This window comes from Jaculus jaculus, chromosome 1 (genome assembly GCF_020740685.1).
Source record: "Jaculus jaculus isolate mJacJac1 chromosome 1, mJacJac1.mat.Y.cur, whole genome shotgun sequence".
Classification (NCBI taxonomy): domain Eukaryota; kingdom Metazoa; phylum Chordata; class Mammalia; order Rodentia; family Dipodidae; genus Jaculus; species Jaculus jaculus.
The window spans coordinates 164,518,014-164,629,409 of NC_059102.1; the positions used below are offsets into that span (position 1 = coordinate 164,518,014).

Consider the following 111,396-nt stretch of genomic DNA (forward strand, 5'->3'; position numbering starts at 1 on the left):
CGGAAAGGGGGCGGGAGTTCCTTGGCAGGAAGGGAAATGGAAGGAAAAGCAGGGCTCCACCCGGGCGGGCAGGCAAGCAGGCGGCCTCTGGGCCCCCGGGGCAGCGACAGTAACCCGAGCCCAGTGGTGCATGGGGCCGGTGTGCGCGTGGGTGGGGCTGACCTGCGGCTACTCCTGGGGGGCAGTAGGGTCTACCCCAGGGGCCAAGTCTGGGGGCCCAGGGACTTGCGGGGGGGCCCGCGGAGGGATGCACACCTCATCCCGGTCTTGACCCCACCCCCTGGAGGTCTAGCCCTGGCCCCCAGGCCCCGCCCCCCGGGCCCTCCCTCCCACCCCAGGGCCAGATGTTCAGCTGGCGGAGGCATCGGCTGGGGGAGGGGTGCTGAGGCCGCAGCCGGCACTACTTCCCTGCCAGCAGCTTCATTGTGTGCGCGAGGAGCGAGCGGCGGCGGAGAGCGGGCGAGCGGGCGAGCGAGCAGCAGCGCGAGCGCGGCGGGGAGAGCGAGCGCGCCGGGGAGGGTGCGAGGCGGCGCCCGCGGCTGCGCTCCGCCCGCCTCCCGGCAACTCTGCTCCAGCGCCTTGCGCGCTGTCCCGCCACAGCCCGGGCTCCGCCGTCCGCAGTCACGGGCAGGGGTCCGGGTTGGGTCAGGGGTCCTCCCCCGGAGACTGGGGCATCCCTTGGCGCTGCTGTGAGGCACGGATCCCGCGGAGGGGGGGGTGCATAAATTGCTCCGCAGCGCTTGCCGGCTGAACGGCGTGGGCAGGCGGGCGGCGCGCCTCTGGGGCGCCCCGAGGGCACGGCGCCCCGACTTCTCTGGAGGAGCCCTTAACCCCGAGGGGCGCACAGAACGAGCGCGCCCCAGCAGCGCCGGACCCTGCGCTCGTCCCTTGCGTACCCCACTTCTTCACAAACTTTTCCTGACGTCCTCGCCCGTGGGGGTCGCAGTGAGAGCTGGGGCTGCCCGCTGGGCTTCCGACCTGCTGGACCCTAGCCACGCTGACCTCCTGCCTCTTGTAGCCTCAGTGGCGACCTCTCCAGGCCGGGCCGGGCACGACACTCGAGGCGAGCGCGGCAACCACCGTAGCTCTCCAAAGGCTCTTGCGCCCCTCGGGGCAGCCGGGTGGGGTAATGCCCTCAGTGATGGAGAAGCCCAGTGCGGGCTCAGGGATCCTGTCCCGAAGCCGGGCCAAGACTGCTCCCAACGGTGGACAGCCGCACTCGGAGGATGACAGCAGCGAGGAGGAGCACTCCCACGGTGAGCCCGGCGGCCTAGGGTTAAAGGCGCGCTGGCCCGGGGAGGGCGGGGGGGGGGCGCCTAAGGGGGAGAAGAGTTGCAGACCATAGATGGCTCCTGTCTCTGCCGGATTGGATCCTTTACCTTATTTCTCCCCATGCTTGATAGCGGCACTGGGAATCTGGAGGCTGGTCCCCTTGATGCCCGTCTCCACCCTGCCCTTAGTATCTGAGGGAGCTGGGTGCCTCCCTTCCACAGATTGGATCCTTCAGACCTTGCCACCTTGCAGGAGACTGAGGTCTGCCTGGAGCAGGGGCTGGAAAGACACATCCATGCTGAGCTGTGAGGCTCATGTGGTGGGGAGGAGCCCCGGGTTCCCTGTAGGGTTGTGGTCCAGATCTAGGGGCTGCCCTCGAAGCCCCCACCCCAGGCCAGAACAAAGCACTTTGCTTTGGACCTGGCTCTCAAACTGTCCTTTAATCCTCCCTTTGCCGTGGTCGTGACTAGGCACGGTCAGGCTCTCCCTCCCTGTCCCTTATGTGGCTGAAGGTAGCTGGAGGGGAAGATCAGGGAAAAGTGAGCCTCCTGGAAGGTGGGGGCGCCCGGTGGTCAGGAAGGAGAACTCCCGGCCACATCCTCCCTCCCTCTCTGGAGTCCTCACTGACTCCCCCTGGCTCCACAGACAGCATGATCCGCGTTGGAACCAATTACCAGGCGGTAATTCCGGAGTGCAAGCCTGGTGAGTGGCAGGACAGGCCGTGAGAAGAGGGGGTGGGAGGGCTGATGGCTTGGCCTGCCGCCTCACCTGGGGATCCCTTGGCTGGCTCCTGCTCAAGGGACTTGGCTGGTGGGCCGGGTGGGTGGCCCCATAACACTTAAGTTTTCTTGTCTGCCTTCCTCTTGTCTGGGTCTCTGATAGTTCTTTTCTTCTGGGCCTAACCTCCCCACACTCTGCTACCCTGTGTGGCCTCCAGTTCGGTCGAGCGGCACCAGGTTAATGTGAGTTCTTCCTTTCTTCCCCTTGGCCTTGCAGAGAGCCCAGCACGCTATAGCAACAAGGAGCTGAAGGGGATGCTGGTGTGGTCACCCAACCACTGCGTGTCAGATGCCAAGCGTGAGTGTGGCTGGCCCCGGTCCTTCTAACAATGGGAGGGGGGTTCTAGCTCTTTTCCGAAGTGACCCAAAAGCCTGTAGTCCCAGCTGCAGCAGGAGGATTGCTTTGAGTGTAGGAGATTGAGAGCAACTTGGGTGTTGGAGGCCGTTGACTGAACCTGGGGGGAGGGTGCCCCTCTATGACCCTAGTTCTCCTTCCTGCAGTTGACAAGTATATTGCGATGGCCAAGGAGAAGCATGGCTACAACATTGAGCAGGTGGGCAGGGGCTCTGAGGAGTGGGGCTGGAAGGGCATCATGCAGTGTTGGAGTGGTTGAACCTGAGCTGTCCCTGTCTTGGGTCAGGCACTGGGCATGCTCCTATGGCATAAACATGATGTGGAGAAGTCACTGGCTGACCTGGCCAACTTCACCCCTTTCCCTGACGAGTGGACAGTAGAGGACAAGGTGCTGTTTGAACAGGCCTTCGGCTTCCATGGCAAGTGCTTCCAGCGGATCCAGCAGATGGTAAAAGCCCTGTCCCTGGCACCCTAATCCTCTGCAGCCCCTCCATCCTGGCCAGTTTACCTGGGGCCCAGGGTCACGAGTTGGCCCCAATCTCTGGCCTTGCCTCTGCAGTTACCAGACAAGCTCATTCCTAGCCTGGTGAAGTATTACTACTCTTGGAAGAAGACCCGCAGCCGAACTAGTGTGATGGACAGGCAGGCACGGAGGCTGGGTGGCCGCAAGGACAAAGAAGACAGGTGGGAGTGTGGGTCAGGGCTGGGTGGGGCCAGGAGTATTTCTGGTCAGGCTTTTTCTCTCATCTTTCCCTGGTCCTGTGTCAGCAGTGATGAGATTGAAGAGGGACGAGGAGCTGTGAGTGAGGGAGAGCCAGATGCTGGGGACCCCAAGAGAGAGGTGAGGTCCCTTAGCTTCTCCACCTGCCTGTCTTTCACCTCTCCTTGGGCTCTACCCCTTTGTCCCCCCTTCTTTCCCTGTAGCCTGTGCCATCTCGGCCTCTGAATACACGCCCTGGTCCTGGGAAGAAGGAGGTCCAAGTTTCTCAGTACCGTCACCACCCCTTGCGGACCCGGCGACGTCCACCCAAGGGCATGTACCTGAGTCCCGAGGGCCTCACTGCAGTGTCGGGAAGCCCAGACCTGGCCAACCTCACACTCCGAGGTCTTGACTCGCAGCTCATCTCCCTTAAGCGCCAGGTGGGGGTCCAAGGAAAGAGAGGATTATGGGAAGAGGGTCTGATCAGCTCCTGGGAGCTGTTTTGTGGGCAGCTGAAGCCTGGCTCTGTCCCACCATTTGGCACTCAGCAACTTGGTATTTAGTTGTTGGTTTTTTGAGGCAGGGTCTTATTCTGTCACAGGCTGGCCTAGAACTCATAGCAGTCCTCTTACCTCAGTCTCCTGAGTGCTAGGATTACCCAACCAACTTGGTATTCTTTTTTTGGGGGGGGGCTTCTTAAACATGGAGGATCAAGAGTTCAAGGTTATCCTTAGCTACATAGTGAGTTAGAGGCCAACCTGGGCTAGCAAGATGTCTCAAAACACAAACAGGTCTGCCAACGAGGAGAACCCCAGCACCCTCCGACATAGAAGTTGTGGAGGAGGAATGGGCTGGACAGTGATAGCTGAGCGCTCTGGAGGAAAGTGCAAAGGGTGTCTGTGGAGAAATAGGGCCTGGGTGGGGAGGGTGAACCCCCCAGGATACAGATGAGTTCTAGGTCCTTCCCTCTCTGCCTATATTCTCAGGTTCAGAGCATGAAGCAGACCAATAGTAGCCTCCGCCAAGCCCTGGAGGGGGGCATCGACCCACTCCGCCCCCCTGAGGTAAGGCTGCACTGCAAGCTTGGTGCAAGAGAGGGTTCTGTTTAGAGGCAAGAGAAGGAATCTGCCTAAGGGACCATGCTTCCCTTCTTCGTCTTTGTTTTGTTTTCTTTTCTGAGGAAGGGTCTTGCTCTAGCTCAGGCTGACCTGGAATTACGGCCTCAACTCATGGTGGTTCCTACCTCTGCCTCCCCAGTGCTGGGATTAAAGACGTGCACCACCATGCCCGGCTCCATGTTCATTTTTTAAAAATATTTTCTTAGGGCTGGAGGTATGGCTTAGTGGTTGAGGCATTTGCCTGCAAAGCCAAAGGACCAAGGTTTGATTCCCCAGGACCCACATGCGTCTGGACTTCATTTGCAGTGGCTGGAGGCCCTGGTGCACCCATTCTCTCATGCTTTCTCCCTTTTTCTCTGTCAAATAAATAAATTAAATTAAATATTAAAAACTATTTTTTATACTTATTTGAGAGAGGAAGAGAGAGAGAATGGGCCTGCCAGGGCTTCCAGCCTCTGCAAACAAACTCCAGACACATGTGCCACCTAGTGTATCTGGCTTATATGGGTTCTGGGGAATCAAACCGGCTCCTTTGGCTTTGCAGGCAAATACTTTAACTGCTAAGCCATCTCTCCAGCACACCCACCTCTGCCTTTTTTGAGGCAAAACTTGACTGGCTGGCCTTTTTTTTGGCTTTACAAGGTAGGGACTCACTCTGGTCCAGGCTGACCTGGAATTAACTATGAAGTCTCAGGGTGGCCTCGAACTCATGGCAATCCTCCTACCTCTGCCTCCCAAGGGCTGCGATTAAAGGCGTGTGCCACCATGCCTGGCAAGGCTGGCTTTGTTTTTATTTATTTATTTATTTGAGAGAGCGAGAGAGGGAAAGAGGCAGAGAGAAAGAGAATGGGTGTGCTAGGACCTCCAGCCACTGCAAAATGAACTCTAGACATATGTATTGCCTTGTGCATTTTGGCTTATGTGGGTCCTGGGGAGTCAAACTGAGGCCCTTTGGCTTTGCAGGCAAATGCCTTAGCCACTAAACCATCTCTCCAGCAGCTCCCCCACCCGTTTTTTTTAATGTAAGAAGGTTAAGAGAGAATTGGCAAGACAGGGCCCCCAGTCACTGCAGTCAGACTCCCGACGCATGTGCCAATCTGTGTGCACATGCGACCTTGCAAACCTTCTGTGCTTGTGCCACCTTGTGCACCTGGCTTATGTGGGGTCTAGAGAGTCAAACACGGGTCCTTAGGCTTTGCAGGCAAACACCTTAACTGCTAAGCCGTCTTTTCAGCCACGTGTTCATATTTTTTGAGGGTAAAAGTTTATATTCTTTGCTCTTCAGGCCAACACCAAGTTCAATTCCCGTTGGACCACAGATGAGCAGCTTTTGGCTGTACAAGGTAGGTTATGCCATGGGAGAGAACTGAGCACCCCAGAGATCTCTCACCCTTCAAGGAGCTGAAGATGGAGGGAAAGGGCCAGGGAAATTGGTGGCTCTGAGGGACATTTACATTCTGCTGCACTTTTGACCCTTGCAGCCATTCGTAGATATGGGAAAGACTTTGGGGCTATTGCAGAAGTCATTGGGAACAAGACTCTAACCCAGGTGAAGACCTTCTTTGTGAGCTACCGGCGTCGCTTCAACCTGGAGGAGGTGCTACAGGAGTGGGAGGCTGAACAGGATGGGGCCCCTGCAGCTCCAGGCCCCGTGGAGGAGGCCAGGCGAGGGGCTCCTGTGCCAGCCCCAGCCCTAGAGGAAGATGATGAGGTGAGAAGGGGGAGCCAGTCCAATCCCTCAGGTAAGGCGCTGTGGTATGCAAGAGCAGCCCTTACCCTCTTCTCTCCTTCAGGTCCAGATTACATCTGTCTCAACATCTGCCCAGCGATCGGTGCCCCCTGTGCCACCCCCACCTCCACCGCCCACCTCCCTGTCCCAGCCGCCGCCACTGCTGAGGCCACCTCTCCCTACAGCTCCCACTTTGCTGCGCCAGCCACCTCCCCTGCAGCAGGGCCGCTTCCTGCAGCCCAGGCTGGCCCCTAACCAGCCCCCACCACCTCTCATCCGCCCTGCCCTGGCTGCCTCCCGTCACAGTGCCCGCCCTGGCTCTCAGCCCCCACCCACCCTAATAGGAGCCCCCCTGGAGCCTCCAGCACCTTCACTCTGAGTCCTGGGCCCTCTACCATCCAGACTCTCTGGAATCCGATTGCTGGACATCTCTCTTTGGCGTCACCCAGGCAGGACAGAAGGGACTAGGGCTCTTGCCAGGTCTTTCAAAGACCTAGAGTTGCCAGTTGGCAGAGCCTGGACCTGTGGGTTCTGCATGTGTTCCTGGCAGCTGAGCCTGTCAACCTCTAGCCAGGGACTGAGGCTCAGGGCTTGTGGGGACTCTGCTTCCTGGCTAGAACTGGATGGCTGCCTCTTCCCCTACCTGTGGGGGTCCTTGGCCTTTGGGTCTACCCTTTGTGTGTAGGGGTAGTGACCTTAGTGTAGGGGTGGGAGAAGGGCAGTTGGGGTGGTACATGGCTGGCTGGCCTCACTCACCTTTCCCTCATTTTAGCAATAAGTAGGGTGCTGTGGGGAGGGGGTTGGGGAAATGGCAAAGAGGCCTGGTGGGAAGAATGCTGAGAAGGTGTGCCTACCCCCCCAAAAGCAGCTTGGAGAATGGGGGACTGGGAATTTACACAGACATGGGTTTATTTTTCAACATTTTTTAAAAATAAATGCAACCTCCTGAGCCTACTGAGTCTTTGGGTTTCATGTCTTGCTGAGGGCGGGAGGGAGCCTGCCACACAGCACTGGCTTCCCCAGGTCCCAAGACAAGAATCAATTCTCTCCTGCAAGGCAGGCTAGGCCACATCTTGCCCAGGGGTACTGGGTCCCTGCCCAGCTGGGAGAAGAAACAGGAGGAGGCAGCTCAGATTCCAAACATTCTCTTTATTACGTGTTTGATCCAGAGGAGAAACTAAGTGCAGGGTGGGAGAGAAGGGGGGCTAGGCAGGGAGGGGCTACCTTGCCTGGGTGCCCCTGGCTCTCACCCCTTTGGGAGCCAAGCCACGCCCTCCCGGCCCCCTTGGAGCACCCGGGCTGTTCCTTAGGGTAGGAGGGGAAAGGGAGGAGGAGCCCTTGGTCTAAGCCAGTGGAGGACAGGGCTGGAGGGCTGAGGTTGGCGAGGCCCCTTTGTGGAACTCAAGGGCTCGACAAGTGGCTGAGCCTGGCTTGGAAGCCGGGGTGAAGAACAGGGTTGGAGTCATAAATCAAAAAAAAAAAAAAAACCAAAAATAATAATAATAAAAATAAAACCCATCACAAAAAAAAAATGTACAACTCAGGTGAGGGCAGGGGCAGCCTCTGTAGGACTTCCCCAATTTCTCAAGAACTGAAACAGCAGAGAAATAAATTAAGGGATGCAGTGGCCGCCACCAGCCAAGCGCCCATAGCCACCCACTCACACACTGGCCGTGGAGGTTAGGTTAGCAAAGCGGGGAGTCACTTCACCCATGTGTCCCCCACCCCTGGTAGGGCAGAGGCTCCCAGCCCTGCCGCCCAATCCAGCCTTCAGCCAGGTGGCCATGGAGGCCCTGAGCAGTCTCCTGAGAGGAGGGGCGACAGTGTCAGGAAGAAAAGGCAAGGCTGAGAGATGAGAGTGGTGCCCAGACTAATGCCAATGAAGGGGAAGCAGCAGGAAGGGGATGGTGAGAGGCTGTGCTTTCAGACAAAGGCTCTTCCAGAAGGGAGAAGCCTGAGTCCCTGTTCCCAAGCGGCTCCCTGGGGGCTGAGAGCCCAGTGGCTGGCAGTCCCCTCCCCTCTCCCAGCCCTGGGCTCAGCCCCGCCTTCGCCGGAGAAGATGGCACAGACTTTTGAGGAGAGGGACAAACGTCCCCACAGCAGCGTGGAAGGAAATGCCCAGCTCTGGGAAAGGAGAGGTGGAGGACACAGTGTGGAGGGAGCCAGGCCCCACAACTGTCCCCTCTTGCCAGGGCTGTGCAGCATCCCCACCCAGCCCCAGCACCCAGGACCTGAGGGCAGGGGAAGGCCACCTCTGGTGGGTCACTTGGAGGAGAAGGGGGGGGAGCCCAAAGAGGGCCTGGCGGAGGGCCTGCCAGGGAACTCCACCACTCTTGCCTGAGAGTGTTCCAGCCCTGAGCCACCCTCCCAGGAACCCCACAGATCCAGTCTCGACTGTCCCAATGGGGCAGGGAGGAAAGGTGGCCGCTGGGATTTTTTTTTTCTTTTTTTCTTTTTGGTAATAAAAAATTTCTTGGTTTAGGCGAAATACTCTGTGCAACCGCAGTACCGAGGGGAGCCCTGACACCCCCCCACCCCTCCCCTTCCTTTGCCTCCTGTAGGGGGAGAGGGAAAGGGGAACTTGGGGCAAGGGTGAATGTGAGGGGGGGGAAAAACATTTCCCATCTCCCACAAACATGGAAGAAAAAAACTGAGAAGGGCTTGGGAGAGGACAAGTGCCAGCAGGGGAGACACACCAATCCACCCTGCAGTTTTCCCAGGGGGAATGCAGGGTTGGCCCAGCAGCAAGTCCACTGGCTGGTCTCTGCTGCCCCCCTCCTGGCAGCCTGTTAAAGCTTCAGCTCATTGGCTATTTTGGAGGCAATGTTTTTGAAGGCCATGGAGGTGCCTGATATCCGCTTAAACCGAACACCATTGAGAGACAGCCGGGGCAGTTTGCACACCTCCATCTCCCACTGCACAAAGTTCTCATGGCCTGGTGTCCCGTGCATGCATAGCAGCATGTATCTCTCGTGCAGCTCACTCTGGCAGCTGTTTGCGTCCAGCACCTTGCGGATCTCCCGCATCATCTCATTGGGCTCCATGGAACTTGTGGTCTTCATACTCCACGTGAAACGCAGTGAGCGCGGCTTGGCCTCCCGAAATTCTTCCTTTTCTTTGTCATTGACTCCACTGCTTACCATGTGAGGTCTGCAGAGAGGGCAGAGGTGTGTGTTAGGTGGGGGCTGAGGTACCCCACCCATGGGGGAGCCACCCTGGCAGACACACCCTGAGGCCAGAGAGGACAGCAGGAGGGGAACACAGCAACAGCTGGAAGAGGGAGCAGTTAGACCCTAGCTCGAGGGGACAGCACGGGCAAGGGAGCAGGCAGGCCTTGGGCTCATCTCTTGGGATGGAGGAATGAGGAGAGGTGGGTGACAGACCATGCTGTTACTGGTTCTTTTTTTCTGGGGGTAGGGGTCAGATAGGACACAAGTACACTCAGCAGCACTGAGCAGTGTCTCCCTCCATAAAGCCAAGTCACAGAGGCAAGGTGGTTAGGGGTAAGGACTGTTGCAGCCTCAAACACTCTGATTCCAGAAGGGCCCAGAGGTAGATGTCAGGTGGGAGGAGTGAAGCACCCCACGAGCCACCCTGGCAGATGGACCCTGAGGTCACGGAGGACAGTCAGGAGGGAGCTTCAGGTGGGTGTGGGAAAAGGAAGTTCTCTGAGGAAAGGGAAGATACAAGAGGGGTTCAAGGCAGAGCCACCGGAGAAAGAGTCAGTGGCAGAACAAACAGAGGAACAGGAGGCTGTGGCAAGCCCGGTGGCCTGGGCAGGGCCAGTGCTGGCTCCGGCCCTCTCACCTGAGTGTCTCCACTCGGTCTTTGCTTTCAGGTTCATTCAGGTTCCTCAAAAAACAGAGCGAGGGAGAGTTTAGTGCTGGGATCTCTCGCTCCTTCCACCTCTGCAGACCCAGGTAAGGATGAGTCTGGAGTCATGCCACCAGTGGGTGGGCAAGACCCAAGCCCAAAAGTCACTTGCCAGTCACCTGCAGGCCAACATGGCTTTGCAGAACCTAACACTGGCAGCTTGACTGCCCTTTCTGACAAGGAGCCCCAGCAGGGGGCTGTCCCTCCCCACATCCCAGAGATCTGTGTTGGGAGTGAGCCTCTGTGCTGGGGGAGGCGGGTGTGCCTATATAGGCACATGCATTCTGCACACATCCCAGCATCAGAAGTTCCTCTCCCAGCCCACAGCCAGGCTCACATTCTCTACTGGGGTGGGGGATGGGTACAGGTCTTTTGTGCTAACAACCAGGGTCTCAGAATGAAATCCTCCTGGAGGCAGGCACCACATGGCTCTGTCTGGGAAGAGTGGCTGGGGCGTGTGAAAGCCTCTAAGGAGGCTGTCAAGGCCTGAAGCTGCATGGCAAATGCCAGGGGCTGAGTGCCTGTGGCCCAGTAGGTAAGGCCAAGCCAGCTGGTGGTACAGACATGGGTTGAGAACAGCCCTTAGAAGGTGGGGAAGAGGTCTGGCCCTGCTGAGCGGCTTCTCCAGCTCCTGCCTGGAAGATGGGTGCCTGGAGCTGGGAAACTGGGGACTGCAGAAGGGTGGGAGGGGAGGGAGGGGGAGGGAAGGAGAGGGGGAAAGGTATGCGAGAAGGGAGAGAGCAGCAGTAGCAACACATGTAAAAGGAACAGGAAGACATAGACACGTGGATGCCAACAAGTGCACTGCGAGCAGGGCCTGGCGGTGCAAGGGAAAGGGCTCTCTCTTCAGGCCCCTGAAGGGCAGGCCCTGCCAGCCATGCAGTGAGCTGGGATGGGTGAGGAAGCCTCAAGATCCCATCTGGCCATCTTTCCCTCAGCTGGGGCACCAATGAGCCTGCCAGGCAACTTGGTGCTTCCAACCTGTCCCTCAGTCTGCAGCTTGGTATTTGGCCTACTCAGGTCTGCAGAGGACACAGTTAAGGCTGAACAAGCCAGGCTCTGCCCTAGGAAGGGAGATGCCTGAGTGGGGGTACACAGCTCTCTCCCATTGTTCCACCAAGGGCAGAAAATGGCCCTGCCTGAGAATACCGAGCTATTGGCTTTTTGGCAAACACAGGCTACATCCGGAGGAAACAGCTCAGGGGAGAGCAGCGGATCAACCATCCAGATGCCTGTTCAAGGCTGGATGCTGTGCCAGGGTGGGTTGATTCTGCAGCACCTGCCAGAAGGGGGTGCTGTGCCTCATCCATGAGGCCTGAAGGAGTCAGACTTTAGCCTGGGGACCCTGAAGTCCCTGTAGTACCTCCCAAGTCCTGTCATGCCATAGGCCAAAAGAAAGAGGTCACACAGCCCAGAAGTTTAGCAAGCCCAGGAGGCCCCCAACGAGACACCATCCCAGATGCACCTTAACCCCATGGATCCTCCTTGTAGCGCATGCACACAACAGAGGAAAGAGCTAGAGGAAGAGCCTGATGTTGTGCCCCAAACCCAGGTGGGTGTGAGGAGACAATCTTAAAGGGAGAGTCCCTGAGAAAGTCTGTTCTTTCTTGAGGACATGTGCCTATGGCCCAAGGAAGGCCCCTTAACTTTCAGAGCTATTTGCTCTGAGGGACCCAAAGTGGCCTCTCAGGGCCCATGTGTTCAAAGCCCAGCTAATACAAAGGGGGGCACAAATGTTGGCTTGGGGCCAAGGACCAACCAGAGAAGTCTTCATCCCTTTAAGATAGCAGAGAGGAGGGTAACACAGACTAAATCAGCAGTGGACAGGGAGCAAGAGCCAGAAGAGGGAGTTAGTGATAGAGACAGGATACAGACAGAGGACAGATAGACACACAAACACACACACAGCGGGCTCAACGCCTACCTTCTGGCAAACCTGAAAGACAGATTTCTAAAAAAACAAACAAAAAAAGACAAAATAAAAAAAGAAATAAAACAGAAACAAAACCAACAAGACGGTATGTGGATAAGCAGGTGGGAGTGGACTTTCCAGGTTCAAGGATCTCCCCAGTTTTAGAAGAGCCGCTCAGCGAGACTAGTCCTCACTTCAGGTCTGCTCCCCTTCTCCTCAGCTTCACACCTGCATCTCACTGCTTGGGATGGGCAGTGACTTCAGCTGACTGGAGGGATAAGCAGGAAGGGCACGCAGGTGGGCCTGCTCTGGAAAAGCCCTGACATTTCCTAAGCTGTAACTTAAGATGGGCAGAAGAGAAATGGGGACAGAAAGCATCCCAGGAGGACACATGGCTGGATGTACCCCAAGCCATTCCTCTATGTGAGTGTGTGTGGGGGGGTGAGAAACCTCATGAAGAGATTCCCCACCTGGGTCCGAGCCAGGAAGGCACCGGAGCACATGGAGCTGTATGGAAGGCCACTGCAGGACCTCACCAGTTATTTCACTAATGGGCTCACCCTGGGAACTCCTGGAGGAAGAACGTGGACGTAGCCAGCCATGACCAACTGTGGGGGAAGGAGGTCAAGGAGGGCAAGACAAGAGACCAGGAAAAAATTCCCTTGTCAGCCTAGCCTGGCTTATGCCTCATGACTTTGCAACTGCGTCACCAAATATAAGTTTCCATGGGAACCCAGGAGAGAAGGGGGGGCTTTTATTTTAGCATCTGAGTTCACACTCCCCTAGAGAGGAGGCGGCATCACCCATCTGTTTGGGGCCAGGAATGAGGGGTGCCTGTGAGGAGCTGGGGAGAGGCCTAAGAGGACAGGTCTGGGCACATAAAGTGTTGACAATAACCCAGTTTCTTCGTCTTCCTGAGACCTCTTCTAATCCCATACCCAAATCTCAGTCCTGGTACCCCCATCCCTATTTTCCAGGCAAGCAAGAAGGCTCAGTCTCTCTTGCCACATTAAGCTCCCTGCTCACCTGCGGACAAACTTGGAGGTGAACTTGCTGAAAATGCTGCCAGAGGCCCCTCGCCGGCCCTGGCTGTGGCCAGAGGGAGAGGCTGGAGTCACACCATAGGGCAAATTCTGCTGGTCCCGCACCTGTCGGAGTTGCCCAGCATGGAAGGTACTTCGACTGGACACACCTCGGGGGAAATTGGTTCGGTCTGGGGCTCCACCACTGCTGCTGATGTTGTGGGCGGAGGGGGAGGCGACAGGAACACGCTGAGGGGCTGTGCTGTGGGAAAAGAGGTGGGGCAAAGGTCCATGTCAGGTGCAGAGAGTCCATCAGCACTGAGCACCTGCAACACCCTGTGGTGGGGACAGGAGAGGGAGATGCTAGGGCAGAGGCAGCCATCACAGAGGACACAGAAGGGAGGGAGTGACCACTGAGGACAGCAGTGAGGAGTCTTGTGGAGGCAGAGGACATGGTCCAGGGAGGAAGTAGGAGACAAGGAAGGGTTCATGTGTAAGAGCAGTACAGGCTGGAGAGCACTGGTCCTGGGCTAGGGGACACTGGGAACCAACCCTCAAGGACTGAATATCCCTAAGGAAAGCCAGGAAGGTTCAGAACAAAAAGCCTTCCCTTTGGAGCTTCAGGACAGCTTCCTGCGTACCTGTTCTGAGAGAATGGGAGGAAAAGATGGGCATTACTACTATTTTTTTGTGCCCTCCACTTCCTGGTGGCAGGGGACAGAGCCATTTCTTGTGGTTAGGATGGTAAGACTGAAGCAGGCAACCCCCCCAGGTGGGAAGAGACTGCAGGGCAGGGGGTGGGGCAGGCCGAGGGCAGCAGGTGCTCCAACTACCCCAGCACACTTGCCTGGGCCGTGGCACCTCACAGTTACTCTCCGTGGGGGGCAACCCAGAGGTCTTGTTGGGGTGCACAGAGGCCGACATGGATTTCTGGTGCTGGCGGGGCCGGGCCGCAGAGACTGCGGCAGAAGCAGAAGCCGTGGAGGCCCGAGACCCTGGCATGGTTAGGCTAGGAGACAAAAGCAGCGAAGAGGCCAGGGTTAAGGGTGGGTGAGGTAGAAGCCTAAGTTAGAAAGCAAAGGCAGGTGGCCAGGCTGGAAGCCTCAGCATGATGCAGGTCAGGCCCAGGCTCATGGAGCAGCTATAAGCCTGCCAGAGCTGAGGAGGAGTTATGGGAAGTGGCAGGCAGAGCAAGGAAGCAGCTAGGTAGGCCAGAGTATGGGAAGAGAAAACCCAAAGTAAGGGAAAGCTGACAGGATTCCGCTGCCTCTGGGTCACACTGGTCTCCTAGGAAGTTTAAGAACAAGGATGTTTCTTCTATAGAAAACACAGGATGTTGCTGACAGAAAACTTTCATTAAGCTCAGAAGAGGTGGAACCAAGAGTGTAACACACCACACACCAAGCAGGGCTGCAGTCAAGGTGAAGAGCTCTGCTTCCATAGCCACAGATTGAGCCCCTCACAGGGGAGCCTCTTAATGGATATTCCTTGGGTCTATTCTGAGCTGGGACCCCAAACACTTAAGCACCTACAGAAGGGCTCTAGACCTGGCTGTAGTCAAGAAACAAGAAGGTTGCTGAGTTGTCCTACCCTTGGCAAATGGTGAGGAGCAGAGGACAGGAGGAGGGATGGCATGGAGCACGGAGAGGAAGGTGGACAGCCAGACTGAACAGAGCCAGGACAGGACTTCAAGGAACAGGGGCAGTGCTCTGGTGGGGCAGAAGACGGTGCTAATGACAGACATCACTGCCAGTCATGAGAGGTGTCTCCCTCTGAGTGTGGCAAGTGGCCTATGGTACTCACCTGTCTTTACCGTTCTGGATGGAGGCCTGGCCAAGGCTGGACCTCTCTAAAAGTGGGGAGTTCCTGCTTCGGTTTGTGCTGGTGGAGAGGACGCTGTTCTGTGGGGAATGGAGGGTGAGAGCTGTCTCACTGGCTTCCTGGCACTCCCGTTCCCACAGGCAGAGTGGCTGGCTAGAAACAGGACTGCTGCTTCTCTGTAGGTCAGGGCTGGCTTTCTACAGAGCACAAGTGCAGCAGAGGCCAAACGCCCCTCTCCTCTCCCCGCCACCCCAAGAGCAGAAGGTAGGAGGGAGGCTGGAGCTGAGGGTAGGAGGATAGCTTGCAGCTCACCGTGGATGGGGTAGGGGTGGTTTTCTTCCTTTCCAGGCCAGGCAGGGGGCTGGCAGGCACTTTGGCGGTGCTGCTGGCTTTCCGCCCTGTCTCCCGTTCCTCCTCAGGCCGCTTATTTTCTGCATTGTTACACTGAGTCTTCTTGGAGTAGGAATTAGAGGTGGGAATGGCAGGAACGGCTGTGGGGCCAGGGTTGGGACGGGTAAGGCTGGGAGTGCACTGTAGACCTGGCGCACGTGCCACTGTCCTACCATCAAACCCCATTTCACAAGTGCAGCAAAGTTAGGGGTGCTATTATGAAGTGGGTAAGCTAGCACTGAAACTTGACTAACATCCAAATCTCCCAGAAACTGTGATGGCTCTGGAGAGAAGTGGTCCCTCCCTGTAACTCCCAGAAGCATATACCTTGGTCGCTGGAGCGCCGCTGCTTGGGGTTGGCAGAGACACTGCGCTGTACCTTGTGAGATGGGGATGGGGCACTGCTGTTGCTCAGATCAGCTGAAGGCCGGGCTTTCAAGGTAATGGTGTCACCTTCCAGCTGTAAGAACAGAAAATACAGCATCAATGGAGAAAGGGAGTTCTGAGATCTCTCTGATGGACACACTTATAACTCTTGCCTTGCTCTGACATATACATATTTCAGGCTCACATGAGACCCTACCCTATAAAGGGCATATGCCCTCTCAAGCACATATATCTGAAACAGGACAAAACTCCCAAAGTCATGCCCCAGAAAGTCACCTATCCTCAGAGAATACACATACCCAAATACTCACTAGAATACACATATTCAGACTCAGAGACTCAGCCCACCACAAGCAATCTGAGCCAAAATCAAATGCTGCAAAGACATTCTTTTTTTAAACTTTAATTAAATTAATTAATTATTTTCTTGAAAGAGACAGAAAGAAGCAGATAGAGACAGAATGGGCACACTTCGGCCTCTAGCCCTACAAACAAACTCCAGATGCATGCATCACCTGTACATCTGGCTTATGTGGGTCCTAGGGAATCGAACCTGGGTCCTTTGGCTTTGCAGGCAAACACCTCAACTGCTAAGTGATCCCTCCAGCCCTACAAAGACATTCTCACACAGGCTCAGGTGAGAACCGGTAGGGATCCCATACCACCACCAGAAGAGGGCAGGGTGTGACGCTGAGTGACTGCGCTCTCACAGATGATGAAACCAACCCAAACTAACAGAAGAACAATCACAGACCTACACACATAGGGAGACACCCAAACCCCCAAAAGCAAGCACCAGGACAAAGCAACCCACAGACTGAAGCTTCCTCAATATTGGCATGCACGCATGTCTGCCCCCACTAGAGACAGTTTGTTCTAGACACAGAGAAACCAAGAATATCTGGACCAAGACCAATGACTTCAGTCCATTCTATAAACAAAGTGAGATAGGTCAACTCACCCCTACAGAGCACAGCCTAGGCCCCCACCTTTCTTACTCATTCACATAGGAGGAGAATAAAAAAAGCCCTAGACACCATGGCCATGGCTTAATAGTAGTTAAGCAGAGGACATGTATACTAGGGACATAGGCTTCTATCCTTAGCAGATGCTACCCACACCAAATATGGCTAGGCCATGGAGTGGGGACAGAAAGCATGCATCTGGGCTGAAGGGATGGTTTAGCAGTTAAGGTGCTGCAAAGCCAAAGGACCCAGGTCCAATTCCCCAGGACCTGTCAGGAGCTGCAGCTGCTCTGACTTTGGAAGCTGCAAGTGGTCTTTAATCTCTTAACACAAAGGCCTTATCTTACGGTCTAGGTGAAGCAGGCTCCAGATACAAAGGCATTTCCATATGGCCCTAGTGAAGCTGACCTTAGGCACGTAGGCACTGTCAAGAAAGTTTTATCTTCTGTATATAAGCCTGTGTCTGCCTGAATAAACCTGAGCCTTGATCAGAACTTGTCTTGGCTCCATTCCTTGTGTTCTTGTCTCAGATCCATTCCCCCTCCCTCCTTTGGGGTCTGTTTTGACTCTCATGCTGCAGGCCGGCACAGAACCCATGTAAGCCAGATGCACAAGATGGCACATGTACCTGGAGTTTGTTTGCAGTGGCTGAGTGCCCTGGAGTACCCATTCCTCCCACCCCTGCCTCTTTCTCTCAAATAAAAATATTTAAGAAAAGAAAGTAAGCAGGCACCTCAGAGCTCTTGTAGCCCAGAAGCAGATATGTGGCCATCACCTCGTTGTACCTCTGACCCACCAGTGAGTCCTGGATCTCTTCCCGTGTATAACCCATGGACACCATCAACTCTGGAGGGAGAGGAGAGGACACAGTTAAGGCTGGTCTCCACTCCTGAGCAGGATCCAGCTCCCAACTAGCACAGCCCCCACCTGTCCGCCTGGGGTCCTTGTAGTCTGGGAGTGGCTCCACATAAGGCTTCAGTTCATCGTCTTCGTGCCCCACATTCATCCATCGATCTTTCATAATTTGCTGGGGAGCACAGGGAAGGACAAAGGAAAAGGAAACTCAGGTAAAAGTTCCCATGGGAACCCAGGACTTTCAGCTAGGCAGGACCCAGCCAGGCTCCTTACCTCTAAAGTGCCTCTCTTGCTGGGATTAAGAATGAGAAATTTCTTAAGTAGGTTTTCACAGTCAGTGGACATGTAGAACGGAATACGGTATTTTCCCCTCAGTACCCGCTCCCGAAGCTCCTGTAGTTAGAAAAATTGAAGTCAAATAAGGCCAAGGCAAGAAGAAGCCTTATATCCAAGAAACTGATATGCAGGCATCATTAAAAGAAGGTAGAGGGCCAGGTGTGGTAGCGCATGCCTTTAATCCTAGCACTTGGCAGGCAGAGGTAGGAAGATCACCTTGAGTTCAAGGCCACTCTGAGACTATCAAATGAATTCCAGGTCAGCCTGGACTAGAGCGACCATACCTTAGAAAACCAAAAAAAAAAAAAAAAAAAAGGCAGCAGCAAAGGGGCTGGAGAGATGGCTCAGCAGTTGAAGGCACTTGTTTCAGTTGAAGGCAAAGCCTGAAGGCCGGGATTTGATTCCCCAGAACCCATGTAGAGCCAGATGTGCAAAGTGATGCGTGTGCTGAGTTCATTTGCAGTAGAAGGAGGCCCTGGTACGGTCACACTCACTTTTTCTGACATTCTCTCTCAAATAAATAAATAAAAATATAGCCCGGCGTGGTGGCGTATGCCTTTAATTCCAGGACTCAGAAGGCAGAGGTAGGATTGCCGTGAGTTCGAGGCCACCCTGAGGTTCCATAGTGAATTCCAGGTCAGCCTGGGCTGAAGTGAGACCCTACTTCAAAAAACCAAAAAAATAAAAAAATTAATTAATTAATTAATTAAATAAGGCAAAGGGTTAGAGAGATGGCTCAGAGATAAAGCTTGGAAGCCTGATGGCCTGAGTTTTATTCCCTAGTACCCATTTAAAGCCAGAAGCACAAGGTAGAACATGTATCTGGAGTTCATTTGGAATGACATGAGGCCCTGGTGTGCCACACTCACTTTCTTTCTGTCTGCCTCTATCTCTCTCCCAAGTAATATATAGCCCAGGCTGACCTGGAATTCACTATGTAGTCTCAGGGTAGCCTCAAACTCATGGTGATCCTCCTACCTCTGCCTCCCGAGTGCTGGGATTGAAGCCGTGTGCCACCATATGACTTTAATGCCAGCATTTGGGAGGCTGAGGTAGAAGGATTACCGTGAACTAGACCAGCTCGAGACTAATTCCAGTCAGCCTGGGCTAGAGCAAGACCTTACCTTGGGGGAAGAAAAAAAAGTTACTTGTAAAAAGTAGATAGAATGCTGGGTGTGGTGGTGCACACCTTTAATCCCAGCACTCAGGAGGTAGAGGTAGGAGGATCTCCATGAGCTCAAGGCCAGCCTGAGACTACATAGTGAAACCATACCTCCAAAAACCAAAAACCAAAAATAAAAACCAAGTAGACAGGAATCAGCCTGAATCAAAGCAGCTCACAGCAAGACAGTGAAGTTCTACATGGAGTACGCGACCCTCTCACATGACCATCTCAAAGCCAGCAATCAGAATGCCTTGGAGGGGTGAACACACATCACTTCTCAAAGAGGCTACTAACTCCTACATAAAGAACCCCCCCCCCTCTTCTACAGGGTATCACTACAAAGCTCAGGCTAGCTTCAAATTCTGGATCTTCCTGCCTCAGCCTCCCACCTGCTGGAAATACAGGTATGAGCCACCATAACCAGCATGGAAAACCTTTTAGCTACTGCTCCCTTTGGGGGTCCTTTTCTAAAGCTCTGGCATTAGCACTGAGGTGAGTGTTTCCTGTCCCCATAGGCAGCAAAATTGAGAGGGGTGAGATACGACCAGAGGCCAAGAGAAAACAAGAAACAGTGAAAGTATTCTAAGCCTGAAACTTCACTCCACCTTGAGATTCTGTCCATCAAAAGGCAGGGATCCGCTGACCAGTGTATAGAGGATGACACCTAGGCTCCATACATCTACCTCGGGTCCATCATATTTTTTGCCCTGGAAGAGTTCTGGGGCAGCATAGGGAGGACTGCCACAGAAAGTATCCAGCTTGTTCCCAAAGGTAAATTCGTTGCTAAAGCCAAAGTCTGCAATCTTGATGTTCATATCAGCATCCAAGAGCAGGTTTTCTGCCTGGAAGGTAAAATACAAAACATCAGGACCCCATATGGACAACCTTAAGGCACTGGGGCAGGCAGGAGCTGACGAGAATAGAAGAGGCAGCAGGAATTCATCTCTAGTCTCAAAACTTTCTCCAATTCCAGGGCAGGGCTTCATTTAGCAAAACCAGGTTGGGTAGGAGGAAGGCACATAGGCCTCCCTCACACAGGCAACCTCAGGAGAGCTGAGATGTGCAGGCGGAAGGACCTTGCAAGCTGTGCAAAGCTTCAGAGTGGGGTCAAGGTTTCATGGTTATGTCTGCAAGGACTTAGCAGCTAGGAGGCTCATAGATAGCTCAAACTTTAGCATCTCAGTAACAGAAACAGAATATGCTCACACGTGTGCTATAAAGTATATTCAGTTTTTCCTTGGTTTGAAGGACTAGGAGAGCCTGGAGTATTCCTGCTCCATATGGTAACTGGGAGACCTCCATGCTGGCTGCTGTAGAGAAGCCTAAGACTGGGCACAAGGCCTCTATCAGAAGCATTCCTAAGAGCTTCCAACTTCAAAAAAACCAATGACTGGAGTTTCTTGAACACTCTGGGCCCGAGAGAGGACTGAGGAAGGACCTATCCCCACTCAAAGGTACGTAAGATAAGGACACACCTCACCTTTAGGTCTCTATGAACAATAAACTTCTGGTGACAGTACTGCACAGCAGACACTATCTGAAAGGAAGGAAGAAAGGTTAGCCTGGGGTGGGGGGACTGTGGGTGGGCCACAGAGGCTAGCAGAGTTGTGACCAGATAACCTATTTCTTCCAAGTTGCCATACACACAAGCAGAGCCCAAAATATTCTCCCTAAGGCCACTTGCTCGGGCAGCTGCACTGTGCCAGATCCCAAAAGGTAGAGGTGGCCTCTACCTCAGGGAGGGAGGCACACCCACCTGGCGGAATTTGGCTCGAGCTTCTTTTTCTTTCATTCTGCCATGGGCCACCAGGTAATCAAATACCTCTCCTGCAAGAGATGGCAGAGTGCAGTGAGTGCTAGCTATGGGTGAGGGGTTGGAGTTAACAACCGCAAGAGGCAGCTCCACACCTACCACCACTGGCATACTCCATGACAAGGTAGAGGGTCTTCTCAGTCTCGATCACTTCAAATAACTTAACTGCAAGAGAATAAGCCAAACTGGAGCTCAGATGGGAGTAGGGACCGGACCACACACCAAACCAGATGTTTCCAGGGGCATGCTAAAGACCAGCAGTCCCGCTTTCACACAGTCCCCTCCTCAGAACAAACTGTCAAAGGACAGCCCAGGGGTGAGCTACACTTGGAGCTGACCCTTCCCTGAGGCATCTTTAACCCCCCTCCAGGGCAGACTCTAAAAGGCAAGGATACTTGCTGGCAAGTGAAGCCTTGCTGTGGGGGAAGGAGACAACTGCTTCTCACCTATGTTGGGATGATTCAAAACCTTCATTATTCTTACTTCTCGGAATAGCTGGAAAAGAAAACACAAGGGGTCATGTCTTGAGCCTATTCCAATGAGCTCCCTTCAGATCTCTCCACATAAAGTCCCTGCTAGAGTTTGTTTTTGAAAAAATTAAAACAAAACATCTCTCCAAAAGGAATCCAAACCCAAGCCCAGAAAGAGGAGCGGGGAGAGCAGAAAGGAAGGTGGAGCAGAGCTGGCTTGTGAACTTGATGCTCTGGGTTGCCTCAGCACAGGGTGAGCCAGCAGAGGTCTCTTCTATAACCAGCCAAATACAGCCTCAAAATAGCAGGTGAGGTCTGGTTAGGTGCATATGCAGGGGAGTATAAGCCTGGATCCGGGAATATTCAGCACTGAGCTTTACCTCAGTTCAGAGACCAAACCCACTCCAGCTGGACAGCTGAACGGGGGCAGTTCCAAAATGGCACCTATTGTTTTCTGAATTAAAGATGTCAGAGGGCCAGCATTGGAGGATAGGCCATTCTTTCCCAGTCCTCCGAGGTGGTGACAGAAGAAGCCACTCCTATATATAGCTGATGCCAATTTTAATCAAATCCACCTCCACACACTCACGCTTTCTTTGTGAAACAAAATCAAGGGTTCCAAACCATACATTTCCATAAAGAAAGATGACAGAAATGAACTCCTTCCCCCCTGCGGGGGCCAGAGAACTGAAGATTTTTTTTTCTTTCTGTAACTTTAAGGCCTTATCAAGACTTGTACAAATAATGGAACTGGCCTTTTTTGGGGGAAAGGGTAGTGTAGAGCCCTATTCCAAGATGTACTTTATAGAATAGAGCAAATATGGTTTCCCCCCTTTAATGATATCCCAGAGCTTTTTTTTATAAGTATTTTTTATTTATTTATTTATTTATTTAATTTATTTGAGAGCGACAGACAGAGAGAAAGACAGACAGAGGGAGAGAGAGAGAATGGGCGCGCCAGGGCTTCCAGCCTCTGCAAACGAACTCCAGACGCTTGCGCCCCCTTGTGCATCTGGCTAACGTGGGACCTGGGGAACTGAGCCTCGAACCGGGGTCCTTAGGCTTCCCAGGCAAGCGCTTAACAGCTAAACCATCTCTCCAGCCCTATCCCAGAGCTTTTGTGAACAGAATGGAAAAACAGCAGTTGCTCCTCCCCCTGCCCCCAGGCTTTTCTTGCTTCCTTTCCTCATCCAACAGCTTTGCTGATGAAGATACAAAACCTCTTGGCCACCACCTCAGGGGTGATGGAGCTGCACTGCTTTCGACCATGCCCACTTGCCCTTAAGGGGAGTCTCCTAGGAAAGCCTGGAGCTTTCTAGGGTTGTCTAGGGCCAACTTTAATGCTCCAACTTTAGGGAGCATTGCTCGAATCAAATGTAAAGAGTGATTGGTCTTTCTAACAAAGCATGTTAAAGGATTTTTTGGGGGGGGGGGCGTATGGATGTATATGCATGTGTATGGGCAGATGTGTGTGCATGGAGGTGCATGTGAGTAGAGGCCAGAGGAGGACATTGCTCTTCTGTATTTCTTCCTTGAGACAGTCTCTCACTGAATCTGGATCTTGCCATGTTTGAGTTAGACTGGCTAACCAGTGAGTCCCAGCAACCCTCCCGTCTGCTGTTCTCCGTGCTGGGGTTACAGGTATATGCAGCACATGTAGCCCAGCCTGCTTTTTTTTTTTTTTTCTTTTAAGGTAGGGTCTCACTATAGCCCAAGCTGACCTGAAATTCACTATGTAGTTTTAGGGTGGCTTTGAATTTACATAATCCTCCTACCTCTGCCGCCAGAGTGCTGGGATTAAAGGCGTGCACTATCACGGCCAGCCAGCTCAGCCTGGCTTTTTATTTGGGTGCCAGGGATTGTGCTCAGGTCCTCATGTTTGTACAGCAAATGCTTTTACCCATTGAGCCACCTCCTTGGCCACTAAAAGGCTTAACTTTTAAACAGCTATATTTCAGCATCTGAGAGGTAAAGGCAAGCAGGATCAACAGGCTCAAGGCTAGCCTAGGCTACTGAGCTTCATGAGATTATCTCAAAAAACTACAAATAAACTGGGTGTGGTGGTGCATGCCTTTAATCCCAGCATTTAGGGCAGAGGTAGGAGGATCGCAGTGAGTTTGAGGCCACCTTGAGACTACATAGTGAATTCCAGGTCAGCCTGAGCTAGAGGGAGACCCTAACTCGAAAAACTAAAAAACAAAATTAAATAACAACAATCCCTCTCTCCCAACAAAGGCTGTAATCTGTCTGGGGGCCTTCCAGTCAATCAGGGAGAAAAAAAGAGGCAGGGAATGAGATGGTTTCATTGTCATTGGTAAAGGACACGATGGTAGCCTAGAATGTTCCAAGGATAATGACCCACTCCATGATGGCTTTATTTCTGCAGGGCTGAAGCCAATGCATCCAGAATAGCCCTTTTCCCTTCCTCCCAGAAGCTTCAAGCAAAAGGAACTGGTGATGACAGCCAAGTTTCTTTTCAACTAAAAACCCTTGATGCGACACTAGGGATAACAAAAATTGGGCACACCTTGGTTTTAAAGTTAGCATACCAGAGAAGCTCACCTGATCTTCTCCAATTCTGGGTCTCCCATCATAATCCCTCCATAATAATCCCCAGTCTCCTTGGTCCTCAGTCTCCCAACATCACTGTGGCTTACTGTTTACATGGGCATGCTTTTCCAACTCAGCTATCATAATGTGCTCAAGCCAAGAAAACCTCTGGACTGAGGAGATGGCTTAGTGGGTAATAGCACTTGTTGCACAAGCATGAGGACCTAAATTCAATCCCTGGCACCCACATAAAAATCCAGGCACATCTGTACTGACTATAACCCCAGCACTGAGGGAAGACAGGAGGACTGTTGGGGATCTTCCATCAGCAGGTCTAACAAAAAAATTGGTGAGCTCCAGGCTCAGTGAGAGACTATCTCAGGGAAGTAAGGCAAAAGAGCAATAGAGGAGGACATCTGACATCCCTTTCTGGCCTATGCATGCCTGTACATAGAGCATGCACATCTGCACATGGTGTGTATAGTACATATTGCATGCATACATAGGAAATGGAAGGGAAGGGGAGGGGAGGAGAGGAGAGGGAAGGGAAGGTCCTGAAAAGAACTAGGTCTTAGTAAGAAAATGTGAGCCAGGGTCACCTACCGTGGGTAGACCAAAGAAATTTGGCTGATTTGGATGGGGGTAACTTTCTGGACAGACTGGAACCATTTTCCCCTAACTGCTAAAGCCCAGGAAGGCAAGAGGTGCAGATTACTTCCAGTTCTACAACCAATCACTTGCCACTGATCCCTTTTCAGCACTTGAAAGTCTCCCTTTTCTTTTTCTTTTTAATTTATTTATTTTAACATGCTTTGCTTACTTATTTGAGAGACAAAAAGAGGCAGAGAGAGAGAGAGAGAGAGAGAGAGGGGGGGGGGGGAGAAAGAAAGAGAGACAGAGAGAGGACAGGCATGCCAGGGCCTCCAGCCACTGCAAACAAACTCCAGATGCATGCACTCCCTTGTACATCTGGCTTAAGTGGGTCCTGGAGAATTGAACTGGGATCCCTTGGCTTTGTAGGCAAATGCCTTAACCACTAAGTCATCTCTCCAGCCCTAATTTTATTTATTTATTTGAGAGAGAAAGAGGGAGAGAGAGAAAGAAAGAGAATGAGAATGGGTATACCAGGGCCTCCAGCCTCTGCAAACAAACTCCAGACACATGTGCCACCTTTTGCATCTGGTTTATGTGGGTCCCGGGGAAATCGAACCTGGTCCTTTGGCTTGCAGGAAAGCACCTTAACCACTAAGCCATCTCTCTAGTCCTCCCTTTCTTTTTTGTTCCTACCAAACTTTTATAGTTTCTTGGGCAGAGGGCTTTGTGCTCTTACTTGGGGATTCCTCTATCATCTAAGGAACACTTTAGTCAACAAAGAAAAAACAATGTTCAACCTCATCTAGCAAAAACTACAGGTTAGCTAGCTGGGTGCTGAGGTAGGAGGGTGGCTGTGAGCTGGAGGCCAGCTTGGACTAGAGTGAGACACTACCTCGAAAAACAAAACAACAGCAGTAGCAACAACAAAAAATCTTTATAGGTTCACAGAGTGAGCATACAGCCAAGAGAGCCCAGAAATGAGAAACTACTGGGAATATGTGTCTTTAATCTACACACACCTTGCCAGAGACTTAGAAGTTGAGTCGTCCTTATTCACTGTTTGAAATGGAGCCGGCACAGAAGCCAATGGCAGGTTCCCTGCTTCATCCCTGTAAGTTAGAGCCACTCCCCTGGATCACTGGGCGTCTTGGAGTAGCTGCATGTATTTCTAGTAATGCCATAAACATGTCTCTGCATGGGCTGGCTATTGGCCAGAAGATAACAATGCAGGAAGTAGGTCACACAGGTAGGCCAAGTGGCTGGGAAGGGCCAGAGACTTCAGAAAAACTGATGCCTATGGCCAGGAGGTCCACTGGGTGGAGTGGCCATAGAGGACCCAACTAAAACCCTAGAAGAAACAGAGCCATAGGGAAGGGGTGGTGGAATGGCCAGAGGTTTTAAGGTAGGAGTCTAGATCATGACTGGAGGGAGGCATAGGAAAGAACAAGAAGTGCTGGACACTTACTTTCTGAAGGCTGGAGGAGTTCAGCTGAGTCTTGTCAATGATCTTCACAGCTACCTGAACATAAGACAAAAAAGCCTAAGATCACTTCCCCCCCCCCACCCCAGATCACTTCTTTGCCCAGGCTTTGCCTCAACTTCCTCCTTTGCATTCCCCTGGCACCTAGCACACCTATCAGCTCTTTTTCCTGATTATGAACTGGAAGGGGCTGGCTACAGGAGCAGTCTCACCATTGCCTGCTGGGGTGTCAACAGGGTGGGAGCTGCTGCCATGCCCCAACCCCAGCGCTCACCTCTTTCCCCGTCAGGATGTGCCGGGCCAACTTCACCTTGGCGAAGTTACCCTTGCCAATGGTCTTAAGGAGCCGGTAGTTGCCAATATGGGGCTGCTCATCAGCAGAGGTGGCTGAGTTGCGGCCCCGCAGCATGTTGGATTTACTGCTGGGCTTGGAATCAAGGTGTCCCAAGGTGGGCTGCAGGGTGGAAACAGACATGCCTTTACATGTTGCCCTTCCAGTTTTCTCTACCCTTTCCCTCAGCTCACTAAAAACCTTAAGAGGCTGGGTGCAGGGGCAGACTCCAATGGGCTGGTTGGTAGGCAGGCAAAGAACCATAAGGCAGGAGGAAAAGAGCAGGAGAGGTCAGAAAAGCCAATCCTTACTTTTTTTTTTTTTTGGCAGGTTTTTTTTTTTTTGAGGTGGAATCTCATTCTAGCTCAGGCTGATCTGGAACTCACCCTGTAGTCCCAGGCTGGCCTCAAACTCACAGGATCCTCCTATCTCTGCCTCCCAAGTGCTGGGATTAAAGGTGTGTACCACCACGCCTGGCCCAATCACCACTTTAAAGGAACACAATGTAGGGTCCTGAGCTGGGCCATCATGGGCACCACTGACCCCATCAGTAATCTGGCAGCAGCATTGACAGCCAGTCTCTTACTGGCCTATTCACATTGTGGGAATACTGCACCTCAGCTGCAGAAGTACATGGTTAGAACAGTATCAAAGTCCTTGTTGTCAATAAACCCTTTGCATGAACCTCTGTTATTTATTATTTTATATTTATTTGTTACTCTCAGTAAGACTAGAAACCCATGAAAGCCAGTACATGTCTTTTACTCACTGACACATCCCGGCATCTAGACAGACCTATGGTCAGTACTCAATGAATCACTGCACAACAACCGGACTCAACAACTGGGCCTGAACTGTACAGCACTCTGCTCTGCTCGCTGTCCATATCCCACAGTGCAAACAAAGGTATAAGGATAGAGAAGTTACTATCAGCTCTGAACAGGTATATGAACGAACACTAAAAGTGCATGGTTCCTATGAAAATATCCACAATCAAAATGTTAATGAACACAGAGACCCAAAGACCCAGTAACTCCATTTCTAAGTTTATACCCAAGAGAAATGAGGACACATATCTACATTAATGTTCACTGAAGCAAATCTCAAATAGCCAAAAGGGGAAACCACTCAAATGTCTATCAACTGACAAATGTGGCATATCACACAGTGGAATATTAGTTGGCAATAAAAAGAAATGAAGTTCTGATACATGCTGCAACATTGAAGAACCCTAAAGAGACACTGGTCACAAAGTCCATGTATGACTCCATTTGAATAAAATGTCTACAAGACACAAAGCTACAGAGACAGAACGTGGATCAATGGTTATCTGGGGCTGGAGGGGCAGTTGAGGGTGACAAGTACAGGATATAAGGTAATAAAAACATTCTGGTCAGGTGTGGTCTCACATGCCCTTAATCTCAGCATTTGGGAGACAGAGGTAGGAGGATCACTGTTGAGTTTAAGGCTACCCTGAGACTACATAGTGAATTCCAAGTCAGCCTGGGCTAAAGTGAGACCCTACCTTAAAAAGCAAAGACATTCACTTGTACTTTTAACTGGGTGGACGGCATGGTACACGAATTATAGTTCAATATAACGAGAGAGAGAGAGAGAGAGAGAGAGAGAGAGAGAGAGAGAGAGAGAGAGAGAGAGAGAGTGTGAGAGTCTGGTCTAGTTCCTTTGAGCCCTGATTCACCTCTCAGAGAGCACCTTGAGGTTGCTGGGAAGCTGGTGACACAGCCTAGAACCATCCAGAACTGCCTGGAAAACCAAAGAATGCCAAGTAGGGTGGCTCATACCTTTAATCCCAGCACTCAGAAGGCTGGAATAGGATGATCAGTGAGTTCAAGGACAGCCTAGGCTAGAGTGAGACCCTGCCTCAAAAAACTGCAAGAAGCTTGGCTCCACAGATGTTCTCAGAAACAAGTACCCAATTGCAACTCTTGATCCTTTCTAATGTATCAACACAGAGCTTCTGCACTGCAAGTAATTTTTTTGTTATCATCTTTTATGTGTGTGGTTAGAGGACAATCTAAGGTACTGGTCCCTGCCTTGCACCTTGTTTGAAGCAGGTCCTCTTGTTCACCATGGCATATCCCAGGCTGACTGGTCCACACGACTCTGGGATTCTCCTGTCTCTGCCTACCATCTCTCCGTAGAAGGGCTGGGATTACAGATGCTCCCTACTGTTTCTGGCATTATGTGTGTGTGTGTGTGGGGGGGGGTTCTGGGGATCTAACTCAGGTCATTAAGGCTTGCACAGAAAGCACATTTCTCCACTAGGCCATCTCTCCAGCCCTGTGCTGGAAGTCTTTAAGTGTTTGACCTAGATCTCAGAAGCTACTTGGAGAACAGATCTCATGCATATGGCAGACTGTGAAGGGGGCGGCTCCTGCCATCTGAAAGTCTCTTTTCACCTCCTTGGCCTTGAAACTACAAGTACCCATCACCATCATGCTACCATCACCAACCCCCAGTCCTACTGACTGTCCATTTCAGCCTCAGAGCTCTTTGTTGTCCACACTCTAATTCTCCACAACTTTGCTAAACAAGCAGATTTTCTAATAGCGGCTTTTCTCCTTCCCTAAGGAACTCTTGGGTTCACATCCTAGGAGAGAAGGGTAGTTCAACCCCCAGCTGTGCCCAGTGGGTCAATTTCCTGAAGGACACACTGATCCTACCATGAGTCATAATGGCCTGGAGTTTTGCATACTTCTTCCTCCCAGAGAGCCATCATCAGGAAAAGTTTCCTTTTGTCCCAGCTGCAGCAGGGAAAGTTTCCTTGGAAGCCTTTTTTTTTCCTTCTCTCTTTTTTTTTAGGCAGAGTCTCACTTATACTGACTGAAAACTCACTCTGTAGCTCAGGCTGGCCTCAAACTCTTAGCAATACTCCTACCTCAGCCTCTTGAGTGCTGGGATGAAAGGCTTGAGCTACCATGCCTGGCGATTCCTGGTAACTTAAAAAATACGTTTTTTAAAAAATTTATTGAGGGACTGGTGGAATGGCTTAGCAGTTAAGGTGTTTGCCTGCAAAGCCAAAGGACCCAGGTTCAATTCCCCAGGACCCATGTTAGCCAGATGCACAAGGGGGCACACACATTGGGAGTTGTTTGCAGTATCTGGAGGCCCTGGTGTTCCCTTCTCATTCTCTCTTTCTGTCATAAGTAAATAAAAATAAAATATTTAAAAACTTTTATTGGCTGGGCTGGAGAGATGGCTTAGTGGTTAAGCGCTTGCCTGTGAAGCCTAAAGACCCTGGTTCGAGGCTCGATTCCCCAGGACCCACGTTAGTCAGATGCACAAGGGGGCACATGCGTCTGGAGCTCGTTTGCAGTGGCTAGAGGCCCTGGCGCGCCCATTCTGTCTCTATCAGCCTCTTTCTCTCTCTGTCTGTCTGTTGCTCTCAAATAAATAAATAAAAAACAACAACAAAAAAATTTATTGGGGCTGGAGATATGGTTTAGTGGTTAAGGTGTTTGCCTGCAAAGCCAAAGGACCTCAGTTTGATTCCTCAGGACCCACATAAGCCAGATGCACAAAGTGGTGCATGCATCTGGAGTTTTTTTGCCGTGGCTGGAGGCCCTGGCGCGTCCAGTGCCCATTCTCAATTTCTCTCTCTGCTTCTTTTTTTTTTCCTCTCTCTCTCTCTAAGTAAATAAATAAAAATAAATTTATTTACAGTGGACCAGAGTGAGACCTACCTTGAAAAAAACCAGAATAACAAAAAAAAAAAAAAATTATTTACAGGGCTGGAGAGATAGCTTACCAGTTAGGGCGTTTGCCTGCAAAGCCAAAGGACCCCGGTTTGATTTGCCAGGACCCATGTAAGCCAGATGCACAAGGGGGGCACATGTCTGGAGTTTATTTGCACTGGCTGGAGGCCCTGGTACGCCCACTCTCTCTCTCTCTCAAAATAAATAAATAAAATATTTTAAAAATATTTATAAGCAAAAAGAGAAAGAGAAGTGAGAAAGAGAAAGAATGAGTGTACCAGGGCCTCTTACCACTGCAAACGAACTCCAGACGCATGCACCACTTTGTGCATCTGGCTTTACATGGGTATGGGGAATAAACCCCAGGTTATCAGGCTTTGCAAGCAAGAGTCTTTAACCTCTGAGCCATCTCCCCAGCCCACCTTGGAAACATTTTTAAATTTTTAAAAATTTTTCATTGACAACTTCCATGATTGTAAACAATATCCCATGGTAATTCCTTCCCTTCCCCCACTTTCCCCTTTGAAACTCCGCTGTCCATCATATCCCCTCCCCCTCTCAATCAGTCTCACTTTTATTTTGATGTCATGATCTTTTCCTCCTGTAACTTAAAATATTTTTATTTATTTGAGAAAGAGAAAGAGGTAAAGGAAGACAGTGAGTGACAGAATGGGCACACCAGGGCCTCTAGCCACTGCAAACAAACTCCAGACACCTGTGCTACCTTGTGCATTTGGCTTATGTGGGTCTTGGGGAATCAAACCTGGGTCCTTTGGCTTTGAAGGCAAGCCCCTTAACTGCTATCTCTCCAGCTCCACCCCAAGAAACTTTTAACGTACCTTTTAGGTTCTTGTCACATATGATTTTTCTAAGGGTACAAGTCACAGGTAGCAGGAGGTTGGCAGTGTCTAAGTCTAAACCAGGAATCCTCATTCCAGACAGAAGTAGGTAGCATCTAGCTATTAGACCCTTTGCTGCTCAAGCCTAATCTAGAAAGCCTTGGGTATCCTAAGCCCTGCCCTACCAGCCCTCTAGGTGTGTTTGGTCTGTGAGGCACAGCAAGATAGCATTTTCCCCAGGATCAGCTAGGACTATACTTCAAGAAGCAATGCAAGGTCAAATGGGGACTGCCATGAGTCCTCTTCTGCATTGGTTAAGATTAGGAGTATAGGGGCTGGAGAGATAGATCAGTGATTAAGGTGCTTGCCTGCAAAGCCTAACTAAGGACCCCAGTTTGATTCCCCAGTACCTACATAAAGCCAGATGCACAAAGGGGTACATGCATCTGGAGTTCATTTGCAGTGACTGAAGGCCCTGGTGTGCCCATTCTCTCTCTCTCCTCTCTTTCTCTTTTAAACAAATATATAAATAAGTAAATAAAATATTTTTTAAAAAGATTAGGAGTATAAATACCACAGACAAACTGCCAAGAGTTCAGATCCTAACTGCCACTTAGCTCAGTTAATTTTATTGCTATCAACTTCTTCCTGAAGAGGGAGGTGAAATTACAAGGAAGAGAATTACTTCAAGATATCCCATGTGGGTGTTCACACCAATAAGCTCCCTAGTCCATAGAACTAGGTATAAGCCATGGCTCCCACCAGTTACTAGCTCTATCTCCTTATCATAAAATGGCAATTAAACAGTCCCAATTTCTCATGGGTAGATGAGAAAACATACCAGTGCTTTATCCAATAGTCAATAGCAAGTATTGATACGGCCCCACCATCCCTCCCTGACAAATTACTGGCAGTTAAGGGTTGCTGGGGGACAGAGAGACTTTATTTATTTATTTTATTTATTTATGTTTGCAGCGACAAAACCACTGATAAATTGCAGGTGCTTTGGCAAATAATCCCCACCCACGAGAGATGGCTCACTGGTTAAGGTGCTTGACTGTGAAGCCTAAGAACCCAGGTTCCACTCCCCAGTACCCAAGTAAGCCAGATGCACAAGGGGGTGCATGCGTCTTTGGTTCATTTGCAGTAGCTAGAGGCCCTAGCACACCCATTCTTTCTCAAATAAATAAATAAATGAAATATTTTTAAAAATCCCTTAGCTGGGGTGGTAGTACATGCTGCTAATCCCAGCACTTGGGAGGCAGAGGTAGGAGGATTGCCCTGAGTTTGAGGCTACCCTGAGACTCTACCTCGAAAAAAACAAAACAAAACAAAATCCTTGGGCTGGAGAGCTGGCTTAGTGGTTAAGGTGTTTGTCTGTAATGCCAAAGAATCCCAGGTGGATTCTCCAGGACCCACATAAGCCAGATGCACAAGGGGTGCATGTATCTGGAGTTTGTTTGCAGTGGCTGGGGCCCTGGTGCGCCCATTCTCTCCCTCCCTCCCTCTCTCAAATAAATAAAAAAAATAAAAGGCCGGGCATAGTGGCGCACACCTTTAATCCCAGCACTCGGGAGGCAGAGGTAGGAGGATCGCCGAGAGTTCGAGGCCACCCTGAGACTACGTAGTGAATTCCAGGTCAGCCTGAGCCAGAGAGAGACTCCACCTCAAAAAATAAAACAAAACAAAACAAAAAAAAAAAGAAAAAACCCTCACCCATGCCTCATATAGGCCACCTAATTAAACTCAGTGGGTCACAAAAAAGATGTCAAAGTAGAAGAAAGAGTTCAGTGGGAGTGAAAGGGGAATGGGAGTGAATGTGATCAAAATACATTATATAACTACATGAAATTTCCAATAAATAAACAATTGAAAACAGGAAGAGAAGTGGTACCACACACCTTCAATCCCAGCACTCGGGAGGCAGAGGTAGGAGGATCACCATGAGTTTGAGGCCACCCTGAGACTACATAGTGAGTTCCAAGTCAGCCTGAGCTAGAGTGAGATCCTATCTTGAACCCCCCACACACACACACATGGGAGAACTGTGTTCCAAGCCAGCCCAGATTATCTAATGAGACCCGGCTTTAACAATAAAAACAAACAAACAAGCAATAGTATGATGCACACCTTTAATCTCAGCACTTGAGAGGCAGAGGTAGGAGGACTGCTGTGAGTTCAAGGCCAGCCTGGGACTACAGTGAGTTCCACATCAGCCTGGGCTAGAGTGAGACCCTATCTCAGAAAAACAAAACAGGGCTGGAGAGATGGCTTAGCGATTGTGGTGCTTGCCTTCAAAGCCAAAGGACCCACGTTTGATTCCCCAGGATCCATAAGCCAGATGCACAAGGTAATGCATGCATCTGGAGTTTGTTTGCAGCAGCTGGAGTCCCTGGCATGCCCATTCTCTCTCTGCCTCTCTCTCAAATAAATAAAAAGAAAAAAATAAAAGGCAACCATTATATCTCCAAATAGTACTGTCCACCAAGTCGAAAGTCTTCCAGTCAACAACTTTCTGCATCTAAGATGAGCCTGTTAAGCCAACTGTCTGTTATATTTTGCTTTCTTTTCCTTCCTTTCTTTTTTTTGGGGAGGGGGGGTGAGGTAGGGTCTTGCTATAGCCCAGGCTGACCTGGAATTCACTATATAGCCTCAGGGTGGCCTCAAACTTATAGTGATCCTTCTACCTCTGGCTCCCGAGTGCTAGGATTAAAGGCGTGAGCCATTACACTGGCCTGATGCCTGCTTTTGATCCTCTGTTCCCATCATCAAACCCCCTTCTCATGCCTGAGTCACCCAACTCTTAAGACTCAAACCAGTCTTCCTCTGACCCCGTTATGTCTTCTATGCTGCAAGATATGTTTTTCTTCTTTTTCTTTTATTTTTTATTTGAGAGCAACAGAGAGAGAGAGAGAGGCAGATATATAGAGAGAGGTAGAGAATGGGCACGCCAGGTCCTCCAGCCACTGCAAATGAACTCTAGACGCATGCAACCCCTTGTGCATCTGGCTAACATGGGTCCTGGGAAATTGAGCCTCCAACCGGGGTCCTTAGGCTTCATAGGCAAGCGCTTAGCCGCTGAGCCATATCTCCAGTCCTCTTCTTTTTAAAAAAAAATAAATAAATAAAATAATTGTTTAAGAGCAGTAGACAGAGAGACAGAGAGAGAAAGAGAGGGAGAGAATGGACACACCATGGCCTCCACCCACTGCAAATTAACTCCAGAGGTATGCGCCACTTTGTGCATCTGGCTTAGGTGGGTACTGAGTAATCAAGCCTCAAACCAGGGTCCTTAGGCTTCACAAGCAAGTGCTTAACCGCTAAGTCACCTCTCCAGCCCTGTATTTTATTTATTTATTTGAGAGAGAGAGAGGAGGGAGGGAGGGAGGAGGAGAAAGAGAGAGAATGAATGGGCGCACCAGGGCCTCCAGCCATTGCAAACAAACTCCAGGTGCATGTTCCTCCCTGTGCATCTGGCTTACATGAGTTCTGGGGAATCGAACTGGGGTCCTTTGGCTTGGCAGGCAAAATGCCTTAACTGCTAAGCCATCTCTCCAGCCTATGTTTTTCTTTTGTAATTTTTCCTTATGAGAAAGAGAGAGGGAGCACAAGAACGAGTGTGAATTGGTGCACCAGGGCCTCCAGCCACTGCAATCAAACTCCAGACACATATACCACCTTGAACGCATGTGCGACCTTGCAAGATTGTGTCACCTTGCGCATCTGGCTTATGTGGAACCTGGAGTGTCAAACATGGGTTCTTAGGCTTCATAGGCAAGTACCTTAACCACTAAGCCATCTCTCCAATCCAAAATGTTTTCCATAGTATGGAGGTGAGACAGGGCAAGAAGAGCCCACTGGGAAGAACAGAAAAGGAAGGGAAAGATACTGAGGAGTCTTCTAGTCAACTTTTGAACCAAAATATTAGGTAAGACAACTCCTTTCTTCCCCTGCTCCTGCTTCAAGAGGTGAAGAGGGATAACACCATGGGGTGGCTATTATGAAGAAAGAATTCCCCTTCTAAAGTTTAGACCATTTTGGCCCATATCTCACCAAAAGAGTGGTGGGCTGAGGCCTACCTGCCCTTCTGCACCAAAGAAACAGGATCTAGCTAAAGCCCTGTTCTCCCCCCTCCCCTGCAAGCTCCCTGCTCATAGTAGGATGCACACACACCACCAGACATTCCCACCACAAGGGCTCATACAATACCCCAAACAGACCGTCAGACAATTGCAGTGAACGTAGCCCCCATGCATGGCTCTTAAGCAGCCTTCAGAAAGAATCAAAAAGCTGGGCGTGGTGGCACATGCTTTTAATCTCAGCACTAGGGAGGCAGAGGTAGGAGGATCACCGTGAGTTCAAGGCCACCCTGAGACTACATTGTGAATTCCAGGTCAGCCTGGGCTAGAGGGAGACCCTACCTCGAAAAACCAAACCAACTAACCAGACAAAAAAAAAAATCAAAGTAGCCAGCATTCAACTTGGAACCCAATGTGACGGTAAGCTGATTCCCAGGCAGGACTGACCCAGAAGGATGGCAGAAGACAAGGCAGGGCACGGTGGCAAAGGGAAAGAAGAGTTTTAGATCCAGGGCTAGTAAAGGCTTGTAAAGCCTGGTGGCCTAGGTTACACTCCTCAGTATCCATGTAAAGCTAGACAAAGTGGTACATGAGCTTGGTTGCAGTGGCAAGAAGCTGGGAAGCGCGCGCGCGCACACACGCGCACACACACACACACACACACACACACACACAAGTACTTTCTCTCACAAATAAATTTAGTTTCTTTTTTTTGTTGTTGTTCTTTGAGGTAGGGTATTACTCTAGCCCAGGCTAACCTCCTGGAGTTCACTATGGAGTCTCAGGCTGGCCTGGAACTCACAGTGATCCTCCTATCTCTGCCTCGTGAGTGCTGGGGTGAAAGACGTGTGTTAACATAGCAAGAAAAAAAAATTTTTTAAAGAATCTTAGATCCACTGGGTCCACAGGGGCCCTTTAAGCCTGGGATCTCACAACCTGGCCTAGGTGTGTTGCCAGGCTCACCCGGAAGACAGCCTCCACCCCAGAGGCCCAGTGCTGACTCAGACAGGCAGGGCCCCCGGCCCTAATGCCGGGAGCTCCTACCAATTGCTCGCCCCTTAAGAAGCTGTGTTCTGGGCCCAGCATGCAGAGATGGCCTTAAGTGTCCTAAGGCTTCCCCAGGTTGGGAAGGGGCCAAGCTGACTGGGAGAGGTGCTGGGCAGGCCCTCCCTAGCTAGAGGCAGCATAAGCCCAGGCAAGGAAGAGTGACGAAATGTGTGTTCCTTAGCCCCAGGTCCCAGCTGGGTCCCTACTGTGGTACCCCTGCCTGAAGCTCAGCTCCTTGGCCTCTGGCTGCTGCTAGACTAGAGCTGGAGACAAGGCCTCTCCTGAAATTTGCCCATCTTCCTTTCCTCCTTCCCCAGCCAATGCCTCCTCAAAATCTGGATGTTCTTTTACTACCCCAACTCCACTGAGCAACTCTTGAAAGATTCTGTGTTGATGGAGGAGAGGTCCCAGGGACAAAAAGGGGAAAACATACCAAGCTGAAGAAGGGGACAAGGACTATCAGCGACTTCCATTCAGCAGAACCTGTCAGGCAGCGAGGGCAAAGTACAGAGGCCGGGAAGAGCCAGGCCTAGGGCGGGGGCTGCCGGCTCAGCCAGCCACCCTTTCTCAGGCAGCATAGGCCAGGCGACACCTTCCACCACCTCCTCAGTGAAAAGAAGCAAAACAGACAGACCAAGCGGTTCCTGCCTGGGAACCTGGACTGTGTCGCAACCGAAACCACCCTTAGCAGAGAGAAGACTGGGTTTGGCAAGGAGAGCAACCGGGACAAAGCCAACGGCTTCTGAAGGGCCAAAGTCTGGTGGTCAGGAAGGACAGCCTAGGATGGTACACCAGACGTATGGCAGGAAGAGGGGCAGGAGGGGACAGGCAGGAAGGGAGACCTAGAAAGAGGCGGGTTCAGATCAACTTCCTTCTCCTCTCCTCCTCCCTCTGTGCCCGGAAGTGGGCTGCCCCACCCTCCCCAAGGTGCTCTGCTGGGTAACAACTAGGGAGGGTGAAGAGGAGACTCACTCAGCCAGGGCTCTCATAAAGTTCTTATCTCATCTACAGCAGATAGGGCCCAGGTAGGGGCAGATCACTTTAACAAGGCATCAAACATGGCACCGAGGACTGTGCGTGAGACAGATGTGTTAACCCAGAGTGGCGGCCCTGCTAAAGGCCAGCAAGGCTCCCTTAGGGCTGAGGCAGGTAGGTGCAAGCAGGAACCAGCAAACCCACAGTGGCAAATGGACCTTCTACTTTCTAAAAGCAGTGCCTAACCTTAGAAAAGTGCCATGTCAGACCCCAAACATTTTGAGCATACTTTCAGTATGCCTGAGGACCACGTGAAGCCCCTTGGAGGTAGATAGGCTTAGATTAATTGCTCTTATGATTGATGAAGAATGAGAGGCCTAATCCTAGTTTCTGCCCAAAGGCTGGAGACTATCCAAACATCCCTTCTGTCTTTTCCAACTCTGCTTCTGCATGTCTGACCTTGAGTTCCTGCTCACTTCCAAGTCTTATCCTCCAAACAACAATACTCCTTTCTCCAGGAACCCCAGTGCATTTTTCCTGCAATGTCCCCACAATCTGGGCATGTGGTGAACCAAAGCGAGTTTGCTATCTAGCTCACTGCCCTGTTGCTGATCTACCTGTCTATAGTTTGTGATCTGCTTGCAGCCTTTTCTTCTGAAGCTCTGGTCTCTTTCCTATTCTCTCCAGCACTCTAAGCTAGAATCTTTCCCATTAAGCAGTTCTGTAAAGACCTCCTGATGATCTGCTACAACACCACTAGGAAGGGCAGGGTTTACCCTGTGCCCTCCCAGGATCCTGAACACACACCTCTTAGAAAACCATGCCACTCAGGGGTGGCCCAGAAATGCTTGCCCTAAACATGAGTCATGGTCAACAGACCCAACCATTCTGGCATGTGTTTCATTTTCTCTGTATAGACTTATGTTTTCTTTTCCTCCAAGAAACTTTTCCTGGGCTGGAGAGATGGCTAAGAAATCAAGGTGCTAACCTGCAAAGCCAAAGGACCCAGATTAGATCCCCTAGTGCCCACATAAAGCCAGATGCACGAAGTGGCACATGTATCTGGAGTTCATCTGCTGTGGCTGGAGACCCTGGAGCACCCATCCTCTCTATCTGCCCCCCCCCCAAATAAATAAATAAAATATTAAAAGAAAAAAAGAAACTGATCCTCAGAGGTCACAAGAGGTACTATGGATCTTGCAGTCTCGCAGAGCAGAGGCTTGGGCCCTAGGGCTTTTGTCCTGCCCACTACGTCAGCACCTGGCGTTCCAGTCAGTCCCCTTTGCTAGTCATGCTTTAACCCTTCTTGATGGAAATTTTCTCTCATCCCCTCCCCCACAAAGGTCAGGGAAAGAGGCTTAGGGAAGGTGCAGGGACCATTGGAAGGACTCACACAGAGGCCAGGGGTGAGTACTGCTGAAGGGATCTAACCAGACTGTCATATAGCACCACTCCTCCTTTCCTCCTCAGCAGGCCCCGTTCTCAGAGAAAGATGTCATGGTTTGTTAGAGATCCTGAGCTCAGGCATGCCCATGCCTGAAACAACCTGTCCTTTTTCTCACTAGCAGATTCAAAAGCCAGACCACCACCAAACAGCTCTATTTTTTCAGCTCCTTGGGCTTTGCAATGTGTCGGAAAAATTGTTTCCTTAATCTAATATGTGGGAGACAGTAAGGTTTTGTAAACTGAGGAAGTATCAAGTACTGACCTTAAAGAAAGAAGCTAGAGAGAAATAGGGTAGGATTCAGATGAAGTTATGGGGCTGTGGCAAGTCCCCAGGTTTTCAACCCTCCCTCATGGCATCCAGCAGCCTTCTTGGCATACTTTGATCCTGAGCAACTGTCATCCTTAACTGCCAAGAGTTCACACAGAGGAGCATTCTGGGTAGAAAAGAACTTGAAGATTATACTCAGCATTTACCATTGAGGAGGCCTCCAAAATTAACTGGGATAGCTTCACCTAGTGAACAAACACATTCTTCTAATATCCTTGTAGTGAAGCAGCTTCAAAGAACTGCCTCCTTTTTCCAGCTAGGCTAAATGCCTCCCAGACTAGATACCAGAAGCTTGCAATTTAAGTCACTTAGGTATCTCACTGTCTTTTAGTCCTTTTTGTAGCACAAGAGCCACTCCATGACAGGAACATCAGCAACATAGTCTGGTAGTGAGAGGCACCTACAGGTTACAAAGTCCCATAGCAGCAGCTAGAGCATGCCCGGGAAGAACAGACAATGTGTAGTAAGAGGAGAGCAGCAATGCCCTTTTATGTCTGGAAGCCACAATGCACCAACCTTCCAGTTTCTGGTTTTCAGAGCCACTGGAAATGCTGGGTTCCTCTCAAAACTCAGTGGATTGATTCTACTGTGTAACCTGGACTACAAAGTGCCCAGCCCTACCTAATCCCTGAGAATCTGCTCAGTACAGACTGGTCTAGTTCTCCCTGGGCGGTGTTGCTCCAGCAAACCGTTGACAAGTGACAACCTCTGTTGAAGCCAGGCCACTTGTAAATTTCTGTAAGCTCCAGCATGTGCCTTTTAGAATTAGGAAAGGGGAACTGTAAAGAAAATGCCTAGTCTGTCTACTGTATGGGGTGGGGGGGCAGCTGGCAGAGCTTTGGAAGCAGACAGACCTGGAAGCAAGCAAGCCGTACCTTTGCTACTTACTAGTTGTCTGAGTCCAAGCTAGGTTACTTGACTCCTCTAGTTTGGAACTTAAGAACACCAGCTCTACCCATTTCACATGATCAGAGTAAAGACAAATGAAGAACATCCATGTTTGGCAGACACCAGAGTGCCCGGTGCTCAGTAATATTTTGCTAATGTTGTCAATTATCTCTTTTCACTTTTGTTTCCTACTCACAGGCTTCGCTGGGCCCCAGGTGGACCTGTAATCCCTAAGAATTTGGCTACACATACCAGTGTAAAGCTTCCTTGGTATTCCTTCTAGAAGAAGGAAATACCAAATTTCTGCCACAGCTGCACTGTCAGGCAAAAAGGATCCTTTTTCTTAATATGAAGCCATCCTGCCAAGAGGCATGCAAGTGAGAGGGCACCCACACTGTGGCCCGCTGTGCAGCCCAAGGCAGGGTGAAGGTGGCCCTGCCAGGTCCTGCCTGGGCTCTTCTCTTCCTTCTTACTGCCTTAACTCCTTCCAGAAAAGGTCCACAAAACAGCCTACATACCAGTACCACATGGTGCCAAGGGCTGGGGGAAGCTCACATTGCCAGCCTTGCACTTCAGTTGGCTCCTCCCGTACCAGTGGGTTACTGTAACCATGGAGACCAGTGAGTTCCTCCATATCACAGGAGAGCCAGCTTGCCAACAGCCCAGGCAGGCACGGGGGATGGGAATGGAGGGAGGCAGAAGGCAGCTTGCAGCATAAAGCCTTGGCTCACTTCACAGGGAACCGCAGGGAGTGGATACTACAGAGCTGCTGAGGTGCCTGCACCTCTTCCTAGCCTCACCTCCTTTTCCTTGTCTAGTGCTTTATTTTGTTCTCTGGATGGTAGGTCTCCACACCCAGGTTTCACCACTGTGTATTTGGCATGGAGTGGAAGGTGTCCACTGCCCTTAGACTTGCAGTGGGATCCTGACTCCATCGCTCTTGCTGTCACACAGGGAAAGGGAACAAGCTACCCAAATGTACATACAGTAGAAAGATGGGCCCAGCATATAATGCCTTCATTTAAGGGATGCAGAGGTCAGTTCTCTGCTCCTTTATTCATCCCAAATTTGGATACCTTTTTGGCTAAAAGCCATCCCTCTCTGGATGATTTATTTTTAAAAATATTTTATTTATTTATTTGTGAGAGAAAAAGAGGAAGAGGGAAGGAGGGGTGGGGAAGACAGAGAGATTTGGTGTGCAAATGAACTCCAGATACATGTGCCACCTTGGGCATCTGGCTTATGTAGGTCTTGGGGAATTGAACCTGGGTTCTTTGGCTTTGCAGGCAAGTGCTTTAACTGCTAAGCCATCTCTCCAGCCCTCTCTGGACTCTTATAGCACACAATTTGTAGCATTTATTTTTTCTTGTCCCCACACCTCCTTTAAGCTCTACAAGGTCAAAAATAGTGTCATGCTCACCTTTACATGCCCTCCATGTGCAAAAGTACCCACACCCAGTTGGCTCATGTTAAAACACCTGGGGAGTACTCAGGAGGCTAAAGTAGGAAGATCACTGTGAATTCAAGGCCAGGCTGGGTTACAGAGTAAGTTCTAGGGCAGCTTAGGCTATACTGAGACATTGCTCCCCCACACTCCCCAAATATATATATATATAGGTATCACTTGCAGAGACTAGGGAGATAGCCCAGTGGTTCAAAGTGCTTCCTTACAAAGCCTGTTGGCCCACGTGCAATTCTTTAGCCACTCATGTAAAGTCAAATGGGCATTTGTTAGTGGTGGCAAGAGATGCTGGTATGTGTATGTGTGTTAAATTTTTAAAAATACTTGTGAAATAGAACAGGCATTTTTTTTTTCAGGTAGAATCTTGCTCTAGCCCAGGCTGACCTGGAATTCACTATGAGGTCTCAGGATAATCTTGAACTCACAGTGAGCCTCATACCTAGGCCTCCCCAGTGCTGGAATCAAAGGCGTGTGCCACCACACACAGCCTGGTTGATTTTTTTTTTTTAAATTTTTTATTTATTTATTTGAGAGCGACAGACACAGAAAGACAGATAGAGGGAGAGAGAGAGAATGGGCACGCCAGGGCTTCCAGCCTCTGCAAACGAACTCCAGACACGTGCACCCCCTTGTGCATCTGGCTAACGTGGGACCTGGGGAACCGAGCCTCGAACCGGGGTCCTTAGGCTTCACAGGCAAGCGCTTAACCGCTAAGCCATCTCTCCAGCCCCCTGGTTGATTTTTTATTTTATTTTTCTTATTTATTTGCAAGCAGAGAGAGATACAGAGACAGACAGAATAGGCACACCAGGGCTTTCAGCCACTGCAAACAAACTCAAGATGCATAGGCCATGTTGTGCATCTGGCTTTACATGGGTACTGGATAAGCAAACCCAGGTTGTTAGGCTTTGCAGGCAAGCATCTTAACCACTGAGCCATCTCCCTGGCCAAAAAATGGTGAAAGGGAGTAATGAGAAAAAGATAGGAGGGGAAGAGAGTTAGGGTATCTTCATGAAGGTCTCAGGGACTACACTGATAACACCTATCAATGTTCTTAGCAGACAGCATGCAAGTGGGCTCCATAATCCCTCTGAACAAGAATAGATGGAACTGAGCCAGGCATGGTGAGACCTTTCGTCTCAGCACACCACTCAGGAGGCTGAGGGAAGAGGATCACTGTGAGTTTGAGGCCAGCCTGAGACTACATAGTGAATTACAAGTCAGCCTGGACTAGAGTGAGACCCTACCTTGAAAAACAAAAACAAACAACAAAAAAGAATGGATGGAACTGGAGACATTATAGGCATAGCCAGGGATCAGTAGGGCCTACCCCACCAACTCCTTGGCTCCCCCTTTCCTCATAGGGGGAATCTTCTCCTACTTAAGACAGTTCTTGTTGGCTCTCTACATTGCTATGAAAATCATCTTGTGTTACAGAATGCAATTCAATTTGAACCATTCTAAAAGCTCCCAATGACTTGTACAAGGATTGCTAGATACATTTAGTATCTGCCACAGAGCACTCTGTTGCAATAATTCCTGCTATTGAACCAATGTGCTGGTTTTAAGGTCCTGTCAACCCTAGGATGCCTATAAAAATGCACTCATACACACCTGCTTCTTGTCCTGCAGCATCAAGCAGCATTCCTACCCTGCCCCCTCCCCAAACTGCCTCCTGTTACAAGGAGGCGCATAGGCACTAAAAATGGCAGCAGCGGGGAGATCAGTGACTCACCCAGCACAACCATCTCCTCCTCTCAGAATCTCCCATCTTCTCCTGGGGCTTTTGCCAACACAAAGTAACAAAGAAGCACAAGATCTCAAGGAAAAATCCCTCAGCATTTATGCAGCAGCCTCTCTACCAGGGCTCAAGCTTAACCCTTCGCTCTTGCCCTGCCTGGTGTGGTATGCACATAGTGGCTTTATACTTAGGGGTAGAGCCAGCATCAGGCTCAAAAGTAAGTAGGCTTCTGTATCCTGTCCAGTTCCAGAGACTACTGGACTGCTGAACAAGGAGTGTGCCTCTTTCCACTCCATCTTCCCCCAGAAGAGGAAATACTACTTTGAGCCTCCAGGTTCAAAGAGGGAGCTGAAGGAGGGAGGAATGTTAAGAAAAACACTGGGACTGTTTGCTGTCCCAGCAATCACTGTGTCTGTCCAGAGGTTATAGAATGAGCAGGAGAAAAAGTTAAGAGAAACCACACAAGGTCATCACTGCTACTCTGGCTTCCCAACTGTCTCCATCAGGCCAGACTTTCTACAGTCTGACTACTCCAACTAAAGTTGAAACTAAAGTGGAAGCCCTGGCACACCCATTCTCTCTCTCTGTCACTCTCAAATAAAAAAAAAAAAAATTTTAAAAATGCATCTGGTGGACAGGAGAGATGGCTTAGTGGTTAAGGCACTTGTCTGAGAAGCCTAAGGACCCAGGTTCGATTTCCCAGTACCCATGTAAGCCAGCTGCACAAGGTGGCCCATGCATCTTGTATTCGTTCACAGTGGCTGGAAGCCCTGATGTGCCCATTCTATCTGCCTATCTCTCTCTCTCTTAAATAAAATAAAATAAAATAAAAATAAAATGTTTAAAAACTGCATCTGGTCACCCTTGTCAGTAAACCAGTTCTATAGGCTGCTCACAAACTAATAGGCAGAGGTGCTATGTGCCCATCTCCTGTGGTAGATCACCAATCCACACAGACCATAGGGCAAAGGGAGACCCTGGCACACCTGCCCCCAGAACCATCCATCACAGGCAAGTGAGGCCTCCACCAACCATGTGAGGAGGAAGAGGCATGCTTTTTGTTTTTGTTGTCTGGCATCTGGAACAATTTACTTGAATGCTAGCTGGTGCTGGGACTGTCAAATGAAGAGAACACTTGGGTGCACATGCAAATGGCTGCAGAGTATGCCTAAGAATTCCCCCACTGCCTTAAGTTCCCTTTTAGCAGCTCAGGGGGAGGGGAGGAGAGCGAGGGCAGTCCTAAGTTCCTGATCAACATTGCCAAAAAGCTCCCTTCTGATAAGGAATTATTTATTTTCCCACAGAAACCTTACCAATGGTGGCTGTGCTTTCAATCTGTCCACAAGGGCTCCAATTTCATCTGAGGTAGTAGAACATGAACTGCATTTAAAAGTTAAGCTCTACTCTAGAATAAGAAAATGAACCACAAGTTCCAGCTTGGGACCCTGGAACATATTTATGCTCTCTGAGCCATGGGCAGCAGACACTGGGGATGGCTGGAACTTACAATGGGGTAGGAAAGAGGGTCTGTGGGGTCACAAACTCAGATGGGCTAGTGGAAGCCATTCTGAAGGGGTGCTGCCTTTCAGGAGGGAAGAGCTAATGAAGACCAGGGAGAAAAATTTCCAGTTAGAGAAAGAAGACCCTGTCACAGTATCCTGACATGTCTGGGGCCAATGTTTTTTGGAGCTGCTGCCCCTAAGGCACAACCAAAGCAGGGAATGTGCCTGTCTGCTTTCCTGGGTTTGCAGCTGCCACCACAGTTCAACCTTAGGCTGAGGGTTGACATTGCTCCAACCTGTCATGGTGCAGCCATGCCCCGGGCAGTCACCTTGGAGGGGGTTGGTCTGTCAGCAGTTAGGTGAGCATTGGAAAGCCTAAGCTTTAGAAGCCAAACACTGTTGTTCAATTATTGGTGGCAATGACAGTTTTGCTATAGGGATTGTACTGTATGTACCTTCAGCCTAGGAGCATGGGATGCAAAACGGGTGATAGCCACTTCCATTACAAGTGTCTTCTTAAAAGCAATTTTAGTGTAAGTTTATCTTTCAAAGCCCCTGGAAGAGAATGTCACTATACTGGCATTCAAGAGAAGAGAATGATTCAGAGGAGGATCAGGTTAACCCTGACCAGGGCAACAGTAATCAGGCTCTGAGCTTCCTAACCTGTGGAATCTGGGAGGAGTACCCTTTGGTACGGATTAGCTGATGAGCTGGTAGGACTACCAATTGCCAGGTGCGTTGAGTAGAGAGGGAGGCACTTTTGGCCTTGCTAGATATACTATAACATAGATTGCAGAAGAGAGAATGCTAGTTATTTTGAAGGAGGCAAGTAGCCAAGTTTATAGCTCTCTACCTCTGAATTTACTGACAGCAGGAAAGAGGACTAAGAGAGGAATGTGGATCCTACCCCCTAACATATCCTAAAGGGAAGTTCTAACTGAGAATAATATGGTGACTTAAATATAGCCTCAAAGGGGGTAAAAAAGCTATCCAGGACATCTACAATCAGAATGGAGCTTTGTAGCAGGAAACCACTATACTTACTACCCTTTTCCTCTGTCTAGTCCACAGGAATAAAAGGGCTGTTAGACACAAGTCTTTTTGCTTGTTTTGTTTTTGTTTATTGAGGCAGGGTCTCACTCTAGCTTAGGCTGACCTGGAATTCAGTATGTAGTCTCAGGGTGGCCTTGAACTCACAGTGATCCTCCTACTTCTGCCTCCTGGAATGCTGGGATTACGGCCACCATGCTTGACCCAGCCCTTTTCTAAAGCACTTTGAGGGTAGGAGGCTGATGCCCTACAGAAACTAAAGACTTGGACCCCAAGGTACAGAAGCTGAGAGACCCTTAGGATTATGAGGGGAAATGGTGATTAAAAAAACTCTGATTTGGGAAATGCAGATTAAAACTACATTGAGATTCCATCTCACTCCTGTCAGATTGGCCACCATCATGAAAACAAATGATCATAAATGTTGGCGGGGATGTGGAAAAAAAGGAACCCTTCTGCACTGCTGGTGGGAATGCAATCTGGTCCAGCCATTGTGGAAAACAGTGTGGAGGTTCCTAAAGCAGCTAGAGATTGATCTACCATATGACCCAGCTATAGCACTCCTAGGCATATATCCAAAGGATTCATCTCATTTCCTTAGAAGTACATGCTCAACCATGTTTATTGCTGCTCAATTTATAATAGCTGGGAAATGGAACCAGCCTAGATGTCCCTCAACAGATGAGTGGATAATGAAGATGTGGTACATTTATACAATGGAGTTCTACTCAGCGGTAAAGAAAAATGAAGTTATGAAATTTGCAGAAAAATGGATGGACCTGGAAAGTATTATACTAAGTCAGGTAACCCAGGCCCAGAAAGCCAAGCGCCACATGTTCTCCCTCATATGGGGATCCTAGCTACAGATGACTGGGCTTCTGTGTGAGAATGAAAATACTTAGTAGCAGAGGCCAGTAAGTTGAAAAGGAGACATAAAGGGTGGAGAAAGGAAGGGAGGAGGATACTTAATAGGTTGATATTGTATATATGTAATTACAATGATTGTAATGGGGAGGTAATATGATTGAGAATGGAATTTCAAACGGGAAAGTGTGGGGGTGGGGAGGGAGGGAATTACCATGGGATATATTTTATAATCATGGAAAATGTTAATAAAAATTAAAAAAAAAAAAAAAAAAAAAAAAAAAAAAAACTCTGATTTTACTCAGGATCTAATGTGGAAGTGGTGGTGGAAAGAATGTAAGAGCCAAAGGAAGGGTAGGATCCCTTACAATGTGCTCCTCCAGACACAAAATGGCCTGCATATCCATGACCTCACCGTGCCTGGCACTACCTACACAAGACCATCATAAGAGGAGGAAAAGTCCATAACATCAAAATAAAAGAGAGACTGATTGAGATGGGGAATGGATATGATGGAGAATGGAATTTCAAAGGGGAAAGTGGGGGGGGGTATTACCATGGGATATTTTTTATAATCATGGAAAATGTTAATAAAAGTTGAGAAAAAAAAACTTAAAAAAAAAAACTCTGATTTTAGCCAGGCATGTTACCATACCTGGATAGACACAAGTCTTGAAAATAGAAGTTATAAAATCAGAAATTATCAAATATCCAATACCAACCGAAGACCTTAGAATAATGCCTAGCATGTAATGTAAGACATACCAACTATGCTTTCAACTCATTCTGTTAAGCTGCCAAAAGATAGAACCTGAACATCTTTTTTTTTTAAATTTTTTTAAAAATTTTTTTATTTATTTATTTGAGAGTGACAGAGAGAAAGACAGATAGAGGGAGAGAGAGAGAATGGGCGCACGCCAGGGCTTCCAGCCTCTGCAAACGAACTCCAGATGCATGCGCCCCCTTGTGCATCTGGCTAACGTGGGACCTGGGGAACCGAGCCTTGAACCGGGGTCCTTAGGCTTCACAGGCAAGCGCTTAACCGCTAAGCCATCTCTCCAGCCCGAACCTGAACATCTTTACCCAGTGCTCACCACGGGTGCTCTATACCTCCAAAAAGAGATGGATCTTCTTAAAACAGGTCAAGGAAAGTTATGTAGTCAACAGTCAAGTTCTAGTCATCTCCTTGCATGTCTCAGATGTGGACTTGGGTTTCTTACAGAGCCAGAAAAGGTTCCAGCAGCTCAACTGTTTTATCCTTTCCATAAAAGGCTACTCCAGGATCCATGATAAAAAGTACTTTAAACAAACACATCCCACCCTAGAAAAATCCAGAGTACATCACAGCTCCCCAGGCACAAAGTATTAGCAATATGCCCTTTCTAGATACACAGGCCTGGATACTTTGTAAATCAGCAGTCACAGTGGGAAGTATGACTAGTGTTTCTGATACATGTATACTTGTGTGTGTACACACACGCGTGCGCGCGCACGCGCACACACACACACACACACACACACACACACACAGAAAGAGAGAGAGAGAGAGAGAAAACAGCATAGCCAGAGCAAGTATTCTCATGTACTTACTAAAGTTCAGGCTACCCTTCAGCCATGAGAGGGGAGGGAACTCATATGTATACGGGTGTGTATGTGGGGGTGATGGTGAATACTCAGCCACAACTCTAGCTCCTGGGTGTCCCTTTCTGGGGGCCTTCTGTGTGGCAGCCAAGCTCCCTTCACCAGCTGTCCTTCACATAACATAACAGGATCACTGTTTGAGAAAACAGGATTTGATTGAGTGTGTTGGGTTTTCTATCCCATGAATTAGTAGGCAGGCATCTGTCTCAGGGGTAGTTTCCCGAAACAGCTGCATGTCCTAGACCCCTGTGGGCAGGATCAGAGAGTAAGAGAAAGATAAATGAGATGCCAGAAGTAGGAGTACAGGGATAATAAAAGCAGGAACTGATGAAGCATCTTAGAGCTGAAGCCCTGCTCTATGGGCTTCCCCTCAGGTCTTGTTCCCAGTCCTCATTAAGGAATCATACATGCCCAGGCTTCCTCCTGCCCTCCCCTGCCCGCTTTTTTTTTTTTTTTAAATCCTGACAGCTCCACCAGGTCAAGTGACTGTGGCATCTAATGTTGATGCTGGTTACCCCATGAAGAGATAACCAAGGTCATGTGAGCTGGGCCGACACGTTCTGCTGCACTTGTTTATAGAGAGGATTAAAACAACCTGTCAGAGGAGAGTAAGGGAGAGGAGGGGGCAAATGTTGTGCACAGGGCAAACATTGGGAACACAGCATAGAAGCCTCCTGCCAAGAAATCTTTTGCTCAAATATAAAGCAGAAATCTCTCACCAAATGCCAAACCAGCAACCTATGCCAAATACCACTTATACTCCAGTGACCTTGAGGTACTGCTTAATTTTTCCAGTGTTCTTTAAATGAAAGGTTAATGGTTGGGGCTCGCTGGGGACAGGGAGAGCTAAAAGAATGGGCAGCATAACACTCCTACAGATAGATCCCCGAATTGAATTTAATATCCAAGCAAAGCTTTTCTGACACACCAAGCAATATGTGTGCAGAGCTTAAGAGAAAGAAGATGTGTTGTTCATTTTTGGGTGCTGAGAATCAAATTTAGGGTCTTGTACATGCTAGACAAATGCTGTATCACTGAGCTAAACCCGTATCCAATGAAGTTTATTTTAAGTATACATTTAGACAAAGAAAGCATTTGGTTCTCAGATCTGAACTCCCAACTAGAGTTGGGAGTTCAGATCTGAGAACTAAACAGAACTTCCTGTGAACTACTTCTTACCATAGCAAATGTCAGAAATTAGAAAGAGAAAAAAAAAATTGCCTTTAGGTCCAGTTCCAGGACTGGCAGAGTTCAGGATGCCGAGTCAGGATTATCCACTCTGGCCAGCAGGTCAACCTGACAGTGTGAGTCACCATCACCAGCCACAGGGAGGGAAGAGTAGCAGACACTGAGCACCTAAGCCTTTGCTGCAAGCAACTGGAGCTGCAGAAGCTGGTCTCTGGCTCTGTGAAACCATGCTTGTCCTTGGCTCCAGCTGTCCCAGACCCAAGTAAACCCTCCTCCCAGTCAGCAAGCTCAGCCTCTGTGCCAGCCTATCTTATGGCACTTCTGCCTGTCTGTGAGAGGATGCTCCCAGTGGAGCTCCCTGGTTGGCCACAGAGGTCAGCAGAAGGCTAAGGTGGTACCATTTCTAGACAGCCAAAGGGGGAATGGAAGCAACCGCTGGCAGCTTATGTGCCCTCTCCACATCCCCTATGCAGCAAAGGAGCAGCCACCATTTCCCAACCTCCCAGCCATAGTCCTGTAAGTCAGGGCAAGTGTCCTCCTGCTAAGGAAACTAAATGTGGTAAGGAATTAAAGAGCACTGCTTAAGGATTAAAGGGGAAATATAGTGCAAGCAGTTGTGTGCCCACCTCAGCTCCCAGCTCTCCTGAGGGCAGGAATATGAAGAAGCACTTTCCATTTCCCAATATGCTCAAGCAAAGGGTGGCCTTGGGCAGACTTGGTAGACACCTGCCAGGGTCGCCATCGCCCCTATAGAGCCCTGGTGTTCACTCACACCAGAATGAGCCCACACCTGCCACAGAAGGCTCACATGAAGCAGTACTGTGCTCCAGCATTCACATGCTCACACATCCACTAATCTTCCCCCAGATCGCTGTGATGCAGAACAGTGAAACAGGCAGGCGAGCTGAGTCCCACTCAGAGCTGGTCACTCCAGTTTGCCTAGTAGTATGCGGGTGTGTGTGTGGGGAGGAAGATTACGAATCTGTATTTTCAAGTCCTGTCCCAAAGGCCAGAGAGGGAAGTGGCTGGGTTCTTGCTGCAGGAGCTCCAATTTCTGGCCAACAGGCATATCAAACAAGCTGGAAAAGGGGTGATGAGCCAAGCAGGATGGAAGTGGGCTGGTCTCCTGCCAAGAACTTTACATGGTACTCTTATCCGAACTAGAACCTTGCAGGCCTACGCTCTCTGGTAAAAGGCAGAAGGGCAAATAGTAAAAGCCAGACTTGCATGGTACACAAGGAACCCTGGGGAGAGCAGGGTAAGACGTGGAATGCTACAGCATGAAGCCTCCCAGGTGGACAGTCACATTCTGACATTAGGTCAACACCTCCTGCTCTGCCACTGTGCCCTGGCCCCTGAGTGTGCAGCACAGTCATTTGGGACAACCCTGTCAGCAAGGTCTGCTATTCAGAGCACTTGTGCCACTGACTGAATGACAGAAGGGGAGAGGCACTCTTTATTGGCTGTGCTATGCAATTGAGTCTGTGGCCAAGAGCAGAGCAAAGCCACAGATGGCTTCCCACAGGGTGGAGTGTCTCCCTTGTCAGCACAGAACCCAAGGCTACTAGAGAGGTGCTTTTTGGAGTTTACAGAAATGTCTGTCAGGAGGAGCAAGAGGGATGGCCACTAGGTATTTCCTCTTTTTACTGTAGCATCCAGAGGCTGGTTAGGAGCAGCCTTCAGAACCTCCAGTAGCAACAGAGGTCCAGGTCCATGAGTCACTCACCCATGAGAAAGGGAAAGCAGTTCTGACCCTTGGCCTAATGCAGCCCGTGTCTCCAACCAGGCCTGGTGCAAAGCCAAAGTTCCTCACAGGGACTAAAATCCCACACAGCCTATTTTCCACCCACACCTGCACACACACACAAATCTGTGATTCTTCCTATACATGGTTCGTGTATTAGAAATCATGTCTTTCTTTTTTCTTTTTGTTTTTGGAGGCAAGGTCTTACTTTAGCCCAGGCTGACCTGGAACTCATGTAGTCTCAGGCTAACCTCAAATTCACAGCAATCCTCCTACTCTGCTCTCCCAAGTGCTAGGATTAAAGATGTGTGCCACCACACCAGACTTTTATTTATTGTGTTCAATTTATTTATTAGAGACAGAGAGAGGGAGAGAGAATGGGTGCATCAGGGCTTCAAGCAACTGTAAACAAACTCCAGATACATGTGCCACCTTGTGCATGTGGCTTATGTGGGACCTGGAGAATAGAACCTGGGTCCTTAGGCTTCACAGACATGTACTTTAACCACTAAGCCATCTCTCCAGCCCCAGCTTTTTTTCCTTTTTTGAGGTAGGTTCTCACTCTAGCTCGGGCTGACATGGAATTCACTCTGTATTCTCAGGGTGGCTTCGAACACATGGTGATCCTCCTACCTCTGCCTCCTGAGTACTAGGATTAAAGGCGTGCACCACCACACTGGGCTTTTTTCTTTTCCTTCTTCCAGGTAGGGTCTTACTCTAACTCCGGCTGACCTGGAATTCACAATGTAGTCTCAGGGCTGCCTTGAATGAACTGATGGTTATCCTCCCACCTCTGCCTCCTAAATGCTGGGATTAAAGGCATGTGCCACCACGCCTGGCTTTTTCTTTTCTTTTTAAAATTATTTTATGTTTATTTATTTGACAGAGAATGGGTGCACCAGGGCCTCCAGCCACTGCAGACGAATTCCAGACACATGCGCCCCCTTGTGCATCTGGCTAATGTGGGTCCTGGGGACTTGAACCATTGGCTCTGCAGGCAAATGCCTTAACCGCCAAGCCATCCCTCCTCCAGCCCCTTTTTTTTGTTGTTTATTTTCATTTATTTATTTGAGAGTGACAGACAGAGAGAACGGGAGAGACAGAGAGAGAGAGAGTGGGAGGGAGGGAGAGGGAATGGGCACGTCAGGGCTTCCAGCCACTGCAAATGAACTCCAGATGTGTGCACCCCCTTGTGCATCTGGCTAACGTGGGTCCTAGGGAATCAAGCCTCGATCCAGGGTCCTTAGGTTTCACAGGCAAGTGCTTAACTGCTAAGCCATTCTCCAGCCCTCTTTTCTTTCTTTGAGGTAGGGTCTTGATCTACCCCAGGCTGACCTGGTATTCTGTAGTCCTAGGATAGCCTTGAATTTACAGTGATCCTCCTACCTGAGTGCTGGGATTAAAGGCAGGTGTGCAGTACCACGGCCAACTCAAGTTTCTGGATTTTTACCACAGCATTATGAGCTGGCTGGCTCTTTCCCAGCCTGCAGTTGGGCTCCGGCCACCTGCCTTTCAAGTTCATAAATGTTCTCACAGACCTCCAGGTCTTTGCTGCAGCTTCCCACACCCTGGGCACTTGCCCTCTATCCAGCTCTCCATGCCTATTCCTGGGGAGCTTGAGAGCAGATCTAACTTCTACCAAGAAACTTCCCAGGCTTCTGTTTCACACCCTTCCCTTCACTGTGACCCTCCTGTGTCCTTCTAGGTGCTCTTCCTCAGCCTCAGGGAGCCATGGCTGCTAACTGGCTGGTACTCCTACAACCTTTGGTGGTGGTCTTGCTTACCATTAGAGAAGACTGAGGATAGTCCCCAAAAGAATTTCCAGGATTCAGTTACTTCTCTGTCCTGGCTTAGGGCTGGCAACTAGCAGGTTCCCCAGAATTGCTTTCCTAAGTCATATTGGGAAGTCACAGAGTCAGGTTTTCCTGCTCTGTTTGGGGTGACTCCTCCTCACACACAGCCTTAGATCCAACCATACCCACTGTAACCATTTCAACCTGGGCCAGGGCTAGAACACTGCTGCCCACTGCTTTAAATCTGTTCCCTAGGGCTGGTGGGCACCTTAATGGATGCAGTCTCTGGTAGGATTCCAAAGCCCATCTCTGGTGTGTGAAGCTGGGGTCTGTTGTCCTTGTCCTTTCCCAACTCACCTCCTGCTAGGAGGTCAGTAGGTAGTCCCCCTACAGGTCTTCTAAGCAGCAAACTAACTTTCTCTGGGGTGGGGGCGATGCGGAATAGTGCCAAGGGCCCCAAGGGAGATCTAGTCTAGACTCAACTCTGCCCAAACAAGTTATGTAACCTTGAACAAATCATTTACCCTCTTGGGACCTGTTTCAAACCACACTTGTACAAGCTATGAGAGTCAGTCCTGCATGGATGGGAGCTCTGTGCCTATGCTCGCAAGCCTTCCACTGTCCCCCATTATCAAAAGCAGGGAAGTCTGGTTCATACACTGCACTGAAAAACTTCTGCTTAAGTATGAAAAAGAAATTAAGGGAAACTGAAATGACAACTCCAGAAACTAAGGTTCTGAATAGCAGCAGGACATAGCAACACTTCAATCCTAAATTCAGGGTGTGGGAGGGCAGAATCCTTTCTCCTCCCTAGACTTCATTTGCCCCATTTACAAGTTCCTTACTCTTTCCCTCTTCTCTGAGTACGAGGAATGTGGCTACAAGGCACAAGGCCTGGTGGGTCAGTAGCACACCTAGTGAATGCTGCCCCCACCCCTGTGACTCCCACAGCAGACAGCTCCTCCTTACTCTGTGAGCAGGTGATCCTTGAGAAGAAACTGATTTGGCAAAGCCCAGCAAGCAATAGTTTCAGTCTCCCTGCCCAGAGTGGGGGAAGGGAACCAGGCCCAGGCAGACCAGTCTAACAGGTCTTCATTTCCAACACCCAACACAGCTGGTGCCTTCTTCCTGGGTTCAAACCAGGAGATGCAAAAGTCAGATGGAGCATTCATACCTGAGTCATAATGACCAGGGGCCAATAAGAAAGGAGAAAACCATCATCTTTCTCACTCCTGCCTGACCTTCTATATTCTACATTCTATACAACCTGGTCTCTGATCACCTCACAAATCTTGTCTATTTAGAAAAGCAACTTGAGGGCTGGAAAGATGGCTTAGCAGTTACAGGGCATGCCTGTGAAGCCTAACAACTCATGTTTGACTCTCCAGATCCCACATAAGCCAGATGCCTAGGAGTTCAACTGCAATGGCTACAGGCCCTAGCACACCAATTCTCTCTCACACTTTGTCTATCAAAAAAGAAAAAAAAAAAAAAAGTCTGCAGAGATGGCTTAGTGGCTATGGCGCCTGTCTGGGAAGCCAAAGGACCCAGGTTCGATTCCCCAGGACCCACATAAGCCAGATGCACAAGATGGCACATGCGTCCGGAGTTTGTCTACAGTGGCTAAAGGCCCTGGTGCTTGCTCTCACTCTCAAATAAAAATAAAAATAAAAATAGAAAAGCAACTTGAGAGCTGAAGAGATGGCTCAACAGTTAAAGGTCTTGCTGTGAAGCCTAAGGATCCAGGTTTGACTCTCCAGAATCCATGTAAGCCACATGCACAAGGTGGTACATGTGTCTAGAGTTTGTTTGTGGTGGCTAGAGGGCCTGGCGTGCCCATTAGCTCTCTCTGAAATAAATATATTTAAAACAAAACAGAAAAGAAACAGCCAGGCGTGGTGGTACACACTTTTAATCCCAGCACTCAAGAGGCAGAGGTACGAGAATCACCATAAGTTCAAGGCCACCCTGAGTCTACATAGTGAATTCCAGGTCTGCCTGGGCTAGAGTGAGACTGTACTTCAAAAAAACCAAAACAAAGAAAGAAAGAGAAGGCTGGAGAAGTGGATCAGCAGTTAAGGCACTTGGTTGCAAAGCCTGATGGCCGAGATTCAATTTCCCAGTACCCACATAAAGCTAGATGCACAATGTGGCGTTTGCAATTGCAGTGACAGGAAGCCCTGGTGTGCATAAACTTACTCTCTTCCTGTCTGCCTCTTTCTCTCTGTGTCTCTTGCAAATAAATGAATAAAAGTATTTTTTAAAAAGAGAGAGAAAGGTAGAAGGGAAGGAAGAAAAGAAGGAAAGCAACCTGACTCTATCCACAGCAACCCGAACCTAAGAAGGTTGGGACTGATTAGTACTTGGATGGGAGAAAAGCAACTGATCACCAAGATGCTAAAAAAAAAAAAAAAAAAAAAAAAAAAATCTGGGTCCTTGGCATCTCTATGCACCTGGTATGAAATCAGTGCTTCCTGGGCTGTACTCCTGAGTTCTTCTCCTCTATGAATAACTGTAGTCTTTGGACACAGAGCACATGATGTCTCCAACTCTAGACAAAACTCCTGACGCTCAGCATACCTGTTCACTCACCACAAAGGGGAGGAATGAGGCCAGTTAACCAAAAGTGACAGCACACGTAGGTATCTGAAAGTAGACACAAAGAACAGAACAACGCAAAACCAGGAAGACTTGGCGTTCTTGAGGAAGGCAGACAAGGGATTCCTTCAATTCATTCTCTCCTGTGGTTTTTTTAATCTAGCAATAGTATAAATCTTCCTGACTTCATCTTTTCAAAAAGAAGTTCTGGGCTGGAGAGATGGCTTGGCGGTTAAGCGCTTGCCTGTGAAGCCTAAGGATCCCGGTTCGAGGCTCGGTTCCCCAGGTCCCACGTTAGCCAGATGCACAAGGGGGCGCACGCGTCTGGAGTTTGTTTGCAGAGGCTGGAAGCCCTGGCGCGCCCATTCTCTCTCTCTCTCCCTCTATCTGTCTTTCTCTCTGTGTCTGTCACTCTCAAATAAATAAATAAATAAATTTAAAAAAAAAAAAAAAAAGAAGTTCTTGCCAGGCGTGGTGGTGCACACCTTTAATTCCAGCTCTTGGGAGGCAGAGGTAGGAGGATCACTGTGAGTTCAAGGCCACCCTGAGACTACATAGTGAATTCCAGGTTAGCCTGGACTACAGTGAGACCCTACCTTGGGGTAAAAAAAAAGGCGATCTTCCTACTTCCACCTCCCAAATGCTGGGATTAAAGGCCTACACCACCACACCCGGCAAACATAGATCTTTTTATAATTAGTATACCTAGTCAACATACTGATCAAGACTTTGACTCCAATGGTCAGGCACATTTTCTGGAGGAACTGTAATACAGTATACCTATTACAATTTTTTTTTCAGTTTTAGGTGCCTTGTTAGTGCAGTAGATAGCATGTCAGTCTCACAAATCTGGAGCCTTCACTGAGCTACACTCCTATATCATTTCATTTCACAAGTAATTCATTAAGAGCTGACTGTATGCAAGGAATTCTTAATAGGATCTGGAGGGAAAAAGTGATTCTCAGTGGGATAAAATACAGCCTAGTCTTCAACATTTAATAATCTAATAATAGAAGAGATAATCATGAATCTAACTACTTAGTTTGGAACCAAATCCAGAAACTAAAGTTAGAGTTGATTATTCACCCAAGTAATTAAGTGCTCTGTGCTCTTTGTTATTTTCTAGAAGAGCATGTGCTAAGAAAGGTCTGAAGATGCCAGGTCTCACTGCTAGTGAAAACCATCAATACTGTCAGGGTCTGTAAGCCCTGGGGCTTAATGAATGGGGACTTGCAGACCCTGAGTGGGATCTACTAAGTGTTACATGGCACTTGAATAAGAAAAATGCCTCAAGGAGACTGAGGACCAATCATTTCACTTTCCTTATTCTTTCATCAGTATCTGGAAACTAGAGCCAGGTCCAATATATAATGTTATGAGAATTTAAGGAAGAAAAAAAAAAGTTTAAAAGTTGCTCAGAGGGGCTGGAGAAATGACTTAGCGGTTAAGGTGCTTGCCTGTGAAGCCTAAGGAACCAAGCTTTACTCCCCAAAACCCACATAACCCAGCTGCAAAAGGTCACATATGCACACAAGGTGGCACACACATCTGGAGTTCAACTGCAATGGATTAGAGGCCCTGGCATGCCAATTTTTCTTCTCTCTCATTTAAAAAAAAAAAAAAAGGCCCGGCATGGTGGCACACACCTTTAATCCCACCACCCAGAAAGTAGAAATAAAAGGATTGCCATGAGTTTGAGGCAACCCTGAGACTACATAGTGAATTTCAGGTCAGCCTGGACTAGCATGAGACCCTACCTCGGAAAAAAAAAAAGTTTCTGAGCCAGATGAGGTGACTCATGCCCTGGGCTAGAGTGAAGACCCTACCTCAAAAAACAAAACAAACGGGCTGGAGAGATGGCTAGTGGTTAAGGCATTTCCCTGCAAAGCCTGTGGCCTGGGTTTGATGCCCCAGTACCCACTTAAAGCCAGTTACAAAAGGGGGTGCATGCATCTGGAGTTCATTTGTAGTGGCTGGAGGCCCTGGCGTGCCCATTCTCTCTCTGCCTTTTTCTCTCTCAAATAAATAAATTAATTTAATTTAATTTAAAAAAGCTTGGGCTGGAGAGACGGCTTAGCAATTAAGGCGCTTGCCTGTGAAGCCTAAGGACCCAGGTTCAATTCTCCAGGTCCCACGTAAGCCAGATGCACATGGTGGAGCATTCATCTGGAATTTGTTTGCAGTGGCTAGAGGCCTTGGTGGGCCCATTCTCTCTCTCTCTCTCTCTCTCTGTTTCTGTCTCTACTAAATAAATAAAAATAAATTAAAAAAAAAAAAGCTTAAGGGCTGGAGAGATGGCTTGGCAGATAAGCACTTGCCTGTGAAGCCTAAGGACCTCGGTTCGAGGCTGGATTCCCCAGGACCCATGTTAGCCAGATGCACAAGGGGTGCGCACGCGTCTAGAGTTATTTTGCAGTGGCTAGAGGCCCTGGCGTGCCCATTCTCTATCTATCTATCTGCCTCTTTCTCTCTCTGTCTGTCGCTCTCAAATAAAAAAAAAAAAAAAAAAAAATTTTAACAAGTTTAAGCCAGGTATGGTGGCACATGCCTTTAACTGCAGTTCTTGGGAGGCAGAGGTAGGAGGATCGCCATAAGTTTGAGGTCACCCTGAGACTACATAGGGGATTTCAGGTCAGCCTGGGCTAGAAGGAAACCGTACCTTGAAAAGCCAAAAACAAAAAAAGAAATAAGCCAAGCTGGGCATGGTGGTGCACACCTTTAATCCCAGCACTCGGGAGGCAGAGGTAGGGGAGCACTATGCATTCAAAGCTAGACTGAACAAAGTGCATTCCAGATCAGGCTGGGCTAGAGTGAGAACCTACCTCAAAAAAACAATAAATAGGGCTGGATGGATGGCTTAGCGGTTAAGGCATTTGCCTGCAAAGCCAAAGGACCCAGGTTTGATTCCCCAGAACCCACATTAGTCAGATGCACAAGGGGGCGCAAGTGTCTGGAGTTTGTTTGCAGTGGTTGGAGGCCCTGGCATGGCTGTTCTCTCTCTCTCTCTCTTTCTGTTTCTTTCTCCATCAAATACATAAATAAATAAAAACAAAAAATATTTTAAAAAACAATAAATAAATAAATAAAAATTAAATAAAATAACAGGGCTGGAGAAATGGCTTAGTGGTTAAGGCACTTACTTGCAAAGCCTGTGGCCTGGGTTTGATGCCCCAATGCCTACTTAAAGCCAGATGCACAAAGTGGCACATGCGTCTGGAGTTCGTTTGCAGTGGCTGGAGGCCTGGGAGCACCCATTCTCTATCAGCCTCTCTTTCTCTCCCAAATATATATATATATATTTTTTTTTTTTAAGAGAAAGGAGCACTCAGGAGTCAGAGGTAGGAGGATCATCATGAGTTCGAGGCCACTCTGAGACTAATGAGTGAATTCCAGGTCAGCCTGGGCTAGAGTAAAACCTTACCTTGACAAACCACAGAAAAAAAATATCACGGCTGGCAGGGCGTGGTGACACACACCTTTAATCCCAGCACTCAGAAGGCTGAGGATTGCTGTGAGTTAGTGGCCAGCCTGGGACTAGAGTGAGTTCCAGGTTAGCCTCAGCTAGAGTGATAACCTACTGAAGGAGGACAAGAGAAAGCTAGCCTTTTAAAGGCAGTTTTAGTTAGAAATTGAGGCCCATAATTGGCCAGCCACCCCAAATAAGCCAACAGGTGCAACAGTGGCACGCCTGTCATGGTGGAAACCAACTGCCCTCCAATTGGACTGGAGGCCTGCTCCATGGGAGGAAATACATCCCTGATACTTAAAACAGGGGTAGTCATGAGCTCTAGGGGTGTAACATCTGCTGATGTCTTGAAAAATGTATATACTATGCTTATCAAACTGCCCAGTAAGCACTTCTCTTAATATTTATACCCTTATATTAACACTACTCTCACTTTGGGTAGAGAGTCTTCTCTCTTCAGATGGCAGTGACCTTGGGATGACTCAGAAGGTATCATAGTGCTGGAAAGAAATGACTGAAGTACTGAGTAACATCTCGATCACACCTTCCAAGGCTCAGGTTCTAATGCGGAAGAGGTGGCGGAAAAAAATGTAAGAGCCAAAGGAAGGGTAAGACTTCTTACAATGTGTTCCCTCTAGACATAAAATGGCCAGGATATCCATGACCTCACAGTGCCTGACACTACCTACACAAGACCATCATAAGAGGAAAAGATCATGACATCAAAATAAAAGAGAGACTGATTGAGATGGGGAGGGGATATGACGGAGAATGAAATTTCAAAGGGGAAAGTGGGGGGGAGGGTATTACCATGGGATACTTTTTATAATCATGGAAAATGTTAATAAAAATTGAGAAAATAAAAAAAAAAAAGAAAGAAATTGAGGCCCAGAGAAAATGGAGATACCACCTCACCCTGGCACAAGAACAGAACTCATGTTCTGATCAAGACTGATCTACAACGCGCCCTGCTGCCCACAGTCTATTGCACTACCTAGATAGGCTGGCCCAGGTGGGCTGGATTTGGGATCCACCCTCCAAATCTACAAATCAACCAACCTATAAAGGCTGCTGTCTTCTTCCTGTCACTAGCTCTGCCCTCCTCCACTCAGCTTTTCTCACTCTATTTAGCCTGCCTCTCTTCCCCTGGGCAACAGGGATATATGTGAGAGGATAAAACTGTCTCTTGGTCTGGGAGAAATTTTCTGCTGGCTTTCTGCTTTATAGTTTGGCATAACTTCTTACTTTGATTACATGCATGATTTTCCTCTGGTCTTTGAATCTACCACATGCCTATTTTTCTTACGCCCCAGAACGATTACATGGGTACTTTCATTAACTCTAGGTCTGCTATCTGTGTAATTAAAAAAAATTTTTTTTTGTATTGTGTAATTTCTTTAAACTCGTATGACTGTAACTTTCTTCATTACTCATTTCTCCTGTGAATCTCCAAGGTAACTGCCTTCTTTTTTTACATTGAGCCTCACCACTTGCCCTCTTAATGTCCCCTGTTACAGGGAAAAGCACATGGCAAATGCCATGCCTGTTTTTCTTAAGTCTCCTTACAAAAACTCCTAGATTCTATTTTTCACGTTTCTGGCTTTACTCTGATCTCACCTGAAAAGCCTCAGTTTCTCTTAAATTCACGTGCTTGCAGCTTTAGTCTAATCTCACTTTAAAAGCCTCAATTTCTCTTAAATCCTAACCTCCCTTAAATAAACCCCACAATTTGTGATTTCTCCCTAATAAACTTAGTAATTTATAACTAAAAAAAAAAAAAAAAAAAAAAAAAAAAGGTCAGGGCCAAAGTATAGCATGAGCATAATAGAGCACTTAGCATTCACAAAACCCTGGGTTTGATTTCCTAGTATAATTTTTTAAAAGGAAGGATGGGGCTAGAGAGATGGCGCAGTAGTTAAGGTACTTCCCTGCGATGCCTAATGACCTGGGTTTGATTCCCCAGTACCCATGTAAAGCCAGGTGCACAAAGTGGTGCATATATCAGGAGTTCATTTGCAGTGGCAAGATGCCCTGGCATGTCCATTCTCTTTCCCTCTCACTTTTCCCTTGAAAATAAATCATAAAAATTTAAGAAAAATCCTGGGGCTGGAGAGAACTTAGCGGTTAAGATGCTTACCTGTCAAGTCAAAAGACATTGGTTCAATTTCCCAAGACCCATGTAAGCCAGATGCACAAGGTGGTGCATACAACTGAAATTCATTTGCAGTGGGTGGGAGCCCTGGTGCACCCATTCTTTCTCTCTCTGCCTCTTTCCCTCTATCAAATAAATAAATAAATAAATTTTTTTTTTTAAATTCTGGGGCTAGAGATGCCTAGTGGTTAAGGCCTTGCCTGAGATGCCTAAGGACTCAGGTTCAATTCCCCTAGAACTCATGTCAGCCAGATGCACAAGATGGCGTGTGCGTCTGGAATTTGTTTATAGTGGCAAGAGGACCTAGCATGCCTTTCTCTTTCTCTCTCTCTGCCTCTTTCTCCCTATTTCTCTCTCTCAAATAATTAATAAATAAAAAGATTTTTTTTTTAAGTTTTTTATTTTATTTTATTTACTAGAGATAGAAAGAGGGGGAGAGAGAGAGAGACAATGGGAAACCAGGGCCTCTAGCCACTGTAGATGAACTCCAGATGCATGCGCCACTATGTGCATCTGGCTTATATGGGACCTGGAGAATTGAACCTAGGTCCTTAGGCTTTGCAGGCATGTGCCTTAACCGCTAAGCCATCTCTCCAGCCCTAAAAAGATTTTTAAAAAGATATAATTCTGAAGCTGGGCATGGTGGTGCACACCTTCAATCCCAGCACTCTGGAGGCAGAGGTAGGAGAATCACTATGAGTTCAAAGCCACCCTTAGACTACATAGTGAATTCCAGGTCACCCTGGGCTAGAGTGAGACCCTACCTCAAAAACAAGAACAAATTTATATATACATATATATATGTGTGTGTGTGTGTGTGTATGTATAAAATTCTGAAACTAGTTCTCTTCCTATCTTAAAACTAGGAGGAGCCTGGATGATGGCACACACCTATAGCACCAGCTTCTTGGGAGAGCAAGGCAGAATAATCATGTGAGCGCTCATAAAAGTTGAGCTCAGTCTGAGATGGTGGGGAAGAAAAGTTGGTGAGAGGATTGGTCCAAATCACCTCAAAAGAAAATCATGGGCTGGAGAGATGGCTCAGTGGTTAAGGCACTTTCTTGCAAAGCCTGCAGCCTGGGTTTCATTCCCCAGGACCTACTTAGAGTAGTCAATTTGCATTGTCAAGGGACCCTGGCACCTCCCTCCAAACACGTGTGCAAATAAACAAATACATTTATATATAAAAAGAAAACTGCTCACTAGACTTAGGGGGAAAAAAAAAAAGAAAAGTAGATGTGGATGAATAGGAATAGTCTGTCTGAACTTTTCATTTAATAGTCAGCATTAGCTACTCTCCGGGAAAGGTTTACCAGGAAGAGTTGTATGTAAGCGTTGCAAATGTGAAACTGGGAGTTCAGCATCTAAACACTATGGAGAAAAATCCTTACACCACAATCATAATGAAGGTTTAACATCAGTGTTTGACATTTTGTCACTAAAGGATTGGATCTAACAGTCTGGATTTGGCAGCTTGCCCAACTGGCTGTTTCACAAGCAGTGTCTGTGGTTTCAGGCAGGCAGGGTGTTTCTTCTTAAACACTATCTTAAAAATATATTTCAGAATAAGGTTCACCCATTCCAAGACAGAAGGAGGGAGTGAAAACCAAACCAAATAAAGGAATCTGGTGCTGCCAAACAGAAAGGGGCACATGAGAGGGAGAGCAGGGTAGGACAAGATATTACCACATGTCAAGTGATTCAGGATTACGTACTACCAAGTTGGAAAATGATGTAGCTGGGCATGAAGTTTATACTTGGCATGTACTAGGCCCTAGGTTGGAACCCCAGCATTACATTAAAAAAAAAAATTGGGCTGGAGAGATGGCTTAGTGGTTAAGCGCTTGCCTGTGAAGTCTAAGGACCCCGGTTCAAGGCTCGGTTCCCCAGGTCCCACGTTAGCCAGATGCACAAGGGGGCGCACGTGTCTGGAGTTCGTTTGCAGTGGCTGGAAGCCCTGGCACACCCATTCTATCTCTCTCCCTCTATCTGTCTTTCTCCCTGTGTCTGTTGCTCTCAAATAAATAAATAAATAATGAACAAAAAATATTTAAAAAAAATTGAGGAAGAAAGCAGAGCAGCATAGTAGAGCACATAAGGAAGGAGAAGCAGAAGGATAAGCAGTTGACTTCCAGGACAGCAGACATAGGAGAGGTTACTTCAGAGCCCAACGATGCTGTGCCTTTTTCTTCTCTCCTGTTTCCATCCTATTCTAATAAATCCTCTGAAATTTAAGAAACAAAAACAAAAACAAGACAAAAAAACACACAATGGGCCTGGAGCTATGGCTTAGCAGTTAAGGTGCTTGCCTGCAAAGCCAAAGGACCCAGGTTTGATTCTCTGGGACCCATGTAAGCCAGATGCACAAGGTGGCGTATGTGTCTGGAATTCATTTGCAGTGGCAAAAAAAACCCTTGTCATTGGTGGCTCATGCCTTTGGAATAGTTTGTCTGAACTTGGGAGGCAGAGGTGAGAGGATTGCTGTGAGTTTGAGGCCACCCTAAGACTACACAGTGAATTCTAGGTCAGCCTGTGCTAGGGTGAGACTACACTTCAAAAAAAAAAAAAAAAAAAAAAAAAAACAACGGGAGGGAGAGGGCTGGAGAGATGGCTTAGCAGTTAAGCGCTTGCCTGTGAAGCCTAAGGACCCCAGTTCGAGCCTCGATTCCCCAGGACCCACGTTAGCCAGATGCACAAGGGGGCGCACACATCTGGAGTTCATTTGCAGTGGCTGAAAGCCCTGGTGCGCCCATTCTCTCTCTCTGTCACTCTCAAATAAATTAAAAAAAAAAAGAACAAAAAAAAATTTTAAAAAAAGGGAGAGGCACTGAAGAGATAGCTTAGTGGTTAAGGCACTAGGCTATGAAACCTAAGGACCCAGGTTTGATTCCCCAATAACCACATAAGCCAGATGCACAAGGTGACACATGCATCTGGAGTTTATTTGATATGGCCAGAGGCTTTGATGCACTCACTCACATGCATGTCCCCCCCATATATATACTCCTTTCTCTCTCAAATAAATATTTTAAAATTTTTGTATTTGTTTACGAGAGAGAGAGAGACTGGACACACCAGGGCCTTCAGCCACTGCAAAGGAACTCCAGATGCATGTGCCCCCTTGTGCATCTGGCTTACATGGGTCCTGGGGAATCTAACCTGGGTTCTTCAGCTTTGCAGGCAAGCACCTTACTTGCTAAGCCATCTCTCCAGCCCAAACAAACAAATTTTAAAAAGCCAGGTATGGTAGTGCATCCCTTTAGTCCCAGCACTCGGGAGGCAGATTACCCTGAGACCACATAGTGAATTCCAGGTCAGCCTAAACTAGAGCTAGACCCTACCTTGAAAAAAATAAAAGAAATAAAGAAAATAGAAACTAAGGACACAGACACGCTAGCACACGAGGTTAATAAAGGGAAACCCTGCGAGTATTATCTCTCCAAGCTCAGTTTCCCGAGCCCAAATCTATTTATTTACTTGAAAACAAACCAACCTAACAGCTCCACATTCATGGAAAGGTCTGTCATCTAATCAATTAGCAGCCACACCTCTGCCAGCATGCCATCAGTAATTAAGGTAAAGTGCTTTCTCCTTGGGAATACAAGTACAGAAGGGCAAAGCCTCTATGGACCTAACCCATTATGACAGCCTTTTCATTAGCAAAGAAAATACTGCCATGCACTCTCCAAGGAAGCATGTGGCCACACTGATGAACACCTGAACCCCTGTGTAGGACAGCCTTCACCTCTGCAGAGCCACAGAACTGCGCTGGAGATGGAGTGTGGGGAGGGGAGAACCACTCACAAGAAAGCCCACAGCCTTGGGAGACAGAGGCAGGAAGATTACCTAGAGTTTGAGACCACCCTGAGACTACATAATGAATTCCAGGTCTGCCTGGGCTATAGCAAGACCCTTGAAAGACCAAATATGTATAGTTTATTTTGTTGCAAGGAAAGACAGAGAGGGAGAAAGGGAGGGAGGGAGAAAGAATGGGCATGCCAGGGCCTCTTGCCACTGCAAACAAACTGCAGATGCATATGCAATAAATAAAATGGGTGTGATGGTACACACCTTTAATCCCAGCATTTGGGAGGCAGAGGTAGGAGGATCACTGTGAGTTCCCGGCCATTCTGAGATTACATAGTAAATTCCAGGTCAGCCTGAGCTAGAGTGAGACCCTACCTTGAAAAACCAAAAAAAAAAAAAAAAAAAGATAAATATAATAATAATAATAATAATAATAATAAATAAAACAAAACACTCTAGCAACGACGAAAAGTTTCTTGCATTGCACCACCTTGGACACTTTACCTGGGATTTTCAGTATATTTACCCCTGAATACCCTCCCTTGTCCCCCCTCCCTCTCCCAGTGAGCACTTTCTTTCCAACTATTCCTCTTCTACTTTTAGGTCTTCTCTTTTTCCCTTATCTTTTGGTGACCCACTGAGTTTAATTAGAATTTCTTACATGTGCATGGAGGTGAGAGCTTATTATTTACTGGAGCATGGGCAGCTCTCCAGTGATTATACCCCTTAAGAAAATGTCTCCCACCTGGGTGTGGTGGGGCATGCCTTTAATCCCAGCAATTGGGAGGCAAAGGTAGAAGGAGAGCCATGAGTAGTTCGAGGCCACCCTGTGACTACATAATGAATTCCAGGTCAGCCTGAGTGAGTGAGCCTATATCTCAAAAAAAAAAAAAAGTCTCTCTTCCCCAGTGACCATTAACTATCAATAGTTCCTCAGGGAGAGGTGGAACTTTATGAATCTCTCCCCATCCATGATAAAACATTGACACTATCTTATACAGGTAGCCATAGTTGCTTTGACTTGTCACTGTTAGTCTACAGAAGACAAACAGCTGAGGGCAAAGACTAAATCTGCAAACTTTTTTTTATGTATGGGGGGGGTTCGAGGTGGGGTCTCCTTGTAGCTCTGGCTGACCTGGAATTCACTATCTAGTCCCAGGCTGACCGCGAACTCACAGTGATCCTCCTACCTCGGACTCCAGAGTGTTGTGACTAAAGGCTTATGCTACCATGCCCAGCTACAACTTAATTTTGTCCCACACTGGTGGGTTTTAATCTTGAGGGAGGTACAGGTTAATTATTCTTGTATCAGAAATGCTTGGGACCACAAGTACTTTGCATTTTTTTTCAGACTTCGGAATATTTCCATATATATATGATATTTTGGATATGGGAACCACTATGCCCACATATTTATTATTTATTTGCACACACACAAGTGTGTGTGTTGTGTAGAGGGCTTACCAGAGCGTCTTGCTGCTGCAAATGACCTCCAGACACTTTTTTTTAAGCTTTTTTTTTTGGGGGGGGGAGCAGATTTCCAAGTAGGGTCTTCTTGCTCTAGCCCAGGCTGACCTGGAATTCACTCTGTAGTCTTAGGGTGGCCTTGAACTAACGACAATCCTCCTACCCTGTCTCCCAAGTGCTGGGATTAAAGGCATGCGCCACCACACCCAGCACCAGACACTTTTTGCTTCTGGCTTATATAGGCAGTTTGGGAATTGAACCCTGCACAGGCTTTGCAAGCAAGCATCTTTAATTATTGAGCTATCTTCCCAACCCCTCTTTTAATGTTTTGATAGGTCTTTTTATGTATTCCAGGCTGTCCTCTAGTTTGTAATACTTCTGCCTTAGCATCCAGGCCTTAGATTACAAGCATGTGCTCTCAGCACACACATATGTATTACACATCTAACCTGAAGGTTAAAAAAAAATTGTATGGGGGTAAGACAGGGTTTCATTCTATTCCAGGCAGACCTTCGATTTACAACATAGCTGATGACTTTAAATTACTGATCCTCCTGCCTCCACCTCCCAAATATTGGGATTACAGGTGTGTGCCATCATGCCACAGCTTGAAGGGAATTTTATATAAAATTTTAGTGTACCTGAATTCTCATTGCAACTTGTCACATGTGCTAAGGTTTTCCACTCGTGGGCATCTATGTGCTCAAAAGTTTCAAATTTTAGCTGGGCATGGTGGTGCATACCTTTAATTCCAGCACTCAGGAGGCAGAGGTAGGTGGACTGCCGTGAGTTCAAGGTCACTCTGAAACTACATAGCAAATTCTAGGTTAGCCTAAGCTATAGTGAAACTGTACCTTGAGGAAAGAATAAAAACAGGTGAACTATTTTTTATTTCTTATTTACTTGAGAGAAAACCGCCATATATAGCCTAGGCTAGCCAAGAACTTACAATCCTTAGTCTCCCAGGTACTGAGATTACAGGCATTTGCTCTAGTACCTCTAGCTTTGAGCTTTTTAGTTAAAGATGTTCCATTTCTACCTTCTTCTGTGTGGACACAACTGAAAGCAGAAATGCTACTTCTTTTTTTGGGGGGTGGGGGGTTGAGATAAGGTCTCTCTCTAGCCCAGGTTGACCTGGAATTCACTATGTAGTCTCAGAGTGGCCTCAAACTCATGGTGATCCTCCTACCTCTGCCTCCTCAGTGCTGGATTAAAGATGTGTGCCACCACGCCTGGCCAGGAAGGATATTTCTGACAATGACACTCACTCTTGACCATCTGGATTTATAGCATTGACTAGCGATTCAATATCTCTTGGCCTCTCTCCTTATCTGAGGAGTGGAAAAAGCAGTAAGACCTACTATCTCTCCAAGAGTAATGGTTAAAAAAGCTAAGTTAATGACCAGTACAAAGTAAGTGCTCAAAAACTGGTAGTTATGGGTTGAAGAGATAGCTTAGGGGTTAAGGCTCTTGGTTGGCAAAGGCTAAGGGCCCAGATTCAATTCTTCAGTACTCATGTAAACCAGATTCACAAGGTGGTGCATACATCTGGAGTTTGTTTGCAGTGGCTAGTGGCCCTGGTGTACTCATTCTTTCTCTCTCTCTGCTTGCAAATGAATAAATAAAAATATTTAAAAATGGTAGTTAGGGCTGGGGAGATGGCTCAGCAGTTAAAGGCATTTGCTTGCAAAGTCTATGGGCCTGGGTTCAATTCCTCAGTGCTCCCGTAAAGCCAGTTGCATATGGAGTTCATTTGTAGAGGCAGGAGGCCCTGTCGTGTCCATAGTCACTGTTTGTTGGATTCTTTGTTTTTCCTGAAGGAGGGTCTCTAGCCAAGGCTGATCTGGACACCATTTTAAAATTTTTTAAAAAGTTTTTATTATTATTTTATTTATTTATTGAGGTAGAGTCTCACTCTACCTCAGGCTGACCTGGAATTCACTATGTAGTCCTATGGTGGCCTCGAACTCATGGTGACCCTCCTACCTCTGCCTCCTGAGTACTGGGATTAAATTGAAAAATATTTTGGGAGCTGGAGAGATGGCTTAGTGGTTAAGGAGCTTGCCTGCAAAGCCTAAGGACCTAAGTTCAATTCCCCTGGACCCACATAAGACAGATGCACAAGGGGGCACAAGCATCTGGAATTCGTTCGCAGTGGCTGGAGGCCCTGCCGCGCCCATTCTCTTTCTCTCTCTCTACCTGCCTATTTTTCTTTCTCTCTCTCAAATAAAAAATAAAATAAAAATAAACACTTTAAAAATATTTATTTATTAGGCCAGGCATGGTGGCTCATGCCTTTAATCCCAGCACTCAGGAGGCAGAGGTAGGAGGATTGCCATGACTTTGAGGCCATTTTGAGACTACATAGTCATAGTGAATTCCAGGTCAGCCTGGGCTGGAGTGAGACTCTATCTCGGGAAAAAAAAAAAAAAAAAAAAAAAAAATTTACTTATTTGGGAAAGAGAAAGGGGGGAGGAGAAGAACGAGAGCACGCCAGGGCCTTAGACACATGTGCCACCTTGTGCATCTAGCTTACATGGGTACTGGGGAATCAAACCTGGGTTCTCAGGCTATGCAGGCAAGCACCTTAACAGCAAAAGCATCTCTCTAGTTCACAGGATACCATTTTTATTACTTTTAATTTTTTTTTAATTTAATGTATTTTAGAGACAGAGAGACAGAAAGAGAATGAATGGATGCACCAGGGTCTCCAGCCACTGCAAACGAACTCCAGATGCATGTGCCACCATGTGCATATGGCTTACCTGGGTACTGAGGAATCAAACCTGGGTCCTTAGGTTTCACAGGCAAATGCCTTAACCCCTGAGCTATCTCTGCAGCCTCTTTTTAAATATTTTTATTTTTGCTTATTAATTTGAGAGAGAGGCAGATAGATAATTTTTATTACTTTTTAAAATATGCATATGTTTAAAGCCCGGTAATGCACACCTTTATCCCAGAACTCGGATGGAAAAGGCAGAAGTATCACTGTGAGTTCTAGGCCTGCCTAGAGTAAGTTCCAAATCAGCATGGACTAGGGTGAGACCCTACCTCAAAAAAAACAAAAAAGGGGCTGGAGAGATGGCTTAACAGTCAAGGTGCTTACCTGCGAAGCCTAATGACTCAGGTTTGATTCTCCAGATCCCATGTAAGCCAGATGCACAAGGTGGTACATACATCTGGAGTTCATTTACAGTAGCAAGAGGCCCTGGCACATCCATTCTCTCTCTCCCTCTCTCTGTCTCAAAAAAATAAACAATTAAAAAAATCCCAAAGTCTACTATTAATGGAATACCTTAAAAGCTTTAAAATTCAGGATAGCTGGGCATGGTAGCACATATCTTTAGTTCCAGCACCCTGGAGGCAGAGGTAGGAGGATCACCATGAGTTCAAGGCCACCCTGAAACTACATAATGAATTCCAGGTTCAGCCTGGGCTAGAGTGAGACCCTACCTCAAAAAACCAAAACTCAAAATAAGTATGTGCAAAAATACACAAAGCTTGAGAGTTACAGGATAAATTAGAAAATTATGTACATACACACATACACAATTTTACCAAACTGCTAAAGACATCAAAGACAAAATTTACTCCATCAAAAGTACACCAAAGAGGGCTGGAGAGATTGCTTAGTGGTTAAGCACTTGCCTGTGAAGCCTAAAGACCCCAGTTTGAGGCTCCATTCCCCAGGACCTACATAAGCCAGGTGCACAAGGTGGCACAAGCATCTAGAGTTCATTTACTCTAGGCAGGCCTAGAACTCACAGTGATACTTCTGCCTTTTCCATCCGAGTTCTGGGATAAAGGTGTGCATTACCAGGCTTTAAACATATGCATATTTTAAAAAGTAATAAAATAGAGGCCCTGAAGCACCCAGTCTCTCTATCTGCCTCTTTCTCTCTGTCACTCTCAAATAAATAAATAAAAATAAACAAAAAGGGCTGGAGAGATGGCTTAGAGGTTAAGTGCTTGCCTCGGAAGCCTAAGGACCCCAGTTCGAGGCTTGATTCCCCAGGACCCACATTAGCCAGATGCACAAGGGGGATGCACCTGGAGTTCGTTTGCAGTTGCTGGAGGCCCTGGCGCGCCCATTCTCTCTCTCTGCCTGTGGTTCTCAAATAAATAAATAAAAATAAACAACAACAAAAAAAATTTTTAAATAAAAAAAATTTAAAGTACACCAAAGAGTTGAGCATGGTGAGGCATGCCTTTAATCTCAGTATTGGGAGGCCATTAGTTCAAGGCCATCCTGAGACTACATAGTGAATTCCAGGTCAGCCTGGGCTAAAGCAAAGCCCTCTTGAAAAGCCAATAAATAAATAAATAAATAAGAAATTTTAAAAAAGAAATAATCCAGACTTGGTGGTGCATGCCTTTAATCCCAGCACTTGGGTGGCAGAGGTAGGAGGATCACCATTAGTTCAAGGCAACCATGAGACTAAGTAGTGAAATCCAGGTCAGCCTGAGCTAGAGTGAGACCTTACCTCAAAAAGACAAACAGAGCCGGGCGTGGTGGTGCACACCTTTAATCCCAGCACTCGGGAGGCAGAGGTAGGAGGATCGCCGAGAGTTCGAGGCCACCCTGAGATGACAGAGTTAATTCCAGGTCAGCCTGAACCAGAGTGAGACCCTACCTTGAAAAACCAAAAGACAAACAGAAAAAAAAAAAAAGGAAAAAGAAACAGGGCTGGATAGATGGCATAGCGGTTAAGCACTTGCCTGTGAAGCCCAAGGACCCTAGTTTGAGGCTCGATTCCCTAGGACGCATGTAAGCCAGATGCACAAGGTGGCACATGCATCTGGGGTTCCCTTGCAGTGGCTGGAGGCCCTGGCATGCCCATTCTCTATCTATCTGCCTCTTTCTTCCTTTGTCACTCTCAAATTAAAATAAATAAATAAATCCACCAAAGCCGGGTGTAGTGGCTCACACTAATCCCAGCACTCAGGAGGCAGAGGTAAGAGGATAACCTTGAGTTTCGAGGCTGCCCAAAAAATAAGCAAACAAACAACAACAAAAATTCCCACCAAATAAGGGGCTGAAGAGGTAACTCAGAAGTTTAAGGTACCTCTTGCAAAGCCTAATGGCTCAGATCCAATTCCCCAGTACTCACGTAAAGCCAGATGCACAAAGAGAGAGAGAGAGAGAGAGAGAGAGAGAACCACACACAAAGTAGGGCATGCATCTGGACTTCATTTGCATTAACCGGAGGCCCTGAGGAACCCATACTCTTTCTCCCTCAAATAAATAAGTAAATAAATAAACAAACAGAAAGCACACACCAAATAAACTGATAGGAGAAAACAAGGTGTATTAATTAAGTGTGGGATTTGGCAGGTGTGTTTTATTAAGAAACAAAGGTTATCTGGGGGTATAGCTCAGTGTCAGACTCCTTCACTTCCAGGCACTATAAAAGAAAAAAAAGGAAAGGAGGGAAGGAGATGGGGAAGACAGTGAGGGCAAAAGGAAGTTAAAGGGAGTAAAGAAGGAAAGAAAAAGGAACAAAGTTCATGGGCTCCGCAGCACCCGGGAACAGACTATTGGGTGTGCTGGATGAGAACTGCAAGGTTCTTCAAGGACAGAAGGTATGCAAGCTTTGCAGTTTGAAATTTTGGAACTGACCAATAGCCAACATATAAACTTTAAAAAAAAACAAAAAAAACTACTGCTATAATGAAATTCAACTAAGCTAAATGATTTTTCTAATGGACTTAAAAAAACAAGTGGGGTGGAGGGGGGAGCTATGTATTCAAAGGAGGAGAAGAGCCAACTTTGATCAAAGTTCTCAAGTCACCCAGAACCTACTTCCTCAGAAAGAAGCAAACCCAGGCAGCAAGTGAGTTCCTAAGGACGTGTCAGGACTCTGGGAATTACAAAACAAAGGCTCATAATGAGGTCATAGCAAATCACCAACCTGTCAATGACAGTATATTTACCTATAGAAGTGCTTCTACTGCCTGTCTGGAAATTCACTGCACTTGTTTTACTTTCTCACTTCCCTTGACATCCTGCACCACTGATAACACCAACTAGCTTTTGTTCCCATGGGTTACAGCTGCTCAGATTTACTGTACCAAAATTAAAACTGGCGGAGAGATGCTCAGTGGCTAAGGTGTTTGCTTGCAAGCCTGATGGCCCAGTCTTGATTCTCCTGTTCCAACATAAAGCCAGATGCACAAAGTGGTACATGCATCTAGAGTTTGTAATGGCAAGACGTCCTGTCAACACACATCTACTCTATCTTTGCTTACAAATAAATAAACAAAAATATTTAAAAATAGCTAGGCAAAGCTGGGCGTGGTGGCACATGCCTTTAATCCTAGTACTTGGGAGGCAGAGGTAGGACTGCTGTGAGTTCGAGGCCACCCTGAGACTACATAGTGAATTCCAGGTTAACCTGAGCTACAGTGAGACCCTACCTCGAAAAAACAACTAACAAACATACAAAATAGCCAGGCAAAGCCTTTTATCCCACAACTCCAGAGGCAGAGGTAGGAGGACAGCTGTGAGTTCGAGGCCACCTGGAGACTACATAGTAAATTCCAGGTCAGCCTGGGCCAGAGTGAGACCCTACCAGGGGGACGGGGGAGCACATAGCTGGGCATGGTGGCACACACCTTTAATCCCAGCACACTGGAGGCCGAAGAAGGATGGTAGTTTTGAGTCCAAGGCCAGCCTAGAGATAGTGTGAGGTCCAGGTCAACCTGGGCTACCTTGAAGGAGACCCTACCTTGAAAAACAAAAAATAATTTTAAGGGGTTGGAGAGATGGCTCAGCAGTTAAGGCACTTGCCTACAAAGCCTAATGATCCAGGTTCAATTCCCCAGTATCCACATAAAGCCAGATGCATATGCATTTGGAGTTCATTTGTAGTGCTTGACGTACTGGCACACCCATTTGTGCTCACTTATTCTTTCTCTCTCCCCTATAACCTTATGCTTGCAAATAAATTTTAAAAATAATAACTTTGGCAAGTGTGGTGGCGCACGCCTTTAATCCCAGCACTCGGGAGGCAGAGGCAGGAGGACTGCCGTGGGCATGAGGTCACCCTGAGACTACATAGTGAATTCCAGGTCAGCCTGGCCAGGGTGAGACCTTACCTCAAAAAAACCAATAATAATAATAATAATAATTTTCAAATAAACAAACTAAATTAAAACTAGGGCTATGGGTATAGCTGAATAGTACAGCACTGTACAATACTTGCTTAGCATAGATAAGGCTCTACGTTTGATCCCTAGCACCACAAGAAAATAAAATTTAAACTGAGAAAATGTTAAACTATTAATTTGCTTAAAGTAAGTTCATTAACTGCATTATAATCAAATGAAAATTCTAATGAAAAGTAATATTTTCCAATGCACTATACAATATATATCATCATAGAAAAACCCCAAACAAGTCCAGCCTGGTGGTGCGCACACCTTTAATCCCAGCACTTGGGAAGCAGAGATAGGAGGACTGCCATGAGTTCAAGACCACCCTGACACTACATAATGAATTCCAGGTCAGCCTGGATCAGAGTGAGACCCTACCTTGAAAAACCCAAATAAAGGAACAAACTTTTAAAATGGAATTAAAGCTTCAACATGGATGAACCTTAACAATATACTATTTGTGTCTGGAGAGATGACTCAGTGGTTCAAGGCTTTTGCTTGCAAAGCATGGCGGCTGTGCTTCCATTCCCCAGGACCCACATAAGCCAGATGCACAAAGCAGCACATGTGTCTGGAGTACATTTGCAGCAGCAAGAGGGCCTGGCATGCTCATTCATATTCATTCTTTCTCTCCCCACCATCTAATAAATAAATAGATAGACATTTTTAAAATATGCTATTTGAAATAAGCCTGACATGTAAGGACAAATATGGTATAAATTCAACTGTGTGAGGTTATCGAGAACAAATTCATATTGACAAAAAGCAAAACAGAGCCGAGTGTGGTGGTGCATCCTTTTAAATCCCAGCAAATGGAAGGGTGGAGGTAGGAGGATCACTGTGAGTTCAAGGACAGCCTGAGACTATATAGTAAGTTATAGGTCACTCTGGACTAGGGTGAGATCCTACCTCAAAAAGGGGAAAAAAAGTAATAAAGGCTAGAGAGCTGGGTTCAATTCTTCTGTACCCATGTAAAGCCAGATGTACAAAGGCACATGCATCTGGAGTTTTTTGCAGTGGCTAGAGGCCCTGATGCGCCCATACACACACACACACACACACACACACACACACACTCTCTCTCTCTCTCTCTCTCTCTCTCTCTCTCTCTCTCTCTCTCATCTCTCTGCTTGCAAATATATGTGAAGCCAGATGCACAAAGTGACACATGCCTCTGGAGTTCATTTGCAGTGGTTAGAGGCCCTGATATGCCCATTCTCTAAATGTCTCTTTCTTTCTCTCTCTAATAAGCAAAATATTTTTTAAAAAGAGGAACAGAGAGCTGGGCATGATGGTGCATGCCTTTAATCCCAGCACTTGGGAGGCAGAGGTAGGAGGATCGCCATGAGTTCGAGGCCACCCTGAGACTACATGGTGAATTCCAGGTCAGCCTGGGCTAGAGTAAAACCCTAACGTGAAGAAAAAAAAAAAAAAAAAAAAAAAGAGGAACAGAAGTTACAGGGTCTGGGGAGGTGAAATGGGGTTATTATTTAATTGGTACAGTTTCCATTTCTCATGAAGAGAAAGTGGAAATAGCAATGAGGCTTATACAACATTATGGGCCTACTTAATAGCACTGGGCTGAATATACATAAAGATTATTGGAATAAACTATACCAACTGGTGCAATGGTGGCATGTTTATTTTTGAGGAAACCAATTGCTTGCGCTCTGATTGGATCTGATGCCTGCTCCATGGAAGGGAATTCATGTCTGGTACTGAAAAACCTAGTAAAAAGCCCAAGCCTGAGGAAGTCATACACCCTATAGAGAAAACTACTACTGTTGACTAGCTAAATAGGTATATTATGACCACCAAACTGCCCACTAAAGACTTAAGTTTATGCCGATATATTAACACTACTCTCACTTTTGATTAGAGAAGCTTCTCTTTTCAGATGACAGGGATCACTGGAGTGACTCAAAAGTGGCCAAAGTGCTGAGAAGTTTCAGTGGAGTGTTCAGCCCTGAGACATCTCTATCACACCCTCCAAGGTTCCAGAACCATTGCAGAACAGGTGGTGGAAAGAATGTAAAAGACAAAGGGCTGGGGGGGGGGGTGGTATATGCCTTTAATCCCAGCACTCAGGAGGCTGAGGTAGGTGGATCACCACAAATTTGAGGTCAGCCTGAGATTACATAGTGAATTCCAGGTCAGTGAGGACTAGAGCAAGACATCACCTCAAAAAACAAAAAACAAAAAACAAAAAAACAAAAAAAAAAAGAAGGAATCTGGGAGAGGGAAAAGGGGAATCCTTGGAGGGAATTATGATCATACTATATTGTCCATGTTTATAGAAGTGTCAATAAAAATTTTTTAAAAGCCAGGTGTGGTGAGTCACCCCTTTAATCCCAGCATTACGAAGGCAAAGGTTGGGAGGAGCAGTGAGTTCAAAGCCAGCCCGAGACTACATAGTGAATTCCAGGGTAGCCTGGGCTAGAGTGAAACCCTACATTGAAAAAAAAAGGGGGGCTGGAGAAATGGCCCAGTAGTTAAGTACTTGCCTGCAAAGTCTAATGACCAGTGTTTAATTCCCCAGTACCCACATAAAGGCAGATGCACAAGGGATGCATGCATCTGGAGTTTGTTTGCAGCAACTGGAAGCTCTATCATGCCCATTCTCTGTCTCCTATCTCTCTCTGCTTGCAAATAAATAAAAAGAAAAAAAAAAGAGAAAAACAAAAAATAAGTGTATATAATAAAAATTAAAGTAATAAATTTTATGTTATATATTTTACCATAATAGATGTAGAATTCAAATACAAGGTCATAAGAAAATTTCAGACAGCTGGGCATGATGGCACATACCTTTAGCTTTTAATCCCAGCACCTTAGAAGGCTAAGGTAGGACTGCAGTGAGTTTGAAGCCAGCCTGGACTACAGACTCTGCCTCAAAAAAATAAAAATAGAACTGAAGAGAATGCTTAGTGGTTAAGATGCTTGCCTGTGAAGCCTAAGGGACCCAGGTTTGATTCCTCAAGACCCACGTGAACCAGATGTACAAGGTGGCACATATCTCTGGAGTATGTAGTGGCTGGAGGGCCTGGCATGCTGAATTTATCTGCGTCCCTCTCTCTCCCTCTCAAGTAAAGTAAATAAAATAAAATTTAGGGCTGGAGAGATGGCTTAACAGTTAAGGTACATGCCTGTAAAGCCTAAGGACCCAGGTTTGGTTCTCTAGGTCCCACAAAAGCCAGATGTACATGGTGGCACATGCATCTGGAGTTTGTTTGCAGTGGCTGGAGGCCCTGGTATGCCCATTCTCTCTATCTCTATCCCACCCTCTGTCTTCAACAAATAAATAAATAAAATAAATCTTTTTTAAAAAATCAAATTTAAAAAAGAAAACTTTAGACCACTTTAAGGAATATTCTATAAATAGTATTTTACCAAAACTGAGTCTTAGTTTTGATATATATTCTAAGGTTATGTAAGCTGTTAACATAAGGGAAAGCTGAGTGAAGAATATACAAGAACTCTCTGGAGTATTTTTGGAACTCTTAAAATTATCTCAAAATTTTAGAAAATAAAAATGAGGTGCCTGAGATGTAGCTATGTGGTTTTTTTTTTAATTTGTTTTGTTTTTTGTTGTTTGTTTGGTTTTCCAAGGTAGGGTCTTGTTCTAGTCCAGGCTGACCTGGAATTCATTATGTAGTCTCAGAGTGGCCTCGAACTCAGAGATCCTCCTACCTCTGCTTCCCGAGTGCTGGGATAAAAGGTGTGCTACCATGCTCGGAATAGCTGTGTTTTTTGTATGAGCAGAAACAAAGGTTTAACAACCAGCACTGCAAAAATTAAACTTTTCTTAATGAATTGTTTCTTACAAAGTTATCAAAGCCAGGAAGAGCTGAGTGTGGTGACACATGCCTATAATCCCAGGGCTTCGTAAGTAGAGGCAGCAGAACCAGATCACGAACTACAGCCTGTCTGGATCAAAAAGTAAGGCCTGGCGTGGTGATGCACGCCTTTAATCCCAGCACTCAGGTACCAGAGGTAGGAGGATCGCCACGAGTTGGAGGCCACCCTGAGACTACATAGTGAATTCCAGGTCAGTTTGAGCTAGACTGAGACCCTACACTGGAACATCCCCACAAACAGAAAGGGGGCTGGAGAGATGGCTTAGTCGTTAAGACGCTTGCTGCAAAGCCTAAGGACCCAGGTTCAGTTCCCTAGTACTCACATAAGCCATTAATAAAATAAATAAATAAATAAAAAGCCAGGGAAGGTTGTTGACATGTTCTTTCAGTGGAGGTGCAGCAGCTAACCTGCAGGAGGCAAAATGGAGCTCAGCCTAGGTTACAATAAGACCCTACCTCAAAAAACAAAAAAATAAAAATGAAAATAATATTGAAGAAAGCCAGGCGTGGTGGCATGTGTCTTTAATGCCAGCACTCAGGAGGCAGAGATAGGAGGATTACTATGAGTTTGAGGCCATCCTGAAACTACACAGTGAATTCCAGGTCAGTATGAGCTAGAGTGAGACAGACCCTACCTGGAAAAACCAAAAAAATAACAAAACAAAATTTAAAAATTAGAGGAAAAAAGGCAGGTAGGGTGAAAAAATAAATTCAAATTCTGCCCACAACCATGATTCTTTTCTTTTCTTTTTTGAGGTAGGGTCTCACTCTAGCCCAGGATGACCTGGAATTCATTCTGTATTCTCAGGGTGGCCTTGAACTCACAGCAATCCTCCTACCTCTGCCTCCCGAGTGCTGGAATTAAAGGCGTGTGCCACCACACTTGGTTCATATATTTATTTATTTATTTATTTATTTTTGGTTTTACGAGGTAGAGTTTCGCTCTAGTCCAGGCTGACCTGGAAATCACTATGTAGTCTCAGGGTGGCCTTGAACTCATGGCGATCCTCCTACCTCAGCCTCCCAAGTGCTGGGATTAAAGGCTTGCGCCACCACGCCCGGCTCATATATTTATTTTTGTTTTGTTTCTTTAGGTAGGGTTTCACTCTGGCCCAGGCTGACCTGGAATTCACTACATAGGCCCAGGGAGGCCCTGAACTCATGGCAAACCTCCTACCTTTGCCTCCTGTGTGCTGGGATTAGAGGAGTGTGCCACCACACCTCACTGATTCTTATTTGTTTTTGTGGGTGGGTGAGCATGTGGGAGACCAGAGGCAGACAGAGTGTCTTTCTCAATAACTTTCCACTTTATTGAGACAGGATCTTTCACTGAACCTGGAGCTCATCCACTCACCTTGCCAAACTGGCAAACTTACTGCAGGGATTTTGTCTCCGCCTCCAGAACTCTGGGAGCACTGAGATTACAAGTGGGCCACTATACACAGTATTTATTTATGAGTTCTGGGGATCTGAAACCAGGCCTTCATACTTAATGCTTTAATGAATGCCCAGCCCACAACCAAGATTCTTATATGATTTAGTTTTAGAAAGCCTTTGTGCTCTTAAAAGTGACTCAAGGAGCCGGGCATGGTGGCGCAAACCTTTAATCCCAGCACTCGAGAGGCAGAGGTAGGAGTATCATCGTAAATTCCAGGCTACCTTGAGACTACATAATGAATTCTAGGTCAGCCTGGGCTAGAGCGACATTCTATTTAAAAACAAACAAACAAACAAAAAGATTCAAGAACAGATGGTTTAGCGGTTAAGGCTTGCCTGCAAAGCCAAAGGACCCAGGTTCAATTCCCCAAGACCCACATAAGCCAGATGCACAAGGTGGCGCATGCATCTGGAGTTCATTTGCAGTGGATGGAGGCCCTGATGCACCCATTCTCCAATCCCCTCAGAAAAATAAATAAAAGATTCAAGACTGGTGTGGTGCATGCTTTTAATACCACCAACACTTGGGAGGCAGAGGTAGGAGGATCACTGTGAGTTCAAAGCCAGCTTAACAGTACATAGTAAATTCCAGGTCAGCCTGAGATGAGTGAGACCATACCAAAAAAAAAAAAAAGAAAAAAAAAGAAAAAAAGAAATGGCTCAGGGAAAATGACAGTTTCTTGCTTGCAAAACCTGCCAACCACATTCAATTCTCTAGCCACCCACATAAATCCACACTGGTATTCAATTACAGAGGCAAGAGACCCTAGAAAACACAGACACATACACACACACACACAAAAGTAATTAATAATCTAAAAGGCTTTTTAAAAAATATTTTTTGTTCATTTTTTATTTATTTGAGAGCGACAGACACAGGGAGAAAGACAGATAGAGGGAGAGAGAGAGAATGGGTGCGCCAGGGCTTCCAGCCACTGCAAACGAACTCCAGACGCGTGCGCCCCCTTGTGCATCTGACTAACGTGGGACCTGGGGAACTGAGCCTCAAACCAGGGTCCTTAGGCTTCACAGGCAAGCGCTTAACCGCTAAGCCATCTCTCCAGCCCCCAAAAGGCTTTTGTTGACATGAATTATATCTACCAATATTTGATGTGTTAGAGATTTAAATGAGGGCTGGGGAGATGACTCAGCAGTTAAAAGCACGTGTATGCAAAGCTTGCCAGCCTGGGTTCAATTCCCAAGTACCCACAAAAAGTGGCACATGGGCCTGGAGTTTATTTATAGTGGCAAGAGGCCCTGGTGAGCCTATTCATTCTCTCCTCTCACTCTTCCTCAGTACCCCTCTCTCTCAAATAAATAAGTTAAAAGGATATTCTTATTTACATATTTACAAGGAAAGAGAGATGGGCAGGCCTCTAGCCTCTGCAAATGAACTCTAGATACATGCCACTTTGTACATCTGGCTTCATGTGGGTACTGAATTTTGTAGGTCAGTGTCTTAACTGCTGAGTCTTCTCTCCAGCTCTCTCTGTATATTTATTTTTTAAAAGAAATTTAAATGAAATAAACTCATTACCAACAAACCTAAATGACAATTTTTATTTATTCATTTAGTTTTGCAAGGTAGTGTCTTGCTCTACTCCATTGCTACGTAGTCTCAGGGTGGCCTCGAACTCACAGCGATCCTCCTGAGTGCTGGAATTAAAGGCATGTACCATCATGCTTGGCCTCATAAATAACTAATTTTTAATAATTTTAAAAAACTGTATTTTCCAAACCACAACTAAATACATAGCAAAGCAAATGTAGCTGATGAACTGAAAATGAAAACAAAACAGAAAAGCAAGGCTGGACTACAGCTCAGTTGTGGAGTGCTTCTCTGGCACATGTGCAGCCCTGTGTTCAATCCCCACCACCACCAAAAAGCAAACAACCTTGGGCTGGGGAGTTGGCTCAATGGTTAAAGGTGCTTGCTTGCAAGGCCTACCAACCTGTGTTCTATTCCCCAGTACCTACACAAAGCCATTTACACAAAGTGACACATGCATCTAGAGTTCATTTAAGGGCAAGAGTCCCTGGTTCATCCATTCTGTCTCCCTTTCTCTCTATCACAACCTCAACCACACAACAGCATTGGGGAGAGGAGGAGACAAGACTGGTTATAAAATTCAAAAGAGGGCTTGAGAGATGGCTTAACAGTCAAGGTACTTGCCTGGGAAGCTGAAGAACCCAGGTTTGATTCCCCAGTATCCATGTAAAGCCAGATGCACAAGGTGGCGCATGTGGTCTGGAGTTCGTTTGCAGTGGCTGGAGGCCCTAGCATTCTCATTCTGCTTAGTTTTCTCTCTCCCCAATAAAAAATAAGCAAATAAAATATTTTAAAACATATTCAAAAGACAGAAAGATATAACCAAGTTCTGATATACTATTACAGAGAAGGATGACTATAATATTATACTATATTGTATCTTTTTCTTTTCTTTTTTTTTTCAAGATAGGGTCTCTCTAGCCCAGGCTGACCTGGAATTCACTATGTAGTCTCAGGGTGGCTTCGAACTCATAGCGATCCTCCCACCTCTGCCTCCCAAGTGCTATAATTAAAGGCGTGCGCCACCACGCCCAGCCTATATTGTACCTTGTAAACCAAATAGCTAGGATTCTGAATGTTCTTATCAGAGAGAAAGAATAAATATTTTATTTAGACAATGAAAATATCCTGAGCTGATCATTACATAATATACTTAAGTTGAATTATATTGTACCCCACAAATATGTATTGTTCTCCAATGGCTTTTATCTAACTATTAAAAAAATTAATTTGGGGCTGGAGAGATGGCTTAGTGTTAAGTGCTTGCCTGTGAAGTCTAAGGACCCAGGTTTGAGGCTCTATTCCGCAGGACCCACATTAGCCAGATGCACAAGGGGGCGCATGGAGTTTGTTTGCAATGGCTAGAGGCTCTGGCGCACCCATTCTCTCCCTGTCACTCTCGAATTAATACATAAAAACAAAACAATTAAAAAACAATAATTTGGCCAGGTGTGGTGGAGCACCCCTTTAATCCCAGCACTTGGGAGGCAGAGGTAGATGGATTGCTGTGAGTTCGAGGCCACTCTGAGACTACATAGTGAATTCCAGGTCAGCTTCAGCTATAGTGCTGCTCAATTTATAATAGCTGGGAAATGGAACCAGCCTAAATGTCCCTCAACTGATGAGTGGATAATGAAGATGTGACACATTTATACAATGGAGTTCTACTCAGCGGTAAAGAAAATGAAGTTATGAAATTTGCAGAAAAATGGATGGACCTGGAAAGGTTTATACTAAGTGAGGTAACCCAGGCCCAGAAAGCCAAGCGCCACATGTTCTCTCTCATATGTGGATCCTAGCTACAGATGATTGGGCTTCTGCGTGAGAAGGAAAATACTTAGTAGCAGAGGCCAGTAAATTAAAAAGGAGACATAAAGGGAAGAGAAAGGAAGGAAGGAGGGTACTTAATAGGTTGATATTGTGTATATATAAGTACAATGATTGAGATGGGGAGGTAATATGATGGAGAATGGAATTTCAAAGGGGAAAGTGTGGGGGTGGGGAGGGAGGGAATTACCATGGGATTTCTTTTTATAAACATGAAAAATGCTAATAAAAATTTAAAAATAGGGCTGGAGAGATGGCTTGGCGGTTAAGCGCTTGCCTGTGAAGCCTAAGGACCCCGGTTCGAGGCTTGGTTCCCCAGGTCCCACGTTAGCCAGATGCACAAGGGGGCGCACGCATCTGGAGTTCGTTTGCAGAGGCTGGAAGCCCTGGCGCGCCCATTCTCTCTCTCTCCCTCTATCTGTCTTTCTCTCTGTGTCTGTCGCTCTCAAATAAATAAATGAATAATTTAAAAAAATTAAAAATAAATAAATAAGGGAAAATTTAGAAAACAAAATAAATAAATAAATAAAAATTTAAAAAAAGGAAGCCAGTAATGTACCCCTTTAATCTCAGCATTTGGAAGGTAGGCAGAGTTAGGAGGACTGCCATGAGTTCTAGACTACCCTGAGACTACACAGTAAATTTCAGGCTAGCCAGGACTGGAGCAAAACCCTACCCTGACAAACCAAACCAAATTAAAGAAATAAATTTGGGGGAAAGGCTGGGAAGATGGCTTAGCAGTTAAAGTGCTTGCCTGCTAAGCCAAAGAAGGCAGATTCTATTCCCCAGTATCCATGAACGCCAGATGCACAAGGTAACACATGCATCTGAAGTTCATTTGCAGTGCCTAGAGGCCCTGGTGTGCCCATTCTTTCTCTCTGTCTCAAATAAATAAGCAAAATATTTTTTTTAGGGCTGGAGAGATGGCTTAGCAGTTAAGTGCTTGCCCATGGAACTAAGGGACCTGGGTCACGGCTCGATTCTTCAGGACCCATGGAAGCCAGATGGCACAACATGCATCTGGAGTTTGTTTGCAGTGGCGAGAGGCTCTGGTGCACCCATTCTCTCTCTCTCTGCCTCTTTGTCACACTCAAATAAATAAATAATAAATAGAAATAAATCTTAAAAAATATTTTTTATAAGTAAATAAATTTGGGAGCCTGGGAAATGGTTTAGTGATCAAGAGTACTTAATATACAAGTATGAGTACCTGGAAGGACCTGAGTTTGCTGGTCAGTCAGTTTAAGTGAAAAAGCACAGCTCCGGGGCTGGAGAGATGGCTTGGTGGTTAAGCGCTTGCCTGTGAAGCCTAAGGACCCTTTGAGGCTCGGTTCCCCAGGACCCACGTTAGCCCGATGCACAAGGGGGTGCACGCATCTGGAGTTCGTTTGCAGTGGCGAAAGGCCCTGGCACACCCATTGTCTCTCTCTGTATCTGCCTCTTTCTCTCTGTCTGTCGTTCTCAAGTGAATAAACAAAAAAAAAAATTAAAAAAAAAACAAACAAACTTTTTTTTGTTGTTGTTGTTGTTTGTTTTTCAAGGTAGGGTCTCACTCTAGCCCAGTCTGACCTGGAATTCACTATGTAGTCTCTATGTGGCCTAGAACTCACAGTGATCCTCTTACCTCTGCCTCCTGAGAGCTGGGATTAAAGGTGTGCGCCACCACACCCGACTTAGTAAATAAACTTTTAAGAGCTGCAGAAAAATGTGCAGCTGGTAGAACAGTTGTCTGACATGCAGGGAACTCTAGGATTGACCTAGGCTCCAGTGATACTCCTATCTCAGCCTTTTGAGTGTAAGGATCACAGACACATATCACTTAAAAGGATTTGGGAGGGCTGGAGAGATGGTTTAGCAGTTAAGTGCTTGCCTGTGAAGCCTAGGGACCCAGGTTTGAGTCCCCAAGACCCATGTTAACCACATGCACAAGGGGCACACACATCTGGAGTTCATTTGCAGTGGCTGGAAACCCTGGCATGCCCATTCTCTGTCCCTCTCTCCTTCTCTCTGTCGCTCTCAAATAAATAAATAAGAATAAATAAATTTTTAAAAAAGACTTGGGAAGGGAGGGCATTACCATGGGATATTGTTTACAATCATGGAAGTTGTTAGTAAAAAAAAAAAACTGAAAAAAAAATTTTAAACTTGAGAAAAAAATAAAGACTTGGTAGGGGAGGGGTTGGAGAAATGACTTAGTGGTTAAGTGCTTGCCTGTGAAGCCTAAGGACCCCGGTTCAAGGCTTAATTCCCCAGAACCCAACAAGCCCAGATATGTAAGGGGGCACATGTATCTGGAGGCCCTGGAGTACCCTATCTCTCTCAAATTAAATAAAATATTTAAAAAGGGGGGGTGCTGGAGGGATGGCTTAGCAGTTAAGGCATTTGCCTGCAAAGCCAAAGGACCCAGGTTTGATTGCCCAGGACCCACATTAGCCAGATGCACAAGGGGGGCACACACAAGTGGAGTTCGTCTGCAGTGGCTGGATGCCCTGGAGTGCCCATTCTCTGCCTACCCCCCCTCACAGTCAAATAAATAAACAAACAAAATTTTTTTTTAAAAAAAGGCGTAGGAGCCAGGAGGCAGAGGTAGGTGGACTGCAAGGCCATCCTGAGACTATATAGTGAATTCCAGGTCAGCCTGTACTAAAGCAAAACCAAAATTTAAAAAAAAAACAAAAAACTAAAAATTGAAAATGTTGCTGGGCGTGGCAAATCCCACCAGTACTCAGGAGATAGGAGGATTGCCTTGAGTTCAAGGCCTCCTGAAGTAAATTCCAGTTCAACCTGGGCTAGAGTGAACCGCCCCCAAAATTAAAAAGTATTTAGATTAAAATTTAAAAAGGGGGCTGGAGAGATATCTGAAGTGTGTGAAGAAATCTTAATTCCTCCAGAAACACAGGTGGAAAATGGGAGTTTAACAGTCTTCCAGACACTGAGGATTTTCTTTGATAGTAGACCAAAATTCAGTAAGTGGTAGCTTTTAAAGGCTAGTTATAATTCAGAATCTGAAATTTTTATTAATGAATCACACACACAATCTACATTAAATTTCATTGGTCTTCTTCTTCTTCTTCTTCTTTTTGTTTTGGTTTTCCTCTAGCCCAGGCTAATCTGGAATTCACTATGTAGTCTCAGCATGGCCTCCAACTCATGGCAATCCTCCTACCTCTGCCTCCCCAGTGCTAAGATTAAAAGTATGTGCCACCACACTGGCCCATCTAGTACTTTGTTTATTTATTTATATGAGAGCAATAGAGAGAAAGAGGCAGAGAGAGAGAGAATGAGAATAAGCATGCCAGGGCTTCTAGCCACTGCAAACGAACTCCAGACGCGTGCGGCCCCTTGTGCATCTGGTTAACATGGGCACTGGGGACCCCTCGAACTGGAGTCCTTAGGCTTCACAGGCAAGCACTTAACCGCTAAGCCATCTCTCCAGGCCCCATCTTGTACTTTGAATGACTTGCTTACCCACTGACAACAAGGAAAATATCCTTATTCTGAGTTATATAAATTTCTAAAAACTAGTATTTCATAGTATAAAAAAATGAGATCACATTAACCTTACCATTGATCTCATCAAAAAGCCTGACAAAAGCTGGGCATGGTGGCACAAACCTTTTATCCCAGCACTTGAAAGGCAGAGGTAGAAGTATTGCTGTGAATTCAAGGCTACCCTGAGACTACATAGTGAATTCCAGGTCACCCTGGGGCAGAGTGAGACCTTACCTTGAAAGAAGGAAAGGAAAGCGAAGGGAAGGGAAGAGGAGGGGAGGGGAGAGGGAGGAGGAAGAGAAGAAAGGGAAAGGAAAAAGAGGGAGAAAAAAAGAAAAAGTCTGACAGGATACAAATTTTCTAAAATCCTAATTTGTTTGAAAACTTGACAAGCCCATTTTATTTATTTCCAAGAAAATGTCCACTAAATCTCAAGTACCAAGTACAAATAACTATAGTTTGTCCCATGGTTGTTATTTCAAGTCAAAATGATCTGGGCAGCTGGTTCAGTTCCATCACTTATGTGCCATTCCATCACCCTATGGCAAACAATAGCAATGCTGCATGGATACTTTGCATTTCATCACCAATACTAAAGGGATCTTTATTAGAGGTCAAGAGTTAGTGAAAATTAAGCCAGGCATGGTGCCAAACACCTTTAATCCCAGCACTTGGGAGGCAGAGGTAGGAGGATGTAGGCTACCCTGAGACTATACCATGAATTACAGGTCAGGCTAGGCTAGAGTCCCTACCTCAAAAAACCAAAGAGTTAGTGAAAATTAATAATTACCAGTTCTTCACCACGCCATTCCTTTAAAAAAAAAATTTTTTTTGTTTATTATTTATTTATTTGAGAGTAACAGACAGAGAAAGAGGGAGAGAGAGAGAGAAAGGGAGGGAGGGAGGGAGAATGGGTACACCAGGCTTCCAGCCACTGCAAACAAACTCCAGACGCTTGCGCCCCCTTGTGCATCTGGCTAACGTGGTTCCTGGGGATTGAGCCTCGAACCAGGGTCCTTAGGCTTCACAGGAAGCGTTTAACAGCTAAGCCATCTCTCCAGCCCTGTTTAGTTTATTTATCTAAGAGAGAGAGAGAATGGACACACCAGGGCCTTCAGTCACTGTAAATGAACTCCAGATGCACGTGCCACCTTGTGCATCTGGTTTATGTGGGTCCTGGGGAATCAAACCTGGGTCCTTTGGCTTTGCAGGCAAATGCCTTAACCACTAAGACATCTCTCCAGTCCCCACCATACAATTCTGAAGTGGATTTTGTCCCCCTGCGTACAGTATGTGGTAAAAAGAAGCCTGGAGCCAGGCGTAGTGACACATGCCTTTAATCCCAGCACTCGGGAGGCAGAAGTAGGAGGAGCACTGTGAGTTCGAGGACACCCTGAGACTAACCACATAGTGAATTCCAGGTTAGCCTGGGTTAGAGTGAGACCCTACCTTGGGGGAAAAAAAAGAAAAGAAGTCTGGGACTGGATCACCTCAGTTTGGTGTCACCACCTTAATCCATATTTTGGCACCAATATTTTCTCTGCTACTGTTTCTATACCATCAATACTAAAAAGATGCAGTTGTTCCAGGATAAACTACAAGATTCGAAAAGTTATTCAACTCCGAATACTTATCACCACTGTGTTGCTGAGTATCCACATACAAGAAATTATCCTTTGAAGGCTAGTTGGCACTGATACACACTGGATATTCAATTCTCTTCACTTTGTTTTTGTGTGAATACATGTCCTTTTATTTTAAAGTCTGAATGATCTTGCAAGAAGGTTGCAACTTAGTTGACACCATAATATTATACAAAAATATTCCACTGCATAAACTACATTAAGGTACACTATTAGCATTTATAAAGCTGAAATCACTTCCTCTCTCCTTCCCATCCACCTCTTTCTCATCCTTTTTGTGAGACAGGGCTTCATATATTCCAGGCTGGCCTCAAACTCACTATATAGCAGAGTGATTCTGAACTTTTTATCCTCCTGCCTCCACCTTCCAAGTGCTGGGATTATAGACATGGATCACAAAGCCTGTCTTATATGCTGCTGGCAATCAAAACTAGGCTTTGAAGCCGGGCGTGGTGGCGCACGCCTTTAATCCCAGCACTTGGGAGGCAGAGGTTGGAGGATTGCCATGAGTTCGAGGCCACCCTGAGACTCCATAGTGAATTCCAGGTCAGCCTGGGCTATAGTGAGACCCTACCTCGAAAAATCAAAAAACCAAAAAAACTAGGCTTTGTTGGGGCGGGGACATAATGAAGAATGGAATTTCAAAGGGGAAAGTGGGGAGAGGGAGGGTCCTACCATGGGGTATTTTTTATAATCATGGAAGTTGTTAATGAAAATTTGAAGAAAAAAAAAAACTAGGCTTTGTACATAATAGGCAAGCATTATACCAAACAAAGCTACATCTGAAGCCCTTTGACTCTCATTTATATTTATTCATAGTCTCTTTTTAAAACTTTTTTGTTTATTTTTATTTATTTATTTGAGAGTGACAGAGAAAGAGGCAGAGAGAGAAAGAGAGAGAACTCCAGACACACGCGCCCCCTTGTGCATCTGGCTAATGTGGGTACTGGGGAATCGAGCGTTGAATTGGGTGGGATCATTAGGCTTCAAAAGCAAGTGCTTAACCGCTAAGCCATCTCTCCAGCCCCCACAGTCTCTTTTTCTTGACGAGACTTGCCGGGAACTATGTAGCCCAGGTTGGACTCAAAACTAGAGGTGCCGGAATGGTGGCACTAGCCTGTAATCGAGGCAGATATAGGAGGGATCACTGTGAGTTCAAGGCTAGTCTGGGACTACAAAATGAGTTCCAGGTCAGCCTGGGTAAGAGTGAGACCCTACATTGGAAAAAAAAAAAAAAAAAACTTGGGCTGGAGAGATAGATGGCTTAGTGGTTAAGGCACATGCTTGCAAAGCCTAAAGACCCAGATTCTTCAATTCTCCAGGTCCCACGCTAAGTCAGATGCACATGGTAGCACATGTGTCTGGAGCTCGTTCTCAGTGGCTAGAGGTCCTGGCATGCCCATTCTCTCTCTCTCTCTCCCTCTGTCTCAAATAATTAAATAAATCTTTAATTTAAAAAAACCCTAGAGGCAATCCTCCTTGCCTGAGGCTTCCTAAAGTACTAGGATTCTAGGTGTGAGTTGCTACACCCAGTTTGTGTTTTTTTAATATTTTTAAATTTTTTAATTATTTAATTTATTTGAGAGAGAGAGAGGGAGATTGGGCACACCAGGGCCTTTAGTCTGTAAACAAACTCCAAACACATGTTCCACCTTGTGCATTTGGCTTACATGGGTCCTAGGGAATTGAACCTAGGTCCTTTGGCTTTGCAAGCAAATAGCTTAACCAATACGCCATCTCTCCAGCCTCAGTTTATGCCTATACATGCATACATAAACACAAGCACACAAATACATACATGTGTGTATACACACATTTATTTTGTTTTTAGTTTTTATCTTTTTGGATTTTGGGGGGTATCATGCCACACCTACCACCTAGATTAAAGTAGGGTCTCTCATTTGAGGCAAGGTATCTTGTTCACTGCTCCATTTGCCAGGCTAACTGGCCCATAAGCTTTCAGTGGATTTGGATTTTCCTGTCTCTACCTTCTTTCTCACTTAACCAGTGCTGGGATCACAGACATCTGCTATGGCCTCCAGTTTTCTACTGTGCATTCCAGAGTTCTAATCTCAGGAACTCTGCACACATTACAAGCACTTTATCCACTCAGCCATCTCCCCAAACCTACCATGCCCAGTTTTTTTTTTTGGGGGGGGGGTTGAGGTAGGCTCTTGTTCTAGCCCAGGCTGACCTGGAATTCACTATGTAGTCTCAATATGGCCTAGAACTCAGTAATCCTCCTATCTCTGTCTCCTGCGTGCTGGGATTAAAGGCATGTGCCACCACACCCAGCTCATGCCCAGTTTTATGTAGTGCTGGGTACTGAACCCACAGTTTGGTGCAAGCTAAGCAAGCACTCTACCATTTAAACTACATCCTCAGCCTCTGTTTTCCCCACCCCTTTCCTTTTTTTTTTCTTTTGGTTTTTCAAGGTAGGGTTATACTCTAGCCCAGGCTAACCTGAAATTCACTATATAGTCTCAGGATGGCCTTGAAATCATGGAGATCCTCTTACCTCTGCCTCCTGAGTGCTGGCATTTTAAAGGCATGCATTACCACACACAGATTCTTTTTTTTTTTTTAAGGTAGGGTCTTACTCTAGTCCAGGCTGACCGGGAATTAACTATGTAGTCTCAGGGTGGCCTTGAACTCACAGCCATCCTTCTACACCTCTACCTCTACCTTCCGAGTGCTGGGATTAAAAGCACACACCACCACACCCGGCTCTTACTTACTTCTTTTTAACTATTTTTTTTTTTTATATTTCAGTGTGTGTGTGTGTGTGTGTGTGTGTGTGTGTGTGTACACGTAAGTAGGGGCATGCTTGGACCTCCTGCCACTGCAAACAAACTCCAGACATATGTATCTCTTTGTGCATCTGGCTTTACATGGGTACTGGAGGACCTGAACCTGAGCCATCAGGCTTTGGAAACAAGGGCCTTAAACACCTACCTGGCCATCTCTCCAACCCAAAATACCAGCATCTTTTTCTTTTTCATTTTTGCTTATATTCGTGTGTGGTGTATGCACATGTATGTGCCCTTGTGGTACCCCATGGGACTGCCAGCATAGGGAGTCACAAATCTTCAGTGGCCAGAGTAGAACATAGGAGGTGAATATCCACTCCATTGCTCTTCTGCCTGGTCTTGTTTTAGAGCAAAAGTCTCTCTCTCTTTTCGATCGTTTGTTTTGCTTGGTTTTTTGAGGTAGGGTCTCACTCTAGCTCAGGTTAACCTGGAATTCATTATGTAGTCTCAGGGTGGCCTTGAACTCAAGGCAATCCTCCTACCTCCTTCTGAGTGCTGAATTAAAGGTATGCGCCATTTCACAGGGCTCCAAAGATTCTTACTAGACGTACTCCAAAGTTCCTTACTGGACTGGGGTTACAGGCCATGCCCAGATGTTTACACAGGATCTGATTTTTTTTTTTTTTTTTTGGTCCTTCTACCTCTGCCTCCTGAGTGCTGGGATTAAAGGCGTGCACCACCACACCCTGCTAGAATCTGGAAATTTGAACTGGTGGTCTCAGGCCCCTATGCTTGAGTTGGAAGTACACTTAACTGTTGGGCCAACTTTTCACATCCACCCTAAACCCTCAGCATTTTTTTCAATATCTTTAAGCAAAAGTTGCAGCTGTCTTCTAATTTTCCTTTTTTAAGCCAATAATTGAACCTTACATATAAGAGAAATATAAATTATCTTCTATTTTAAGATATACTAAAATAAATTCCAAATAAAAGGTGTATGCCTTTAATCCCAGCACTTTTGAGGCAAAGGTAGGAGGATTGTAGTGAATACTGTGCTCATATTACAAAGAAAATGATTGGTGACTTAAAAGGGTTCTTAGCAAACCCTAGGATCCCCCAAATCACACTGAGAATCAAATTCAATACTGCCTCATTCAAATTTAATACACACCATCCCATCTCTCTCCCAAGACAGGGCAAGTTCCAGGTCAGCCTGGGCTAGAGTGAGATCCTACCTCAAAATAAATAAATAAATAAATAGATAAATAAATAAATAAATATAAATAAATAAACAAATAAAAAGAAAAGTGACACACCAGTAGAAAGGTCAAAAAGAGAAGGATGAGGAGATGGCTCAGAAGTTAAAGGCATTTGCTTGCAAAATCCACCGGCAGCCTGCAGGATTCAATTCTCCATTACCTACCTAAACCCAGACACAAAAAGTAGTGCATGCTTCTGGAGTTTGTATGCAGTAACAAGAGGCTCTGGCGTGGGTGAGGGCATACAAATAATATTTTCTAAAAAGATGGGCTGGAGATAGCTTAGCAGTTAAGGTTCTTGCCTGCAAACCTGAAGGGTTCAATTCCCCAGGACCCACATATGCCAGATGCACAAGGTGGCACATATGTCTGGAGTTTGTCTATAGTGGTTAGAGGCCCTGGTGTGCCCATTCTCTCTCTCTCTCTCTCTCTCTCTCTCTCTCTCTCTCTCTCTCTCTCTCTCTTCTTCCCTCTCTCCCTCCCTCCCTGTCTGTCTATCTATCTATCGACCAATTTGTCTATTTACCTGCCTCTTGCTCTCAAATAAATAAATAAGACCCAGGAGTGGCGGCACACACCTTTAATCCCAGCACTGGGAAGGCACAGGTAGGAGGATCGCCGTGAGTTTGAGGCCATCCTGAGACTATATAGCGAATTCCAGGTCAGCCTGAGCTAGAGTGAGACCCTACCTTGAAAAAGCAAAAATAAATAAATCAATAAATAAGAATAAAATTATTTTTCAAAAGAGGAAACTACAGTAAAATAAAAATTCCTTGATTAGCTCTGAAATGACACTATTACCTTTCTCCTTGTCACAGCTCCAGTGTATGAAAAATCCCAGCACCTTATTTACTGTTCTGACAAGGAATTCAGGGTCTACAGACAGCAAATGCAAGATAAACAGGAGACTACAATCAGCTCAAGATCCAATGTCCACAAAACCCACAACAACAGTTGAGAAATGGCTATGCCCCTTTTGTGCCTTTGAGAGGGGAGGTAACAAGCACCTGCTTTTGAAGATCGGCTACGGAAAAATGAACCTTCAATCATGAGCTGCTAAGTCCATGTGGTCTGTAAGAGAAATGGAGTTTTCTTACTGGCCAAAGGGTCAATGCTGAACACAGAAAGCCCTGCATGGGCAGCAGAGAGGGCCTACTCTTTGGCAAAGCCAAAGGACACAAGTTCAATTCCCCAGGACCCACATAAGCCAGATGCACAAGGTGACACATGCATATAGATCCATTCTCTTCCTCTTTCTCTCTCTTAAATAAAGAAAGAAATAAATTTTTTTTTTTAAAGCCCAGCACTAAGGGTTAGGCCTTCCCTCTAACACTGGGATCTCAACTCAGAAAATCTAAGGTTTGGTAACTTCGGATGGGCCTATTAGCCTTTGATAAACTTCACACTCACCACCAACAACATTCATGACACAAAAATATGGGCAAGTAGTGCTTTTTCTCTTTAATCAAAACTGCCAGCCAGGCCTGGTGGCGCACACCTTTCATCCCAGCACTCGGTAGGTAGAGGTAGAGGATCACCGTGAGTTTGAGGCCACCCTGAGACTACATAGTGAATTCCAGGTCAGTCTGGGCTACAGTGAGACCCTACCTCAAAAAAATGAGGAAAAAAAAAACCCTACCTAGTATTGAGGTCTTATGTAGTTTTTAAAAAAATTTTTTTTTTTTTTTTTTTGGTCTTTCGAGGTAGGGTCTCACTCTGGCTCAGGCTGACCTGGAATTCACTATGTAGTCTCAGGATGGCCTTGAACTCTCGGTGATCCTCCTACCTCTGCCTCCCAAGTGCTGGGATGAAAGGCGTGCGCCACCACGCCCGGCTAAAAAATATTTTTGCCAGATGTGGTGGCGCACACCTTTCATCCCAGCACTGGGGAGGCAGAGGTAGAAGGATCTCCATAAGTTTGAGGCTACCATGAGAGTACACAGTGAATACCAGATTGGCCTGAGCTAGTGAGACCCTACCTTGAACCACACCCCCCCCGCAAAAAAAAGAGAGAAGCACATACGACACACATATAAGCAAAAAAGAAAAAGAAAGCCAGGTGTGGTGATGCACACCTTTAACCCCAGCACTTGGAAGTGGTAGAAGGAGCGCTCTGAGTTCAAGGCCACCCTGAGAGTACATAGAGAATTTCAGATCAGCCTGGGCTAGAGTGAAACCCTATCTTGGCAGTGGGGGGTGGGAAGCCAGTGTTCTGGGTTGGAGAGCTGGCCAGCGGTTAAAGGCCTCTGCTTCCAAAGCCTAATGGCTCATGTTCAAGTCTGCAGTACCCAAGTAAATCCAGGTGCACAAAGTGACACATTCACCTGGAGTCTGTTTGCAGTGGCTAGAGGCCTTGGTGTGCCCATTCTGTGTCTCTCTTTGCCTGCAAATAAATAAATAAAAATTTTTAAAAAGGGGCAGGGCGTGGCGGCACATGCCTTTAATCCCAGCATTCAGAGGCAGAGGTAGGAGGATTGCCATGAGTTTGAGGCCACTCTGAGACTACATAGTGAATTTTAGGTCAGCCTGGGCTACAGCAAGAACCCACCTGAAAAACCTAAATAAATAAATAAAGAAAGGGAGGGAGGGAGGTTAAGACTGAAAGGCATGGTGGTTCACAAACTGTAATCCCAGCATTTAGGAGGCTAAGGATGAAGGGATCACCACAAATTCAAGGCCAGACTGGGCCTCACTATGTACAGAGACCCTGTCTTAAATAAATAAATAGCCCAGTCAGTGAGCCCCTGCCAAGGACTCAGCTGCCTCCTCCTGGACCCCCCTCAGTCCCCACCCACCCACCTTCTCCCACAACCATCTTCCGCAGGCTGTTTCCGCTGAGGAATATGTCCACTATCCAGAACCTCCACTCTTGATTCCCTTGCTGATGCAAGTAAGGGTGACGACCTGCTCTTCCTGCTGGCATTGAGGAATATATCCATATAAGAATTCTCCAAGGGCTGGAGAGATGGCTTAGCGGTTAAGCGCTTGCCTGTGAAGCCTAAGGACCCCGGTTCGAGGCTCGGTTCCCCAGGTCCCACATTAGCCAGATGCACAAGGGGGCACACGCGTCTGGAGTTCGTTTGCAGAGGCTGGAGGCCCTGGTGTGCCCATTCTCTCTCTCCCTCTATCTGTCTTTCTCTCTGTGTCTGTCGCTCTCAAATAAATAAATAAAAAAAACAAAAACAAAAGAATTCTCCAAGGAGCCGGGCACGGTGGCGCATGCCATTATCCCAGCAGTAGGGATGCAGAGGTAGGAGGACTGCTCTGAGTTCAAAGCCACCCTGAGATAACACAGTGAATTTCAGGTCAGCCTGAGCTAGACTGAAACCCTACCTCAAAAAGAAAAAAAAAAAAAAAAAGAATTCTCCAGGGGACTGGAGGGATAGCTTAGCAGTTATAGTGCTTGCTTGTAAAGCCAAAGAACCCAGGTTTGATTCCTCAGGACCCACATAAGCCAGATGCACAAGGTGGTGCATGTGTCTAGAGTTCGTTTGCAGCAGCTGGAAGCTCAAAGAAATAAATAAAAATAATTTAAAAAATAATTTAGCCAGGCATGGTGGCTCACATCTTGAATCTTAGCACTTGGGAGGCAGAGGTAAGAGGACTGCAATGAGTCCAAAGCCACCCTAAAACTACACAGTGAATTCCAGGTCAGCCTGAGCTAGAGTAAGACCCTACCTTGAAAAACCAAAAGAAGAAAGAAAAACAGAAAAGAATTCAACAGAGAAACAACTGAAAGACCCTGACTACTGTCCAAGGGATTGCAACTGATTACAGTAAAAAGAAACTAGGGGCTAGAGAGGTGGCTTAGTGGTTAAGGTGCAAAGCCAAAGGACCCAGGTTCAATTCTCCAGGACCCATGTAAGCCAGATACACAAAGGAGCACATGCATCTGGAGTTCATTTGCAGTGGCTGGAAGCCCTGGTGCATCCATTTTCTCTCTCTGTGTGTGTCCCCCACCCCACCTCTCTCTCATCCTCTCAAATAAATAAAGAAAGAAAGAAACTAGGGCTGGAGGAATGGCTTGGTGGTTAAGGTGTTTGCCTGCAAAGCCAAAGGACCCAGGTTCGATTCCCCAGGACCCATGTTAGCCAGACACACAAGGGGGTATATACACGTCTGGAGTTTGCAGTGGCTGGAGGCCCTGGCATGCCCATTCTCCCCCCCACCCCCGCCACCAGCACCTTTCTCTGTCAAATAAATAAATAAAAATTAAAAAATAAAAAATAAACTGGTGAAGGCGTTTAAGAAGAAATCTGCCACAATGCTTGGGCTACAGGGTCACTGAGAAACCTTGCTAAGCTGAGCTGAACACCTCCTCCCTGAAGATCAGCTCACAGAAAGCTGGAAAAAGCTACGCTGCATGCAGTTCCATGGTCACCAGTGGACACTAAAAGCCTCAAGTTGAGCCAACTGGTGCAAGAGTGGCATGTCTGTTAATGAGGAAACCAACCATTCTCTAATTGAACCGGAAGCCTGCTCCAAGGGAGGGAATACATTCCTGATACTGAAAACCTATGACAGGGGAAGTCATAAGCTCTAGGGGTATAATGTCTGCTGGTGCCTGGCTAAATGCATATATTATACTAACCTAACTGCCCGATGAGCACTTTCCTTAATGTTCATACCTATCTATATATTAGTGCTACTCTCATTTTTGGTTAGAAAAGCTTCTTTTCAGATGGTGGTGACCTCTGGGATGACTCAAAAGGCACCACAGTGCTGAGAAGTGACAGAGGAGTGCTCTGCACTGAAACATCTCTTATCACATCTTCCAAGGCTCAGGATCCATTACGGAAGAGGTGGTGGAAAGAATCCAAGAGCCAAAGAAAGGAAGGTAGGACTCCTTATAATGCACTCTTTCAGATACAAAATGGCCTGGCTATCCATGACCTTGCAGTGCCTGGCACTACCTACACAAGACTAGCATAATAGGAGGAAAAGATGGCATCAAAATAAGAGACTGAGAGTGGGAGGGGATATGATGGAGAGTGGAGTTGTGAAGGGGAAAGTGAAAGGGGGAGGGAATTATCATGGTTTATTGTCTATAATTATGGAAGTTGTCAATAACCTCTGCCTCCTGAGTGCTAGGATTAAAGGCACACACCTTTAATCTCACTACTCAGGAAGCAGAGATAGGAGGGTTACTGTAAATTTAAGGCCAGCCTGAGGTTGAGCGAGACCCTACCTCAAAAAACCAAAACCAAGGGCTGGAGAGATGGCTTAGCAGTTAAGGAGCATGCCTGCAAAGCCTAAGGACCCAGGTTTGATTCTCCAGGACCCACGTAAGGCAGATGCACATGGCGGCGCATGGGTCTGGAATTTGTTTGCAGTGGCTAGAGGCCCTGGTGTGCCCATTCTCTCTCTCTGTCTCTAATAAATAAATAAAAACAAATCTCTTTAAAAAAATAACAGCAACAAAAAAACCCTGCTCTTAACCACAGTGGAACAACTTATGGTGCCAGGATCTCTTCCCAAAATCTGCCAGAACCTCTCACTCCAGTCAGTATGTTGTGCTAGACCAAGCTGGCGAAAAGGGTCCACTTCTATGACTACTGAATCAGTTATTCTAACTTTCACCAAGAGCTGAAATGCAGCTCAGAGCATTTGTGTAGCATGCAGGAGACCCTGGGAAAAGGGAGAGGGCAAGGGAGGCAGAAAGGAATCACCCACAAGTGCCTCCAACACTACATGCAAAGACATCCAAATGATGGTCATCTGTGGAGGAGAGGTGGGGAGTGACGACAGAAGCAAAGGACTGGAAGATGGAAGAAAGAGGAGAGCACCCTGCATTTGACACTTAGCAGTCATCAACACAGAACACAGGACAGTAAAATGGCATGGCAAGAGAATGAATAGGCCACTGCAGTAGTACAGGAGCAGCTAACCCCAAGACAGGGCAGAGGGTGCAGCTGTCTGCAAATGGCTTAGCTCACTAATTGCCAAGCATTTTCATACTTTGAGAATTTTCTGCTTTAATAGTCCTCTGTTAGCAGCACTGGCCAAGGGAGGAGTCTTGAGGTCTGGATGGGTCCTAGTCTCTGAAAGAGATTCCCTAAGGTACCTGAAGATGATAGCTCTCACCTTTTCTACAAGTACCTCAAAAAGGGGAGGAGGACTCAAAACTTCCCTTCTGCTAAAAGTTCCTTCATACTGCCAAAGACAAAACTATGCTCCTCCTAATTCTTCCCCAGCAACTTGGAGACAAAGGTGTCCCTATACCCTTTCAGATCCACAAATGGGGGAATCATGTGCAGACCCAGACCTTTCCTCCTGGCTAGGCCAAGGACCTTTTACCAACTGAGTTGGGAAAGGAAGTGCCTCAGACCTTCCAGGGAAGGGGTGTAAAATAGTGAATATCAGCATGGTGTGCAGAAACAGCCTCCTGTCAGGAGGGGAGGTCCCAGGACCTACTGGGCATCTGTGGAGTCTGAGGGGCTGCTGTTTACAAATGTCTTTTAAACTCACGCCTCAATAAGCACAGCTCCAAAGGAGGCAGACCTCTGTAAACCAACTTCCCAGAGAGCACAGAGGAAAATAGGCCGGCCCAGCTCAAAACCAGCTTAACTGGTTCTACAAAGCAGCCCAGGTCTACTCCACGTTCCCTAAATTAAAAAGAAAAAGGCCAACAAGGCTGGGAACCAGTCATTGAACTTACCCTTCTCTTTCTCTGTACCTTCCCCAAACTGTCCCTTGGGAGCCCCTAGCCAATATCAATGTCCATCTCAGCCTCTCTCCTACCAAACCCTGTCATCTTATAGTTTTACAGGCCTAAAATTAATGATCTGGCATACAAAGGGAGAAAAATGCTTGTTTTGCCTTCTAATGAGAAATGTAAGAAATAACTAGAAGTAGGGGGAATGGATGCAAACACAAAAACAAGACATCTGTGGATAGAACCCAAAGCCATCATTGAACTTCCATTATAGCCAGAACTGACATGCAAATCAAGGGAATCTGGCTTATTTATACCCCAAGAGGAGGAGCTGGTCCAGTGAGCATGGACAGACCAAGGATGCTTCCTCTGAGAAATAACAGGAAGCCAACAGGCCAGATTCTCTCTGGGGGCTGTTTCACAATTGGTAGTCTCACCTCAAGTCAGTAGCCTATACCAAGAGGTTGTGGTGGGGCTGTGACAGGGAGTTATGCCAGGGTTAAGTCAGGATAACCTGCCACCACCCATGCCAGCATGGGGAAAGGGTGATTTCCTCTTTAGAGGTTTGTAAAGGATTACTCTCCCTATGCTGAGACAGAAAGGAAAAATGCACAGCTAACACTTTAGTGACTCATGCAGTCTTTGATGAAGGCTGGGAGAAAGCCCGGAGAAGCCAAGCTTCAAGTGCAAAATGTACAAATACTGGAATCTCCCATCAAAAGAAGGAAACTTGGTCACCTATCCTGCCTGTCATCTTTGAGCCTCCTAGGAAGGGCCAAGTTTAAACATCACCCTTTCCACATCACTCTCAATTTCTGCTTTGATAGAAAAACAGTAATTCTGGCAGCTCCATAACAGCCAAAAGGGAGTTAACCCCTCTACATAACTCCTCCCAAAGCAGGGGCCTGATAGTGGGACCCACAGCTTAACCAAGCTGAGGAAAGCAGGGCTGGGCATGGGAAGCCTCATCAGGCAGCCTAAGGGAAGAAGATGACCACCCCTTGGCCCTTTCCATCTGCTAAGGTTACTGCAACCCAATCCATTATGGGATTCAAAGTGCTTCTGGGGGGAGTCCATTTAGCAGAGACACTATCTTAGGGCCAAAGGTGGCGCTCAACCCCCACCCCACTTGTCGATAATGTGCCACAAAGTCTGAAGCTTGGCTGCACTCTAAGCATAAAATATTCATTCAGTCGACATAATACATATGTAGGAACATCACAGAAGCTCCTGGGAGAAGAGAAATGGCAGCCAGGTGGCTAAGTGCTCAATGGAAAAGAGTTCATGAAGACCTGGGTTAGTCCTGGTCAAATGCCCACTGAGAATTGGGTTGTTCTGTCCAAAGGGGAAACAGTCTAGCCAGAAAGTTCTGACTTTTAAAGATATTTCATCATATAAACCTCTCAGGGAAATAAGTCCTCCATTTCTTTCCACCTTGTGGACATCAACTCTGCCTAAGACATTTATGCTGAAAAAACTTGCAGGCCAATCTTTGCCACTGTCTGGAAGATTCAGCTATCCCTGTGCAAACTTGATTTCAATCTGAAGCAGGCCAACTCTCAATGACTGACTTGTATCCATCTGTTCAGCTATTTCCCCAAGGCCACAAAATGGAAGCATTATTGTAATTCACTAGTCACTTTTTAAATTTTTAAAATATTTATTTACTTATTTATGTTGAGAGAGGCAGATATAGAAAGAATGGGCACACCAGAGCCTCTAGCCACTGCAAACGAACTCCAGATGCACAAGCTACCTTGTGCATCTGGCTTACATGAGTACTGGGAATCAAACCTGGGTCCTTACACTTCACAGGCAAGCACCTTAACCACTAAGCCATCTCCCCAGCCCCCCCAATTTTATTTATTTATTTATTTATTTATTTATAGACAGAGGGAAAGAAGGAAGGAGGGAGAGAAAGTGAGTATGAGCACACCAGGGTATCCTGTGACTGCAAACGAACTTCAGAAGTATGTGCCACTCTTAGCACATCTGGTTTATATGGGTACTGGGAAATCAAATCCAGGCCGTCAAACTTTGCAATCAATCACCTTTAACCACTGAGCCATCTCTCCAGCCCCTTCACGAGTTACTTTTATCAGGTCAAAGACATAGGGCATGGTCTTAGAGCTGATGCTCTAACAACCGTCATTCAAAATCTCTAGGACCCAGGAGGGAAGACTGTGGGGTCAACATTCACCTACAGCCCTACTCAGAAGGCAGCAGCCTGGCCAAGGAGCCCTGTTCACATACACACCAAAGTCAAACGAGAAAAAATGAGTTATTCAGTGCAGTGCTGACCAGAAAGGACACTAGGGTCTGACAAATAAATGTGCACATGAAGTGCTTCAGTTCTTCCACCACTCCTCCTTTATCCTCTTCCCATACTGAAGACTGAACTCTAGAGCTAGACAAATGCTCTACCGCTGAGCTACATCCCCAGCTCTTTCTTTTAAACTTTTTTTTTTTTTGAGGTAGGGTCTCACTCTAGCTCAGGCTGACCTGGAACTCACTATGTAGTCTCAGGGTGGCCTCAAATTCACGATGATCCTCCTACCTCTGCCTCCCAAGTGCTGGGATTAAAGAAGTGTGCCACCACACCTGGGTTCTTCCTTTTTAAAAAAAAAAAAAAAATTTAAGTTTACTTTAATTATTAGGGGGGGGGGATATGAATGAATGGGAGTGCCAGGACCTCTAGCCACTGCAAACAAACTCCAGACCCATGTGCATCTGGCTCATATGGGACCTGGAGGAATGAACCTGTGTCCTTAGGCTTCACAGGCAAGCGCCTTAACTGCTAAGCCATCTCTCCAACCCTCCCTTAACTTTTCATTTTGAGACACAGTCTCAATAGGCTGCCCAGGCTGGCTCTGAACTCATTCTAGGGTTGTGAAGATGTTAAGGTGTTTTCTTGAACTCACTCTATAGTTTAGGTAGGCCTTGAACTTCGTAAGCCCTATGCCTCAGCCTACAGAGTACCTGGGATTCCAAACCCATATCACAGGCCTGGCCATCAGAATCCATCTGTCTGTACAGTATCCGGTAACTTAGATTTGCCCTCTTCATCAATCCTCAAACTCCACTTCAGGACTGAGAGAATAGACACCGTCTCTCACTCCCTACAAGAGTTAGGACAGTACTGTCACTTGGTGGGTACCAAAAGATCCCTGTTTTCTCTCAGAAGCCCTCTCATTCTGGGTCCTGAAGGTGGGGCAGGTTGAAGCCACAAGGCCCTACCCCCAGGAATTACCAAAAGCCTTAGCCTGGGACAGGTGAACTCTGAAAGTTGGACCCTTTTCCACACTTGCCTATGCTGTGGTGCTACTGGCTAAAAGACAAAGTCATCTCATCTGGCTGATTGCTTTCAACGCTGCCAAGCATCCAGGCCAGCAGAGCCATTTGGAAAAGAAGCTCACAGAAAGCTCAGCTCAGATTTAAAACTACCAGCCCCAGGTCAGAATCGTGCAAAAGAAAGCAGAATTGGTTCTGAAAAACGATGTCTAGAATCAGGTGTCACAGAAATCATCCTAAAGACAGAGCATCACTCTCTTCAATCTCCTACTACTTCCACTGTTAGAAGCAAAGTTGACAGCAAACAGGCAATCCAGCAACAGAAGGTTTATTTTTATGCTTCAACATTTTCTCTGTGTGTTTCTCAGATGTGATCAAAAAGCTCTTGGAAACAGCTTCTGATCAGCCACAGTTTTTAAAGAAAAGGGAGAAAGGGCACAAGAAGGGATTGGAAACAACCACTGGAGTTTGCTTACCTATTTTCTGGTGAAACTAGTTTAAATGATTTAAATCTAAATAAGGTGAGAGTGGAAAGAGAACCAAATCTTTTGCTTTTTAAATATTTTGTGTTCATTTTTTTTTTATTTATTTGAGAGCAACAGGCACAGAGAGAAAGACAGAGGGTGGGGAGGGAGGGAATTACCATGGGATATATTTTATAATCATGGAAAATGTTAATAAAAATTAAAAAAAATAAAAATAAAATAAAATAAAAGACAGATAGAGGGAGAGAGAGAGAATGGGCGCGCCAGGGCTTCTAGCCTCTGCAAACTAACTCCAGACGCGTGCGACCCCTTGTGCATCTGGCTAAAGTGGGACCTGGGGAACTGAGCCTCGAACCGGGATCCATAGGCTTCACAGGTGAGCGCTTAACCGCTAAGCCATCTCTCCAGCCCTGCTTTTTATTTCCTAACATTAAGGCTACTGCAATGATTGAGCTTCCACACACTTGGGTTAGAACTACAGTGAGATGTCCAGAAGGGTACCTCCCTCCACTTGGTGGCAGAGCTATTCTAAACGAAGCTTGACACCCTGGCCTTGGGATCAGAGGAGCTGCTGCTTGTCTTTTTTTCCCTTTTGCTTTCTGGGATACAGGGCTGGGCTGGGGATGTAGCTCAGAACAGAGCACTTGCCTAGCATGCACAAGGCTCTGAATCCAATACTCAGTACCACAAAAACAAGCAAACAGACAAAACCAGACACCTGCCTGTAATAGGGGCATCCAGCTTTTCCAAAAGTCCAAGTTTTTACTAGGATAAGGCTTAACAGAAAGTCAATAGCATGGCAACTCTGAGAACTAGAGAGAGTCATGAATTGGCTCAGAATAACCTAAGTTCATAAGAGTAACAGGATGAGTAATTCATGATTTGGAACACGATGACAAAGTATGTCACCACTGCTCTGGACAAAGGTATCACAGCAGCTTACATTCCAAAATGGTTCCGGATTAATCAGTGGACATGCTCCTGCATCCCCACTACATGCTCCAACAGTATGCAAAGCATGTAAGGAAGACAGGAAATCTGAACACATCACAAAAAAGAAAAAAAGAAAAAGACCATGGCACTAATGCATTTACATTTAGTAAACAGCACAAAGAAACCACACTGAGGCAGTCTGCTACTTTCTCTGGTGAACACAATGCCCCCTAAGCCATTCTAACAGAACTGGCACTCCAACCACTCCCCAAATGCCTAAGGGTGCCAGTCAGTCACTTGGCCTCCTCCTAGCAGCTCATAATCAACAGTCTGGGAAAGTTCTCCAGTTAGGCAAGGTCTACCTACTAAAATAAAGGTTGTGAGAGGAATGAGGATGAAAGGAGCAACCTCAAGAGGGCCTAGGGAAAGTGGTTTTCAGGAGAGAACCAGCTGGTGAGCGAGGAACTCTGCAACAACAGACCAAGCTCCTCAGTTTCATGCAAGACCAGCTGCCAGACCCAGTGATGAGACAAACAGACCCTCCTTCGCAATCCCGGCTTCATCCCAGAAGCAAACAATCTGTAAATCATAAGGGTCAATTAGGACAGCAGGAAACTTTGTCCAGATACCTCTAGAATTCTAGCAGCCCAGGTGACAGAGAGCAAGGGGATAGATAATAAAGCAGAAAAGCATAGTCAATAAAAGGAGGGAAGAAGGGATTCTCAGAGAAGGAAGTTAGCATATGAGAGACTACAACAGCAGCTCTATCCTACCTAGCTACAAAGGAAACAGAACAAGAGGGAATCCTAAAGAATGTAATATGGAAAAAGAATGCAAAAAAGCAAGGGACTCTGCAGGGCAGGCAGCAAAGGACACTTGGCAATGGTGAAAAAAGGGGAGGGATGGAAAGTGGACGCTGTGGCTCAGAGGTAAGATAACATAGAAACGCAAAAGCTTGGATGACAAACATAGCAGTGATTGCCAGGATAAAGGGAGAATGTGTAGGGTTATGAGGCTGACTTGTAGCATGTAAATTGGGGTGAGGGGAGGGCACTTCCTGGGAATTACAAAACTAGCCAGTAGGAAGGAAGAGACAGAGGTGTGGAGAAGAGGGGATAAATACACTGTGAAGAGGGCAGGAGACTCCTGTGGACGTGAAAGGCAGCACTGATTAAATTAAGAGGCATAGTAAAGAAGATGGAGCGAGGTGGAGGAACAGGAAGTAGCAAGCAAGGAGGAAGATACTACGAGAAGTGACACACGGGATTGAAGAGACATCCTAGTTTGTGTTGCAGGGTAAGAAGGCAGAAAGGCGGAGATGCAAAAAGGCCTGAGAAGAACTCAGCAACAGGTTATGTTAACGCAGCAGGGCAGAAACACTATGTTTTTTCCCACGATGGGGGAAGAGCCCACGGAGAAGGCTGGGGAAACATTCACAAAGAGAATACAGGAGGACTAGGGACTTCAGAGCCAAACTTTGCCCAGAGAGAGAAGAACAAGGAACCAAAGAATCTGAAGGGAGTGGTGACTGGAACACCAGAGACAACCTGTGGGAAAACTACATGCGCATGACAGCTGTATGGGAAACACGGAAGCGACACCTGCCAGCGCCAGGAGCCTGGGAAAGTGATGAGCAAAGAGTAGGCGAACGATTTGGAAAGGTGACGAGGGTGGAGCTGGTGGGCTGCAAGCAACAGGGAGAGCCCAATTTGGAACCCGAAGAAGCAGGGATGGAAAAAGCTGGGGAAGTTAAAGGGAATAGGGATCCAGAACACACTCCTGGGCAAGGACCCTGCGGGCGATGACTGGAAGAACCGGTGCGGGCGGAGGGGGAGCAAGGCTACAGAGATGCAGGAAGAGGTGGACAATAATCTACGACAAATCGCGGGGTGTTATTCGAGGAGCAGGAAGGTGGCTGCTTTAAGCGTGGGTGGAAGAAGACCAGAAAGGCCCCTGAGATAGAAAAGGGAAGAGAAGGGGAAGCTGGGGAGGTTAACACGGAAGAGCGCTCACACTTAGGACAAGGTGGGTCCCAGGTCAAGAATCTGAAAGGGGATGTGCCGGGAGCCAGATGACAGGGCAGCTGGGGCTTGCGGGCTGGCAGCAGGAGCACGAGAGCACAGACAGGAGGTTCTGCAAGGTGCAGGGGCCCAGCCAGAAAATTTGGGGAGCCCTTGGGGCTCCTTACCTGCTCCGTGTCCCTCTCGTTCAGCGTGGGTAGGGGGGTCCGAGCGCTGGACATGGCGCCGGTGTCTCAGGGGAAGGAACCGAAAAGCTTGGAGGAAGGGAGGGAAGGAAAGGCTCGGAGTCCAGCCGGGCGGGGCTTCTCACAGCAGGAGCACCCGCTGCATGGGCCCCTGCCGGGGGTGCGGGGAGGCCGGGCAGCCGCTCACGCCAGCCCGGGGATGCGCCGCTCGGGCTAGGCCGCGCCGGCTCCGAGCGGCTCCGGACCGCACCCCCCCGACCCCCGGCTGGGCTGTGCCGCCTTTCGGCCGGGCGGCGCCGCTCCGCCTACTCTCTGCCGCCGCAGCCGGCCGCCTGCCTCGCTCCTCCCCTGCCCTCAGCCGCACAGCTCCGCGCCCGGCACACAGGCAGCCGCCGCCGGACCTGCTGCTCCCAACATGGCCGCCACCACCGCCAGCCCTCGGCTCTTTCCGCCGGCAGTAGCCGGAAACATCCGAAACAGCTAGGAACGGGAGGGGGGCGCGCCTTCTCCTCTCGGCCACGAACTATGGGTGAATTCCGGAAACAGCCGAAGAAGTCTCCCTGGGATCGCGCACACCTCCTCGTTCGGAAGACCAAGCTTCGGTTCTGTTTACGGAAATCCACGAAGTAACTCTGGACACGCCGGAGCCACCCAGCAGCCACGCCCACCGACCTTTCTCCGCCCACTTCAAACTGGCTTTCGGCAGTTTCCGGAAACACCCGAAGAAGCTCCGCGCGTGCAGAGCCGGCCACGCCCCCGGGCCTTCGCTCGGCCAAGGGCTACCGTAGGCCATTTCCGGCAACACCCGAGACTGGCCGAGGTTAGAGTCCCACTCTTCGTTACTTTCCGTCAGTTTTCATGTATTTTCAAAACTTGAACAGCAATCGTGGGTTTCCAGGACGTATTATTTAACTACAGAGAAAACAAAGTACTGGGACTGAGTAGATGGTTCAGCGGTTAAAGGCACTTGCTTGCAAAGTCTGATGGCCCGGGATTCGATTCCTCACTATTTAGGTAAACCCAGATCACAAAGTGGCATATGTATCTTGGAGTTCCTTTACAGTTGCAAGAGGCTCTGGTGCGCCCATTCTCTGTCGCTTTCTTTCTGCTGGCAAATAAATAAAAGTTCTTTTTTTAAAAAAATCTTTGTTACTGGGTGTGGTGGCACACGCCTTTAATCCCAGCACTCAGGAGGCAGAAGTAGGAGGATTGCCAAGAATTCAGGTAAGCCTGAGCTAGTAGAGCAAGACCCTACCTCAAAAAAAGGAAAAAGAAAGGGCTGGAGAGATGATGGCTTAGGGGTTAAGGCGTTTGCCTGCAAGGCCAAAGGATCCCTGTTCGGCTCTCCAGGACCCACGTAAACCAGATGCACAAGGGGGCCCATGCAGCTGGAGTTCTTTTGCAGCTGCTAGAGGCCCTGGCATGCCCATTCTGTCTGTCTCTCCTCTGTCGCTGTTTACAAATTTAAAACAAAAAAATCTCAGAATGACACAAAGAATGGGCCAGACCCCTGGAAATACTCCCATCTTTCTTTCTTTTTAATTTTTTAATTTTTTTCTTTTCTTTTTCTTTTTTAATTTTTATTAACATTTTCCATGATTATAAAATATATCCCATGGTAATTCCCTCCCTCCCCACCCCCACACTTTCCCATTTGAAATTCCATTCTCTCATCTTTCTTTTTGTTTGTTTGTTTATTTCGAGGTAGGGTCTTGCTGTAGCCCAGGCTGATCTGGAATTTACTCTGTAGTCTCAGGCTGGCCTTGAACTCACAGCAGTCCTACCTCTGCCTCCAGAGTGCTGGGATTAAAGGCATGTGCCACCACACCCTGTAAAGTACTCCTTTTCTTTCCTTCTCTGGGTCTTAGTTTCCCTATTTGTAGGGAGTTTACTGGATTTATAAATTATGAGATCTTTCTCAGCATTGAAGAGACCATGTTTCTTTCTTTGTTTTATTTTTCGAGGTAGGGTCTTGTTCTAGCCCAAGCTGACCTGAAATTCACTTTGTAATCCTCCTACCTTTCTTTTTTTAAAAAAAAATAATAATAATTTTATTGCCGGCCGTGGTGGCACACATTTAATCCCAGCACTTGGGAAGCAGAGGTGGGAGGATCATCATAAATTCAAGGCCACCCTGAGACTACATAGTGAATATCAGGTTAGCCTGGACTAGAATGAAACCCTACCTCAAAAAAATAAAAAGTATACACACACACACACACACACACATGTGTACATATATATATATATATACACACACACACATGCATAATATATATATATATATATATATATAATTTTTTTATTTATTAGAGAGAGCAGCAGATAGAATGGGCACACCAAGGCCTCCAGCCAGTGCAAACAAACTCTAGACACATGTGCCACTTTGTGCATCTGGCTTATGTGGGTCCTGAGGAATTGAACTGAGTTCCTTTGGCTTTGTGGGCAAATGTTTTTTTTTTTTTTAATTAATTAATTAATTTATTTATTTGAGAGTGACAGACACAGAGAGAAAGACAGATAGAGGAAGAGAGAGAATGGGCGCGCCAGGGCTTCCAGCCTCTGCAAACGAACTCCAGACGCGTGCGCCCCCTTGTGCATCTGGCTAACGTGGGTCCTGGGGAACCGAGCCTCGAACCGGGGTCCTTAGGCTTCACAGGCAAGCGCTTAACCGCTAAGCCATCTCTCCAGCCCTGTTTTCTTGTATTTTGAGGTAGAGTCACACATAGATCCTCCTACTTCTGCCTCCCAAGTGCTGGGATTTAAGGTGTGCGCCACCACGCCCAACAGACTTTGGGTACTAGGGAATCAAACCCAGATCGACAGGCTTTGCAGGCAAGCAATTTAACCACTGAACCATCTCTCTAGCACCCCTTTATTTGGTTTTTCGAGGTAGGGTCTCTCTCTAGCCCAGGCTTGCCTGGAATTTACTATATAATCTCAGGCTGGTCTCAAAGTCATAGTGATCCTCCTACCTCTGCTTCCTAAATTGCTGGTATTAAAGGCATGAACCACCACGCAAGGCCAGCCCCCCCCCTTTTTTTCCCCCCGAGGTAGTGTCTCACTCTCTAGCCCAGGCTGACCTGGAATTCACTATGTAGTCTCAGGGTGGCCTTGAACTCACAGCAATTCTCCTACCTCTGCCTCCTGAGTGCTGGGATTAAAGGTGTGCACCACCACACTTGACCCAGCCCTTTTCTAAAGCACTTTGAGGGTAGGAGGCAGATGCCCTACAGGAACTAAAGACTTGGTCCCCCAAGGTACAGAAACTGAGAGACCCTTAGGATTATGAGGGAAAATGGTGATTAAAAAAATCTCTGATTTGGGGCTGGAGAGATGGCTTAGCGGTTAAGCGCTTGCCTGTGAAGCCTAAGGACCCCGGTTCGAGGCTCGGTTCCCCAGGTCCCACGTTAGCCAGATGCACAAGGGGGCGCACGCGTCTGGAGTTCGTTTGCAGAGGCTGGAAGCCCTGGCGCGCCCATTCTCTCTCTCCCTCTATCTGTCTTTCTCTCTGTGTCTGTCGCTCTCAAATAAATAAATAAATTAAAAAAAAAATCTCTGATTTGCCGGGCGTGGTGGCGCACACCTTTAATCCCAGCACTTGGGAGGCAGAGGTAGGAGAATCGCCATGAGTTCAAGGCCACCCTGAGACTAGAGTTAATTCCAGGTCAGCCTGGACCAAAGTGAGAACCTACCTCGAAAAACCAAAAAAAAAAAAAAAAAAAAAAATCTCTGATTTTAGCCAAGCATGGTGGTGCACACCTTTGAACCCAGCACTCTGGAGGCAGAGGTAGGAGGATCACTGTGAGTTCAAGGTCACCCTGAGACTACATATTGAATTCCAGGTCAACCTGGGCTAGAGTGAGACCCTACCACAAAAAACAAAACAACAACAACAAAATAAAACTGATTTCCAGCCAGGTGTGGTGGCATAGGCCTTTAATCTCAGTACTCTGGAGGCAGAGGTAGGAGAGTCTCTGTGTTTGAGGCCAGCCTTGGACTACAGAATGAGTTCCAGGTCAGAGGAATTCCAGATCAGAGGGGTGGGAAGAAACCCTACTTCAGAAATAAATAAATAAGTAAATAAAAAGATGTGCTTAGTAGTTAAGGTGTTTGCCTGCAAAGGACCCAGGTTCAATTCCCCAGGACCCACATAAACTAGATGCACAACGTAGTGCTATGTCTGGAGTTCCTTTGCAGTGGCTGGATGCCCTGGCGTGTCCATTCTCTCTTTTTCTCTCCAGGAAGTACTTCCTAAGGGAAACAGATCCACCTACAGTGTTAGTAAATCACTGGGACTCTAGGATGTCTCCTCCTGTCCTACCGGAGCTCCATGTTGGCACCCACCCAAGGGGAAGAAGTTGGCAAGGACACATTCTTATAAAGTTTGTGAAAAAAGCAATGAGGAGAGAGTACCTTTCACTCCCCACCCCTAATTCAAGGATGAGAATTATCTGCCCTCTGGTGGCCAAATGGAGTCACCGCATTGCTAATTCGTTTTCTGTATGTCACCTCTAAGGGCCAAGGCCCAGTGAATAGGGAGGAGAAAAGGAAATGACTGGAGGTAAAAGAAGGAGCATCCAGGGGTCTTTCCTGACATTTGCGTTCATCTAAATGGGCTAATCCTCTGGACCACACTCAGGCCTTGACCCCATTTTCACCCTTACCCTCTGCCCCTCAGCCTCCATAGAAGCCCCTCCTTCCCAACCCTCCCTTACTGTCTCTCTCAGAAGGTTGCCCAACCAGTCTCCCTGCTTGGACTACCTCTGACCCAGCTAGCTATCAGACATTCCAGAATAATCTTTTTCTAGTCTGGTTCCAAGGACATCTCTCCTCTACTATAACACTGTCACCAGCTTCCCAAGTAGGCTTCAGGCAGAGCTGCCTCAATGGGCTAGTGACCTGTGCAATCACACTCAAGAAATCATGTATAAGGCCAGGTGTGGTGGCACACATCTTTAATCCCAGTGCTTGGGAGGCAGAGGTAGGAGGATCACCATGAGTTTGAGGCTACCCTAAGACTACAGAGTGAATTCCAGGTCAGCCTGGGCTATAGGGAGATCCTATCTCAAAAAAAAAAAAATCATATACTAGAAGGGCCTTGGGCTTGGTTTCATGCAAAGCTGTCACTGTCTTGGAAAAAAAAATCAATAAGGCCTTCATTTTCATTTTGTACTATGCCCCACAAATTATGTAGCTGATCCTGGTTATGGGAGAAACCTTTAACCTCCATCTGAAGCTTTTACTCAATCTAGCCTCAAATTACCTTGCTAATACTACTGCAACTAAGTATGGCTGGTGGACATGTCTGCCTTGCTCCTGACTGGCCATGGAATACTCCCAGCTCTGCATCTTTGTTCAGGCTGCTGGCACTTCCTCCTGCCTCAGTAGCTGCTGACCTTGCAAGATCCAGTTCACTCCAGGTGTGGTGGCACATGCTTTTAATCCCAGCACTGAAGAGACAGAGGTCACTGTAAATTCGAGGCCAGCCTGGGACTACAGAATGAGTGCCAGGTCAGTAGGGGCTAGATTGAGACCCTTCCTTGAAATAATAATAACAACAACAAAATTCAAACAAGATCCATTTCAGATGTCTCCTACTGAACTCTCTGAATTGACTTATTCTCACCAAAGATCACTGTGGCTACTATCTACTCTAAATCTGCAAATGCATACAATCTTGTATGTGCAGTATGGACACACATATGTGTTCATGTAGCACCCCATGTGCTCACCTGTGGTGGCTGGAGCAAACTTACTTCAGGTGTCTAGATCCACTGCTCTTCTACCTGTTCTTATTTGAGCCAGTCTCTTATTGACCCCAGAGTCTGTCACTTTTTTTGGTTTGTTTGTTTGTTTTAGTTTTTCAAGGTAGAGTCTTGCTCTAGCCCACGCTGACCTGGAATTCACTATGTAGTCTCAGGGTGGCCTTGAACTCTCAGCAATCCTCCTCCCTCTGCCTCTCAAGTGCTGAGATTAAAGGCATGTGTCACCATGCTTAGTCCTTTTTTTTTTTTTTTTTTTTTTTTTTAGCTCTGATGAGATTCAGGTTTCTCTGCTCCTCTATGGAACTGGGATTACAGACATACATGGCCATGCCCAACTGCTAATGTGGGACTACGCTTGTACAGGAAGTGCTCTTAACTATTGAGTCATCTCTCCAGCCCACAACAAATGTTCAATGGGCCAGATGTGGTGGCCTTTAATCCCAACACCCAGGAGGCAGAGGTAGGAGGATTGCTGTGAGTTTGAGGCCAGCCTGGGACTACAAAGGGAGATCCAGGTTAGCCTTTGAGTGAGACCCTAGCTTGAAAAAAAGAAAAAGAGAGAGAAAGTAAGAAAGAAAAAAGAAAGAAAGGCCACTGAGAAATCCTGCTGGAACTGAGCTCATAACCTCCTCCATGTAGACCAGCTGACAGAAAGCTAGAAGAAGCCATACTACATGTAGTTCAATGGGAGAAAGAGATACCAGCAGTGAAGATACTCAACACTGGACACTGCAAGCCTTATAATTGGCCAGCCAGCCCAAATGAGCCAACAAGTGCAATAGTGGCAGGTTTATCATGGTGGAAACAAACTTCCCTCCAATTGGACTAGAGGCCTTCCATGGGGGGAAACACATCCCTGATACTGAAAACTTAAAACAGGGGTAGTCATGAGCCCTAGGTGTGTAACATCTGCTGATATCTGGATAAATGTATATACTATGCTTATCAAACTGCCCAGTAAGCACTTCTCTTAATATTTATACCCTTATATTAACACTACTCTCACTTTGGGTGGAGAATCTTCTCTTTTCAGATGGCAGTGACCTTGGGATGAAGAAGGTATCATAGTGCTGGAAAAAAGTGACTGGAGTACTGAATAACATCTCGATCACACCTTCCAAGGCTCAGGTTCTAATGTGGAAGAGGTGGCGGAAAGAATATAAGAGCCAAAGGAAGGGTAGGACTCCTTACAATGTGCTCCCTCCAGACATAAAATGACCTGGATATCCATGACCTCATAGTGCCTGACACTACCTACACAAGATCATCATGAGAGGAGGAAAAGATCATAACATCAAAATAAAAGAGAGACTGAGATGGGGAGGGGATATGATGGAGAATGGAATTTCAAAGGGGAAAGTGTGGGGGGGGTATTACCA

At 47.0% G+C, this 111,396-nt stretch overlaps 2 protein-coding genes across 9 annotated transcripts; one reads left to right on the top strand and one right to left on the bottom strand.

Moving 5' to 3' along the window:
* Window positions 1–603: 603 nt before the first annotated feature.
* Rcor2 (REST corepressor 2) lies at window positions 604–6,907 on the top strand. The gene is made up of 12 exons (XM_012948380.2): window positions 604–1,256; window positions 1,918–1,974; window positions 2,269–2,349; window positions 2,553–2,605; window positions 2,693–2,854; window positions 2,966–3,090; window positions 3,178–3,247; window positions 3,331–3,546; window positions 4,093–4,170; window positions 5,510–5,567; window positions 5,706–5,935; window positions 6,018–6,907. Exons 1-12 carry the CDS (start codon window positions 1,130–1,132, stop codon window positions 6,330–6,332), a joined length of 1,572 nt encoding a protein of 523 aa, XP_012803834.1. The 5' UTR covers window positions 604–1,129; the 3' UTR covers window positions 6,333–6,907.
* Window positions 6,908–7,082: 175 nt separating this feature from the next.
* Mark2 (microtubule affinity regulating kinase 2) lies at window positions 7,083–104,455 on the bottom strand. 8 transcript variants are annotated; one of them, XM_004656582.2, is made up of 19 exons: window positions 104,232–104,455; window positions 25,861–26,040; window positions 25,572–25,625; window positions 20,939–20,987; window positions 20,592–20,657; window positions 20,436–20,506; window positions 20,160–20,216; window positions 19,285–19,521; window positions 17,452–17,571; window positions 17,251–17,350; window positions 17,057–17,169; window positions 15,299–15,431; window positions 14,894–15,072; window positions 14,564–14,661; window positions 13,608–13,769; window positions 12,765–13,022; window positions 11,751–11,777; window positions 9,761–9,805; window positions 7,083–9,103 (listed from the first exon to the last, which is right to left on the bottom strand). In XM_004656582.2, exons 1-19 carry the CDS (start codon window positions 104,283–104,285, stop codon window positions 8,743–8,745), a joined length of 2,364 nt encoding a protein of 787 aa, XP_004656639.1. In that variant the 5' UTR covers window positions 104,286–104,455; the 3' UTR covers window positions 7,083–8,742. The 8 variants fall into 8 exon arrangements, with proteins under 8 accessions (XP_004656639.1, XP_045007327.1, XP_045007329.1 ...); XM_045151392.1 differs by lacking the exon at window positions 104,232–104,455 and adding an exon at window positions 36,032–36,307; XM_045151394.1 differs by lacking the exon at window positions 13,608–13,769.
* Window positions 104,456–111,396: the final 6,941 nt, after the last annotated feature.

What these genes read in the sequence shown, in the direction of transcription:
- Rcor2 (XM_012948380.2), top strand. Translation starts at nt 1,130, where the DNA reads ATGCCCTCAGTGATGGAGAAGCCCAGTGCGGGCTCAGGGATCCTGTCC. An exon ending in TCATCTCCCTTAAGCGCCAG is followed by an intron (nt 3,547 to 4,092) that starts GTGGGGGTCCAA and finishes CTATATTCTCAG; the next exon opens with GTTCAGAGCATGAAGCAGAC. An exon ending in GCAGCTTTTGGCTGTACAAG is followed by an intron (nt 5,568 to 5,705) that starts GTAGGTTATGCC and finishes TGACCCTTGCAG; the next exon opens with CCATTCGTAGATATGGGAAA.
- Mark2 (XM_004656582.2), bottom strand. Translation starts at nt 104,285, where the DNA reads ATGTCCAGCGCTCGGACCCCCCTACCCACGCTGAACGAGAGGGACACG. An exon ending in GCAAGAGAGGCACTTTAGAG is followed by an intron (nt 17,351 to 17,451) that starts GTAAGGAGCCTG and finishes TGTGCTCCCCAG; the next exon opens with CAAATTATGAAAGATCGATG. An exon ending in TGTGAGGTGCCACGGCCCAG is followed by an intron (nt 13,023 to 13,607) that starts GCAAGTGTGCTG and finishes CTTTTCCCACAG; the next exon opens with CACAGCCCCTCAGCGTGTTC.